Source organism: Salmo salar, chromosome 16 (genome assembly GCF_965601325.2).
Source record: "Salmo salar chromosome 16, fSalSal1, whole genome shotgun sequence".
NCBI classification, from domain to species: Eukaryota; Metazoa; Chordata; class Actinopteri; order Salmoniformes; family Salmonidae; genus Salmo; species Salmo salar.
In genome coordinates, this window is record NC_138306.1 from 66,545,791 (window position 1) to 66,654,098 (window position 108,308).

General features: G+C 41.9%; 2 protein-coding genes across 2 annotated transcripts; both read left to right on the top strand.

The window, feature by feature from the left end:
• Nucleotides 1–12,553: 12,553 nt before the first annotated feature.
• Nucleotides 12,554–57,652, top strand: LOC106574290 (contactin-associated protein-like 5). The gene is made up of 18 exons (XM_082962411.1): nucleotides 12,554–12,578; nucleotides 16,954–17,147; nucleotides 18,209–18,356; nucleotides 23,364–23,567; nucleotides 23,762–23,946; nucleotides 24,142–24,285; nucleotides 45,697–45,913; nucleotides 49,836–50,036; nucleotides 50,598–50,754; nucleotides 50,928–51,055; nucleotides 51,290–51,460; nucleotides 51,746–51,964; nucleotides 52,119–52,358; nucleotides 53,043–53,303; nucleotides 53,413–53,546; nucleotides 53,672–53,975; nucleotides 55,825–55,887; nucleotides 56,112–57,652. The coding sequence occupies exons 1-18, from the start codon at nucleotides 12,554–12,556 to the stop codon at nucleotides 56,366–56,368; spliced, it is 3,252 nt and encodes a 1,083-aa protein (XP_082818537.1). The 3' UTR covers nucleotides 56,369–57,652.
• A 3,947-nt stretch (nucleotides 57,653–61,599) lies between these two features.
• LOC145861125 (uncharacterized) lies at nucleotides 61,600–88,648 on the top strand. The gene is made up of 5 exons (XM_082962831.1): nucleotides 61,600–61,769; nucleotides 62,160–62,312; nucleotides 74,965–75,021; nucleotides 85,063–85,113; nucleotides 85,778–88,648. The coding sequence occupies exons 2-5, from the start codon at nucleotides 62,177–62,179 to the stop codon at nucleotides 85,954–85,956; spliced, it is 423 nt and encodes a 140-aa protein (XP_082818957.1). The 5' UTR covers nucleotides 61,600–61,769; nucleotides 62,160–62,176; the 3' UTR covers nucleotides 85,957–88,648.
• The last annotated feature ends 19,660 nt before the right edge of the window (nucleotides 88,649–108,308 follow it).

The following is a 108,308-nucleotide window of genomic DNA, read 5'->3' on the forward strand; positions in this document are numbered from 1 at the left end:
CGGTAGCAGCAACATTATGTACAAAATAAGTACAAAAATAAGTTGCAAAGAAACAAGCAAAAAAACACAATTGGATAGGAACACGTAAAACTTCAGCCTTCTTCTCCGGCGCCATCTTGTGAAATTCAAATTCATGTCAATCCCTTTACATTGTGGGTTCAGCTTTTGTCACTAGAGAACATTAGAAATAAATGCTCTGGACTAAAGCGATTCTTAGTCAGAGAAATCACGTGGTCTGGCTCTACTGAGACTATGACGTCTAATATATTAGCAAGTGTCGACTCTAATTCACTCAGCAAAGTCATGTTATATCAGTAACAAAATAGATGTAGATTGGAAATGGAGATGTGGAGCTATGTGTTGATAAACTATTTCTGACAGACTCCCATTAAATAATTTTTATGGACAGACAAATAAATAGGCCAATAGGCAATGGTTTCATGTATCGACATGTTGAACCATACAATCACCTCTATAGACGGTCATTGCTATAAGAATAACAATCATCTTTTTCGGGGAGTCTTTCTTTAGTCACCTGTAATGTTGGACATGGGCTTGCAGTAAATGCTTCATATAGGTCTATTCTGCTCTCCTTGAGATCTGTGGAAGGAGAGAGGGAATGAGATGTAGCGGAAGGATTTATTTCTCTGGTCATCATTTATAGCTTATGAAGCATGGGCAGGATCCAGGGCCCTGAGGCAAGGGCAGAACACAGCTGATATGAGGAAGAAGGTGGGGAATTCAAGCTGACAGTAGAGGCCGTGGGAGAATGAAGGAGTGGAGGATGGAGGCTCTCCTCTTGTTCAGCGGCTGTGATTACTGACTTCCACAGGGCCACTGATATTTTGAAAGAGAAAGCAAAGTACTTTAAGCATATGTTTTCATTTCAGTCTCCTCCATCTCCTCTAACTGAAGCTAATTGTATAGATTTTTTTCTATTAATAACGTAAAATTAACAGCCACACAGAAAGACTAATGTGAAGGTGAAATTACAGAGGAGGAACTTCTTGATGTAGTTAAAGCCTTTAAGTCCAGGAAAACTCCTGGGCTGGATGGCATACCAGTTGAGGTATACCAAACCTGTTTTGATATACTCAGGGGACCGTTGTTAGCATGTTTTAACCACTCCTGTGTAAATGGTAGATTATCAGACACACAACAAGGTCTGATTTCATTATTAATGAAACAGGATACAAGTGGGAAATATAAAGATCCAGTCAATTTAAAAAATTGGAAGCCCCTTACACTTCAGTGTTGTGATGCAAAAATTCTAGCAAAATCTATAGAATTAAAATTTAGAGAATTAAAAAGGTATTGTCGGACATTATTCATTCTAATCTGACAAGTTTTTTACATGGATGATACATTGGAGATAATATAAGGCAAGTACTGGAAACAATAGAACTATGAAAAATCTAGGAAACCAGGCCTGCTATTCACAGCGGACTTTGAAAAGGCTTTTGATAAAGTATGACTGGAGTTTATTTATAAATGCCTGGAACATTTCTATTTTTGAGAATCTCTTATAAAATGGGTTAAAATAATGTATAGTAACCCTAGATGTAAAATAGTCAATAATGGCTACTTCTCAGAAAGTTTTAAACTGTCAAGAGGAGTGAAACAAGGTTGTCCAAAATCGGCATGTTTATTTATTATGGCCATCAAAATGTTAGCTATTAAAATCAGATCAAACAATAATATCAAGGGATCAGAAATACAGGGCTTAAAAACAAAGGTGTCATTGTACGCTGATGATGAATGTTTTCTTTTAAATCCACAATTTGGATCCCTCAACAGCCCGAAAGAGGAGCTAGATAATTGTCTAACCTCTCTGGATTACAACCTAATTATGATAAGTGTACTATATTACATACTGGATCACTAAAAAATACTACTTTTACTTACCATGTAGTAAAATGGTCTGACGGGGATGTGGATGTACTCGGTATACATATCCCGAAAGAAAGAAATGATCTCACTCCAAAAAATGTTAATAAAAATGGCACAAAAATAGATAATATCATGGAAAGGAAATTCCTGTCTATTTGTGGAAAAATCACAAATAGACAGGAATGGCGAGCCAGACAAAATTAAACGGGCCTATTTATATAATGACTATGAATTTGGAGAGCAGAAATGATTAAATATTAAAGCATTAGACTTTTTACTAAACGCTTCAGTCATACAAAAGTTATACTTAAATCCGAATTGGTTTTCTAGCAAATTAGTAAAAATGTCTCACCCTATGTTCAAGAAAGGCCTGTTTCCCTATTTTCAGATTACAACCTCTCCCTTTCAGTTATTTGAAAAGGAAATCATCTCCCAAATATTGCTATTTTTAAAACATGCCATAGAAAGTTGGTTGCAATTTCAATTTAATCCACCAGAAAAGACAGAACAAATAATACAGCAAAAATTGTCAAATATACTAATTTAGGAAAAAAAAAAAAAATATATATATATATATATATATATATATATAATATAAATATAAATATAAATATAATATATATATATTTTATGTTTAAAAAAGGTATAATCTTCGTAAATGATATCATAAATACGATAGGTGGAGTTTTGACATACATTCAGCTAACTAAAACATATGGAAATGTCTGCTCTACCCAAAATTACAACCAACTAATTGCAGCATTACCGCAAAATGGAAGTGGAAAGTGGAAGGGGAAAAAAGTCCCTGCATTAAATACCATAATTGTTTAAAGATAATTGTGATAAATAAAAAAGTATATCAGTTTCATTTAAGGACCAAAAAATTGACAGCCGTGCCATATAGATTGCAAAATAGTTGGGAAGCATGGTTTATGAACTGATACGCAAAACTTATAATTGTTCTATTCAAATTTTTATACAGAACACAATACTAATGTTTTAACTTAGGAAGAGTTCCGAAATCAATATCTGGTGGAATAACCCTGATTTTCAATCACAGCTTTCATGCATCTTGGAATGCTGTCCACCAGTCTTTCACATTGATGTTGGGTGAATTTATGCCACTCCTGGCACAAAAATTCATGCAGCTTGGCTTTGTTTGATGGCTTGTGACCATCCATCTTCCTCTTTATCACATTCCAGAGGTTTTCAATGGGGTTCAGGTCTGGAGATGGGGCTGGCCATGATAGGGTCTTGATCTGGTGGTCCTCCATCTACACCTTGATTGGCCTGGCGGTGTGGCATGGAGCATTGTCCTGCTGGAAAAACCAATCCTCAGAGTTGGGGAGTATTGTCAGAGCAGAAGGAAGCATGTTTTCTTCCAAGACAACCTTGTACGTGGCTTGATCCATGCGTCGTTCACAAAGACAAATCTGCCCGATTCCAGCCTTGCTGAAGCACCTCCAGATCATCACCGATCCTCCACCAAATTTCACAGTGGGTGCGAGACACTGTGGCTTGTAGGCCTCTCCAGGTCTCGCACCCACTGTGAAATTTGACCAGTTGTCATGTTCTGCAAATGAATGCTCTAAATTACAATATTTTTATTTGGAATTTGGGAGAAATGTTGTCAGAAGTTTATTGAATGAAACAAAAATGTTCATTTTACCCAAACACATTCCTATATATAGTAAAACCAGAGAAACTGATACTTTTGCAGTGGTCTCTTAATTTTTTCCAGAGCTCTATATGGGGGATAAAACATTCCCAGCTCTGCAGATTTTGCTGCAAAGAGGCAGAATCATTAGATCATTGTTTTGGTACTGTCCATATGTAGCTTGTTTTTGGTCACAGGTCCAAGAATGGCTGAAGAATTGCAATACTTACTTGGAGCTAACCCTGCAGATAGCACTACTGGGCAATCTGAAAAGTCATAGTCAATCAATCAATAATATAATAATACTTTTATCAAAAATGTTTATTTTGAATTTACAATCTGTAGAAACAATGAGAATAGAAAGGTTCAGAACTTTTGTGAAACATCACAGCACAGTCAAAAAAATATACGGCAACTAGAATCCAATATGGATGGTGTTAAGAGATAGATGGCAGGGGTTGAATGGAGCTGAAGGTTGGGACTAATAACAAAGTAACTAATGTAAAAAAAAGACTGTGCCCGTAAAACATATATAGGTTAAAAACCTTTTTGAAAGAGCACAGTTTGAAAGATATGGCAAATAGAAATCAAACCGGATGGACATCATACATATATGGGAGCGGTTAAGGAAGGACACGAGTTAAAAACAAACAAAATACAACTATTGTAAAATAGACTGTGTCCATAAAATGTATATAGTATGTATAAACTGGAAATACAGGCCTAAGCGTTGTTGTTCACTAGTTTGCTCCATTTGGGGGAGGGGTGGTAGGGTTGGAAAGTAATAAATGAAATATATATATATATATATGTATATGTGTATATATGTATATATGTATATGTGTGTGTATATATGTATATGTGTGTGTATATGTATATGTGTATATATGTATATATATGTATGTATTTATATGTGTATCCATGTATTTATATATATTTGCCCAAACATATATGGGGGATTGGAAGTGATGCAGACAATTACATTGATGGAAGCTACAATCTATCTGCAATATTAAAGCTGATCTACCCCTACATTAAAAAAATTAAGATACAAAAAAATGTATAATGTAAAAACGAGAGAAAAAAAATGCCTATTGTCAGGCTCCCAGTAGTCTTGGAACCCTGAATCAACCAGTAAGTCACAAGTGACTTGGCTCCCACAAATATTCATCTGTAACCTAACTGTACTAGCCTACAGTTGACACTACACTGATAAACCTTTCAAATATCCTGTATATTTCAAAGTTAAAGACTACAGAACTGCTGGTTTAGTTCGGAGATGTCTACTTCAGAGTGGCTAGATGCACATTACTGCTGGAGTAATTATACGTTCTAGTAAGGGGGGTCACCACCCAAGATAGTTTCTGAACCTTGACTGAAAGGGAATGACACGATAGGTGAATTCATTAATCTTTCCTTCCCCCTGCACCCTCCTTCCACTCTTCTGTCTTGCCTTCAGCTTTCCTGATACCGAAATGTCAACAGTGTTGGAGGGTCGAAGGGAGGGGACACTGAGGGTGAGATCACAAACATGGCAATTCATCACTCCTCCAAACTGATAGATACCTATCACGTTTCAGGTAAGACCCATATGCAGACAGTGTCGATGTAACAAAAGTGTATTACTATTATAGGGACAGGCAAAATGACATGTCAAGGGCAAGCAGGGGTCAGTAATCCAGATAGGGTGCAAAAGGTCCAGAACGGCAGGCAGTCTCAGGGTCAAAGCATGCAGGGGTCAATAATCCAGTGCAGTTTGGCAAGGTACAGAACAGCAGGCAGGCTCAGGGTCAGGGCAGGCAGAATGGTCAAAATGGGGATAAACTAAAAAACAGGAACTATAACAGGGGGAAGGGGAAAACCGCTGGTAGGTTTCACGAAACAAAATGAACAGACAGACAGACAGAGAACACAGGTATAAATACACCGGGGATAATGGGGAAGATTGGCGACACCTGGAGGGGGGTGGAGACAAGCACAAAGACAGGTGAAACCGATCAGGGTGTGACAGATACCTCCCCCCCCCCGGACACTGTCTGTCTGAGTGGAGGGAGACGGAGGCAGATATCTGTGCAGGGTCTAAGTACTCTCTGCCTTTCTTAATTAAGGAATTCCAGACCTTTGCCCTGGTTGAAAAAGCTGGTTGTATAGACCCCTTTCTGTGTTTGCAAACAGAGCCACACGAGGGCGATGCGCGCAAGTTGGTGACAGAACACGGGGGAGTTCTTATAGGACGGCAGCAAAAAAAGCCTCTATTTACATGTTGCTTATGAGTGCATTTCACACAACTTTTGGATTATAATTGGATATTAAGGCTCATATGAATGTCCTGCTTAATATAATGTTTGTGTTGTCATCAAAAATCAACTGCATTACACTTAATGGCTATTTGGCTAACTTTTGCTATAATAAATGTTGTTCCAGTAAATGTTGTCAGCCTATGTCAATGAATGTTAGCGTTCTAGCTAACAACTGCTGATCCAAAATTGTTATTTTGGAAAGACCACAACAAAATATAATCTTAGCGACTGTTCAAGTAATAATCCAAACATTATGGTAAGCATATGAGAACCCCCAAAAGTTATTTTGTAATCAAAACATACGGGAGCAAATGGCGATGGCTTTCGTACTGCAACCAAAAGTCGCTCTCATCTGAGCATGAATTCAGTGTGTTGTGTACTGAAAAGGGACCTGTAGGTCATTGTACCCCTTCTATGGGTTTTATTTTTCAAAATAGCCTGGAGATTGTGGAGACCCCCAGAGAGTGTAGGACAATGTGACAATCAGGAAGCGAGGTGCTTAGTTTGTCTTTTATCCCAAACCATTGTTTAAATGACAGTCAGAGACACATTGACATGTTGATAAATGAGCACATCTAAAAAGCAAATGAGGTGCAGGACACATATCTAAATGAAGGTCAATTGTTAAGGCAGCATAAGGCGTAAGCAATAATTGCTTCTGTGCACCAATGTTTAACATGAATATTAAGGTGGGACCTTATCTTAACTAACTTCAAGCATAGTCGTCCCTGGTTATATATAAGATGAAACTCTATGCAAATAGGGAATGTAACGTTTTGATGAAAATAAACAAACTGATTGATAGGCATTAACCTTAACAATGTTTCCTTCCAATACTTTTTGCAAACGATTGCAACTCTCAGTTCAGTCTTTTCTTTGAGTGAAAGGGTCAGCCAAAAATGTTTGCAAGAATAATGTATTTGGCTTTAATATTTTGCACAAGATGGCAGTTTCCAAAAACATTGAATTGCTGTTGGTGCTATTTAGTAGAGGCACGTATAAACATTCTTACTGTATATACTGTGCACATTTTTCATTTAAGAAGCCTGATCTGCTGGAGCATACTGAGACACAATGTCTGTCCTCAGAAAGGGATTTAGGGGCCAGGGTCACAATCCTACTGTCGCCATGTCCTCTCCACTGGTCTCCCACAACATCTGAAACTTTTTTGTATCATCCTCAGAGATTTGGTTCTAAATGCACTATGTACCCTCTGGGACAAAATGCATTCTTCAAACAGAACTAATGAAGATGCATTACGGAACAGACCATCTTACTGGAAAATGTATTCATTCTTGGAGAGTCAAGTGGCAATGCTATCCTCCCATTTCTTGCAAGTGATTATTGACCATTGTTTCAGTAAATTCTTAAATAGGGCGTCGTGATACATGATCGAAAATTATTAAATGGTTAATCCAGCTCTCAATTTTCATGTGCATAACAGTACAACAATAGTAAATAATGAATTTTGGGGCCGTAGAGGTTTCCTTTTCAGACATCCGACATCTTTTCAGATTCTAGCTATACAAGTCCCTCTGTCTCTTAGGCAGGTATGTTTTGATTTGTTAGATGACACAGGTGAAGGGTTTGAAATGAGGAATGTGTTGGTCCTCAGACACGGGTGAATAAAGCAGAGAGAATTTGTTGGGTCAGTGGAGCAGGGAAATGATGTCTGATGGCTCACCTCTCTTAACCCTTGTGATGGATTGGATCTCTTACAGCACTAAACTGGTTTTGAACAAGTGAGTTAAGTTATATTTTTATACAAGCTCAGTAACAGTGTTAGTAATCACTCAGTAATCACCTCATTAGTGTGACTGTGTTGATTTGACTATGTTGCGAGGCATTCAAAGACAGTCCAGAGACAGAAACATCAGTTTATTCGCCTAATTCGAATATTTTTCAGCATCATGTCCTTTTAGCCTGAATTTTTGTCCAACATTTATCCAGCGCCGCCACAATGTACAGTCTGACTGTGGCCTCTTTGTAAGGTTGTCTACTTATTCAGCTCTGATGGCGTCTCGGCTTCATTTATCATACTGATTGATTGAATGTGACTGTGAAACCACAGACAGTATTTGCTCCCCATAGTTAACCTGACCACCTCAGATTCTAATTGTGCCATGGCCTTACCAGAGTAATATCAAGAGAACATTGAGATCTAAAATTAGGCATTCACAGGATGCCTGAGCTCAGCACAAATTTTGTCCCGGCATTCTTGTGTTTCATATTCCATTACTGGCGTACTGAATTTGAACAACATTTAAACCTAAAATGGAGTTTAAAAACTTCATGTATGTCATTTTGAGAGTTATTTGTATTTTTTACAGAGGGTTTAAAGATATGTTTTTTGTGTATGAACAAAAACGTGATCATGGCATGTCTTACAATGCATAATAACTTCATCGCAATGCATTACAGTACATGCAGGCTATAAGTAGTGTTACTACATGTTCATAATACACGATTTATGATAACCTACCCCTTAATCCTTTAGCTGAATTGTTCAGATGCATCAAAGATCCCAGCCATGAAACCAGCTATAAGCTGACGAAACATGACCATATAGATAAGATGTAGAATGGCTTTCCGCTTCAGCCCAGCTCACATTTCTCCAAGGTATTACTGAGCAATCTTCTCTCTCAATTGCCTCAATCTTGAGCAATCAGGCACCAGAAGGGTACAAGTCTATCTGATGATGGCCAGCTACATTTCTAATGGCAAAGAAAATGAACAGAGAGAGAAAGAGGATATGTTCCAAATGGTACCCTATTCCCTATATAGTGCACTACTTTTGATCATAGCCCTATTGGCCCTGGTCCAATGTTTTTTTCTGAACCATATACATAGTATGGATCACGGAGGGTATCACACTAATCTCTACAGTGAAGCAAAAGTATCATGGATGGACATGTCACTTTATGACAGGTCTTCTGTCATGTTTACAACTGTAATGGAGGTGGTTTGTCGATCTACTCTAGCATTATGGGTAGCCTTGACTGAGTAGACTGAGACCTTGTAGACTTCTGTTAGCTCCCTGAGGGTTTAGCTCCCTGACGGTTCCCCTTCGATCATACAACAACCACATTATTGTAAAATAAGATGTTACTGCATTGACTTGCACTACATTCTTAGAAAAAAAGGGTTCCAAAAGGGTTCTTCCGCTGTCCCCATACTAGAATCCTATTGTGTTCCATGTAGAACCCTCTGTGGAAAAGGTTTTACCTGGAACCAAAACTATGTATGAGAACTATGTCCCCATAGGGTTCTCCTATGTCTTATGGCTTGGGGGTAGAAGCTGTTAAAAAGCCTCTTGGACGTAGACTTGGTACGATACCGTACGCACTACCCTCTGTAGTGCCTTGTGGTCAGAGGCCAAGCAGTTGCCATACCAGGCAGTGAATCAAACAGTCAGGATGCTCTCGATGGTGCAGCTGTAGAACCTTTTAAGGATCTGATGACCGATGCCAAATCTTTTCAGTCTCCTGAGCGGGAATAGGTTTTGTCATGACCTCTTCACGACTGTCTTGGTGTGCTTGGACCATGTTAGTTTGTTGGTGATGTGGACACCAAGGAGCTTGAAGCTCTCAACCTACTCCACTACAGCCCCGTCGATGAGAATGGGGGTAAGGAGAATTAGGTTAAGGTTAGGAAGGGTTAGAAAGAGTTAGCTAAAATTCTACAGTTGTCCCAGACACAACTCGAACACGCAACCTTTGGATTGCTAGACGGTTGCAGCATACGCATTCCCATCCTCCCCGACCAACCTTCCTACTTTGGTTTCTGTCTAAAGTAACCAGACCATTAGTACATATCATACATGTTGGAGGTGCACACAAATACATATAATATCCTTCATAAGGATCTGAGGCCAGCCTGAAGCAGGAACAAGCAGTAATAGACTGTATGTAAGGACAGCAAAAGTCACGGATAGGCAGGAGAGGACATTTTCAATTTTTCCTCCTTTGTGTGCTTCTTGTGACCTGGCCAATATTTGGAGAGAACCACACTGCTGTGAGATTGTCCTTTCCCAATTACAAGCCATCCTGTGAAAGTGAACCTCACAAAAACACAATCTCTACAAGACTTTAAAAAATAATAATAATTGGTTGCTGAGGACAGACTGCCTCAAAGCAACTAAACGCAATGCCACTGTGACCTTTATATAAAATACTACTTATTTTCCCGGTATATTCACACCTGATCTGATTCACAGCCAATTTTCCACAACCAGTGAGATATGTCAAGACAGAGCAGGGTAAAGTATGAATTTAACATATTGAATGCATTTAAAGTGGCTTGCGAAAGTATTCACCCCCTTGGTATTTTTGTTGCCTTACAACCTGGAATAAAAATAGATTTTTGGGGGGTTTGTATTATTTGATTTACACAACAGTATGCTTATGGTCATTGTCCTGCTGGAAGGTGAACCTCCATCCCAGTCTCAAATCTCTGGAAGACTGAAACCGGTTTCCCTCAAGAATTTCCCTGTATTTAGCGCCATCCATTATTCCTTAAATTCTGACCAGTTTCCAAGTCCCTGCCGATGAAAAACATCCCCACAGCATGATGCTGCCACCACCATGCTTCACTGTGTGGATGGTATTCTCGGGGTGATGGGAGGTGTTGGGTTTGCGCCAGACCTAGCATTTTTCTTGATGGACAAAAAGCTCAATTGTAGTCTCATCTGACCAGAGTTCCTTCTTCCACATGTGTGGGGAGTCTCCCACATGCCTTTTGACAAACACCAAACATGTTTGCATATTTTTTTTCTGGCCACTCTTCCGTAAAGCCCAGCTGTGTGTATTATACGGCTTAAAGTGGTCCTATGGACAGATACTCCAACCCCGCTGTGGAGCTTTGCAGCTCCTTCAGGGTTATCTTTGGTCTCTTTGTTGCCTCTCTGATTAATGCCCTCTTTGCCTGGTCCGTGAGTTTTGGTGGGCGGCCCTGTCTTGGCAGGTTTGTTGTGGTGCCATATTCTTTCCATTCTTTTATGATGGATTTAATGGTGTTCCGTGGGATGTTCAAAGTTTCTGATATTTTTTTTTAAACCAACCCTGATCTGTACTTCTCAACAACTTTGTCCCTGACCTGTTTGGAGAGCTCCTTGGTCTTCATAGAGCCGCTTGCTTGGTGGTGCCCCTTGCTTAGTGATGTTGCAGACTCTGGGGCCTTCCAGAACAGGTGTATATATACTGAGACCATGTGACACTTAGATTGCACATAGGTGGACTTTATTTAACTAACTAACTTCAGAAGGTAATTGGTTGCACCAGATCTTATTTAGGGGCTTCATAGCAAAGGGAGTGAATTTATATGCACGCACCAACTTTTCTATTTTATTTATTTTTTCAATTTTTTTTAAACAAGTTATTTATTTCATTTCACTTCACCAGTTTGGACTATTTTGTGTATGTCTATTACATGGTTGTCTATTACAGGTTGTAATGCAACAAAATAGGAAAAACGCCAAGGGGGTGAATACTTTTGCAAGGCACTGTATTGAATGCTCATTCACCAGCCTCAGATGAAGGATCTTAATTTGATCACCCTGTTGCAGGAGAACCTTCCTGCAATGCAGGACTTCAAACTTGTAGTGTATTTGACATTTAAAAAGGCTTCTGATGTTTGTAATTTCCATTTTGAAATTTCAGACTTGATTTTCCCTTAAGAAAAATGTACCATCCCCTACAAAAATATCCATGAACTATAATCCACATAATAATTCACATTTCTTTGTAACAGGTTGCTTTTTAGAATAGTTTGTTTTAATATTTATGTTTTTGCATGCACATTGATTGATTCATTTATATTATACTACACAATCTGTAATTGGTTGGACTGATCTCACTCGTTATCGATATGATTTTGTCAGTTTAGACGGTTTAGGTAGTCCCATTTCTTAATCTTCTCTACCTTGGCAGTCATTCTAACTGTGATTAAAAGTTCAAATTGTTTGTATTTCCTAACTCTAGTGATGGGAACCCAAGGCTTTCTGAAGGCTTCGGCGCTTTCACCAAATTGTGGCGAAAAACGGTTCATTACTCTGAGCTTTATTATCTCTTCACAATGCACATTAGTGTCATCTGCTGATCAGCAATAAATATCAGCGTGTGATTTTCCGATTTTTTTTTTTCTCCACTGTTTCCATTAGAACTTTGTGGTGCAACAGTAAGTCGTCGGCAGTAGTAGCCTATAATCAGTTGGTATACCAGGTTTACATCACACTTCCCTTTCTTGCTTTTAAGTTTACTATTTTACAAAAACGGAATCTATGGCATTATTTAGGAAGCTTATATTATACTAAATGAAACAAATTATTTGAACAACAGTGCAGAAAGTGTGGTTTCAAATAAAAATATTTTCTAAATAGTGTGCCTTCAACAGGATTTGACCTCATACCCTCACGCCCCTGAATGGTTTCCTACTCCACCTTCTAAGCTACCAGTCAGGTGAACCTTTTTGTCCAAATTCCTAACTATATTTATAAGTACAGTGTCCAGTAGTGGTCGTTGTTTGAAAGCAGAATTGAAAAAAGCACCGGAACCTCAGCGAAATCAGTGGGATCTTGCATTTTTTGACACACAGTCTGAAAAGCACGTGATCAAATGAAGCTTCGGACGATGGTGATTATGTACTTCTAATAAAAAGATACACGCATCGGCACACTGCTTCTAAGTTAGCTGCTTAGCGATTTCGACACATGCCTCAGAGCTTCGGTATCAAACGTAACATCACTACCTAACTCTGGCTGGATTCCAATAGGAATTATATAACACTTTGCAAACCAGCAAAATATGACTTGCCAATGTGGCCAGCAAACCTGTCACAGGGGTTGTGAAATGGAGACCAAGACGCAGCGTGGATAGTGCTCATTTTCAATACTTTAATGAAGACACTTGACAAAATAACAAAACGACCAACACAGTCCCGTCAGGTACACGTAGACTAAACGGAAAACAACTACCCACAACCCCAAAGGAAAAACAGGCTGCCTAAGTATGGCTTCCAATCAGAGACAACGAAAGACACCTGCCTCTGATTGGAAACCATACCCGGCCGAACATGAAAACCAACACATAGAAATAGATAACTAGAACAAACCCACAGAGAAACAGAAAACCCAAAATACATACAAAACAAACCACCCTGCCACGTCCTGACCATCTACTAGGGCAAATGACCTCTTTCACTGGTCAGCACTTGACAAAACCAGAAGCTTCAGACCACTGTGTTATGGTACAACTAGGCTGAAGAAGTATGGTAATAAATAATTACATTTTTATAATAAAATATAATAAAATATTATAATATTATAATAAAATATTAACTTAGGTGCTTACTTGGGAAAGGCTATAGAACTCAAAGCTATCGAATCCAACAACCATGTCTCTGTCACTAGCAAACACAGTCATGGGTTGTACTGGTACCAAAATAAAAATCACTGCAAAAGCACCCTGGGAAATAAATATGCAAATAAGGCTCTACATCGTACAGTGTTAAACCAACACCCCAAAACAAGTTACTTTAACTCCATAGATATTAACGCTGAGAAAGTGTAACAGCATCAGCTCTAATAAAGTATTAATTTATGTCTGAATTTGCAAAACCCATGATGTTAGTGGCCCAACAATCTTGGGGTGTTCGTTTATCAACACTTTAAAAAGTGTGAGTTTAACCCTATTTTGGTGGGTTCATATATAATTACTAAGAAAGTGTTAAATGTGCTGTGTAGGAGTGCTTAGTCATACTGACTATATGACAGTATAAGTCCATGTATATTACTAATTCTACACTGCATGCAGAATACAATTAATCCTGGACTTCTCTGACACCCTGACCTCAGGGGATTAAATCTGCCATTGGTATTTGAAAATCTTAAAACCTGTCTCATAGGGAAGAAGACCATCTTCTGTTTATGTGTCCGCATTGTATATTTTCTGTACATTTAATCATCTACTCTACAGTCATTAGAGACAGTGAATTTCTAGATGTTTATAGAGGTTTTATAGATGTTACATTATTGTTGCTGTCCCAAAAAGTATTTAATTTTTCAGTTCTGTGTACATTTAATTGGAATTTGGGAGACAATAAGACCAAGTATCTACTGTTGTGTAACAGACCAGGTAAAGTCATTAAAAAGTTATTAACACTCTAGTAAGTCTAATAAGAACGGCACAGGATATGTACAGATCTCAAATACAGCACAACCACATGCCATTATCAGAAGTATGTTCAGTAATCAAATTCCTAACAACATCGTTGGCATGGCAATAACTGTCATATTTCACATATAATCTATCTTCACCATGATTTAATTGGATTCAGTTATCTTTGTATTAAACCTGAAACTAGTCCTTCAAAAGTGCCTCTAAATTACATGAAAACACAACAAATGAACAACAAAACTTTGATTATTAGGATGGATGGCGTATTTGTCCTGTCCAACCTGAGTTGGTGAAAATAGAATAGTTGTTCTAAATCTTCCATCTGGCCTTCCAGGGTTATGGCTGCATGCATACCCACAGAAAACAGATGTTGACTAGCCTTGCCAGTGCCTTGCCAGGCAACCCAACTGAGCACTGCATTATGTTATCTATGGAACAATGCTCTTATATGATCCAGGATGTACTTACGTGTGTTTGTGCGTTTAAAAATAAGACAACAACACAGCATGGCAGCAACACATGATAACACAGCATGGTAGCAACACAACCTGACAATAACACAGTAGCAACACAACATCGCAGCATCACAACAAGGTAGCAGCACAAAACATAGTACAAACATTATTAATCACAGAAATGTTTTTAATTAGATATTTAATGAGGGAAGAAACCAAAAGTATAAATGTACAGAGAGAGCAGCAAGATCTGAAATAGTATCGCAAATAAGTGATTAATAAACAAAATGACATGATTTATGAATGGTTTTTAGACCATCCCATTTCAAATGGATACTGTTATAGGATGGATAACATAACTTTCAGTCCAATTGACCTTGCTGGATTAATGGTGCAGAGATGGTATGAGATAGATTAGGATTAGGTGGAGTATATGATGACTAACACGTTACAATGCAATAATCTGTGACAGGCAATCACAATCAAATGCTAAGCAGCGACTAATTAAATATAGGCCTGATGGGTTTATTATGGCATCTGAACTGAACAATCTATATGCGTCAAAATTGTTGGTCTCATTTTTGATGCTATAGCGTGAAAGCACAGCGGGATATGCAAGCCCTGGCATCGCTTGGACGCGCGCGGAGCTGTCTGTGGTGCTGAATCTCTTTCTCTCTCTCGCTCTCTTTCTATCTATTTGACGCTTACTCTCTCTCTCTCTCTCACACACACACACACGCGCTTGCAAATGAAGCAGGTGAGATGCTCACTGCGTGCTGAAAATTCTGATTGATTTCCCATTGGAGTCGCGACGATGCTAGTGCGTCGGAACGCACCAGAAGTAACCAGCAATCCTTGATGAAGAACGTAAAGCTATTGTCCTTATAAATAGCGACTTTTGTTGCTTTTGAAACAACGTCGTTAAGATGATATTTGTGAGAAGGTCTCTACGATTTAATCACATGGCTTTTACAAAAATATATCGAGGATAGAGCTGGAAAGCCACAGGAACATTCTGAGCGGCGGCGCGCACACGTTTGGACCTATTTTCTGGAGACCACCGGCAGATGCTGTAACGCAAATTGGATAAAATGCATGCTCTGTTGGCGAAAATGAGCTCGAGAAGCGCCTCGTGGTTCTATGCATTCAGTGTCGTTGTTTTGAGTATGTGTGGATCCACACATGCAGCAAGTAAGTCAATTGCAAGTATGTTTACAGTAGACTAGCCTATTCGATATCGGTGTTTAAGGTTGCCAAATATATCTGTCACACTCTGACACTCATCCAACTCAACTTTTGGTATGATATTTGAGAGGTATATATCATTTTCCCATAATGACTCTGGTGAGCTACTGTTTTAACACATTAGGACACTTGTTATGTTAGGCTAAGAAAATGTATTTGGTGTGCTATGAATTAATATTCAATTGTCTTGTATTCAATTGCATGGTGTCTATGTTGACTTCAAATTGACAGGTGTTAAATACTTATTAGGCTACTCAATGTAGGTAGCTGTTTTGGAGAAGTCATAGGGCGGCGCACAATTGGCCCAGCATCGTCCTGGTTAGGGTTTGGACTGTGTAGGCCGTCATTGTAAATAAGAATGTGTTCTTAAAACTTCTTCGGGATCGGTGTCCCGTCATTGTAAATAAGAATTTGTTCTTAACTGACTTGCCTAGTTAAATAAAGGTTCAATAAAAGTCAGATGAAGTAGGCTACCGTATCAGGTGGTTTGCTGGGACACTCCCTCTTCCCATCACCTGGTGGCAGTGTTTCACACTATTGTTCACGCACGGCATAAAATAACCATGATCCTCTTTCAGAAAGTTGTAATGGACCATTGCTATCAGTTTTGCCTGAGTCATCCTTCAAAAGCTCTTCCACATCCTCCAACAGTCATCTGCCTCACTCTGCAAAGCTGAACAGAAGAGAGGGTAAGTATTGCCACGTTCACTGTAAGCAAAATATTGTCATATCTAGTGAGGGATTTGGCTGTATTGGCCTGCATTATTAGAATCAGAAGATTAGATTCAGATTCAGAGATTCAGAGTGTTTAATAGTCACATGTACAGGGTTGCAGGTGTGATTGCAGGGTAAAGTGAAAATCTTAGGCTCCAAGCTCCAATATACAGGACTAAGTGAAATAAAAGAATGAAAATGGTCATAAAAAACAACAACAATAGCACTATATACATCATAACTCTAGCAGTGATGAATAAATAAATGTTCATTGGGGTGGAGGCAGAGTAAAGACTGTTGAGAGGGTGAGGGGGGATGACCATAGGGGGAGCAGCATGACCACTGAGTGGGTGTCAGGACCAAGGGAAATAAAAACAATAACAATTATGCTAAAATGAAATACATCAATAATATACATATTAACAACAACAACAGTGATGAATGTTGTTGTTAATTGTCACAGAGACACACACACACAAACACGGAGAGACACACACCCATTGTACCCTTTCCTGCTCCAGGAGAGGGTGGCTGGGCCCCGGAGCGGTCAGACAGACAGCCGTGGCTCCAGCTGGACCTCAGGGAGAAGATGGAGATCACGGCCATCGCTACACAGGGCCGTTCAGGGAGCTCTGACTGGGTGAGCAGCTTTATGCTGCTGTTCAGTGACTCTGGCCTGGCTTGGAAGCAGTACGGACAGAGCGAAGACACTGGGGTGAGGCTCTGCCTGTCTGGCAGGTTGATGTTTATTGTCATGAGTCTTGCCCTGGAGGCAGAACTAAGCATCTTTTCCCTCTCGAGGGGCCAGCTGCAAAGTCAAAATTGTCTATATCGTATAAATTCATGAAAACTACAATGTCACCATGTCACTGGATTTAGGTTAAAAGTTGGGGTGAAAAAAATACGAAATTCTCTTATGTTAATTACTAATTGTCATGTCCCTTCAAAAAGCATAATAAGAAAAATAATATGTGTGTAAGTCATAAGTAGGGATTAATTTCAGATCTTAAGGGGAATCCTTCCGTGGCAGATATTATAAGACATTTTAAAGCTGTAAATGAGAGATTTTGGTTAAGTACAGCAGAGAAAAGTAGAATGCGAAAATGAAATGTTTTGCTGTAATTAATGGAAGAAAATAGAAAGAAAATAAGAAAGAAAGAAAATGTCACACTTCTCAAAATACCAAATGTAAACTTTTGTTTACCTCATCAACCCCCAGCTATTTTCTGCTCTCTGTACTTGAACGCTCTCACCCCAGAAGCTTCGGGTGGCCGCTTGAGAGTTACTCAGAGCATAAAACACAGTCTTTTGGCCTCTAGGGTACAAGCTTCCTTTTTGCTTGACCTGAATTACCTTATTTTTTGGGGTTTGAACTTTTGAATTGATTTCTGTGGCCACTGGGCCCACCAGAGACAGAGGTCGCATTGCTTCTTCTCATGCTGAAAGGCAAAACAAATGGGCTCAGACGGGCTTAGGCCTCCACAGAAGAATCAATACAAGTCATGAAAGAGCTTTATCTTCCCCTTAAATCTCATGTGCTTCCTCTTTTTTCTGAAAAGTTGTGAGGAAGAAATAGAAAAACTGCATCTTGACACAAAAGCAAAGCTCTCATTTGCCTTCGTTAGTATCATTGACTGTCTACTATTCCTGGCTTCTTTCACATTATCTTTGAATGAATGATTACTTTTCATGATCTGTTACCAATTGAAAAAAACTTTGATTTGAATGTGTTTGACCAATCTAGTAAATACTGTATCTATTCTCCCTTCCCAGCAGACATACACAGGGAACACTAACTCAGAGGGTGTGGTCCAACACAAGCTGGTCCATTCCATCACAGCAAGGTTCCTACGCTTCGTCCCAGTGGACTGGAGCACTACAGGATGGATCGGCCTCAGAGTGGAGGTCTATGGCTGTGTATACAGTGAGTGGATCATCACATCAGGTGTCTCTAGTCAGGATATTGTTTGTGTTAGTGATGCGCGGATCAGCTGTTTGTTCACCCACAACCGTCCGTGATAAAGTGAAAATCGGAGGCTGGCAAATTTTTTGACAGACCTTTTTAGATAGGTCTATGTTTTTGCTTATGATTTCCGAAATGTTTGTATGTTATTTGTTACTCAACTTGTCTATAATTAGGTACAGCTGAAGTTGGAGGTTTACATAAACTCAGGTTGGAGTCATTAAAACTTGTTTTTCGACCACTCCACACATTTCTTGTTAACAAACTATAGTTTTGGCAAGTCGGTTAGGACATCTACTTTGTGCATGACACAAGTCATTTTTCCAACAATTGTTTACAGACAGATTATTTCACTTATAATTCACTGTATCACAATTCCAGTGGGTCAGAAGTTTACATACACTAAGTTGATTGTACCTTTAAGCAGCTTGGAAAATTCCAGAAAATGATGTCATGGCTTTAGAAGCTTCTAATAGGCTAATTGACATCCTTTGAGTCAATTGGACGTGTACCTGTGGATGTATTTCAAGGCCTACCTTCAAACTCAGTGCCTCTTTGCTTGACATCATGGGGAAATCCAAAGAAATCAGCCAAGACCTCAGAAAATAAAATTGTAGACCTCCACAAGTCTGGTTCATCCTTGGGAACAATTTCCAAATGCCTGAAGGTACCACGTTCATCTGTACAAACAGTATAAACACCATGGGACCATGCAGCCATCATACCCCTCAGGAAGGAGACGCTTTCTGTCTCCTGGAGATGAACGTACTTTGGTGCGAAAAGTGCAAATCAATCCCAGAGCAACAGCAAAGGACCTTGTGAAGATGCTGGAGGAAACAGGTACAAAAGTATCTATATCCACAGTAAAATGAGTCCTATATCGAAGTAACCTGAAAGGCCGCTCAGTAAGGAAGAAGCCAGTGCTCCAAAACCGCCATAAAAAAGCCAGACTACGGTTTGCAACTGCACATGGGGACAAAGATCGTATTTTTTGGAGAAATGTCCTCTGGTCTGATGAAACAAAAATAGAACTGTTTGGCCATAATGACAATCGTTATGTTTGGAGGAAAAAGGGGGAGGCTTGCAAGCTGAAGAACACCATCCCAACCGTGAAGTATGGGAGTGGCAGCATCATGTTTATGGGGGTGCTTTGCTGCAGGAGGGACTGGTGCACTTCACAAAATAGATGGCATCATGAGGTAGGAACATTATGTGGACATATTGAAGCAACATCTCAAGACATCAGTCAGGAAGTTAAAGCTTGGTCACAAATGGGTCTTCCAAATGGACAATGACCCCAAGCATACTTTCAAAGTTGTGGCAAAATGGCTTAAGGACAACAAAGTCAAGGTATTGGAGTGGCCATCACAAAGCCCTGACCTCAACCCTATAGAACATTTGTGGGCAGAACTGAAAAAGCATGTGCGAGCAAGGAGGCCTACAAACCTGACTCAGTTACACCAGCTCTGTCAGGAGGAATGGACCAAAATTCACCCAACTTATTGTGGGAAGCTTGTGTAAGGCTACCCGAAAAGTTTGACCCAAGTTAAACAATTTAAAGGCAATGCTACCAAATACTAATTAAGGGTATATAAACTTCTGACCCACTGGGAATGTGATGAAAGAAATAAAAGATGACATGAATCATTTTCTCTACAATCATTCAGACATTTCACATTCTTAAAATAAAGTGGTTATCCTAACTGACCTAAAACAGCGAATTCTTTGTGGGATTAAATGTCAGGAATTGTGAAAAACTGAGTTTGAATGTATTTGGCTAAGGTGTATGTAAACTTCTGACTTCAACTGTACATGCAGCTTCTCTTCTGTCATTATTTGTTGCCCTGGAAGAGTAAATAAACCCTTGCTCACCAGAATAATGTCATAAATTGATAGAATTAATGCTTCAATCTAGTTTACATCACTAAAACTTGTTTTCGCTTTCCTCTTTAATCTCTGCTTCTCTCGTGCAGCATAGACATTTAGGGACCGGGGAGAAAATGCAATAATAAAAAATTAAAACTGGAAAGATTCAGTTTTAATGAAAATGGTGTGGATTTGGCTCGTTACAGTTAAGCCCTAAAGCTTAGGTTTAGTCTATGCACTAACTCCAGATAAAATAATGAAAGAAAAACCTTAATGTAGCCCATAGATAAGAATTGCACAATAATTATACATTTATGGATTTTTAATGCATTATTTCTCTTTATTTAACCTGCCCGCCACACAATGTTAAATTTTTGTGCTTCGTAACGACCAAACTAGTGGCAACTGAGCTGCCACCAACTTGAAGGAGACGAAACCTTAACTTTGCTGGAGTATTGAAATTCATCATCCTGAGATGTTTTGAAACATGAATTTATTTAAGTGTTGTCCAACATCTTCCCAGGGTCTGGGAGCACTAACAGAAAAGGTTGAACACTATGTTGGTGTTTTGAATCCTGTTTAGTGCAGAATTAGATACCTTCTCTTTTGGTGCTGTTTCCTACCTCTAAAGCTTCTAAACACCATTATAATGTTTTGAATCCTTTCGAGTGCAGAATGTGATCCCTATTTCTGAAGTCTCTTAATGTTTCACGTTTTTTTAAATATTTGCCATTTTATACCATTTTGGCAGACATTGTCAGGCATAGTGTTCAAATCACCAGCAGTAGCTATAAGTTGACCTGAAAAAATTGAGGATTCTGCTCTTGCCTCTTTTGTTGACAACCAGGTTCTTATTCTTTGGGATTATGGCGGTCCGCAATGAAATGTTATAGGTGCCTACCGCCACCCACTGTATCGGCTGTGTATCAGCCAACTAGTTGGTATTATAAATTCATTACACTTTGTGAAAAAACTGCCTTACCAACTAACCCTACACCCAGGTTAAAACCTCACCACTTCTTGGCCCAATCGGATTATTTTGGTAAAATGAAATGCTAAATCGGATTATTTTGGTAAAATGAAATGAACAAATCATTGAATTGACTTGGGGTATTTTGACAATTTATTGAGACTGCTACGAAATGACAGAGGGGATACAGCTATGTAGGAGAAACATATTGAAGGGAGCATGGAATTTAACCCCGGTCTTCAGTGGGGAGAGGGTTGACGTGTCTAAGCCAGCTGCGTTAGGCCTACAGCTATACCACGGGCACTGCACAACTTGCATTCATTTTTATTAAGTATGGTATATAGTGCATTCAGAAAGTATTCAGACCCCTTTCCACATTTTGTTACGTTACAGCCTTATTCTAAAATGGAATAAATCGATTTTTTCCTCATCAATCTACAGACAATACCCCATAATGACGAAGCAAAAACACATTTTTAGATTTTTTTTCAAATGTTTAACAATGAAAAAATGAAATATCACATTTACAGAAGTATTCAGACCCTTTACTCAGTACTTTGTTGAAGTACCTTTGGAAGCAATTACAGCCTCGCGTCTTCTTGGGTATGACGCTACAAGATTGGCAGACCTGTATTTGGGGAGTTTCTCCGATTCTTCTCTGCAGATCCTCTCAAGGTCTGTCAGGTTGGATGGTTGTCCTTCTGGAAGGTTCTCCCATCTCCACAGAAAAACTCTGGAGCTCTTTCAGAGTGACCATTCGGGTTCTTGGTCACCTCCCTGACCAAAGTCCTTCTCCCCGATTGCTCAGTTTGGCCAGGCGGCCAGCTCTAGGAAGAGTCTCGGTGGTTCCAAACTTCTTCCATTTAAGAATTATGGAGGCCAATGTGTTCTTGGGGACCTTCATTGCTGGATACATTTTTGGTACCTTTCCCCAGATCTCTGCCTCGACCCAATCCTGTCTCGGAGTGCTACAGACAATTCCTTCAACCTCATGGCTTGGTTTTTTCTCTGACATGCACTGTCAACTGTGGGACCTTATATAGACAGGTGTGTGCCTTTGCAAATCATGTCCAATCAATTCAATTTACAACAGGTAGACTCCAATCAAGTTGTAGAAAAGTCTCAAGGATGATCAATGGAAACAGGATGCACCTGAGCTAAATTTTGAGTCCCATAGCAAAGGGTCTGAATACTTACTGAATGTAAATAAGGTATTTCTGTTTTTTATTTGTAATACATTTGCAAACATTTCTAAAAATCTGTTTTCGCTTTGTCATTATGGGGTATCGTGTGTAGATTAATGAGGATTATTTATTTTTTTGTCCAGTTTAGAATAAGGCTGTCACGTAACAGATGGGATCTGTTGGGAGGGATCTGAATACTTTCCGAATACATTTTATCTTGGTTGTATTTTTGAGTCAATTTCAATTCACCCCAGAATAGTTTCTTGCTGTGTGGTTGGGCAGGTAAAATTCAAATGAAATGTACTATGTTATTGCCCCTCCCCCTGTTTCTAATCTGTTCAAATAAAGCGTTGGAAAAATAAAGGTGGAATTCCACACAAAAGAATTACCCATAGGCATCATCAATCAATAAACCATTGATTGTAGGAAAAACACAGTTTTTGTGTTTTGTTGCTGCCTTTTACATGCACTGAAACCCCCAAAATTATTTTCACAACACTGTCTTAAAAACATCAATATTCAAGTTGAAGAACCACTTTGGGTGTTTCAGACTATTTTGTTTCTGTTTTAGAACACATTCTGTGTATTAAAACGCTCACATTGGGTTTACATTCAAACACCCCCCAAACACCAGATCTCAGATTAGGTGCATTACTTTTCATGGTTATTTCTACAGTGCACCTGCCCTTCATCCATACAATATTTGTGTGTGTGTGTGTGTGTGTGTGTGTGTGTGTGTGTGTGTGTGTGTGTGTGTGTGTGTGTGTGTGTGTGTGTGTGTGTGTGTGTGTGTGTGTGTGTGTGTGTGTGTGTGTGTGTGTGTGTCTGATTATACACTAATGTATTATAAAGCGTTAGCACAAATCTTAACATTATGCTAATATTCAGTATGTGGGTAATCTGACTGTGCTTTCTTCATGTTTATCTTCATCCACTATTGGTTCACAGAGTCAGATGTGGCAGACTTCAACGGCAGGAGTGCTCTGTTGTACCGGTTTAACCAGAAGTCCCAGAGAACGGTGAAGGATGTGATCTCCCTCAGGTTTAAGAGCTACGGTGCAGATGGGGTGCTGGTGCACGGGGAGGGACACAGAGGAGACTACCTGACATTGGAGCTGCACCACGGGACCCTGGCTCTGCACCTCAACCTGGGTAAGCATCAGGCCAATGGTCTCACAGAACTACCATAAGGGTATGGTGCTATCATTATGACCAAATCAAATATACAGTATGAGATGCTGATTCTGAAAACTCCTCATTCAACCTACTGTATCTGTGTTGTACTCCTCTTCTTCCCTCCTCCTTCTCCCCCTCCCCCTCTTCCTCCTCCTCCTCCCTCTCTCCAGATGACGCTAAGCTCTACCCCAGCAGTGGGAATGTGTCAGTGGGCCTGGGCAGTCTCCTGGATGACCAGCTCTGGCACTATGTCCTAGTTAAACGCTCCAACAAGCAGGTCAACCTCACCGTGGACGGGCACACACGTCACCTCAGCACCACAGGTGTGGAAGACTCACTGGAAGTGGACTATGAGGTGCGTCATCACTCATTAATGTACTGTATTTCATTAGAGCCACTGCAAATTATGCGGTATAATTAATTATGCGCCATAAATCATTAATTAATTCATCCATACATTACTGAATGATATATATTTAAATGTTTTTTTTTTGTGGTGTAATCAATCAGTAATATTTTGTTATGAATCCATTCTCTTTGTGTCTCAAAGCTCAGCTTTGGAGGAATTCCTATACCCGGTAAACCAGGAAGCTTCCTTAGGAAGAACTTCCATGGCTGCATAGAGAACCTCTACTATAATGGAGTCAGCATTATCAACCTGGCCAAGCGACGCAAGCTCCAGATCCACAGTGTGGTAGGGATCTATACTATACATAAAGCATACTGAATGTACACTGGTCTAGCATACTGTATGTACCCCATGAAAAAAAACCTACAGGGCCCCTAACATAGAAATCAGAATGTTTCAGATTAAAATAACGTACTGAACAATATGTGTTATTAAATGTACTAACTGTGAGCTTCTGCTGCTCTATACTACAATTGTGCATATTCTAGTTTCTACCTTCATCCTTTGCCTATATTTTAACAGTATTGCAAACATTTTTGGTTCCTAATGTTAACAAAAACTGTCTGCGTCATGAGATTTTTATGATGCTTTATTATAAATAACTACACAATTGGTGACTTATTTTTTAATATATGGTATTGTAGTCAGTTGTAATGAAGAAATTACCAATGATCCATGTTTAAGATTAAATAATGTATTACCAATTCTTATAAACAAGGCTAACCCTCTTCTGCCCTATGCATAATTCCTAAATATATGCCTAAATAACATATCCAAAATAAAAAATGTTCCTGAACTATGTGGACTGCAGGCATAAATGTGGTACCTACAGAGAGCAAGCATCTGTGAAACTGTAACTTTAGTGTCAAGACATTATGTGGGCATTCCTGAGTAAGTTCCACAGGAGATAAACCATAGTGGAAAATACTCTGAAATAGTATTTTGCCCATCCCTTGGCAGGCTTGGGTAGAACAGGTTAAGGCATTTGTCTTTGTGTTTGTTCCCTGTAAACAAAACTCAAGAGGTTACACTGCACCAAGAGCCCAGCGTCAAGCCTTCTTGTTTATAATGTCTTTAAAATTACATTTTCTAGCTAACTGGTTTTCATTTGAAAGGTTGGCAAGGCTGTTCAACCTGCCTTGGCACATTGCAGATCTTAGATTGTTCTTTATAAGTTTCAGCTTACTGAAGGCAGGTTCACCTCCAGCAACTGTTACAGGCATCGTACAGAAGATTCGCAGCGCAATGCGTATCTCTCAAAAAAATGCTCTGTAGCTGCATCTTGTGGATGGCATGTAGGAGCTCTAAAGGAGAAAGACCATCTGAGAAAATGGCACCATATATCATCTTTAGACGTCGCACTTCATTTTCAAATCCATCTGTGAGATCTTTGGAGAACTTGTTTCTCAATTTGTGGCAAGATACACAAATTTGGTTTTGGTGAAAACTCCTCACGTATAGCTGCAATCGCGTGGAACTGCAAGCACTGTGTTGTGAAATCCAGTGTCTGACTTCTGTTCAGTTTGCTATGTCATCTTCAGTCTCATCAGGGAAACACTTTCTTTTTTCTGGTGGCTCCTCTGTTCACTGTGAAACTGAGTAGTTCCACCCATTTCATTCGCCACTGTGGAGGCTTCTGCCAGTAGAGCGTCACCATTGATTACGCAGAGCCTGTATTTCTTCCTGTAGTGCCTTAATGTGAGTTGCTTCAGTGTCCAGAGAAATATTTCCTGACTGAAAAATTAGGCTTCTATTCTCAATACACTGCAAAACCTTTACCCAGAAAGTGAGCAGGAAGATTGCCTTGAAAGACATTAAGTAGCTTTTCAGACCTTTTGCCTCAGATTTGGCTTTGTTTGTCAGGCTGCAGCTAGCATGTCTAGGGCCTTGATGATACATGGTAAATGAGTTGCCACTGGTCGGACCACAGCAATACGCACACTCCATCGCGTCTCTGAGAATGGCCCATCACTCTGGGCTGGCACTGAACAGATTGTAAAGAGGATTCACACAGACAAAAAAGGTTAATACCTCTGGGCACGACTGAGCTGCATGTACACCCACAAGAATAAGAGTATGGGAGGCACAAGGTGAGTTTTTGGCCAGTGGATTATTTTGCAGTATGTGTGCCTGAACTCCCTTCACTTTCCCTGACATATTTGCACCATTATCATAGCCTTGACCACAGCAATCTGCTATGTCAATACCATGCCCTTCCAATGCACTCACAATCATTTCAGAAATGTCACTGCCTGTTGTTTTAGCAAAGTCTTTAAATTCAAGAAAACTTTCAATTATTTCCCATTCACCTGTTCCCTGAACTTTATCTTTGTGTACATATCTCACCAATAATACATTTTGCTCAGTGTGGGAAATGTCTGGAGTTGCATCACATAAAACCGAATAATAGATTGCATCTTCTCTTTCATAAAGTATTGTTTTCAAAACCCTTTGACCACATATTCCTATGAAGTTGTTGTGGCTCTCAGATCTGAGGTAATGAGACTGTCGTGCTCCTTTCTTTTTGTCCCTGACTTCCTGTAAGTGCTCACGTAATAGCGGGTCATAATTTGACAACAGTTCAAGGAAGCCTAGGTAATGTCCATTATGCACATCATCAAGATTGAGTGAATTCCCTGAAAATGGTAGATTCCTAGATGCTATGTACAGTGTCACATCCAAAATCCTTTCTACAAGTGCTCTGTTTTTATAAATTGCAGACTGGATTTGTTTCTGCAGCTGACTGTCTAACTGTTGTTACCGTAACTGTTGTTACGGTATGCGGCATATTTTTCCATTTCCAGTAACAGTTTTTGTGAGACACACCATCCTCATGCTCTGGTAGTTTGTCATACATTCTCCGCCATTTCACTGATGATATCTTATAGCCATCCTTACTATTTGTCACGTCCTGACAATAGAAAGCTTTTATTTTTCTATTGTAGAGTAGGTCAGGGCGTGACAGAGGGTTTTGTCTAGTTTATTTATGTCTATGTTGGTTCTAGTTTCTTTTTTCTATGTTGGGGGTTTTGTCTAGTTTATGTATTTCTATGTGGGGGTTCTAGTTTTTGTATTTCTATGTTGTTTTTTGGGATGATCTCCAATTAGAGGGAGCTGGTCATCATTGTCTCTAATTGGGGATCATATTTAAGTTGTTGTTTTTCCCACTAGGTTTTGTGGGAGATTATTTTGAGTATGTGTATGTTGCACCTCTTTGTCACGGTTTGTTGTTTTGTTTATTAGTTTATTTGTATGTCTTGCATAGTTTCACAGTTTTAATAAAATGTGGAATGATACACACACTCTGCCTTGGTCTCCTTCGTACGACAAACGTGACAGAATCTCCCACCACCAAAGGACCAAGCAGCGTGGTCAGGAGAACTGGACATGGGAGGACATCCTGGATGGCAAGGGATCCTGGACGTGGGAGGAGTTCCAGGCCGGATGGGATCGCCTCCCATGGGAACAGGTGGAGGCAGCGAGAGAGGAACAGCGACGATATGAGGGACTCACGGGTAGATTGACAGAGTCAGGGTGGAGACCTGAGCCAACTCCCCGTCCTTACCGTGGGGATCAGGTGAACAGCCAGGCACCATGTTATGCTGTGATGCGCACTATATCTCCAGTGTGCATTCATAGTCCGGTGCGCGCTGTGCCTGCGCCCGGCATTTGCCGTGCTAGAGTGGGCATTCAGCCAGGACGGATTGTGCCGGCTCAGCGCTCCTGGTCTCCAGTGCGCCTCCTCGGTCCAGGATATCCTGCGCCAGCTCTACGCACAGTGTCGCCAGTACGCCTTCACAGCCCAGTTCGTCCTGTGCCATCGCCCCGCACTTGCCGGGTTAAACTGAACATCCAGCCAGGATGGGTTGTGTCAGCCATACGCTCCAGATCTCCAGTGCGCCTCCACGGCCCAGGATATCCTTTGCCAGCTCCACGCACTGTGTCGCCAGTGTGCCTTCACAGCCCAGTTCGTCCTGTGCCAGCGCCCAGCACTTGTCGCGCTTAAGTAAGCATCCAGCCAGGACGGGTTGTGCTAGCCTTACGCTCCAGACCTCCAGTGTGACTCCATGGCCCAGTATATCCTGTGCCTGCTCTGATCACCCGGCCTCCAGTGCGTCTCCCCAGTCCGGTGAGACCTGTGAGACCATGCAAGAAGCCTCCAGTGATGATCCATGGCATGAAGCATCCAGTGATGATCCATGGCCCGAAGCCTCCAGTGATGATCCATGGCCCAGAGCCTGTAGGGATGATCCATGGCACGACGCCTCCAGTGATAATCCATGGCCCGGAGCCTCTATCAAATCAAATCAATCAAATTTATTTTTATATAGCCCTTCGTACATCAGCTGATATTCTCAAAGTGCTGTACAGAAACCCAGCCTAAAACCCCAAACAGCAAGCAAAGCATGTGAAAGAAGCACGGTGGCTAGGAAAAACTCCCTAGGAAAAACTCCCTAGAAAGGCCAAAAACCTAGGAAGAAACCTAGAGAGGAACCAGGCTATGAGGGGTGGCCAGTCCTCTTCTGGCTGTGCAGGGTGGATATTATAACAGAACATGGTCAAAATGTTAAAATGTTAAAATGTTCATAAATGACCAGCATGGTCAAATAATAATAATCATAGTAGTTGTCGAGGGTGCAACAAGCACGTCCGGTGAACAGGTCAGGGTTCCATAGCCGCAGGCAGAACAGTTGAAACTGGAGCAGCAGCACGGCCAGGTGGACTGGGGACAGCAAGGAGTCATCATACCAGGTAGTCCTGAGGCATGGTCCTAGGGCTCAGGTCCTCCGAGAGAAAGACAGAAAGAGAGAAAGAGAGAATTAGAGAGAGCATATTTAAATACACACAGGTCACCGGATAAGACAAGAGAAATACTCCAGATGTAACAGACTGACCCTAGCCCCCCGACACATAAACTACTGCAGCATAAATACTGGAGGCTGAGACAGGAGGGATCAGAAGACACTGTGGCCCCATCCGATGATACCCCCGGACAGGGCCAAACAGGCAGGATATAACCCCACCCACTTTGCCAAAGCACAGCCCCCACACCACTAGAGGGATGTCTCCAACCACCAACTTACCGTCCTAAGACAAGGCCGAGTATAGCCCACAACGATCTCCGCCATGGCACAACCCAAGGGGGGGGGGGGGGGCGCCAACCCAGACAGGAAGACCACGTCAGTGACTCAACCCACTCAAGTGACGCACCCCTCCCATGGACGGCATGGAAGAACACCAGTAGGCCAGTGACTCAGCCTCTGTAAAAGGGTTAGAGGCAGAGAATCCCAGTGGAAAGAGGGGAACCGGCAAGGCAGAGACAGCAAGGGCGGTTCGTTGCTCCAGCCTTTCCGTTCACCTTCACACTCCTGGGCCAGACTATACTTAATCATAGGACCTACTGAAGAGATAAGTCTTCAGTAAAGACTTAAAGGTTGAGACTGAGTCTGCGTCTCTCACATTGGTAGGCAGACCATTCCATAAAAATGGAGCTCTATAGGAGAAAGCCCTACCTCCAGCCGTTTGCTTAGAAATTCTAGGGACAATTAGGAGGCCTGCGTCTTGTGACCGTAGCGTACGTGTAGGTATGTACGGCAGGACCAAATCGGAAAGATAGGTAGGAGCAAGCCCATGTAATGCTTTGTAGGTTAGCAGTAAAACCTTGAAATCAGCCCTTGCCTTAACAGGAAGCCAGTGTAGGGAGGCTAACACTGGAGTAATATGATCAAATTTTTTGGTTCTAGTCAGGATTCTAGCAGCCGTATTTAGCACTAACTGAAGTTTATTTAGTGCTTTATCCGGGTAGCCGGAAAGTAGAGCATTGCAGTAGTCCAGCCTAGAAGTAACAAAAGCATGGATTAATTTTTCTGCGTCATTTTTGGACAGAAAATTTCTGATTTTTGCAATGTTACGTAGATGGAAAAAAGCTGTCCTTGAAACAGTCTTGATATGTTCTTCAAAAGAGAGATCAGGGTCCAGAGTAACGCCGAGGTCCTTCACAGTTTTATTTGAGACGACTGTACAACCATCCAGATTAATTGTCAGATTCAACAGAAGATCTCTTTGTTTCTTGGGACCTAGAACAAGCATCTCTGTTTTGTCCGAGTTTAAAAGTAGAAAGTTTGCAGCCATCCACTTCTTTATGTCTGAAACACAGGCTTCTAGCGAGGGCAATTTTGGGGCTTCACCATGTTTCATTGAAATGTACAGCTGTGTGTCGTCTGCATAGCAGTGAAATTTAACATTATGTTTTCGAATGACATCCCCAAGAGGTAAAATATATAGTGAAAACAATAGTGGTCCTAAAACGGAACCTTGAGGAACACCGAAATTTACAATTGATTTGTCAGAGGACAAACCATTCACAGAGACAAACTGATATCTTTCCGACAGATAAGATCTAAACCAGGCCAGAACTTGTCCATGTAGACCAATTTGGGTTTCCAATCTCTCCAAAAGAATGTGGTGATCGATGGTATCAAAAGCGGCACTAAGATCTAGGAGCACGAGGACAGATGCAGAGCCTCGGTCTGACGTCATTAAAAGGTCATTTACCACCTTCACAAGTGCAGTCTCAGTGCTATGATGGGGTCTAAAACCAGACTGAAGCGTTTCGTATACATTGTTTGTCTTCAGGAAGGCAGTCAGTTGCTGTGCAACAGCTTTTTCTAAAATTTTGGAGAGGAATGGAAGATTCGATATAGGCCGATAGTTTTTTATAATTTCTGGATCAAGATTCGGCTTTTTCAAGAGAGGCTTTATTACTGCCACTTTTAGTGAGCTTGGTACACATCCGGTGGATAGAGAGCCGTTTATTATGTTCAACATAGGAGGGCCAAGCACAGGAAGCAGCTCTTTCAGTAGTTTAGTTGGAATAGGGTCCAGTATGCAGCTTGAGGGTTTGGAGGCCATGATTATTTTCATCATTGCGTCAAGAGATATAGTACTAAAACACTTTAGTGTCTCCCTTGATCCTAGGTCCTGGCAGAGTTGTGCAGACTCAGGACAATGGAGCTTTGGAGGAATACCCAGATTTAAAGAGGAGTCTGTAATTTGCTTTCTAATGATCATGATCTTTTCCTCAAAGAAGTTCATAAATTTATTACTGCTGAAGTGAAAGCCATCCTCCATTTGCGAAGGCTGCTTTTTAGTTAGCTTTGCGACAGTATCAAAAAGAAATTTCGGATTGTTCTTATTTTCCTCAATTAAGTTGGAAAAATAGGATGATCGAGCAGCAGTAAGGGCTCTTCGATACTGCACGGTACTGTCTTTCCAAGCTAGTCGGAAGACTTCCAGTTTGGTGTGGCGCCATTTCCGTTCCAATTTTCTGGAAGCTTGCTTCAGAGCTCGTGTATTTTCTGTATACCAGGGAGCTAGTTTCTTATGACAGATGTTTTTAGTTTTTAGGGGTGCAACTGCATCTAGGGTATTGCGCAAGGTTAAATTGAGTTCCTCGGTTAGGTGGTTAACTGATTTTTGTCCTCTGACGTCCTTGGGTAGGCAGAGGCAGTCTGGAAGGGCATCAAGGAATCTTTGGGTTGTCTGAGAATTTATAGCACGACTTTTAATGCTCCTTGGTTGGGGTCTGAGCAGATTATTTGTTGCAATTGCAAACGTAATAAAATGGTGGTCCGATAGTCCAGGATTATGAGGAAAAACATTTAGATCCACAACATTTATTCCATGGGACAAAACTAGGTCCAGAGTATGACTGTGGCAGTGAGTAGGTCCAGAGACATGTTGGACAAAACCCACTGAGTCGATGATGGCTCCGAAAGCCTTTTGGAGTGGGTCTGTGGACTTTTCCATGTGAATGTTAAAGTCACCAAAAATTAGAATATTATCTGCTATGACTACAAGATCCGATAGGAATTCAGGGAACTCAGTGAGGAACACTGCATATGGCCCAGGAGGCCTATAAACAGTAGCTATAAAAAGTGAGTGAGTAGGCTGCATAGATTTCATGACTAGAAGCTCAAAAGACGAAAACGTCATTGTTGTTTTTTTTTTTGTAAATTGAAATTTGCTATCGTAAATGTTAGCAACACCTCCGCCTTTGCCGGATGCACGGGGGGTATGGTCACTAATGTAACCTGGGGGTGAGGCCTCATTTAACACAGTAAATTCATCAGGCTTAAGCCATGTTTCAGTCAGGCCAATCACATCAAGATTATTATCAGTGATTAGTTCATTGACTATAACTGCCTTGGAAGTGAGGGATCTAACATTAAGTAACCCAATTTTGAGATGTGAGGTATCACAATCTCTTTCAATAATGGCAGGAATGGAGGAGGTCTTTATACTAGTGAGATTGCTAAAGCGAACACCGCCATTTTTAATTTTGCCCAACCTAGATCGAGGCACAGACACGGTCTCAATGGGGAAAGCTGAGCTGACTACACTGACTGTGCTAGTGGCAGACTCCACTAAGCTGGCAGGCTGGCTAACAGCCTGCTGCCTGGCCTGCACCCTATTTCATTGTGGAGCTAGAGGAGTTAGAGCCCTGTCTATGTTCGTAGATAAGATGAGAGCACCCCTCCAGCTAGGATGGAGTCCGTCACTCCTCAACAGGCCAGGCTTGGTCCTGTTTGTGGGTGAGTCCCAGAAAGAGGGCCAATTATCTACAAATTCTATCTTTTGGGAGGGGCAGAAAACAGTTTTCAACCAGCGATTGAGTTGTGAGACTCTGCTGTAGAGCTCATCACTCCCCCTAACTGGGAGGGGGCCAGAGACAATTAATCGATGCCGACACATCTTTCTAGCTGATTTACACGCTGAAGCTATGTTGCGCTTGGTGACCTCTGACTGTTTCATCCTAACATCGTTGGTGCCGACGTGGATAACAATATCTCTATACTCTCTACACTCGCCAGTTTTAGCTTTAGCCAGCACCGTCTTTAGATTAGCCTTAACGTCGGTAGCCCTGCCCCCTGGTAAACAGTGTATGATCGCTGGATGATTAGTTTTAAGTCTAATACTGCGGGATGATTCATGGCCCGGACCCTGTGGGGATGATCCATGGCACGAATCCTCCAGTGATATTCCATGGCCTGGAGCCTCCAGTTATGATCAATTGCAAAAAGCTTGCAGTGAGGATCCATGGAGCAGGGCCCGCAGTGATGATCCATGGCACGGAGCCTGCAGTGACAGCCCCCAGTCCGGAGCCTCCAGCGACGGCCCCCAGTCCGGAGCCTCCGGCGATGATCCACGGTCCAGTGACATGAAAGCGGAGGGATCAGCTGGTGGAGCGGGGGCTACGCCCCTAACCGGAGCCGCCTCCTATGCTGGCGGATAAGCAGGATGTGAGGGTTCTTCGTCCCGCACCAGAACCGCCTCCGACATTAGACACCCACCCTAACCCTCCCTGTTTTTTTTTTGTTTGGGGTTGTGCGTTCAGAGTCCGCACCTTTGGGGGGGGGGGGTACTGTCACGTCCTGACCATAGAAAGCTTTTATTTTTCTATTGTAGAGTAGGTCAGGGCGTGACAGAGGGTTTTGTCTAGTTTATTTATGTCTTTGTTGGTTCTAGTTTCTTTTTTCTATTTTGGGGGTTTTGTCTAGTCTAGTTTATGTATTTCTATGTGGGGTTCTAGTTTTTGTATTTCTATGTTTTTTGGGGGGGATGTCTCCAATTAGAGGCAGCTGGTCATTGTTGTCTCTAATTGGGTATCATATTTAAGTTGTTTTTCCCATTAGGTTTTGTGGGAGATTATTGAGTAAGTGTATGTTGCACCTCTTCATCACGGTTTGTTTTGTTTATGAGTTTATTTGTATGTCTTGCATAGTTTCACTGTTATAATAAAATGTGGAACGATACACACGCTGCACTTTTGTCTCCTTCGTACGACAAACGTGACACTATTCAGAGAACTGTGTGAAGGTTTACTTTGCTCATGAGAAAAAAGAACACATGGTATGCAATATAATGTTTGTACACTCTTACTATAAATAAGCCAGTCTCTCTGCACCTTTTCTCTTCTGTTTGCTGACTTACTGTAAATAGTTGGGGAATGGCTTGCCTTCTGAGTCTGGGTGCATGATTTTATACAGTTCTGTCTCTTCACCACACCAGTTGGCTTGTCTGTGAACAATAGCTTCTCTTTCAAAACCTCATCTTCCTCACTTCGAATCTGTCCATTCTCTTCCTTTCCCTTATTACTTGCTTGTTCAATCTCTTCTGTCACTCCTTCACTGGCACTGCTGCTACTCTTTAACTCCTCTTCATCCTCCCTGCTCCCCTCTGCATCAGCGTCTGTCTGACAGCTTTCTGCTGACCTGGGGCTCTCTAGGCACTAGGAAGTGAGTAAACAAAGGGAATTTTAGGTTTAATGTTCACTCCTACAAAGGTTACCATACTAAATGAAAACATTTTAATAGTATACAGTTGAAGTTGGAAGTTTACATACACTTAGGTTGGAGTCATTAAAACTCGTTTTTCAACCACTCCGCAAATTTCTTGTTAACAAACTATAGGTTTGGTAAGTCGGTTAGGATATCTACTGTGTGCATGACACAAGTAATTTTTCCAACAATTGTTTACAGACAGATTATTTCACTTATAATTCACTGTATCACAATTCCAGTGGGTCAGAAGTTTACATACACTAAGTAGACTGTGCCTTTAAGCAGCTTGGAAAATTCCAGAAAATTATGTCATGGCTTTAGAAGCTTCTGATAGGCTAATTGACATGAAAGTATCTATATCCACAGTAAATCCTATATCGAAGTCACCTGAAAGACCACTCAGCAAGGAAGAAGCCACTGCTCCAAAACCGCGATAAAAAGTCAGACTACGGTTTGCAACTGAACATGGGGACAAAGATCGTACTTTTTGGAGAAATGTCCTCTGGTCTGATGAAACAAAAATAGAACTGTTTGGCCATTATGACCATCGTTATGTTTGGAGGAAAAAGGGGGAGGCTTGCAAGCCGAAGGACACCATCCCAACTGTGAAGAACGGGGGTGGCAGCATCATGTTGTGGGGGTGCTTTGCTGCAGGATGGTCTGGTGCACTTCACAAAATAGATGGCATCATGAGGTAGGAACATTATGTGGACATATTGAAGCAACATCTCAAGACATCAGTCAGGAATTTAAAGCTTGGTCGCAAATGAGTCTTCCAAATGGACAATGACCCCAAGCATACTTCCAAAGTTCTTGCAAAATGGCTTAAGGACAACAAAGTCAAGGTATTGGAGTGGCCATCACAAAGCCCTGACCTCAATCCTATAGAACATTTGTGGGCAGAACTGAAAACGTGTATGCGAGCAAGGAGGCCTACAAACCTACCCGAAACGTATGACCCAAGTTAAACAATTTAAAGGCAACGCTACCAAATACTAATTGAGGGTATGTAAACTTGTGACCCACTGGGAATGTGATGAAAGAAATAAAAGTTGAAATAAATAATTCTGCTATTATTCTGACATTTCACATTCTTAAAATAAAGTGGTGATCCTAACTGACGTAAGACAGGGAATTCTTTACGGGATTAAATGTCAGGAATTGTAAAAAACTGAGTTTAAATGTATTTGGCTAAGGTGTATGTAAACTTCTGACTTCAACTGTACATATCAAATAGAATACGTATTTAAGTATATCTAAGTCATCATGTGCCTAACTTTACAATACAAAATGTGTCTAGTTATGCTGCTGCTGCTATAAAACAACTGCCTCACCTCCAAGGTCTACTGTTTCAACTTCATGTGGTAGACACATGTTGGGATCTTTGCCTACGGCAGTAGTAGTACTAGAATCTACAGTATGGATAGGTAGACTACATGTTAGGTTTTAATTTTTGTCTTGCTAGCTAACAAATATCATACAAATGTTGTGGAATACAGTTATAATAATATCTAAATAATAGCTAATTAGCTAGCCATAGCTGGTAGTGGTAGCTCATCATCATCATGTTAATAATTACTGCTCTGACCGAGCCGAATGAGTCAACGGTGGGCAGTTAGTTACGTGTAGCTAGCAAGCTATCAAGATAGCTATATTGACTAGCTAGGCTACTCACTTCGGCAGGCCGTCTACACTGACTTACCACTCAAATCCTTCTCCTCTTTTTCTTCTGTGAAAAAACGTAGTGAGTATTTTTTTCCCTGAATTTTGCTTTATCCGTCTCTGTTTCCTTTCTTTCCTTTTCTGATTTCGTTTTTGAGGGGGACATAGTGGTTATCTCTCATGACTGCTTAGGCTACATGCTTGATCAACTGTCAGATCAGAGGTATTGTTTTTTTCTCCTCATGGAGAATGGCCAAACCATGTGCATTATGGGGGGGTACAAACGAGATGGTTGGGTAGAGATGCCTGATCTGATTATGGCTGTACGTTTTAATTTTCATCACAGATTTTTTTGTCTAACATTTTTTAAATGATTAACAAATTATTTTCTAAACATTTAGGGGCCCCTACCAGGCTAGGGCCCCATGAATCATTCATGTTTTCCCCCCCTTAACGACGCCCTTTTATGTACATACTACACTCCAACTGAATAAACTTCAATAAGAATGACCATTAATTAAAGTCATTCTATACATTATGCCTAAATGACCCAGTATGGATGAATGTGGGGTGTTTTGCATTAAAAACCAGGTGGTTCGAGCCCTGAATGCTGATAGTTTGAAAGCTGTGATATATCAGACGGTATACCATTGGTATGACCAAAATATATTTTTTTACTGGTCAAATTACGTTGGTAACCAATTCATAATGGCGATAAGGCACCGCGGGGGTTTGTGATATATAGGCAATATACCACGCTTAAGGGCTGTAATCAAATAAAATACATTTTTATTTGTCACATACATATGGTTAGGAGATGTTAATGCGAGTGTAGCGAAATGCTTGTGCTTCTAGTTCCGACCATGCAGTAATATCTAACAAGAAATCTAACAATTTCACAAAAAACAAAGGAATGAATAAGAATATGTACATATAAATATATGGATGAGCGATAGCCAAATGGCATAGGCAAGATGCAGTAGATTGTATAGAGTATTGTATATACATATGAGGTGAGTAATGTAGGGTATTTAAACATTATATAAAGTGGCATTGTTTAAAGTGACTAGTGATACATTTATTACATCCAATTTTTAATTATTAAAGTGGCTAGAGATGAGTCAGTATGTTGGCAGGAGCCACTCAATGTTAGTGATGGCTGATTAACAGTCTGATGGCCTTGTGATAGAAGCTGTTTTTCAGTCTCTCGGTCCCAGCTTTGATGCACCTGTACTGACCTGGTCTTCTGGATGATAGCAGGGTGAACAGGCAGTGGCTCGGGTGGTAGTTGTCCTTGATGATCTTTTTGGCCTTCCTGTGACATCGGGTGGTGTAGGTGTCTTGGAGGGCAGGTAGTTTGCCCCTGGTGATGCGTTGTGCAGACCTCACTACCCTCTGGAGAGCCTTACGGTTGTGGGCGGAGCAGTTGCCGTACCAGGCGGTGATACAGCCCGACAGGATGCTCTCGATTGTGCTTCTGTAAAAGTTTGTGAGTGTTTTTGATGACAAGTCAAATTTCTTCAGCCTCCTGAGGAGGAAGAGGTGCTGTTGCGTCTTCTTCACCACGCTGTCTGTGTGGGTGGACCATTTCAGTTTGTCCGTGATGTGTACGCCGAGGAACTTAAAACTTTCCACCTTCTCCACTACTGTCCCGTCAATGTGGATGGGGGTGCTCCCTCTGCTGTTTCCTGAAGTCCACGATCATCTCCTTTGTTTTGTTGACGTTGAGTGTGAGGTTATTTTCCTGACACCAGACTCCGAGGGCCCTCACTTCCTCCTTGTAGTCCGTCTCGTCGTTGTTGGTAATCAAGCCTACCACTGTTGTGTCGTCTGCAAACTTGATGATTGAGTTGGAGCCGTGCATGGCCACGCAGTCATGGGTGAACAGGGAGTACAGAAGAGGGCTGAGAACACACCCTTGTGGGGCCCCAGTGTTGAGGATCAGTGGGGTGGAGATGTTGTTTCCTACCCTCACCACCTGGGGGGCTCCCGTGAGAAAGTCCAGGACCCAGTTGCAAAGGGCGGGGTCGAGGCCCAGGGTCTCGAGCTTAATGACGAGTTTGGAGGGTACCATGGTGTTAAATGCTGAGCTGTAGTCGATGAACAGCATTCTTACATAGGTATTCCTCTTGTCCAGATGGGTTAGGGCAGTGTGCAGTGTATCAAGGCACCCCGCTTTGTGTCGTGCATAAAAACAGCCCTTAGCTGCGGTATGTTGGCCATATACCACACCTCCTTGGGCCTTTTTGCTTTAAGTATAAATTTGTTTTGTGTCATGAAGGTTCACACCTCTCAAAATACATTTTAAAAACTACAATGCTGGAAGATGATGCATATATAAAATTAAATGGTGGTTAGGAAGAGGCAAAGTAGGTGCAGTTTTCTCAGTCTATTACAGAACGCCTCTGCTCTCTCTATTTTAATATAATATTGTACAGCTGTCTCTAGAACCCTTTGGTGACCAATTACAGGCAGGCGCTGAGCCATGGACACCCACTCCCTCCCAGCTTACGGTGAGCTCTGTCTGTGGAGGTAATGTGTATGTCCCAAATGGCACCCTATTCCCTATATAGTGGTATACACAAGTAGTGCACTATATAGGGAATAGGGTGTCATTTGAGACACATCCAATGTGAATATATGGTAGATAGACATGGTGAGGAGGAGGCATTAATGAGAAATGAAAGGAAGCCACTGTTGTCATTATTTTCAGCCCAACTGGGCATCTGTGCAGAAGGCGTACCTGGCACATTGCATAGTTCCCATGGCAAATGTTCAGGTATTAGATCAAACAGAAAGTGCTAAAATGTTCTGTTTGATCTAATACAATACTTGCCCATTGTTGGCCCTCTTTGTCATTACCATCCATGTGAACTGTGGAAGCCAATGAAAGAGACAGTAAAGGTATTTGAGATGCTGCTTGGCAGAGAGTCTGTAATATGTTCTGGGACAGTTTCAGATTTGTATTTGTATTTATTATGGTTCCCCATTAGCTGCTGCCAAGGCAAGTAGTGATGAAGTCAATCTCTCCTCTACTTTGAGCTAGGAGAGATTGGCATGCATATTATTAATGTTTGCTCTCTATGCACATCCAAGGGCCAGCCATGCTGCCCTGTTCTGAGCCAATTGCAATTTTCCTAAGTTCCTCTTTGTGGCACCTGACCCCATGACTGAACAGTAGTCCAGGTGCAACAAAACTAGAGCCTGTTGGACCTGCCATGTTGATAGTGCTGTTAAGAAGGTAGAACAGTACTTTATTATGGGCAGACATCTCCCCATCTTAGCTAATTGTTGTATCAATATGTTTTGACCATGACAGTTTACAATCCAGGGTTACTCCAAGTAGTTTAGTCACCTCAACTTGCTCAATTTCCACATTATTTATTACAAGATTTAGTTGAGGTTTAGGGTTTAGTAAAAGATTTGTCCCTAATACAATGCTTATAGTTTTTGAAATATTTAGGACACACTTATTCCTTGCCACCCATTCTGAAACTAACTGCAGCTCTTTTTTAAGTGTTGCAGTCATTTCAGTTGCTGTAGTAGCTGACGTATATACTGTTGAGTCATCCGTATAGACACACTGGCTTTACTCAAAGCTGTTAGTAAAGATTGGAAAGAGTAAGGGGCCTAGACAGCTGCTCTGGGGAATTCCTGATTCTACCTGGATTGTGTTGAAGAGGCTTCCATTAAAGCCAAGTCAACAAACAGATTACCGACCATTTCGAATCCCACCGCACCTTCTCCGCTATGCAATCTGGTTTGAGAGCTGGTCATGGGTGCACCTCAGCCACGGTCAAGGTCCTAAACGATATCGTAACCAACATCGATAAGAAACAATACTGCTGCCGTATTCATTGACCTGGCCAAGCCTTTCGACTCTGTCAATCACCACATCCTCATCGGCAGACTCAATAGCCTTGGCTTCTCAAATGATTGTCTCGCCTGGTTCACCAACTACTTCTCTGATAGAGTTCAATGTGTCAAATCGGAGGGCCTGTTGTCCGGGCCTCTGGTAGTCTCTATGGGGGTGCAACAGGGTTCAATTCTTGGGCCGACTCTTTTCTCTGTATACATCAATGATGTCGCTCTTCCTGCTGGTGATTCTCTGATCCACCTCTACGCAGACGACACCATTCTGTATACTTCTGGCCCTTCTTTGGACACTGTGTTAACAACCCTCCAGACGAGCTTCAATGCCATACAACTCTCCTTCCGTGGCCTCCAACTGCTCTTAAAAACTAGTAAAACTAAATGCATGCTCTTCAACCGATTGCTGCCTGCACCTGCCCACCCGTCCAGCATCACTACTCTGGACGGTTCTTACTTAGAATATGTGGACAACTACAAATACCTAGGTGTCTGGTTAGACTGTATGCTCTCCTTCCAGACTCACATCAAACATCTCCAATCCAAAGTTAAATCTAGAATTGGCTTCCTATTTCACAACAAAGCATCCTTCACTCATGCTGCCAAACATACCCTCGTAAAACTGACCATCCTACCGATCCTCGACTTCGGCGATGTCATTTACAAAATAGCCTCCGATACCCTACTCTATAAACTGGATATAGTCTATCACAGTGTCATCCATTTTGTCACCAAAGCCCCATATGCTACCCACCACTGCGACCTGTACGCACTCGTTGGCTGGCCCTCGCTTCATACTCGTCGCCAAACCCACTGGCTCCAGGTCATCTACAAGACCCTGCTAGGTAAAGTCCCCCCTTATCTCAGCTCACTGGTCACCATAGCAGCACCCACTTGTAGCACGCGCTCGAGCAGGTATATCTCTCTGGTCACCCCCAAAGCCAATTCCTCCTTTGGCCGTCTCTCCTTCCAGTTCTCTGCTGCCAATGACTGGAACGAACTACAAAAATCTCTGAAACTGGAAACACTTATCTCCCTCACTAGCTTTAAGCACCAGCTGTCAGAGCAGCTCACAGATCACTGCACCTGTACATAACCCATCTATAATTTAGCCCAAACAACTACCTCTTCCCCTACCGTATTTATTTATTTTATTTATTTTGCTCCTTTGCACCCCATTATTTCTATTTCTACTTTGCACTTTATTCCACTACAAATCTACAATTCCAGTGTTTTACTTGCTATATTGTATTTACTTTGCCACCATGGCCTTTTTTGCCTTTACCTCCCTTATCTCACCTCATTTGCTCACATTGTATATAGACATATTTTTCTACTTTATTATTGACTGTATGTTTGTTTTACTCCATGTGTAACTCTGTGTTGTTGTATGTGTCGAACTGCTTTGCTTTATCTTGGCCAGGTCGCAATTGTAAATGAGAACTTTTTCTCAACTTGCCTACCTGGTTAAATAAAGGTAAAATAAAATAAATAAAGAACACCATCTGTGTTCTGTTAGACAGGTAACTCTTTATCCACAATATAGCGTGGGATGTAAAGCCATAACACATATGTTTTTTCAGCAGCAGACTATGATTGATAATGTCAAAAGCTGCACTGAAGTCTTACATAACAGCCCCCACAATCTTTTTATCATCAATTTCTCTCAGCAAATCATCAAGTCATTTGTGTAAGTGCTGTGCTAGTTGAATGTCCTTCCCTATAAGCATGCTGAAAGTCTATTGTCAATTTGTTCACTGTAAAATAGCATTGTATCTGGTCAAAAACATTTCTCCTAAAACTTTATTAAGGGTTGGTAACAGGCTATTTGAGCCAGTAAAGGGGGCTTTACTATTCTTGGGTAGTGGAATTACTTTGGCTTCCCTCCAGGCCTGAGGGCACAAACTTTTTAGTTGGCTTAAATTGAAGATATGGCAAATAGGAGTGGCAATATTGTCCACTATTATCCTCAGTAATTTTCCATCCATGTTGTCAGACGCCGGTGGCTTGTCATTGTTGATAGACAACAATACTTTTTTCACCTCTTCCACACTCACTTTACGGAATTCCAAATTACAAATCTTGTCTTTCATAATTTGGTCAGATATCCTTGAATGTGTAGTGTCCGTGTTTGTTGCTGGCATGTCATGCCTAAGAAGAAGAGCCTTATGATTAACGAGATGTTTTGTGATCATAACAACATACAGGAACTCAAGTCCTTTTGTTTACCTGACCTAGAATTCCTTACAATCAAATGCCGACCGCATTATCTACCAAGAGAATTCTCTTCGATCATAATCACAGTCGTGTATATCCCCCCCAAGCAGACACATCGACAGCCCTGAAAGAACTTCCTTTGACTCTATGTAAACTGGAAACCACATATCCTGAGGCTGCATTTATTGTAGCTGGGGATTTAACAAGGCTATTCTGAAAACAAGGCTCCCTAAATTTTATCAGCATATCGAATGTGTGACCCGGGCTGGCAAAACCCTGGATCGTTGTTATTCTAACTTCCGCAACGCATACAAAGCCCTCCCCCGCCCTCCTTTTGGAAAATCTGACCACGACTCCATTTTGTTGCTCCCAGCCTATAGACAGAAACTAAAACAGGAAGCGCCCGTGCTCAGGTCTGTTCGACGCTGGTCCGACCAATCGGATTCTACGCTGCAAGATTGCTTCGATCATGTGGACTGGGATATGTTCCGCATAGCGTCAGACAATAACATTGATGAATACGCTGATTCGGTGAGCGAGTTTATTAGCAAGTGCATCGGTGATGTTGTACCTACAGTGTCTATTAAAATCTTCCCCAACCAGAATCCGTGGATTGATGGCAGCATTCACGCAAAACTGAAAGCGCGAACCACTGCTTTTACTCAGGGCAAGGTGACCGGAAACATGACCGGATACAAACAGTGTAGCTATTCCCTCCGCAAGGCAATCAAACAAGCTAAGCATCAGTATAGAGACAAAGTAGAGTCACAATTCAACGGCTCAGAAACGAGAGGTATGTCGCAGGGTCTACAGTCAATCACAGACTACAAAAGGAAAACCAGCCCCGTCTCGGACCACGATGTCTTGCTCCCAGACAAACTAAACAACTTCTTTGCTCGCTTTGAGGACAATACAGTGCCATCGACACGGCCCGCTACCAAAACCTGCGGGCTCTCCTTCACTGCAGCTAACGTGAGTAAAACATTTATACGTTAACCCTCGCAAGGCTGCCGGCCCAGACGGCATCCCCAGCCACGTCCTCAGAGCATGGGCAGACCAGCTGGCTGGTTTGTTTACGGACATATTCAATCAACCCTTATCCCAGTCTGCTGTTCCCACATGCTTCAAGAGGGCCACCATTGTTCCTGTTCCCAAGAAAGCTAAGGTAACTGAGCTAAATGACTGTCACCCCGTAGCACTCACTTCCGTCATCATGAAGTGCTTTGAGAGACTAGTCATGGACCATGTCACCCCCACCCTACCTGACACCCTAGACCCACTCCAATTTGCTTACCGCCCCAATAGGTCCACAGACGACGCAATCGCAATCACACTGCACACTGCCCTAACCCATCTGGACAAGAGGAATACCTATGTAAGAATGCTGTTCATTGACTACAGGTCAGCATTTAACACCATTGTACCCTCCAAACTTATTAAGCTCGAGACCCTGGGTCTCGACCCCGCCCTGTGCAACTGGGTCCTGGACTTCCTGACGGGCCGCCCCCACAGGTGGTGAGGGTAGGAAACAACATCTCCACCCCACTGATCTTCAACACTGCGGCCCCACAAGGGTGCGTTCTCAACCCTCTCCTGTACTCCCTGTTCACCCATGACTGCGTGGCCATGCACGCCTCTAACTCAATCATCAAGTTTTCAGACGACACTACAGTGGTAGGCTTGATTACCAAAGACGACGAGACGGCCTACAGGGAGGAGGTGAGGGCCCTCGGAATGTGGTGTCAGGAAAATAACCTCACACTCAATGTCAATAAAACAAAGGAGATGATCATGGACTTCAGGAAACAGCAGAGGGAGCAGCCCCCTATCCACATCGACGGGACAGTAGTGGAGAAGGTGGAAAGTTTTAAGTTCCTCGGCGTACACATCACGGACAAACTGAAATGGTCCACCCACACAGACAGCGTGGTGAAGAAGGCGCAGCAGCACCTCTTCAACCTCAGGAGGCTGAAGAAATTTGGCTTGTCACCAAAAACACTCACAAACTTTTACAGATGCACAATTGAGAGCATCCTGTCAGGCTGTATCACCGCCTGGTACTTTAACTGCTCCGCCCACAACCGTAAGGCTCGTCGGGGGCAAACTACCTGCCCTCCAGGACACCTACACCACCCGATGTCACAGGAAGGCCAAAAAGATCATCAAGGACAACAACTACCCGAGCCACTGCCTGTTCACCCTGCTATCATCCAGAAGGCGAGGTCAGTACAGGTGCATCAAAGCGGGGACAGAGAGACTGAAATACAGCTTCTATCTCAAGGCCATCAGACTGTTAAACAGCCATCACTAACATTGAGTGGCTCCTGCCAACATACTGACTCATCTCTAGCCACTTTAATAATTAAAAATTGATGTAATAAATGTATCACTAGCCACTTTAAACAAAGCCACTTTATGTAATGTTTAAATACCCTACATTACTCATCTCATATGTATATACAATACTCTATACAATCTACTGCATCTTGCCTATGCCGTTCGGCCATCGCTCATTCATATATTTTTATGTATGTATTCGTATTCATTCCTTTACACTTGTGTGTATAAGGTAGTTGTTGTGAAATTGTTAGATTACTTCTTAGATATTACTGCATGGTCAGAACTAGAAGCACAAGCATTTCGCTACACTCGCATTAACATCTGCTAACCATGTGTATGTGACAAATAACTTTTGATCTGATTTTATTTTATTTTATTTACTAATCTTGCCCATGAAAAAAACATTAAAGTAGTTGGCAATACCAGTCGGTTTTGTAATGAATGAGCCATCTGATTCAATGAATAATGGAGTTCAGTTTGCATTTTTTCCCAAAATTTCATTGAAGGTGCTCTAAAGCTTTTTACTGTATTTTTTTTATATAATTTATCTTTGTTTCATAGTGTGGTTTCTTCTTCTTTTTATTCAGTTTAGTCACATGATTTCTCAATTTGTAGTACGTTTGCCAATCGATTGTGCAGCCAGACTTATTTGCCATTCCTTTTGCCTCATTCCTCTCAACCATACAATTTTTCAATGTATTAATTCACTGGGATTTAACAGTTGTTACAGTCATTTTGTTAATGGGTGTATGCTTATTAGTAACTGGGATAAGTTATAAATGTGTCAAGTGCAGATAGACAGCCAGCACCTGAGTTCTGTTCTCCTCTGTGGCAGGCAGCGGGATCGATGATGTATTCACAGCTAAACTGAGCATGTGTATCGGACAAATACTGAAATCTGTATTCACTCTCACTGCTCCTTCATTCTCACTGGGACACGAAAGCTGAATTAGTGATAACATTTGACATTTCCATGGCCTTTCCACTCAGATGACCATGAATAACATTGTATCTGCTAGTGTGTGTGTGAGACGTACAGTATGTCAGCGACGCATGCACATTCATTCTGTATATGTCACAGGAAAGGACCCATGACTTAAAGGACTCCAGAACAGACACACAAAAGGAATGACTACCCATACTGTATACAATTTCCATCTCTTTGAACAGTTGCTAATCAGCACATCTCAATAAAAGACAGTAGTAGGCTACCACTGAATGGGTATAGTATTGACCCCTACTTATCCTTTCCTCTGTTCCCCAGGGCAACGTGACCTTCTCATGCTCTGAGCCCCAGCCCCAGATGGTGTCCACCACCTTCCTGTCCTCCAGCAGTAGCTACCTATCTCTACCCCTGCAGCCTCTTGGGGTGTGGGGGCTGGACGTACACTTCCACTTCAGGACCTGGAACCAGGAAGGACTTCTGTTCTCCACCGGCCTGGCACATGGATCACAGCACCTGGTGTTGCAAATCAGAAGAGGTCAACTGCACCTTATGGTCCATGGAGCTGCTGAGCAGAAAACAAACATTTCCATAGGTTAGCAGCTAGCTAGCTAGAAAAAGCCACCTAATGGCATGTCACATTGACTTTGCGCTCGCTAATGTTTGCTAAGTTTGCAGGTAACAATGAATTAGCAGCATACTGCAGTATATGTAGCCTAACCAATGCTGTGTTTTTCTGTGTTCTGTTTTACTAGAAGTCAGTGTAACTGATGGACTGTGGCATTCTGTTAGTCTGAGCTACAGAGATCTCATGGTTTCCCTGGTCTTGGACAATGAGCCAACATCTACCATGGACGTACAAAGTAATCCAGACTCAGGCAATAGTGTATTTTTTGGAGGTAAGATGGCAGTCTTTTAACTATTGCTTATTATTGGTGGAAAATTGGTCATGACTGTGTCTTAAATTATGCTTAAATTTTTTAAGTGTGTGTTTTAATTAGATCAGTGCTTCATCAAAATGTGTTTGATGACTATTTCTGGAATGATTTAGCAATGCAAATATTGTCATGATTTCTAACAGGTTGTCCCCAATACAGTGGTGACTGTAAGAACCCTACTGTGGCCTTCCAGGGGTGCATGCGTCAGATCTTCCTAAACAACCAACTTATGGATCTACCCCGTGTGCAGCAAGGGCTTTTGGGTAATTACAGCAAGCTTCAGTTCGACATCTGTGGGATCCGCAACAGGTATGCTCACAAAATCTCAACAATTCATGTTTTTATATCTTGTATTTAGGCTACAGTATGTCATTTGTGACACTGTTCTATGCAATATACGGGAAAGTATATCTGTTTCTGTCTCTTCAATCTATCAGTATGACATGTGTATGACCTGAGATCAAATGGAAGGACTCCCATTACAACAGAGCATTTTCCTGGTGTGGGTCCTAAATGGCACCATAGTGCACTGACCAAAAGTAGTGTACTATATAGGGAATAGGGAGCCATTTTAGATGCATCCCCTTGGACTGAATGCCTGTACTGTCACACTGCCAAAGCCAGAAACATCCTCTGAATAATTTGTTCCCATCCCTCTGTGGCAGGTGTGTGTGTGTGTGTGTGTGTGTGTGTGTGTGTGTGTGTGTGTGTGTGTGTGTGTGTGTGTGTGTGTGTGTGTGTGTGTGTGTGTGTGTGTGTGTGTGTGTGTGTGTGTGGGTGGGTGTGTGGGTGCGTGCGTGTATCTCTCCCATCCCTCCCTGCCAGTATTGATTTGCCTGTGTGCCAGCTCTGACTATTAGGCTGAGTGAGAAATATGTTGTGGCTGTGCCAGAGCAGGCAGCAGTGATTAGGTTGACGCGCTCCAGGAGTCACACTGTTTCCTCCCTAAGCCTGCTCTATGGAGGAATGGAGAGATGGAGGGGTGGAGTGATGGAGGGAACAGGCAGAGGAGACAGCACAGACAGTGGCTATATCGAGGGTTATAGACAGTGGATATGCAAGGACACAACACTATGATAGAGGAACTGCCTTGTATATCTCTTTTATCTTCTATTAATTGCTTTTCATGCTACTGTATGCAGCTCTGCAGTCATGAGTTATGTTCGGAGTTTGAACATGTCTCTCTCTTTCCATAGATGTCTGCCTAATTTTTGTGAGCATGACGGACGATGCACCCAATCATGGGATCATTTCTACTGTGACTGCTCAGGGACAGGCTACACTGGAGAAACCTGTCACAACTGTAAGTCAAACTGTTACAACTGCGGCCCAAATGTAATGCCCATGATAAATCTGGGCTGACTTTGGATATCCCTATGGGGCTACTTAGAGACCATCGGTAAAATACACAAGATACATGAGACAATGTGTTAAAATTTCCAATAGCTCCAAATTTCAATGCTTAAAAACCTCAAACTAACAATACATTTTAGAAATTCCAATACAAATATTGAAAGAATTTACTAAGAACTAAAAGGTGTGTAATATGAAAATATTGTCTCATTTACATTGTGTAATTCATTGATGGTCTCTAACTACCCACAGGGATAGGCTATCCAAAGTCAAACCAATTTTGCCATGGTCGCACACCAGCTGGCTAAAGCTAATTGGCTAAATTATTTGGTTAACTCTTCCACTGGCGAAGACACACAAGAGACACCCACATCAAACTACACCCCAAAACCAACTCACGTTTGAATTCAGTCATGCCGCTAGCATTTCTTCATGAACCAATTCTAAAACGAGGCCAAATCAGGAAGTGCAGTCACCCTTTAAACTGTCTCCTTCATGATAGTGAAAATCTTCACCTGTGAAAATATACAGTACAACTGCACTCAGTGGACAGTTTATTAGGTACATCACCCTGTTCGAGAAAATGGTTCGCTCCTACAGACAGTGAGTTACGTTGCCGTGGCTTGCTATATAAAGCAGGCAGACAGGCATCGAGGCATTCAGTTACTGTTGGATTGAACTTTAGAATGGGCAAAAGCGATTTTGAGCATGGTATGAGCGTCGGTGACAGGTGTGCCGGTTCCAGTATCTCAGAAATGGCTGGCCTCCTGGGCTTGTCACACAAAACAATGTCTAGGGTTTACCGAGAATGGTGGGATAAATAAAAAACATCCAGTCAGCGGCAGTCCTGTGGGCATAAACAGCTCATTGATGAGAGGTCGAAGGAAAATGGCAAGAGTCATGGAAGCTAACAGGCGGGCCACAAACAGGCAAATAACGCCACAGTACAACAGTGGTGTGCAGAATGGCATCTCGGAACGTACAACTCGTCGGTCCTTGTCACAGATGGGCTATATGCAGCAGAAGACCACTCGAAGTTCCACTCTTATCAGCTAAAAACAAAAAGAAGAGGCTCCAGTGTTCACGCGATCACCAACACTGGACAATTGAGGGGTGGAAAAACATTGCCTGGTACGACGAATCCCAGTTCCTGTTGCGTCATGCTGATGGCAGAGTCTGAATTTGGTACAAGCAGCATGAGTCCATGGCCCATCCTGCCTGGTGTCCACCCGGTACAGGCTGGTGGTGTATTGGTGTGGAAAATGTTATCCTGGCACACGTTAGGTCCCTTGATACTAATTGAGCAACGTTTCTATGAACAAAGAATTCAGGCTATTCTGGAGGCAAAAGGGGTCCGACCCAGGTGTACCGGTAGTGAGTGTATGTTATGTTTAATATACTGTATAGAGTGACTAAAGTTACATTAGTGTTTCCACTATTTCCCGTCACTGAACTCTCATTGATATTCCCATAAGGGTGTCATAAATTGTGAAGTGGAGGGAACTTTACTGACTGCTGAATTATAAAAGCTGCCGTGGCTTTCTGCTTCACGCCAATACCGTTCACACATTTTGCATGTGACAAGAAAATGTAATTGAGCTAGTGCTCTTGGCATACTGCAACACTCGTATGGGCTATTGATATAAGTACTGATCTTGCTTCCTACAGCTATTTATGAAGCGTCGTGTGAGACACACAGACAAATGGGGAGTACGTCTGGCTACTTTTACATTGATCCAGATGGGAGTGGTCCTCTAAAGGCAGCACTGGTCTACTGCAACATGACTGGTGAGCTCATGGCTTGGCATAGTCTGGTTAAACCAGACTGAATTGTAGTGAAACAATGGTGAGCACAGCGTTTGGTAACCAGGCTAGGCCAGGAAAGCTACTGGTGCAGTTTTGGATATTCTCAATTAGATAATATGAGGCTAATGCGATTAAGTGTGTCCACCACTTTACACATCTTTGTTTATCTCTAGTGTACTTTCCATACAGTTGACTAACCTGAATTAAATTAATAATTAGAAATGTGAAGGACACCTATCTTGGGAAAAAAATTACATTCTAGTCGTCTTTCTTATGCTAATATGATCATCTGGATTATCCACTGTGCTGTTAACCAGATTATCCTGTATATAAAGTAAAATGCCTACTCTGTCTTCCCTATAGAGAACAAGGTATGGACAGTGGTGGGCCACAACAACAGTGGGTCTGTGAATGTGACTGGAGCCACAACAAAGAAGCCGTATGTGATGCGGTTCAACTACACTGTCTCCCTGGAGCACCTCCGCACTCTGATTGGACGGTCTAAGCACTGTCAACAGGAAGTAGTCTACAGCTGCAGGAAGTCCCGTCTCTTCAATACTTGGGGTGAGTCTTATTGGAAGCCTGATAAGTGCAAACAGTATACAGAGAGCTCAAGTTTAATTCAAATTACATAATGGATTTCTGCCAAAATATTCAGAGTGAATTCTAAGTATTGCTGAAACCCTCTGCTCCCTTTGATTCCAACTCCCACTGTGAAAAAAGACTCACTGACTTCTTCAGCTGTCTCGCCTGGGGATTTTTTGTTTCTCATATGAAATATTGATGCAGACGGTCTTGTTTTAGATACAGGCAAGACAATATGTCAAGACAAGGTTTTTGGGGTTTTTTTTCACCAACTTCAGTGGAATTGCCTACAAAATCAATTAGTCTCCCTTGACAGATGTTTGCCTCCCACAATGTGCGTAGGGTCGGGTTTACAAGACAAAAAATCAATCATGTGTTTTCTATGATGGCAGAAGATAAACCTCTGTGTGTAGTAGGTGAACATGTCCTATGTGCCAAGCAGACCACATTGGCCAGACAAAGAGTACAGTTGATGATGTAATAAATATTTGTTATTTTCGTAGAGATTGCATGATGGAAATAAATGTGCGTTGGTTGTAGATGGGAGGCCCCTGTCATGGTGGCTGGACAGGAGTGGAGAGAAACAGACCTACTGGGGAGGCTCTGTACCTGGGGTCCAACAGTGCTCCTGCAGCCTGGAGGAAAACTGCATCGACATGAACTACTTCTGCAACTGTGATGCAGACACTCACTTGTGGTACAGTGAATGCCAATGCATTTATATGTTTTATGACCTGCATTAACAACATTTACGTGTTTTACCAATCAGTCTTTCCTTCTATAAATGTATAATTTCTTAGAGCTTTGAGTACATCTTTAAATTGAGTAAACTGAGGTCATGTCTACAATGATCTAGACTTTTTCCAACAGGGTAAACGACACAGGATTGCTGTCCTACAAAGATCACCTGCCACTGACTGAGATTGTAATAGGAGACACCAACAGGACAGGCTCAGCAGCTGTATACAGAGTTGGTTCCCTTCACTGCAACGGTGACAGTAAGTTTAGTTCAGTTCATATAATTATCCCAAAAGCGAGAATGCCAATATTAATTCTAGTTTTTGTTCATACAGACTATGCCAACAAAAATTGTGTAACTGTTATTTTAAACACCAGGGAAGAGTGGAGCAAGTTCTGTATTCTTGTAACAGTAGGGTGGAGTGGGGTAAATTGTCCCAGTTTTTACATTTTCAGTTACTTTATTTTCTAACTGTACTTTCCTGTATTTGCAGGGTTCCTGTGGAATGCAGCCTCTTTCTATCCTGGGTCACCATCCCTCCACTTCCCTAAGTTCCAGGCTGAGCTCAGTGCGGACATCTCTCTGTACTTCAAGACCACAGCTTCCTCTGGTGTTCTCCTGGAGAACATGGGGACCACTGACTTCATCACCCTGAAGTTGACCAGTGAGCTTCTCTCTCCCTGAATCCCAAATCAACCAAACCCTAATCCCTCCCTAGGCACTTGTGTAAATGATAGATGATCACCTCAAGTTGAAACCTTTTCTGTTTCTAGATGAAAGATGACTTGGTATTTGATTAGATAGTTCTGATAACATTATGGGAAACTGTGGTTGAGTGGGGAGAATACGTTGGCCCAGGAGCCAAAGACTACAAGCCTAAGACAAATCCATCTTAAACAAAAGTGGGCCACGTTTTGAACTTGAATTTCTGTCTGTCTCTCCCCCTCAGCTCCCTCAGCTGTAACATTCATCTTTGACGTTGGGAACGGCCCGGTGGACTTGGCGGTGACGTCCCCTGTCCCCCTGAATGATAAGCAGTGGCACTACGTTAGGGCTGAACGCAACTTGAAGGTGGCCTCCCTGCAAGTGGACCAGCTGCCCCTACACACTCTGGAGGCCCCCTCTGAAGGGCACTACCGCCTGCAGCTCAAAAGCCTACTGTTCATAGGTAGGCACTAGACCCAGGTCAAACCATAACAACACTTTCTTTGCATATTAGCTACTGTTAAGTTTCACATTGGAAGTAGTATTCTTCTATTTCTAGAGCAGTTTAGACATACAGTTTATACTTCCTGTGTTTCCTACTTCCTACTTCCTGCCAGGAGGATCCACCTTCAAAGAGAGCAGTTTCCTGGGCTGCATCCGTGCGTTGACCCTGAACGGCGTGACCCTTGACCTGGAGGAGCAGGCCAAGTTGACACCGGGAGTGACCCCAGGCTGCCCGGGCCACTGCAACGGCTCTGCTAGTGTCTGTCATAACAGAGGGCGGTGTATGGAGAAAAACAGTGGATATGTCTGTGACTGTACACACTCTGCCTACAATGGACCACACTGCAAGAAAGGTGAGTAACCCCAACAAACAGCAATAAGCTAAAAGGATTGAGAGAAGCTGAGTTAATGGCTGTCTTTGGGGTTAGGAAAATGTAGCTACAATATTTTAAAGTATGAAATTAGATTTAGAATAGTATTATAAAAAAAAAAAAGAGAAATGTATTTGATCAAAGGAGTGATCAAAGCATGTATTAAAAATATCAGATATACTTTCTTTTCAATCCCCATTGGCTCATTCATTTCCATAAATCTGAACTAATATCATGGGCTAGGACATATTTTCTGTTGGATTGAATTACATTCAAAAGCTGTGTTCATGCTGGCCTGGCGGACACACAACAGGACTCCTGCTGAGACTACACCACCCATTATGGATGAATCCTGTATTAATCCACTGGCATCAAAGCAGGTTTTATCACTTCAGATATAACCTATTCACAGCATTTTGAATGAGGTTTCTGGACAGGGTCGTGCTTTAGGGGTAGGGGCACTTGGTACCTCAGAGAATTTGTGACTTCTGTTTGATCCATTGATGATCTAGCCATGTTTCTTTGAGTTTTACTCTTTCAAGCATCCCTTTTGTTCTTACTCGGTTCTTGCAAATGCTGTCTGAATCAGTGTCTGAGATCAACAGCACTACTGAATAGGAGCCTTCTACACTAATAACGACATCCATGTTTGTATCCCTGTAACAGAAGTGTCAATGTCCTTTGGGAGTGGCTCCTCGGTGACCCTTACCTTCCAGATGCCTTTTCCAGTCATGCACAACAGAGACAGAGGTAGCCAGTCATCTAGCAGTCAGCCAATCCATAGCCAGTCCTCAGCCATCTATGCCCACAACGGCGAGTCCAGAGAAAACGTTGCCTTCAGCTATCTGACAACTCACACCCCTGCCATGTTACTCTGTGTCAGCACCTATCATCAACAGTACTTGGCTATCATCCTCGCTAACAATGGTAGCTATCTTTTGCTATCTCCATCCATTATTCTCTCTGTCTTCATCTCTTAACAACATTGTAAGATTAGAAGCCTTTTCTGACTTTCAGACTTCCTTAACTTTTGTAGGGAGTCTGCAGATCTGGTACCGTCTGAACAGAGAGAAGAGAGCAGAGATCTTTACTCCCAAAGTCTCCAGCCTAGCTGATGGGCAGCTCCACCGTGTCCAAGTACACCGGGAAGGCAAAGACCTTTATGTCCAGGTCAGTGATCTCTATCTGAATCTATTTCAACCTAGCAAAGCATTATGCTTACAGCATAGACAGTCATCCCACCTTGATGGCATGTTCAAGTGTATTTGGAAATGTTTGCTTTTTTCTTAAACCAGATTGACAAAGACATCGACCAAAAATACAACCTTTCTTCTGACATGAAGATGAACACACTACGATCTCTGACTTTAGGTAAAGTCACAGGTACATCAGCAGGACATGCTGGTTTGGATGAAGAAGTGCTTAGGGCAGGATCCAAGGGTTTCATTGGCTGCCTGTCGTCTGTCCAGTTCAATCATTTGACACCACTGAAGACAGCCATTCTGAGTCGTGGAAGCTCATTGGTCCATGTTCTTGGCAATCTAGTTGAATCGAACTGTGGAGCCTTGGCTGATAGTACAACTTCACAATCAGCATCTGGTGAGTTTAATAGCATTGATGTGAATCATGTTCGGCTTCACAATATGGATTTTATTTATGTCATTTTATTAGCATTCAGTGCATTCGGAAAGTATTGAGTTTTTCCACATTTTGTTACATTACAGCTTTATTCGAAGACGGATGAAATCGTTTTTTCCCCCCTCATCAATCTACACACAATACCCCATAATGGCAAAGCAAAAACAGGTTTTTAGAAATGTATACAATATTCAGACCCTTTACTCAGTACTTTGTTGAATCACCTTTGGCAGCAATCACAGCCTTGGGTCTTCTTGGGAATGATGCTACAAGCTTGGCACACCTGTATTTGGGAGTTTCTCCCATTCTTCTCTGCAGATCCTCTCAAGCTCTGTTAGGTTGGATGGGGAGTGTCACTGCACAGCTATTTTCAGGTCTCTCCAGAGATGTTCGATCGGGTTCAACTCTGACTGGGCCACTCAAGGACATTCAGAGACTTGTACCAAAGCCACTCCTGTGTTGTCTTGGCTGTGTGCTTAGGGTCGTTGTCCTGTTGGAAGGTGAACCTTCACCCCAGTCTGAGGTCCTGAGCACTCTGGACAGGTTCTCATCAAGGATCTCTCTGTACTTTCCTCCGTTAATTAAAACCCTCGATCCTAGTCTACCTAACCCTGCCGCTTAAAAATATCCCCACAGCATGATATTGCCACCACCATGCTTCACTGTAGGGATGGTGCCAGGTTTCCTCCAGACGTGACGCTTGGCATTCAGGCCAAAGAGTTCAATCTTGGTTTCATCAGACCAGAGAATCTTGTTTCTCAGTGTCCGAGAGTCCTTTAGGTGCCTTTTTTCCAAGCAGGCTGTCATGTGCCTTTTACTGAGGAGTGGCTTCCATCTGGCCACACTACCATAAAGGCCTGATTGGTGGAGTTCTGCGGAGATGGTTGTCCTTCTGGAAGGTTATCCCATTTCCACAGAGGAACTCTGGAAATTTGTCAGAGTGACCATCGGGTTCTTGGTCACCTCCCTGGCCTAGGCCCTTCTCCCCGGATTGCTCAGTTTGGCTGGGTGGCCAGCTCTAGGAAGAGTCTTGGTGGTTCCAAACATATTCCATTTAAGAATGATGGAGGCCACTGTTTTCTTGGGGGCAGAAGTTTGCTGGCACCCATCTTCAGATCTGTGCCTCGACACAATCCTGTCTCTGAGCTCTACGGACAATTCCTGTTTTTTTTTCTGGCATGCACTGTCAAATGTGGGACCTTATATAGACAGATGTGTACCTATCCAAATCATGTCCAGTCAACTGAATTTACCACAGGTGGACTCCAATCAAGTTTTAGAAACATCTCAAGGTTGATCAATGGAGACAGGATTTACCTGAGCTCAATTTCGAGTCTGATAGCAAATGGTCTGAATACTTATGTAAATAAGGTATCTCTGTTTTTTATTTGTAATAAATGTGCAAAAAATTCTAAACCTGTTTTTGCTTTGTCATTATGGGGTATTGTGTGTAGATTGATGAGGGAAAACATGTATTTAATATATTTTAGAATAAGGCTGTAACGTAAAACAAAATGTGGAAAAAGGGAAGATGTCTGAGTACTTTCCGAATGCACTGTAAATCCAAATTATACAAAGGGTTGTAACAGCTGCAAATATCACAGAGTGGGTCTTTAATGACTCATTAACTTGACCTATCTCTTTTAGGTTTTGACATGAGCAGGCATAATAACCAAATTAAATGACTCATTGATTGAAATGCCTTTATAAATTCCACGTAGCCTTTCATCGTCCACCGAATATAATTGAAGGTCATGTCTGACATCTCCTTTGTTTGCTTGCTTCCTTTCTTCTGGAATAAATCCTTCAGAGGGTGTCAATAGGGGCGTAGATCGACTGAGGAAGACAAGAAGTGATTCAGCAGTAATTGGAGGTTAGCCAGAAGAACATCCCCAGTTATCTGTGTTTCTTCACATTATACATTATGTTGCAAATTATTTAATTTCTGTCAGTGTACAGTCATTCTCCCTGAAACAGATACTTTTTACATTTGGCGTAGTAGACAGGATTGGCATATTCATGTTTACCAAGTAACCCCCAGAATGATTAACTTTAAAGTAAAAACAATGTTCTCTGTCTCTGGCTCTCTCTTCCCAGCTCTCATCACAGCTGTGTTCCTCATCACCCTCTGTGCCGTGGCCGTGACGTCATGTTTCCTGTATCGCCACTGCAGCCACACCCACACCCACCCCCAGGAGAAGGCCTCCATCTCACAGAAGAAGGATCCCAGACACAGCCCGGAACACAGCTACCCTGCAGGCCTGGAGAACAGCTATCCTGTAGACTTGGTCTTGGATCTAGACTTGGACCTGCACAGCTCCGTGAGTCACAGCAGAAAGGAGTACTACATCTGATGACACCATAGCCTTCTTTGCCCAATTCCCTGCCTCCTGTTCCGCACACTGTTCTGCCTGGCCTCAAATACAGACAGTCCCCTCTGGGTAGAGAAGCCATTCATCACAAAACCCAGTATTAGTCACTGACTGTTCCTGGGCTTTCTAGGAGCAGTGATCATTGGTGATCCATTCCCTGTGTGGCTACAAGAATGACCCAATGGAGAATGGTCATGCCGCAGTTTTATATCTCAAAGGCTGTTTATTGGAGCATGGGAGCTGTACCACTTTTGATGAGCAATGACAATTGGAGAACATTTATTATTTATCTACTTCATATTACATTGCTCTAAAGTCAGGAGACAAAAAGCCTCAACGAATCGGATCCACCCCAGTGACTTTATAAGCCCGCTTTATATAGCCTTCCATTCTGAATGTACAATTAAAGGGATTTATTCATTTGGGGTTGGTTGGGCACCGGTACTCTAACTCACTTACTTGTATTCACTTGTGGATTCTGAATGTGATAATGACTAATTAATGATGTTCGACCATCTGCCAAGGCAAGGTCTGAGCAAGCAATGCACCTGTTCTTGCTCCCTGGCTAAACCACTGATCAAATCTCACTGAAAAGCATTGTGACTATGTGCCAAGGTCTTTGTGGCTGGCCCTTTTGTTCTCTGAACACATCAGTTTTTCTGTTCCCAGTATGTTTGTTGCGCCCTCACTGCCAATAACCGTTTTATTCTTTCTGCATCCACCATCACCAACATCCTGCGACATGTTATGCTTTTACGAATCACCAAAGAGTGGTACAGTAAACGGATACTAGATGTCTGAAAGTCAAAAATGTAGTACAGTACAACGTGGTGTGATTGTGCTAGTAACTTTTGAAATTAATTATCTCTAGACCTGAAAAAGATAATCAGAGGGAATCTAGGGTATAAAGGTAGGTTCATTCTCAGGAGAGCTCTTGTCCTGGTTGTTGTTGTGAGTTTTGTTGAACGGAGAAGTACAGTATTGTACAAATTTGCTACGGTCTCCTCCACAATCCATGTTACTTGCTCTTACATTGGTGAAACGGCAAGGCTTTATATTTTGCACAATTAGCAAACCAACAGAACAAGTAAATTGTACAACAAATCTGTTTAGCAAGCTTGCTATACAAAGGAAACATGTATTCAGGGGATGATCTTCTGTCATGAAAGACGCACGATAAAGGATTGTTATTGCCTGGTTATATTATTTCAAGTGCATTAGGTAATTTATCTACAGTATTTTATTGTAAAAGATGTACAAACACCACTGACACAATTATTGAATATGATTCATTTAAATATTGTATTTATTTTGAATTTGTTTTATAGAATTCTTCAGGTATATTGTAACCAAATGTATATTTAATAAAGACATTTTTACAGCTTCATGCGAATAAGAGAATATGTTGTGATTTGATATGAAATGTGTTATTCTTATCTCACTTTCCAAAATCTGTTTTGCCTCTTCCATCTGAGCTTGGGTCAGTACATAGTACACACTTTTATCTGTCATATTGCCTTAAAAACATTTATTATCAACGTCTGACATTGTGATTTATCCACAATATAATTGACCCCACACTATCACAAACCAGAAAAAGCAAACTCCTAAAAAGTGCGGGAAGAGCATATTTATGAGTAATGCTCTTATGCGGCCATTCGTTTCTTTTTTTTGTTGTTGCCTTCAAGGCAAGCTTTAGTTTTAGGAGACTAGGGAAAAGCGGGGTGGTTGGATGATTTAAATGACTGGTGTTATCATATATCACTGGGGAAGAAGCGGTTCTAGAAGCCCAGAGTGATGAAGTAGACCATTACCCTCTCCTCTGCCCTCAGCTAGTTAATAATACAATTACAAGCTGTGGGCTGATCTTAAAATCAAAACTGTGCTGTTATACTCTGGTCCACATTCACTGCTGTTGTTCTCCTCTCTTTCCTCCTATCAAAATAAAATGGCATGCAGTGGGAGAAGAAGGCTAGTTCAATACTCAAAAGGTGATACTAAGCATTTGCACATAAGCAAAGTTTGCACCTCCTACTAGTTCAACTTATTATCAAGCAAAAGGAAAGCATTCAAATAAATCTTGTCTGGATGTTGAGAAACAACAAAGCCAGCAACATTAGCCTCAGGTTGGTTACAGAAGGAGAAAATAATAGAATAGTTGACTGAGTACTGCTGGGACATGCCGGTAATGAGACTATATGTCTTCCTCTAGCTGTTGTGACAGCTACAGAGATAGACATGGTGAAGATGACGATGCCATATTACCTGAGAGCTTTGTCTTCCCTAGTTCTCCACCTGTCTGATTAGGTACTATCTAAAGAAATGATCATGACTGCAAAAATGGATTCATTTGTTTATTACATACATTTATTACAGTCAGGAACTTATTGTGTTTTTCACAGTAAAGGTTATGAATTCGTAGTTTGTTAGTAGGCCATTTTCAGTCCGTTGCTAGACTGAGTGAAAGAGGAGAACAGCATGGCGTTTAGTCTTTGACTGTAATGATGCAGCAACCAGCATCCATTATGCATCGCGCCATCTCTGTCCTGCTCTCCTCCGCTCCCTCATTACACCAGGTTAACCTTTCCCATAAGCTTCCAATCTATCCATCTACCTATCCACAGACTGATGAGGGTAAGGGCAAATGTGACTACTTCAATTCTACTTCCATTTGCAAACTAACGGAATACATTGGCCTCTTTGAGTGGTATTACGGAATGAGGAAATGTCTAACGTGGAATGTAATGGGTATAAAAAACTGACAAAAAAAAGGAGAGAAAAAAAATGGGCATTGATGAATGTGCCGACCTTGTAGACAGGATATGAAACCTAAAAATAACCGGGAAACAAATAAGACATGTCTAAAGCGTTTAAGTCAAGGTGCGGGCAGCAGACAGTCGGGTCAGAGGAATAAACAACTTGGCCAACAAAATTACCAGCTGTCACTCACAGCCTGTAGCGAAACATGGACCCTCAGATCTTTCTCCAGGGACACTCGTGAAAAATATCCCTAAGATTCAGCTACTGTAGCTGTGCCACTTAACACTCCTTTCACACCAGAGCCACATGACATCAATTTCCTAGCGAGCGGCTAATTTCTTTGAGACTTGTCAAATAAAAACGACAATAACAGTGATCAGTGGGACCTTTCAGGCTCCTGGGTGAGGGTTTGAGATTTCTTCCTAGGACCGAAGGGCTAACTCTAAACCTTGTGATGGAATGTCAGAATTATCTGTGTCATCTCTGGTCCTGAAATAGCTCATGGAGAACAGAGATTGATAAGGAAGTACTTTGAGCTTCAATGGGTGTAGCTGTTTGAACCAAAGACTATTTGCTAAAGGGAAACACAAGAAAACCTTTATTTGTAAGGTAGGCTAGGAAGTTGAGCCTCTGTGTGGGAGGATAATAATATTCTGCTCTGTCTCTCACCGCTTCCATGCAGTAAATTGCTTGTCATGGCATATTTGCACTTCCAGCCAGCCACAACATTAGGAGAGGCAAGTGTATCTCAACCTAGTGCGTGGCTGTGCATGGGTGTGAAGAGATTATGAATAATTATAATTATACACTATACAGCTATCTTAATTATAGCTGTATGGTGTTTTTGACAACATCTAACTAAATCGAGCAAAAATAATGACTTCATAATAAGACTCTTTTGAAGGTAGTAATCAAGAGAAATTGACTGTGAAGAGGCACATCGCGTACAGTATGTTGATTACCAGTCTCGAAATTGCTCAGGTACAAAGAGGACTAGATATTTTTCTAACGCTTAACTACCCCATCACAGCCTCTTCTCTGTGCCATCATCAGTAATCAGAACATCTTGTCATTTTTTCAGCTTGATAACGGACACTCTTCAAAGTAGGTCATACTTACTGCATAATCAATTCTGGTGAAGACCGTAGCAAGCCACTCTCCCCTGGAGGGAGCGAGCCTCCTCAGTATTTTCTCAGCTGTGACGTTTACCCTCAAGACCTCGATGCTCTGGCAGCCTAGCGGTGGTCAGGCTCTCATCAAGCACGGGTCAAACGAAATGACGGGCTGAGTGTTGCAGTCGAATGTCCACAAAGGCAAGAAACAACAAGGGGAACTCCGCAACACACCCATCAACACACATGTATGTACACACACACACACACACACAACGCAACGCAACACAACGCAACACAACCCACAACACTGTCCCATCCCAGCCTGAACTGCATAGTTAGCCAATCAATACGTTGATGTGATTATGCCGCCTTTTTTTCTGCCTGTCAAATACGGAACTGGATTTCAATTCTAGTACGTAGGCTACTTATTATGTAGGTGATTGACTTAGTTTAAAATGACAATTGAAATGATTAAAACACACTTGTGATTGAACCTGCCAAGTGGGCATTTTCATCTTTGTTAAGTATGTAGGCCTATTCCACGGGTAAATGTTTGTCTTTGTAATTCATGTAATTGCCAATACAACTGAGCACCATCTGGCCCTCCTTAGAAACGGTTTGTTTAGCATCGGCAGACATGACAACCAACATTAGTTTCAGTTTCACTGAAGAAGGGGGGTGATTAAAAAGTCATTATGTTTACAGATCACCTACCCTGACTGCTAGAACAATACTCAACTAGCAGTCACAGAAGGTAACCATGTGTAATAACACTTAGTTGTTCTATCTAGTTTAGAGGGAGAGATTCCGCTTAGTTCTACAAGTCTGTCAGGAACTCTTTTATGTCTTAACACTGCCTAGCTGTCCAGACTAGGACTGGTTTCATTTTTTACATTTAAGTCAGTGAGTAGATGCTCTTATCCAGATCAACTAGTGCCTTGCTCAAGGACAATGTTGACAATTTTTTCACCTAGTTGGCTCTGGGATTCAAACCAGACAACTTTTGGTTACTGCCCCAACTCTATTAACTGCTAGGCTACAGTCCACCCAATAGGTCTCAGTCTTCCTGTGTGTGTCTCTCTCCCTCCCCTCCATAACCCTAGCCCTCACTCTATCCCAGGACTCTATCCGTGTGACACTATCACTCTACACTATAGTAGGTCCCAGGCTTCCTGTGTGTGCCTCCACTCCTCCCTATCGCCTAGCCCTATCCCAGCCAGCTCTATTGTGTGATACAATCACTCAGCAGCTGTGGCCCATTTGTAAAAGGGAGGGGCCTGCATGCTTAACTCTTGGCTACGTAAGAGACCATGTCTACCAGGGGAATTAGCAGATCAGCTCACAGAGCAACAGATGTGGCCCACACCCATTCAAGGGAGAGAGAAAAAAAAAACACATTGCGCATGGGTCTCCAACTTAACACTACTGTCAACTTAACAGCAAAACAGTTGCACAAAATCCTCAAGGAAAGGGAGTTAAAGGAAAACTTATTGCTTGACTTGGAATTGGTGAGTTCTGCATTTCTTGACTGTTATCATTTCTATTAAGGAGTTTGTATTGTCGTTCTATGATAGACTTTGTAGACAAGTTGCACTGTGAGAAGGACAGAGAGACAAAGTGAAGAGAGCTTCAAGCCGATGTCCTTAACATCTGGATTAATTCTGTCATATCAGTGATTTTCAGATTGAGGAATAATCCTGATAATGCATGTAGTCATTGGTGTCACTTGTGTCACTTGTGTGGTTTTGAATAGTGAAATGCCCACTTTGTATGAGAAAATCTCCACTCTGTTAACTGTTATAAAATACTTAATCACCTGAAACAATGTACATGTAAAAGGGGAGACAGCTATGTTTCATTTAAGAAATAATATATTTCTCTGCATTCTGTAAATCCAGTATTGACTGACATCATCATGAAGGCATCAACCACAGCGGGTCCGGCGTTACCAATGACATCGCCAGAAACATTCGAACAAGGAATCATTGAGGTTGTCACCCGTCTGGTCACACAGAATTTCACAGAACACTTCACACAACCCTTCAGAGCTGGTAAGTGTACCACATTCTTCTACACATGATACAACCATAGACCTACTAGGTAGTACTCTCCAGTGGTATTTAGGGAAGTGCTGGACGAAACAAGAGAGGACAAACTTGGCTTGGACCAGCTGTGAGGACAAAGCTAATCCAAAGGCTTGTATCCTTTTGGACAAAACCTAAAACAAATCTTTATGTAGATAAAAGGATCCCGCGCAATCCTACTACTATCCTCCTAAGTATTGTTTTATGCACGTTCTATACAAACCCTTTAGGAAATACAAGTATATTAATTAAATGCCACACTGTTCTGTGTGCATCCCAAATGGCACGCTATTCCCTATATAGTGCACTACTGTTGACCAGAGCCCTATGGGCCCTGGTCAAAAGTAGTGCATTGCAAAGGGAATCAGGTACCATTTGGGATGCACACAGAATCTACGCCAATATTGTTAGAGGTTCAGAGCCCAGAGCAGGTGACTGAGGAGGTTGGAGGTTGCCCAAGAGATGGTCCTCTGGTGATATGGGGAAAGGAACACCCCCAAAAGAGAAGACAGACCATGCATATGAATGATATGGCTACTGTGATCAATCTCACTGGGAATATTTCATCACATGATAAAGAATGCTACCAAATACCCCGTGGAAGTATTTTGTATTAATCAACTGCATACAGGTTATTGAATTATAGTTTGAGTGTATGAGAGGTAGAGAAGTAAGATAATGGAAACAGGAAAAGGAGAAGAGAGCTCTAGACAACAGGAAATGCCTTCCTCGGGAAGAAAATATGGCTTTGAAACAGTGAAGAAGGTACGAGAGAGAGAGAGAGAGAGAGAGAGAGTCTCCAGAGAGGGTTAGAAGGGGGTATCACCCTATGGACCTGCAGATTATAGGGAGTGTCTGTTTATCAGCCAGCCGCAAACCCAGAGAGGAGTCTGGGTAAGAACACCTCTAGCACCACAGGTACTGCTCTAGTGATAAGGACATCCTGACTGGTAGCAGCTCAATTTCACACTCTATCTCTCTCTCTCTCACACACACACACACACACACACACACACACACACACACACACACACACACACACACACACACACACACACACACACACACACACACACACACACACACACACACACACACACACACACACACACACACACAAAAGAGCACCCTCACATACTCTGAAAATAAAATGAGCATCTGAAAACTGTGTGGATAAATACAGATGTAGGATCTTAATTTGACCACTTCCTTGCAGTGCAGGAAATGTAAAACATTTAGTGTTTATTATACTTAACTTATAGTATTAAGTATATAGGCCAATTCTCTTCGGAATTGGCCAATATGGATAGGGCTACATTTCTGTGTTTTTTACAGAAGGTTTAAAAGACTTCTGAAGCTTGTAATTTCGACTGAAATGTCATACATGATTTTCCATTACGAAAAATGTATCAACCCTGACAAAAATGTCCATTAATTATGATATTTAAATGACAGGAGGCCGTCTGCGCTCTTTAAAGGTTACTACTAAATCGTGTTGGTTCCAGGTTCGTAGGAATCCAAATAAGAATACTGGAGGAGATGGAGATCCAGAACTGAGGCTTGAATGCAAAATAAAGATGCTAATTTGAACATCATTGTGCCCAAAATATCTAAACAGAAGTTTCGGCCTCAGGCTATACTCAGTATAAATGGTCGGCACACACACCTGTTTTTATTTCAAGGATAATTACATGTCACATGATCAAGCAAGAAAATACATCAGAAAATCTATAATCAGTACCTTGTACAATAGAATGCATGATCTACATTATATACAAAAGCGAACAGAGAAATATCATAAATTATTGCTACTATGATTTTTTTAAGCACCATGATGTTCAAATAAACAGCTTTCTGTGTGGCATGTAGACTAGCGGGTTGGGCCAGTATTTGAAAGGTTTCTGGTTTGAATCCCAAAGCTGACTAGGTGAACAATCTAATAATGTGCCCTTGAGCAAAGCACTTAGCCATAATTGTTCCTCTAAGTCGCTCTGGTTAAGAGCATCCACTAAATTACATGAAATCTTTATTTTGCATTCAAGGCTTAGTTTTGGAATTATTCCTTTTTTCAGACAGTGTGCGGGTCTCTATCTCCTCCATTATAATTTCATGCAGGATCCTATTCCTGTTGTAGCAAACTGCCTCAAATTAAGATCCTACATGTGTATTGGCGCAGAACTTGCATGATATATATAAACAGTGGCAAGAAAAAGTATGTGAACCCTTTAGAGTTACCTGGATTTCTGCATAAATTGGTCATCAAATTTGATCTGATCTTCGTCTAAGTCACAACAATAGACAAACATAGTGTGTGTGAGGGAGTGCGTAACTGGCGGCAGGGAAGTCAGGTGCAGGAGAGCAAAACTGGGTAATCAACGGAGCAGTTTTAATCATAAAACCCACCGGGAACCAGAACAACAAACAAATGGGTACAAAACCTGTCGCACACCAGAGAAAATGTGCACATGCACTTACAATAAACAATTCCGCACAAAGACATGGGGGGAACAGAGGGTTAAATACACAACATGTAATGAGGGAAATTGAGACCAGGTGTGTGAGAAGACAAGACAAAACAAATGGAAAATGAAAAGTGATGATGGCTAGAAGACCGGCGATGCCGACCGCCGCCCAAACAAGGAAAGGAACCGACTTCGGTGGAAGTCGTGACAGTGTGCTTAAAATAATAACACACAAATTAATGTATTTTTCTTGTCTATATTGAATACCCAATTTAAACATTCACAGTGTAGGTTGGAAAAAGTATGTGAACCCCTAGGCTAATGACTTTTCCAAAAGCTAATTGGAGTCAGGAGTCTGCTAACCTGGAGTCCAATCAATGAGACGCGATTGGAGATGTTGGTTAGAGCTGCCTTGCCCTATAAAAAACACTCACAAAATGTGAGTTTCCTATTTACAAGAAGTATTGCCTGATGTGAACCATGCCTCGAACAAAAGAGATCTCAGATGACCTAAGATTAAGAATTGTTGACTTGCATAAAGCCAGAAAGGGTTACAAAAGTATCCCTAAAAGCTTTGATGTTCATCAGTCCACAGTAAGACAAATTGTCTATAAATGAAGAAAGTTCAGCACTGTTGCTGTGGCCGTCCTGCAAAGATGACTGCAAGAGCAGACACAATTCTCAATGAGGTCAAGAAGAATCCTAGAGTGTCAGCTAAAGACTTACAGAAATCTCTGGGACATGCTAACATCTCTGACGAGTCTACAATACGTAAAACACTAAACAAGAATGGTGTTCATGGGAGGACACCACAGAAGAAGACACTGCTGTCCAAAAAAAACATTGCTGCATGTCTGAAGTTTGCTAAAGTGCACTTGGATATTCCACTGCGCTACTGGCAAAATATTCTGTGGACAGATGAAACTAAAATTGAGTTGTTTGGAAGGAACACACAACACCATGTGTGGAGAAAAAAAGGCACAGCACACCAACATCAAAACCTCATCCCAACTGTAAATTATGGTGGAGGGAGCATCATGGTTTGGGGCTGCTTTGCTGCCTCAGGGCTTGGACAGCTTGCTATCATCGAGGGAAAAATGAATTCCCAAGTTTATCAAGACATTTTGCAGGAGAATGTCTGCCAATTAAAGCTCAACAGAATTTGAGGGATGCAACAGGACAACGACCCGAAACACAGAAGTAAATCAACAACAGAATGGCTTCAGAAGAAGAAAATACGCCTTCTGAAGTGGCCCAGTCAGAGTCCTGACCTCAACCCGATTGAGATGCTGTGGCATGACCTCAAGAGAGCGATTCACACCAGACATCCCAAGAATATTGCTGAACTGAAACAGTTTTGTAAAGAGGAAAGAGGAATGGTCCAAAATTCCTCCAGACCGTTATGCAAGTCTGATCCGCAACTACAGAAAACATTTGGTTGAGATTATTGCTGCCAAAGGAGGGTCAACCAGTTATTAAATCCAAGGGTTCACATACTTTTCCCACCCTGCGCTGTGAATGTTTAAACGGTGTGTTCAATAAAGACATAAACACGTATAATTGTTTGTGTGTTCTTAGTTTAAGCAGACTGTGTTTGTCTATTGTTGTGGCCTAGATGAAGATCAGATCAAATTTGATGACCAATTTATGCAGAAATCCAGGTAATTCCAAAGGGTTCACATACTTTTTATTGCCACTGTATATGATAAATATATTTGTTCATCTGTTCAAGTTACTGGCCCAATCCTCTTAACCACTAGGCTATCTTCCACCCTACCAATTGAAATGTGGTCTAAAATTGTTCCAATGATTTCCCAAGAGAGTAACAGTCTCCCAATTAAACCAGTGTTTCCCAACTCTGGTCCTTGAGTCCCCCGAACAGCACAGATGTTTGGTGTAGCCCCTGACTCAACTTGTCAAGGGCTTGATGATTAGATGACAAGTAGAATCAGGTGTGCTTGTCCAGGGGCCATAACAAAAATATGTATTGGTGGGGGTACTGAAGGACCAGAGTTAATTGTGCTCTCATTGTTTTATAAAGGGTAGGAAAAATATTGTGAGACAGTTTTGAAAAGAAACAAATGTGTCTTTCCGTTTCTCTCTGGTGAAATCTTTGGAACAATTTTAGACCACATTTGAACTGAATTTGAACAAATAACAGACAAAGCTTCGTCATTGATAAACACAGTGTTATGAAGAGATTATCTTACAACAAGGAGAGAGTCACTTTCTCTCACTGACATACATCATGTAGGCTATCTACATGAAAACATTCCTCTGAGAATCTTCTCCACTCATATTCCCCTCGGTTTGTTTGATAAAGAACAGCTATCACAGTGCCATCCAAAACAGCATGTCACACCAGCCAAAGTGACCGAATTAAACCCTTAGCTCTCTCCCCTCTTCAGTGACGGGATCCGTGTATGTCTGCATCGAAGTGACTCTGTACTGTAGTTGTTGTTGACGAGCCAATACGACAGGCTCAACATGATGCTGTCTGAGAGGAAGGCAATGCTACCTGAATACCAAAGGGACGCAGCATGCCTTGGACTGTCATAACAGCCTTGGGAGACAGTGAAGAAGCAAAGAGATCATTCTAGAATGTACTCACTGGTTAGAGTAGAATTGTAATGCAGTAATTTTGTCTTTTTTGTGAGGGAGAGTTCATTGAGGTGAGACAATCAGATGTTGATTAGCAGGTGTGTGACTATCCGCTATATCCTTTATGCATCTGTTTCCTGTTGACTTAGATGCTACAAATGTGTCTAAAACTAAGTTATGTTGTTCCCAAGAGAGCAGTACTGAACGTCAGCTATTAAAACATAGCTTGATCAATGTAAACTAATGGACTGAAGACAAATACAACTTTTTGCTACCAATTGTGTTCTAACTAACTGAAGTAAAAAGAAACAAGCACAACAGGTTTAAAATAATATATAAAATACATGGTAAATTCCACATCCACTACCACCATGGTATGTGGATCCTAACTTGCCTTCCTGTCAAACATCTCACTATTTTATGTTACCATTCTGTGTTAATTAACCCTTTACACTCATGGGAGTTGGCCTATATGGATAGGTCTAATTTTCAATGTTTCTTACAGAAGAAAGCATATGCATAAGCATGGTAGCAATTTAAAGGGAACAGTTTGGAGATTATCAAATCAAATTGTATTTGTCACATGTGCCGAATACAGTGAAATGCTTACTTACAAGCAGGTTAACCAACAATGCAGTTTTAAGAAAATACCCCCCAAAAAAGTAAGAGATAAGAATAACAAATAATTAAAGAGCAGAAGTAAATAACAATAGCGGTTATATCCAGGGGGTACCGGTACAGAGTCCATGTGTGGGGACACCGGTGTCGAGGTAATTGAGGTAATATGTGCATGTAGATAGAGTTATTAAAAGTGACTATGCGTTGATAATAACAGAGAGTGTGTGTGTGTGTGGGGGGGGGGGGGGGGGGGTAGCCATTTGATTAGCTGTTCAGGAGTCTTATGGCTTGGGGGTAGAAGCTATTTAGGAGCCTCTTGGACCCAGACTTGGTGCTCCGGTACGCCTTGCCACGGGGTAGCAGAGAGAAGAGTCTATGACTAGGGTGGCTGGAGTCTATGACAATTTTTAGGGCCTTCCTCTGACACCGCCTTGTATAGAGGTCCTGGATGGCAGGAAGCTTGGCCCCGGTGATGTACTAGGCCGTTATTAGAAATTATTAGACCAAAAATGAGGACACAACAGTTCACCTGACAAGAGTGAATCCAAACATGACACTGTTGATTTTATGTGCATTTTACATTTACTGTACTTTTCACTGCATTTGTTGATAATGAAATCTGAAAATACTCTGGATACATTCAGTAACATGATAAGAATATTCCTGGAAAATGTGGAGTAGGTGCAACATAAGACAAAAAAAATGACATGGGTTTGAGTGAGAGGACTAAATGGTGTCTCCAAGTGGCCTAGAGCAAGCACATGTTTGTTTTGTTTGGAACTCAGCCCTGTATCCTCCACCATCACACAATTACTTTTGTTGTTTACACAATCCAAGAAAGGCCCATTATAAATCGCAAACTGGGTCAGGTGGGAATCATTTGAAAGCTTGTTCTATTGCCAAGTTATAAAATACGATCGTGCAGTGTTACGCTTTCACAGGGCAAGTCACAGAAATCGCCATTTTGGTGGGCATAGAAAGGAGTCATGAGTGCATTCAGGTGCGCGTTCCACTGCAAATTTTCGTCACAATAGAAAAATATAGGCTCATCAGTCAAAACCCATACAGCACTGTGAAGCTCTGAGCTCCAACGTCATGTATAGAATGTTATTGTACAGACACTGTGTTCCAATTTCGGTGCTTATCAGTGCCCAAATCTGCCGTTTTCAATTGTATACATGTACAAATGTAAAGGGCTACTCAAACATCTCAGTATGATCATTCAGTCTCGTTAGTGTCTTTCCTGCCTGAAGTCTTGCTCCAGCTCAATGACTCACTGAGGTTTAAACCTGAGGAGTCAAGTCTGGGTCCACTGCCTCAAATTAGACCTGTTTCCTATCTCGCCCTATTCCCCCCTCTCTCTCTCTCCACCTTCTCTCTAGCCTCGTTTATACCTGGTATACATGCATCCTTTGTCCTGATTTTATCCACATTCTGACTATGCCCACATTGTAGCCATTGAGTCTACAGATGGCAGTAAGATGTGTATCTTATCCATGTACACTGTGTCTGCATTGTGACCAGATATCCTGGCCCTTGACAGTTATTCTTTCCATATTTATTCATTTTAAGACACATATTGATGCAATAAGTCAATGGCGTCACCTGTCAATGATTCTAGATGGCGGGATGATGATGAATGAAATGGTTTCACTATCCAGATCAGTCTACACTGGTAAGATATCCAGACATAATGCGTGTCTGACTACCTCCGGAGGTGGTCACGAAGATCTGATCGCCATCAGATCCCAATGCATCGTTTAATCATCTACACCTGTCTAAAAATGTAGGCATAATCAGAACGTGGACAATATCAGGACAACGGACGCAAGATAGAACCAGGTATAAACGGGGTTTCTCTCTCCACTTCTCTTTCTCTCTTCACACCTCTCACAAGTTAATGAGAGGAAATAAAGCATCTGTCAGGCATGTCAAACGGCCTGGGCCCAGTAGACCAGGCAGGGAACTCAAGGTCACCTCATTGGCTCAGAGCAGCACCATAGTCAGGTCTTGGAAGAGTTCCTGCGACACGGCCTTCGCCTCAAACTGCTGCTTTGACAGCTGGGAAATCAGAGTAGAAATACATTTATAAACCTAGAGGAGAAGGAGGAGATAGAACGAGCTGCTGCCATCTTAATCAGGACATGGATTGCTGTAAGTGTCGTAGCCTTGATAAAGGAACAGCCACACACCTATAGGTAGCTCCTTCACAAAAGTTATAGGTGTTATGTTGATCCAAATTCAATAGCCAGATCCAAATGTTATGGTACATCATCCATTCACTGGAAAAAACCATTGTGATGCTTTAAATGCTTTAACGTTTGAACAACCTTCTCTCATGACAAGGGCAGATACTACTGATGCTGCTGCCTTTGCGACAGTCAACCTTGGGGGAGTCACTATAGGGACAGTCACCGTAGCAGAAGGGCAGATACTACTGATGTTGCTGCCCTTGGGCCAGTCATTATAGGGACAGTCAATCTTGGGGGAGTCACTATAGGGACAGTCACCGTAGCAGAAGGGCAGATACTACTGATGTTGCTGCCCTTGGGGCAGTCATTATAGGGACAGTCAACCTTGGGGGAGTCACTATAGGGACAGTCATCATGGCAGAAGGGCAGATACTACTGATGTTGCTGCCCTTGGGGCAGTCATTATAGGGACAGTCACCATAGCAGAAGGGAAGATACTACTGACGTTGCTGCCCTTGGAGAAGTCACTATAGGGACAGTCACCATAGCAGAAGGGCAGATAGTATTGAGTAACTATAGCATAAGTGATACATATATAGTACAAATACATAGGCCACACAGTATACTACAGCCTAGCCCACTAACTGCGCTGGGCTCTGACTGTACCATTGCATCATGGATGATGTCATTGAGGAGGAAAGGATGGGGCTGTGTGTTGAGACCAGTTCTACACTAATCCTCCTCCAGAACATCTGGCCGTTCATATAGGGGACTGGAGAACATTTGCATAAGTAGAACATTTGATTTAGAATTGTTAAATATGCTGTAGGAAATTGTTTAGGGAAAGGGTCTAAGATAGTGTCGTTGACCTTAATAGAGACGTACTCCCAAATGGCAACCATTATTGTTTCAGCAAATCTCTCTCGCTCTTTCCCTTTCTCTGACACCCACATGAATGCATAGATGTCCTTATTTTACTCAGCTGAACATTTTCTTAGCTGAACAACCCCCTCAGATGCCTTCTAGCCCATATCCCCCCGAGCAATAATATATTTCTCCAACCTCTTAAAGCCATAACAATAAGTGAATGGCCCCTGCAGCACCAGGAAGCCCATACTTACAGTACATTACACCGCTCTCCTTCATATGAGGCTCTCTGTCTGTACCTCATTAACTACAGAGCGCTGGGCCAGCGCCCCAAATGATCTCACTACAAAGCCATCTCATCTCACCCTCCTCTCCAAGGACTGCTGCTTCAAAACAAAATAAATGTAAATTACCGTCATTTTGGCCTCTGCCTGGCCTATCAACCACTCTATACCCCTGGGCAGCCGAGGGGAGGTCAGAGAGAGGGGAAACATCAGAGGGATATATGGGGGAATGTTACAGTCAGCCATCATCCCTTTATCAAAAGACCAACCGACTGCCTGGAGTTAACTTGGGAATCTGGGACGCCCTCATGAAAAGAACCCAGCTAATATCAAAGCAAAGCTCGTACTCTACCTTTCCATTGCAGTGATACTAGAGAATATACTCCCTTATATGTCATATTTGCATCAGCATTGTCTTGAAAATATTCAATATAACAATCTGATGCGAACTGGGCCAAGGTTTGAATCGAGAACAACAAGCGCTACAACTGTTTGTACTGTACTAAAATTGAACTACAATTGCCACGTACAACTCCCCACTGTATTTAGTCTTCCCACTGTTTTGATCTTACTTTGAATAAGGTCATGGAAAGTGAAGTAGGAGACAATCTTGTTACTATCAATGAACAGGAAACTATTACCCCAAACATAAATAACGCAACATGAGGGCTGAAACCAAAATATCGTGTTAGGTTCCAGGTTGTATGTTGTATGTTAATTCTAAATAATCCCAGAGCAGCAACAATGCTTGTTTCTAAAGCACTATCATCATGTAGCCTTCCATTAAGCTGTGGGGCAGAGGAGATAGGAGATATGATGCCCCTCCCTGGTCTCGTGGATATACCAGCAGAGTTCAAAGCTGTGCATGCAGCATTCAGGCAATCCTTTTGGGAAGTTATTCTGTTCTCATGCACATTTAGTCCGCATACAAATATTTGTATCAGTCAGTCAGTGGGGCTGTGGAGTCTATTTTGTGCCATGCCACCAACTACCGTGGCATGGCACCAACTAACAAATGTTTTGGATACAGAAACAGTAGAAGAAGCATGCATACAGCATACTGTGGTTATGTCCCAAATGGCCCCCTATTACCTATTTAGTGCCCTACTTGAGACCAGAGCTCTATGGGCCCTGGTCAAAAGTAGGGCACTATATAGGGAATAGCGAGCCATTGGGATGCTGTAACTCAGCAGCAAGGGGAACCAGCAGAGTCCCACACTTAGAGGAAGCGAGAGACACTTCCCTATTTGTTCTCCTGATTAATCTTCTTAGCCCTAAGCCGTAGTGTACTGTAACTTGAAGTGGCACTTGTTCAGTCTCTGAGCAAGAATTGTACTGTGTTGCGTTTTTAACTAATGTACCTATCTTCTGCAGATATGAGTCAAATAACCCTTCTTTAAATAAGTACCACCTTCTAACCAACATTGGAGAAGGCGTGTTTGATGAGGGGCGTGGTTTATATAGCTAGAAAGCTACTCAACTGGTGCCAAAATTTGACTGTAGGGTGTCAACAAATATAATTAAAAGTTTACACTATTCATCTATTGCAAATATACTTATGTCTCCCCTTTCATCGGGGTCTGGTGTTAGCTACTTACTGGCTAGCTTGGTCTCCAGCCAGCATTGAACAAAAGGAGGGGAAGGGTCGTTCAAAACTCTGACGCAGTTGTCATGTCAACACATCCATCAGTGCTGCTGTGAACTGCATCACAATAGACAAACTGCAGATGTATAAAAAACTAATTGACATCGTTGATGCAATTTCAATGTTTGAGTCGCAGCGCAAGAGATCTGATGTTAGACAGGGAGATTGCCGACCCTGGCGTTAGGGCCGGAAAATGCCAGTGCGCCAGTTTTTACATGACGAAATTGCAAACTAACGTGGGCTTGACACATGCGCCTCCTTACCGCCAGCCAAAAATAGAACCCGTAGAGTTATGGTATTTTAGCGGGGGTGTTGTTTTTACGTTGTAGGTTGTAAGCCTTATTTGAGTTTTTCCCAGGATGCCTTTCAATTGAATGTGAGAGATACCCCCCATGACTGTGTTTGTTAGTGACAGAGATTGGTTGTTGCATTCAATAACTTTAAGTTCTGAAACCGTCACCAAGTGACTGTCTACAGTAAGTGGATGTGTTTAAATTCGAAGTAAACCCTTTATGACTTTATATTATACATGTCGTAAGGCCTTTAGTTATGACCTAGTTGTCCTCAACATTGTGGTCTGAAAATATCGGATCATGGGCCACATCCGACCTGCAAATCACAATAAGCTGGTTTGTGAAGTGATTAATAGTGATGTTACGTTTGATACCGGGGCTCCGAGGCATGCGTTGAAATCTCTAAACAGCTAACTTCGAAGAAGAGTGCCGATACGTGTAGCACTTTATCAGAAGTACGTCATCAATTACGTCCGAAGCTTCATTTCATTTACATTTTAGTCATTTAGCAGACGCTCTTATCCAGAGCGACTTACAGTAGTCAATACATACATTTCATTTCATGCATTTTGTTTTTGTACTGGCCCCCCGTGGGAATCAAACCCACAACCCTGGCGTTGCACACACCATGCTGGCGTTGCAAACACCATGCTCTACCAACTGAGCCACAGGGAAGACCATGCGGAAGACACATTTCAGTTGAAGGTATTCAGTTGTACAACTGACTAGGTATCCCCTTTCCAGCATTGGGGAACATCCGGCGCCTCGTTGTGCATGTTGCATCTATTTCTATGGGCACAAGCACTGTTCATGACACAAACTGTTCACACCCCTCTTGTTGGTGGAGAGAATTTTTCAGGGTTAAAGCTTATTTCCTGCAACTCTGCACATTTTGTCATGGGGTGAAAAGAACATTTTGCAGTTTTAAAGCTCATTTTCTTGCAATTGATTGACAGGGGATTGACCTCTAACTTTCATCGCGTGCTTTTTCAAACCGTGTGTTGCAAAAATGCGAGATCCCACTTATTTCGTTGTGGTTTTGGTGCTTTATCCGATTCCAAGCTGCTTTCAAACACTGACCTCTACTGGACACCATACTTACAAATATAGTTAGGATTTTGTACATGTAGTTTCACTTGACTGGTATCTTAGCAGGTAGAGTAGGGAACTATGGGATGTTCAGGAACTTGAGGGTATGGGGTCAAATCCCGTTGAAGGAACACTATTTAGAATATAGTTTTATGTGAAACCACACTTTCTGTACAGTTGTTCAAATAATTCATTTCATTCAGTGTAACATAAGCTTCTGTCTTAAGCATCCTATATAATGCCATAGATTCAGTTTTTCAAAAATAGTATACTTAAAGGCAAAAAAGGGAAGCATGATGTAACCTGGTATTCCAACTGATTATAGGCTACTACTGCCAACGACTTGTCTTGCACATATTCAAGGCCCCCAGTACCAAAGCAACCCCAAAGCATTATCAAACCTCCCCCATGTTTTTTTTTTCATTGGTCCACAGAACATTTTCACCGGATTTAGGCTTGTTCAGGTGGGTTATGCAAAGTGCAATGGGGCTTTCTTTTGTCTCTTCAACAGTACAGTATTTTGTGTTTGTAGCTAATGTATCTTTTTACTATGTGCTTGCTTTCGCAGGAGTTCTGACAACAACTTCTGCAGATATGACTGAAACAACCTCAGCCGCTTTTTTAGGTAAGTACATTACTGTCTTCAGAAATCACACATTGATACAGACAGAAGGGGGAGAGAGAGAAATGCCAACACGTTGTCTACACCAAAGTGTGAAGATACCTAAAGCGGCGGACAAATATATTGCCAACATTGCACTTTTCATTTATATTTCCCTATTTCTTTAGAACTCTGTCCCTGATGGGGCTTGTTGATTCACCTCTGTGTCCAGTCTGCCAAAAAATACTTTCCTGACACTCACCTCCATGCATACTGGTTTTGTCCCATCATTCAGAATTACTGGGGGAAAAAAGTTCTGAGCATTCCCTCAGTCATCCTCCATATTACCATTCCTGCATCCCCATCGCTCTGCATACTAAATTACTTTGATGATGACATCCCCTGTGTGTCCTCTATGTCCAAGGACAAACAACACTTCCTATTGACTTCATTAACAATCGCCCAGAAAGTGCTATTGCTAAACTGGAAAAGCAGATCCAATGTTTCAACCATACACTGGCTTAATTTATTGTCTGACCTGGCCTCCCTAGATAGATCCACCTTCAAACAAAATAACAAACTGAAGGACTGTAACACAATCTGGGAACCGTTCCTATCCTACATGTTTTATTTATTTATTTTATTTCACCTTTATTTAACCAGGTAGGCAAGTTGAGAACAAGTTCTCATTTACATTTGCAACCTGGCCAAGATAAAGCAAAGCAGTTTGACACATACAACAACACAGAGTTACACATGGAGTAAAACAAACCTACAGTCAATAATATAGTAGAAAAATAAGTCTATATACAAAGTGAGCAAATGAGGTGAGATAATGGAGGTAAAGGCAAAAAAGGCCATGGTGGCAAAGTAAATACAATATAGCAAGTAAAACACTGGAATGGTAGATTTGTAGTGGAATAAAGTGCAAAGTAGAAATAGAAATAATGGGGTGCAAAGGAGCAAAAATAAATAAATACAGTAGGGGAAGAGGTAGTTGTTTGGGCAAAATTATAGATGGGCTATGTACAGGTGCAGTAATCTGTGAGCTGCTCTGACAGCTGGTGCTTAACGCTAGTGAGGGAGATAAGTGTTTCCAGTTTCAGAGATTTTTGTAGTTCGTTCCAGTCATTGGCAGCAGAGAACTGGAAGGAGAGGCGGCCGAAGGAGGAATTGGCTTTGGGGGTGACCAGAGAGATATACCTGCCGAAGCGCGTGCTACAGGTGGGTGCTGCTATGGTGACCAGTGAGCTGAGATAAGGGGGAACTTTACCTGGCAGGGTCTTGTAGATGACCTGGAGTCAGTGGGTTTGGCGACGAGTATGAAGCGAGGGCCAGCCAGCGAGAGCGTACAGGTCGCAGTGGTGGGTAGTATATGGGGCTTTGGTGACAAAACGGATGGCACTGTGATAGACTGCATCCAATTTATTGAGTAGGGTATTGGAGGCTATTTTGTAAATGACGTCACCGAAGTCGAGGATCGGTAGGATGGTCAGTTTTACGAGGGTATGTTTGGCAGCATGAGTGAAAGATGCTTTGTTGCGAAATAGGAAGCCAATTCTAGATTTAACTTTGGATTGGAGATGTTTGATGTGAGTCTGGAAGGAGAGCTTACAGTCTAACCAGACACCTAGGTATTTGTAGTTATCCACATATTCTAAGTCAGAACCGTCTAGAGTGGTGATACTGGACGGGCGGGCAGGTGCAGGCAGTGATCGGTTGAAGAGCATGCATTTAGTTTTCTAGTATTTAAGAGCAGTTGGAGGCCACGGAAGGAGAGTTGTATGGCATTGAAGCTGGTCTGGAGGGTAGTTAACACAGTGTCCAAAGAAGGGCCAGAACTATACAGAATGGTGTCGTCTGCATTGAGGTGGATCAGAGACTCACCAGCAGCAAGAGCAACATGAGAAGTATGTATACAGAGAAAATAGTCGGCCCAAGAATTGAACCCTGTGGCACCCCCATAAAGACTGCCAGAGACCCGGACAACAGGCCATCCGATTTGACACATTGAACTCTATCAGAGAAGTAGTTGGGGAACCAGGCGAGGCAATCATTTGAGAAACCAAGGCTATTGAGTCTGCCGATGAGGATGTGGTGATTGACAGAGTCGAAAGCCTTGGCCAGGTCAATGAATACGGCTGCACAGTATTGTTTCTTATCGATGGCGGTTAAGATATCGTTTAGGACCTTGAGCGTGGCTGAGGGGCACCCATGACCAGCTCTGAAACCAGATTGCATAGCAATGCAGGTGCGGTGGGATTCGAAATGGTCGGTAATCTGTTTGTTGGACCATTTCGTATTGCCCCCAGGCCACTCCAGACAACATCAAAATGGCACCTCCTACCAGGGACCAAAACTCTATGGGTGTTAGTTTGTGAACACTATTTCGGTGGATCACATCATTTCTAAGAAAGTGTTAAAACCCTATGCTAACCAGCAGCTTATCCACTAGTCTTGCTTGGTCTTGTCCGGTCCTGTCCTGTCCAGTGTGTCCGTCTCTTGTTTTGTCCTGTTTTGACATGTCCCTATTTTCTACTTGCCTCTTTTTATTCTTACCCCACTTTTCAGTTTTTTCTTACATTTTGGTTGTAGTTTACCTTCTTCACTATAATAAACAGTTGTATGTGTAACCGATGTGAAATGGCTAGTTAGTTAGCGGTGGTGCGCGCTAATAGCGTTTCAATCAGTGACGTCACTCGCTCTGAGACTTGAAGTAGGGTTTCCCCTTGCATTGCAAGGGCCGCGGCTTTTGTGGCGCGATGGGTAACGATGCTTCGTGGGGTGTCAGTTGTTGATGTGTGCAAGGGTCCCTGGTTCGAGCCCGGGTTGGGGCGAAGAGAGGGACGGAACCTACACTGTTACATTGATGCTGTTGACCCGGATCATTGGTTGCTGCGGAAAAAGGAGGAGGTCAAAGGGGGGGTGAGTGTAACCGATGTGAAATGGCTAGTTAGTTAGCGGTGGTGCGCGCTAATAGCGTTTCAATCAGTGACGTCACTCGCTCTGAGACTTGAAGTTGGGTTTCCCCTTGCGTTGCAAGGGCTGCGGCTTTTGTGGTGCGATGGGTAACGATGCTTCGTGGGGTGTCAGTTGTTGATGTGTGCAAGGGTCCCTGGTTCGAGCCCAGGTTGGGGCGAAGAGAGGGACGGAACCTACACTGTTACATATGTACATAGTAGAGATCGACCGATTATGATTTTTCAACGCCGATACCGATTATTGGAGGACCAAGGCAAAGCCGATACCGATTAATCGGACAATGTTTTTTTATTTATTTGTAATAATGACAATTTCAACAATACTGAACAAACACTTATTTTAACTTAATATAATACATCAATAAAATCAATTTAGCCTCAAATAAATAATGACACGTTCAATTTGGTTTAAATAATGCAAAAACAAAGTGTTGGAGAAGAAAGTAAAAGTGCAATATGTGCCATGTAAGAAAGCTAACGTTTAAGTTCCTTGCTCAGAACATGAGAACATATGAAAGCTAGTGGTTCCTTTTAACATGAGTCTTCAATATTCCAAGGTAAGAAGTTTTAGGTTGTAGTTATTATAGGAATTATAGGACTATTTCTCTCTATACCATTTGTATTTCATATACCTTTGACTATTGGATGTTCTTATAGGCACTTTAGTATTGCCAGTGTAACAGTATAGCTTCCGTCCCTCTCCTCGCCCCTACCTCGAACCAGGAACACATTGACAACAGCCACCTTCGAAGCATCGTTACCCATCGCTCCACAAACGCCGCGGCCCTTGCAGTGCAAGGGGAACAACTACTCCAAGTCTCAGAGCGAGTGATGTTTGAAACGCTATTAGCGCGCACCCCGCTAACTAGCTAGCCATTTCACATCGGTTACACCAGCCTAATCTCGGGAGTTGATAGGCTTGAAGTCATAAACAGCTCAATGCTTGAAGCACAGCGAAGAGCTGCTGGCAAATGCACAAAAGTGATGTTTGAATGAATGCTTACGAGCCTGCTGCTGCCCACCATCGCTCAGTCAGACTGCTCTATCAAATATCAAATCATAGACTTAATTATAACATAATAACACACAGAAATACGAGCCTTTGGTCATTAATATGGTCGAATCCGGAAACTATCATTTCGAAAACAAAACGTTTATTCTTTCAGTGAAATACGGAACTGTTCCGTATTTTAGCTAACGGATGGCATCCCTAAGTCTAAATATTGCTGTTACATTGTACAACCTTCAATGTTATGTCATAATTATGTAAAATTCTGGCAAATTAATTACGGTCTTTGTTAGGAATAAATGGACTTCACACAGTTTGCAACGAGCCAGGCGGCCCAAACTACCCTGACTGCTTGCACGGAACGCAAGAGAAGTGACACAATTTCCCTAGTTATAAGAAATTCATGTTAGCAGGCAGTATTAAGTAAATATGCAGGTTTAAAAATATATATTTGTGTATTGATTTTATAGAAAGGCATTGATGTTGGTGCAACGACAGTGCTTTTTTCGCGAATGCGCTTGTTAAATCATCACCCGTTTGGCGAAGTAGGCTGTGTTTCGATGAGAAATTAACAGGCACCGCATCGATTATATGCAACACAGGACACGCTAGATAAACTAGTAATATCATCAACCATGTGTAGTTAACTAGGGATTATGTTAAGATTGATTGTTTTTTATAAGATAAGTTTAATGCTAGCTAGCAACTTACCTTGGCTTCTTGCTGCCCTCGCGTAAAAGGTAGTCAGCCTGCCACGCAGGCTCCCCGTGGAGTGCAATGTAAGGCAGGTGGTTAGACCGTTGGACTAGTAACTGGAAGATGGCAAAAATGAATCCCCGAGCTGACAAGGTAAAAATCTGTCCTAGGCCGTCATTGAAAATAAGAATGTGTTCTTAACTGAATTGCTTAGGTAAATAAAGGTGTAATTTTTTTTTGCCACAATCGGTGTCCAAAAATTCCGATTACCGATTGTTATGAAAACTTGAAATCGGCCCGAATTAATCAGCCATTCCGATTAATCGGTCGACCTCTAGTACATAGCAAATTTGAGATCAGAATTTTAACACCCACAGTGTTCAATCTAACACTTTCTCAGAAATTATATGTGACACACCGAAATAGTGTTCACAAACTAAAACCCCTAGAGTGTTGGTCCCTAACACCATGGGTGTTGCAAATTCAGACTTAAATTAACACTTTATTACAGTTGATGCTATTGCACTTTTTTGTGTTAGGTAATAACACATGTAAGGAGGAGTAGAAATATATTTGCTATTTTCACAACCACAATTATGGGCGCAATTACTGGCGGTGGCGGGAAAGGCCTGGGTTTATATGAATAAACAAGTTGTGGGTGTGTCAAGACCTGGTCCCTGAATAGCCAATCAGAATGTGCTCCATGGCAAAATATGTGGTTGCTTCAAGTTTACGGTCTTGTCATCAACTCCAATTCGAATGCTAATCCGTTATAGCCTAGTTCGTTAAATATGTCGAACGTGTTTGCAGTCCACATTGTTCAAGTTGCATTGCTTCAGTATGGAAATACATGGTTAAACATAGGCTATAACATTTGCACTGTTATATGGGCTAGGCCTACTGTAAATTGCAGTCTGCCAAATATAGTCAATAAGCAAGATTAAATTCACTAGGCTATTGACAAGGCCTAAAAAGACAGTTTCTAATTCTAATAGAATTCTAATATAAATTAAACAACAACTTGTTTTAAATAGGAACGGGTCTGAAGCATGATGTCTTAAATCGCTTCTCTCGTTCTATGGCACTGTGTACACACGTAGGCCTTAATGTCTTTACGCATAACATTCACACCTCTATTCACACCTCTCCTGACACCTCTCACCTCTCCTGTCAGTTGCCTATGTGCAAGGCAGATTCTCATTATACACTGTTAGAAAAAAGGGTCCCAAAGGGTTCTTCGGCTGTCCCCATAGGAGAACCCTTTTTGCCTTTCCAGGTAGAACCCAAAAGAGCCCTACCTGGAACCAAAAAGGGATCTTCAAAGGGTTCTCCCATGGGGGCAACCTTTTTTTGTAAGAATGTTGGAGGATGGAATAGTTTGGAGGAGAGTGCGTGTCTTTGGTAATGGACAAGGGCCGCTCTTGGAAAATGGGGATGGATAGCCTACTGAACAAGCGAAATTAAGTATGCAGGTATGTGAATTGTGAATAATGAAAAAGCATGATGGCAAAAACATCCAAAATATTTCAAAGCACTCTCAGTAGACCACTGAAAACCTCTTTATTCATAGGCTAGTTGACTAATGGCCAGGATAAAAATAGGCACCTATGCGATGTTGCTAAACCAGTCTTGATTAAGGGGAGGGTAGGCTATGTTTGGTTTTTCATCAAATGAAACGATTAATCATATTATGTTTCTAAATATGAGATTAACCGGCACAAAATGCACATCTCTCTTCCATGAGCACTGTGTGTCATGGCTAGATTAAGATTGTCTTAAAACTTCCCATTAGCGCTGAATGAAATTGTCACTTCTGCTTGTGTTTTTAAAGGTCATGAATGGTCAAAATCATGTTTTGCATGAAATGTTATGATATTTAGATGAGACATTGATAAAGTTTGATCGTAAAGTTACTGGTCCCCTCCGCATGTCAAACACTTGGATTCAGGAAGCGGCATTATTAAAGGGATTGGGTGGCATCATCCTAATTCTCATTTTAATACCCACAAAAAAAAGAAAGAAAGGAAATTAAAACAAATGGTATGAAAAAAATATTGGCACCCAGGAGCTAATACTTCGGTAATACAGCCTTTGGCAAAGATACACTACCTGACCAAAAGTATGTGGACACCTGCTGTCGAATATCCAAAATCATGGGCATTAATATGGAGTTGGTCCCCCCTTTGCTGCTATAACAGCCTCCACTCTTCTGGGAAGGCTTTCCACTAGATGTTGGAACATTGCTGCAGGGACTTGCTTCCATTCAGCTACAAGAGCATTAGTGAGGTCGGGCACTGATATGGGGTGATTAGGCCTGGCTTTCAGTCGGCGTCCAATTCATCCCAAAGGTGTTCGATGGAGATGAGGTCAGGGCTCTTTGCAGGCCAGTCAAGTTCTTCCACACCGAGCTCGACAAACCATTTCTTTATGGACCTCGCTTTTGCACTGGAGCATTGTCATACTGAAACAGGAAAGGGCCTTCCCCAAACTATTGCCACAAAGTTGGAAGCACAGAATCATCTCTAGAAGGTCATTGTATGCTGTAGCGTTAAGATTTCCCTTCACTGGAACAAAGGGGCCTAGCCCGAACCATGAAAAACAATTATTCCTCCCCCACCAAACTTTACAGTTCGTACTAGGAAATTGGGGCAGGTAGCGTTCTCCTGGCATCTGCCAACCCCAGATTCGTCCGTCAGATGGTGAAGTGTGATTCATAACTCCAGAGAACATGTTTCCAATGCTCCAGAGTTCAATGGCGGCGAGCTTTACACCACTACAGCCAACGCTTGGCATTGCGCATGGTGATCTTAGGTTTGTGTGTGGCTGCTCGGCCATGGAAACCCATTTCATGAAGCTCCAGATGAACAGTTCTTGTACTTATGTTGCTTCCAGAGGCAGTTTGAACTCAGTAGTGAGTGTTGCAACCGAGGACAGACTCGGAGGTCCTGTTCTGTGAGCTTGTGTGGCCTACCACTTCTCAGCTGAGCTGTTGTAGCTCCAAGACGTTTCCACTTCACAATAACAGCACTTACAGTTGGCAGCTCAAGCAGGGCAGAAATTTGACGAACTGACTTGTTGGAAAGGTGGCATCCTATGACGGTGCCACAAGTCTCTGAGCTCTTCAGTTAGGCCATTCTACTGCCAATGTTTGTCTAAAGAGATTGCATGGCTGTGTGCTCTCTTTTATACACCTGTCAGCAACGGGTGTGGCTGAAACAGCCAAATCCACTATTTGAAGTGTGTCCACATACTTTTTTGTATGTTTAGTGTATTTGTACTGTACACTTTGAAGTAGACAACATGTTGGCATTTCTCTCTCCCCCTTCTGTCTGTATCTATGCGTGATTTCTGAAGACAGTAATATTTACCTATTTTTTATAGGCTAAGATCTTTTCACTCATATGGACCAACTCCATATTAATGCCCATGATTTTGGAATGAGATGTTTGACAAGCAGGCGTCCACATACTTTTGGTCATGTAGTGTATGTATAAATATAAAAAGGGAGAGATATACAATTAGGCTACAGATGTTGTAAGAACACGCAGGGGGATATGGACATGACAAGGCTGGGTGTGAGCAGACAGAGAGCGAGCACGAGCAATCTCTCCCTGAAGTCTCTCACTGCGTGTGTGTGTGTGCGTGTGTGTGTGGGGGGGGGGGGGGGGGGGGGGGGGGAGCAGACAGAGATCAGCCTTTCCCTGAAGTATACATGCCTCAGTCTCAATTACCATCCTGTCTCTGACCTCAGACAGTGAGAGTTAATAAGGCCTGTGAACTATCCTCTCCCTGCTCAAACATGTATTCTCTCAGTACTGACACACACACTACTAACACCTCTTACCCTCTTACACCCCGGGTAGCTAGTCTTCTGAAGGCAGCAACCTCCCACTCTCAGCTCAAACTCGGTCATGTCATCCACTACACTTGTGCCCCTGTACAGGGAGGGTGGTTATCGGCGCATGTATCTTGATAATGACTTGGTGTGCGCAACATTCACTATATAGTGTGCTACTTTTTGACCAGAGCACCAGGGGCCATGGTCAAAAGTAGTACACTATGAAGGGAATAGGGTGCCATTTGGGACGCAGCCTCGGAAGGGGTTGCACATTTTACGAAATTGATTAATGAATCGTTAATGATAGACTTACTCCTCTGATGAAGCAGGTAATTAAGCGTTAATGAGATACTGAAGAACCACACACTGAAGCGTCCCAGCACACTTCTTTTTTTTTTTTTACTTGGCACTTTTGAAATGTGTGACATTTTTCCCTACACACCTGCAAGTTGTTCTGGGACGTGTGTGTGTGTGTGTGTGTGTGTGTGTGTGTGTGTGTGTGTGTGTGTGTGTGTGTGTGTGTGTGTGTGTGTGTGTGTGTGTGTGTGTGTGTGTGTGTGTGTGTGATGCACTGTAAGATAGGTTGAGCTGACACACATTGAGCTGATTGGAGTGTGTGTCCCCACCGGCTAGATTAAAGTCAAGGTGGATTGGACAGCTGTTCCATTGCAATAACTTATACTTAGCATCTCCTTCATCACTCTTTATTTAGTCTCCCTTCCTCTTTTGACAGGTAGAAAGGCACCTTCTACCTGTCACTGTTTTAGTGAGAGAATAACATTCAGTCAACAGGCCCTGCGCTAGACTAGCGTCTCTGTCCAGGGGGTGTACTTGTACATCAAACTGCCTCCACGCTTCAGACACAGGAGAATCAGGAGATAGGCTACTTAAAGTCAACAGTATAGCTGCATTGGGGGGTTCTTGGGGGTGGGGAATGGAATTAATTGTATATATATTTTTTTAATCTTCCGGTGGGGGGGGGGGGCGCGACTGTGGGAGGGGTCTCGAATGGTTGAGGGACAGCTATTGGGGAACTGTGGGGGGATCTTGGAGGGTTCGGGCTTCACAAGATTGTGATCATGAAAAAGGAAACTATGACATATATGTTATATCACTATCATGCACACGCACCCTCACACATAAGGATGGCTCTGTTGCGGAAAGACGATACATGTTTGATAGTGTCTTGATGCTGTATTGTTTGTCCTTCATGTTCTAATACTTTAATGTTACCCCTTCCTTGTGTTTTTTGTAATAAATAACTATAAAAAAAAATAAAAAAACACAATATAGCTGCACTCAAACCCATATCATATACTGTAAACACAACTCTGTCAGTACTGTATAGTCTAAACCAGAGTCAAACTACAGAGATAAGCAATGCAAGCAAGCATCAAACAAGCTAGTGTAATGAAGCTATGGTGAAATCTGAAGGGAAATGTAATGATAAATCAGTAAGTACTGTACATGTCTGTGTGTTGACTACGAGGCCCTGTCACTCTAATGTCATTATCGTGTTGTCTGTTCTGGTGTCATTGCAGTGGGAGCCGCCAACGTAGATGATGGATCCTTTGAAGCCATTATTTTCGGAGGTGAGAAATATATCAATCACAATGTATTTATAAAGCCGTTTTTATATGAGCAGTTGTCACGAGGCGCTTTACATTAACCCGGCCTAACCCCTAAGCTTTAGAGATGGTTATCCAGATGTGGAAGCATTATTGTTCTCTCTATAGTCTGAGAATGGAACCAATGCCATGAGTATTACGTAAATGGAAAGTCCTCCGCTCATTGTTTCTGGTTTCACCTACCTAATTGTTATAGTTTCCCTCGCCATGCTGAGGAAACAACGTTCTGCCATCTATTGTTACTCTATCAAAGAAATGTCATGAACTTTACTTACAATTGAAGTCAATTAGCAGGTGCTCTTATCCAGAGAAACTTACAGGAAGTGCCTCGCTCAAGGGCACATCGACAGATTTTTCACCTAGTCAGCTCAGGGATTCGAACCAGTGACCTTTCGATTACTGGCCCAACCATCTTAAACGCTAGGCTACCTGCCGACCAACCTACCTAAAATCAATTAACTAAAATATAAAAATAGAATGTTGCTTTGATGTTCTAGTTCACGATTACGACTATGATAACGTGTCTTATAAAAAAACATATTACACTTTAAAAGAGTATTCTATATTTTCAGAGACCATTCTCCTCTCTCAGTCAGTCTAATTTCTACTCGTCTCTCTCCCTTCCCAGGAGGAATTTTTGCGCTGCTCCTGGCGCTGCTCCTGGCGTTGCTGGTACTGCGCTACATTGTCAAGCATAAGGGCACTTACCACACCAATGAGGCCGAGTGTGGTGATTCTGTCGACAAGTATGGCAGGGACTCTCAAAGCGAGCAGGTTCAACTAGAGATTTTGGACAAGGACGAATAGAAAGAAGAATACTTCATTTGAAACAGGACTTTTTCCGTTTCTAAACCAGGGCCAATATTTTCTATGGAATTGGAAATGCCTATGATGGTCATCTAATTTCAAGACAACATTTATATGGGGCCTACAACCATCTCAGCTCTGCAGATATTGTTACGAAGAGACAAAATAATTACATCACTTATTTTTGTATTGCCCATATAGTATATACACTATATACGCAAAAGTATGTGGACACCCCTTCAAATTAGTGGATTGGCTATTTCAGCCACATTACAGCCTTATTCTACAGCTTTATTTCCCTCATCAGTCTACATAAAATCTCATAATGACAAAGTAAAAACAGGTTTTTATCAATTTTTGCAAATGTATAAAAAAAAAATTCTGAAATATCACATTTACATAAGTATTCAGATCCTTTACTCAGTACTTTGTTGAAGCACCTTTGGCAGTGATTACAACCTTGAGTCTTGGGTATGACGCTACAAGCTAGGCACACCTGTATTTGGGGAGTTTATCCCATTCTTCTCTACAAATCCTCTCAAGCTCTGTCAGGTTGGATGGGGAGAGTTGCTGCACAGCTATTTTCAGGTCTCGGGTTCAAGTCCGGGCTTTGGCTGGGCCACTCAAGGACGTTTAGAGGCTTGTCCCAAAGCCACTCCTGCATTGTTTTGGCTGTGTGCTTAGGGTCGTTGTCCTGTTGGAAGGTGAACCTTCACCCCAGTCTAAGGTCCTGAGTGCTTCATCAATGATCTCTCTGTACTTTGCTCAGTTCAACTTTCCCACGATCCTGACTAGTCTCCCAGACCCTGCCACTGAAAGATATCCCCACAACATGATGCTGCCACCATCATGCTTCACCGTAGGGATGGTGTCAGGTTTAATCCAGACGTGACGCTTGGCATTCAGGCCAAAGAGTTCAATCTTGGTTTCATCAGACGAGAGAATCTTGTTTCTCATGGTCTGAGAGTCCTTTAGGGGCTTTTATTGGGCAAACTCCAAGCGAGCTGTCATGTGCCTTTTACTGAGGAGGGGCTTCCGTCTGGCCACTCTACCATAAAAGCCTGATTGGTGGAGTGCTGCAGAGATGATTGTCCTTCTGGAAGGTTCTCCCATCTCCACAGAGCAACTCTGGGGCACTGTCAGTGTGACCATCGGGTACTTGTTTACCTCCCTGACCAAAGCCCTTCTCCCCCTTTTGCTCAGTTTGACCGGGCGACTAGCTCTAGGAAGAGTCTTGGTGGTTCCAAACTTGTTCCATTTAAGAATGATGGAGGCCACTGTGTTCTTGGGGACCTTCAATGCTGCAGAAATGTTTTGGTACCCTTTCCCAGATCTGTGCCTCGACACAATCCTGTCTCAGAACTCTATGGACAATTCCTTCGACCTCATGGCTTGGTTTTTGCTCTGAAAAGCACTGTCATCTATAGACAGGTGTGTGCCTTTCCAAATCATGTCCAATCAATTGAATTTATCACAGATGGACTCCAATCAAGTTGTAGAAACATATCAAGGATGATCAGTGGAAACAGGATGGACCAGAGCTCAATTTCGAGTCTCATAACAAAGGGTCTGAATACTTATGTAACATTAGAGTGTCTAGTTTGAGAAACAGACGTCTCACAAGTCCTCAACTGGTAGCTTCATTAAATAGTACCAGCAAAACACCAGCCTCAACCTCAACAGTGAAGAGGCGACTCCGGGATGCTGGCTTTCTAGGCCAAGTTGCAAAGAAAAAGCCATATCTCAGACTGGCCAATAAAAGTAAAAGATTAAGATGGGCAAAAGAACACAGACACTGGACAGAGGAACTCTGTCTAGAAGGCCAGCATCCCAGAGTCGCCTCATCACTGTTTATGTTGCTCAGTTGTGCACCAGGGCCTCCCACTCCTCTTTCTATTCTGGTTAGAGACAGTTTGCACTGTTCTGTGAAGGGAGTAGTACACAGTGCTGTACGAGATCTTTAGTTTCTTGGCAATTTCTCGCATGGAATAGCCATCATTTCTCAGAACAAGAATAGACTGACGAGTTTCAGAAGAAAGTAATTTTTTCCGGCCATTTTGAGCCTGTAGTCAAAGCCACAAATGCTGATGCTCCAGATATTCAACTAGTCTAAAGAAGGCCAGTTGTATTGCTTCTTTATCAGAACGACAGTTTTCAGCTGTGCGAACATAATTACAAAAAAGTTTTCTAATGATCAATTAGCCTTTTGAAATGAGAAACTTGGATTAGCTAACACAACGTGCCATTGGAACACAGGAGTGATGGTTGCTGATAATGGGCCTCTGTACGCCTATGTAGATATTCCATAAAAAATATGCCGTTTCCAGCTACAATAGTCATTTACAACATTAACAATATCTGCACTGTATTTCTGATCAGTTTGATGTTATTTTAATGGACAAAAAAAAATGCTTTTCTTTCAAAAACAAGGAAATTCTAAGTGACCCCAAACTTTTGAACGGTAGTGTATGCTCAAAGTATTAACATCCCAAAATACTGTATCGGTGACTAAATGTGGTCAAGTTTATGTTGAAGATAATTCATGTCTGTTGTTTTATCACATGAAAATGCCATTCGATTAGGTGTGGGTATGTATCAAGCTACACATTTGATACATTTGCACAGTCATTAATTAAATCAGCCAAACTCTTTTTTCCCAATTAAGAGTTTACTTGTATACCCAGTCGAAAAATCTGATTATTCAACACAACATCTGAGTTCAGGAAACCAAGATATAGGGGCAAATGTTGTCACTTCAATAGTGTGTGTTAACGAGATTTAGAAGCTTATGGAGGATTTTGTGTTTTCTATTTTCATCAAGCTAGAATAGAGCAATGCAGTGCCCGAGGCTGCTGAAGGGCAGTTCTGAATCCTTGAGTAGCGCCAGGCAGCACTATGTGGGTTTAATGCAATTCGAACAACCCCAGAAACGTTCCTGCAGAACTGAGCCAGCACACTTTGCAAAAAAAACATTGTGCCTCTGGGAAATCGTTTTACTCTAATTGCGCATTATTCTTGGTTGGGATACAAGACAATACAAGCCAATCTCAAGATCATACATCACCTGATCTACGAGCTGGCAAAGAGCACTTACTTTTGGCCATTTGATTGCAAGTTGAAAGTATTTCTTTCCATTTGTCTTCCTAATCAAAGTATGGGACAATTGCTAACCTTTCTCCAAACAGATTTTTCCTTCAATTCTCTAATCAAGTCCAACTTCAAAGCCAGTGACTCAGCGTGTGTTTGAGTGCAGTAGCTTGAGTGCTCTGTCTGATTGAGGTAAAGACAATGAAGCCATTGAGACATCTATCCAACTGCCGTCCTCACCGACAACATATCAAATCCTATTGATCAGAGAGGAAAACACTTACAAAATATGTGCCCCAAATGGCACCCAATTTCTTCTTTAGTGCACTAGGCTACTTTTGACCAGGGCCCTATGGGGGAATAGGGTGCTAAATAGGGAATAGGGTGCCACTTGGGACCCGGCCGTGACTTCACCAGGGCCACTGACACCTCTCGAGGAGATTAACAACTTTTCTAAAAGAGTTATTCCAGGGTCACTGAAGCCATAGCTTGGCCTAGACAGCTATATAGAAGCACCAAGTGCTTGAAAGGCAATAATCAGGAAGTCAGCCTTGCAACCAGCCGCACTTCCCGTTCAATGTATTTTTATGATTAGAAATCAAATAACAGTTCAAAAGACACCCATCGTGTTCTCTTACAATTGTATCCCAGCTTTCCTCCTGGCCTTGGTGTGCAGAGAACATTCTTTTTTATTGTGACAATAAGCCATACTTTGATATGGCCCTGAAGGCATCAACATAAATTCCTCTCATCCCGACTGCTCTGTGAAGCTTGAACAATGGCAAAGCCGAAAGCTGGTGACTTTTCCATCTCTTCTCCTACTGTCGACAAAATGGCATAAAATACAAATACATGCTAGCATTCTCCATGGATGAATGTGGCATGCGACTGTACTCACCTAAAGACATCAACGATGAAAACACTTTGAATTTCTTTTGAACAATGTAGCTACCTCACTCTCTTTGAGTTGTAGCTAATTCCAGTAAAAGAGGATACAGTACATTAATTAATGAATGACTTGACTTGGAAGCCCATGGTACCGTAGTCTGAGTTGTGTAGATTATCTCCCTTGTTAGACAATAGGCTAAGTCTTGGGTGCGTCCCAAACAGCACCCATAGAGCTCTAGTCAAAAGTTGTGCACTACAGAATGTACAGGAAATAGGCTGCCATTTGGGACGGAGACCTGGATGTGTTCAGACAAATGGAAGAAGAATGGGAACAGGAAATTCATTGAATCATCTTGTCATTGAATCATCTTCTTAGAATATCCCCATGGCTTACAATATGCACGCTCCCAAATGCAACCCTATTCCCTGGTCCCTGGTCAAAAGTAGTGCATTGCGTAGGGATTAGGGTGCCATTTGGGATGCACTTTTAAGGTTCTGGGGCTCTTGAGAAAGGAGAGTTTTGCATAATACAGCAGCAATAAAACAGAAAATGCTAAATTCCAGCTCATCCAAGTGTTGCTCTATTGTATTCTTCAGCGAATATCCTATAAGCTATAATGAAGATATGTGACTTAGCCCCTGACATGGCAAGCTTCCTAGGAGAAAGGACTTCCATTCCAGACTCAATTACTATTGCAATACGTTTCCGCTATGGATATTGAATATTGCAAGATAAGCAGGTCTCGCAAAATTGCTAGCACAAAGTCTGCGCCGGGGTTTATGCTAAGGCTTTTTACGCTTCTGTTCAAAGGTGCATTGGGAAGGTTATGAAGTACATTTTTGGGGGGGGGCAGGGTTACAGGAATAAATAATACAGTACCTGCCTGTGAAGATGGATGCTTCATTGTTACAGCCAGGAATAGTTCCTGCACTCAGCACTTCTCCAAAGAAGTGAATGTCAAACTTGTGAATGTCAAACTTGCAGGGGATCCCCAACAGAGCAGCGTTAGAGAACTGTTCAACCAACTCAGTGTTAAAGATGAAATCCGCATAAGGTGAAACAGCGCCATTGTTAGCCCTCAGTGCATTTGTCATGATTTTTGTTCTGTTGATGAAACAGAGTAGAGGAGCATCCAGTATCGTGGTAAAACAATATTCCAGTACATACTCTGTGTTCTATCGCACGTGCAATGATGTGCAACGATGTCAGCGGGGGAAAAAAACTGTGTTCGTAGTTTGAAGTAACTTCTTTGTTGTTGTAATATCGCAAACGGACATGGCCGTTTCACCAAGTACGAATTCCAGCTTTAAAACAGTGTTCAACCAATGAAGTGTTAAAACAGTTTTTAGAAGAATTCACAAGCTTGTAATTGCAAAACTAGGCAGAAATGAAGAAGAAAAGTGATTCAGAAAAGAGGGAACAAATGGTGTTATTCTTTGAACCGCTTTTAATTAAGTCTGTTCCTTTCTGTTTACTTTGATGAATCATTGTTTCCCTATTAGGCTCACTGTACCAAAGAGAGCTGCATCTCCATAAAACTAAAGGAGACATCATCCCCATTAACAACTGTTACTAATTGATATACCTATAGTTTGGTTTTGAAAGATTCATACAACACAAGAACAGTACACTGCCCTCTGATCCCAGAGGGCAGTGTCTCCAAGAATACTGTCTCCAAGGAGGCTGCCTGCCTGCCTGTATACCTGCCTTCTTGCCTTGATGCCTGTGTGGCTGGCTTCCTGTACAGATAGCCTAGCAGGAGGGAGCCTGCCTCTGCCTGCCTGCCTCTCTGCCTGCCTCTCTGCCTGCCTCTCTGCTTGGTGCACTCAGCAGTAAGAGGTGATATAGGCCTAATCATTATTACTCTATAATAACTGATAAATAATCCTCATATGAACGGTCACTAGGGGAAATTGGCTTTTGTTATTTCATGTCTAACCGCATTGCACCTACAGAAACCCAATTAGCAAAACAAGTCAGCCAGCACTGAATCATCGGCAGGTAGTCTGCTAGGCTATATTGTCATGAACAAACTACTGGAATTCTGTTTGTGTATATATGAATGGGTTACTTTGGGTCCTAGAGTATGTTAACTTTTTTAATGTACTGTAGTTCCATCCATTAAAAAAATTATAATAATAATTACTGATTTTTGAGTACAGGCATACCATTGAAATGTCTCTGTACTTTCTTCTCTCTCTCAGTGTGAGAAGCCAGTTCCGAGTTTCAGTTCTCTTTCCAGACTTAGTTGTTGTGACAAACATTTGACCAGATAATTCAGTTCCCTGGGTGTAATTACTCAGTTGACTGCAGGCACATTTAGATTTAATTAAAAGTGAGAGTCCAATATCACTTGTCATTGCACCTGACACCCTGGCGTTAACTTTGCAGCTTTGCATTCATTAGAGCAGGCAGTCATTTTGTCACATCTCCTTTGGAATTGCCTAAAGTTGTATCTTATTTACAGCATAATCCTACCAGATATAATATAGTGCACATCCTTAGGCATGAAAGTAACAAAACTGAGGTGGGTATGTGTGTGTGTGTGTGTGTGTGTGTGTGTGTGTGTGTGTGTGTGTGTGTGTGTGTGTGTGTGTGTGTGTTGGCAGAGGCCTTCCAGGTTCCCCTTCAGTCATATCACGGTAGGAGCATGGCTGTGTCTTTGCACTGCCAATTATCACTCCGGAAATTCACTAAACAGACTAAGTACATCACACACACACACACAAATCCGCTTTAAAGCTTTGTCTCTAATTAGATGAAACAGGAAAAATAGATCTCACAAAACATCTTGCTCACCTTACATGGTGAGGCATCTTCAGCATCTATTCGACACTCTCTTAGAAGGCCAGATACATTTCCACTGTCATTTCTGATGTGGACTGACTCAATGTTACCGGATTGTCAAAATTAAATTGAATTCTTTAGAACAGATAGCTACAACTCTTCAGGGAAATATCCAGAGACAATATAGTCTATACAACAGCAACGAATACAAATGAATAAAGATAGTGCTAAAGTAACTATTCCTAATATTGAGTACATCCCGGTGCTTAATGGTAAACACAGCACCTTGATGTGTGATCTGCTTTTTTATTAACACTATTTTCCTGTGGACAAAGAGAGTTATGCCACTAACTGGACCAATAGCCTTGTTTGGTATGCACGTCCACCGGAGGCCCCAAACATAACAATTCATCGGTTCTAGTTCTCCTTTGTGTCAGATCCCACATTTCAACTCAATTAAACCCCATTTTATTACAGAGCTGCATCTGCGGCATGAGTGTGACTAATTGAAAAGTGAACGGAAAGGAAAAGCAATTTTCTCACCTAGAAATGACTCATCACACAATGCATTTTCTTTTTCTCAAATCGAACAAATGGTTCAAGCCTCTGCTCGAATTTAGGAACAGTGAGCCTCATTATCCAGTTGGAAAGGTGGTTGAATGATGCCAATTTATCCATCATTACATATAACAGAGCTTTCTCTCTTTGTGCTCATTCGCCATTAGATGAGAAAAGAAGAATTGCATCATTTCACACAGACAGGGAAAATACAGTTAATTGTTCAAGTGTTCTTGTTAAAGCCTCTTAATCCTAGGATTTAAGAGTGATTAACATTTGTTCCATAATATTTAACAATGGACTAAAAGCTGTCATGTTAATCACAAGACATCATTATAAGCTAGGAGAATTTATTTTATAATGGTTAGCACCAATCAGTGCTAAAAGACTTGCACTCTCCTGGATAAGCTCTTGAAACGTAAGTCCATTCATAAAAGTAAATCTGTTTTTACTTTGCCTTTGACTCATTCCATTGGACCACCTCCACTACAGTATTAGCAAGGAGTTTTATAACTAACCCAAGACAGACAAGAGCCTGTCGTTTCCAACCTGAGCAAATTAATCATAGCGTGCAGATAGGCAAGAAGGTGGGCAGAGCCAAGCACGAGCTACTGAGATCTTATTGGCTCATTATTTGTATATTTCAGGTGCGCGTGTGCACTCTAAACAACGCGCTTTTTAGAAACTTTGGCAAAACGCAGTCCACTCTGTTTGTTACAGATTTTAGTTTGGAAACAGAAACCTGTATGGAGATCAAATGTTTCATCGATGAGAACATTTGCAGAATGTCGGCCAAAGTCCATCTCGCTTGATATTCTCCCATTGCCGGCCACTGGGCTTCCATACTAGTGAGTGGAAATGCCAACCGGATGCTTCACGTTTATGCATCCAGTTTAAATATGGCTCATCGTTCTGTCTGTGGTATTAGATTTTCTGTGATAGTGAGACACTTCCCTCTTGTGGTGAAAATGATACTGTAATTGTATGGAAGTAAAACGTTCTGACTGCGCCACCCAGTGGTAAATTCTAAGTATTGCAATGAGAATACTGGAACACTTGTGATCAACATTCATTCAAAACAACCACTCCTTATGAAATGATCATGTGTTCAACAGAGACGTGACAGTTGGTGATATAGTGGGGGAATTACTAGTGCGAAGCATCCTTTTCAGTCAACCTTAAAGTTCAATTTTCATTTTGATATGCTGTGCAGAGGTTAGGTTTAGAGTTGAGGTTAGGGAATGTGTTAAGGTTAGGGTTCGAGGGGTTAACATAGACTCTGGCCATGGGAACTTATTTGTACATTTGAACTGTATGTTGTCCTGTTATGACCCGTATGACTGTGTTTAATATCACTCCCTGACCACATTTTATAAAGTGCCTGGGGAAGTGAGGGCCTCCACCGTGGGAGATTTATGATATGGATTTATTTTATTATCAAGTAATAAAAGTGGTCCGAACATCTGTTTTATTACTTTTATAAAACAGGGGTGCCAATACTGATGGAGAATTACGAGGCGATAGACTGATTTACTGGACATCAGGACTTACAGCTGACTTGTAAGTCCCGACGTACTTCAAAATTCCAAGTATGGCAGTACCAAGTACCTCAAGTAAGGAATGCATGATGGATACCATGCCAAACAAGCAAAAGCAATAGGCTGTTGTAGGCTCAGAAAAAAAGTGTTGGCAGCAACATACAAAGGACGCTTTATGTTGCTCTTTACCATCGAGCAAAACCCAGCAGGCCAGTCTAGCCCAATTGGAATCTTACCCTGAATTCAAAGGTATACTCTGCCAATAACAGAGTGGGCTAGACTGGCAGAGATGGAGTGTTTGTTTCTAGAAATAAGTGTGTTTTGGATGGGCACATTCTGCTAGTATTGATAAACAGGTCTGTTGGCAGGCGGCTGATGTGGGCAGGGGTTTGAGTTAGCTCAGGCCCAGACGCTCAGACCGTTCTGCTGGAGGGACGCCAGTGAAATTCTCTGGCCTGCTAGAGGCAAACGATTATGTGAAGAAGAAGAGGGGTCCGGGCCGCCAAGAGCATAATTTCCCGTTAGAATGGGAATTAGAGGACCACACACTTAGTTCAATCCCATCAGTCACTAGGAAAACGGATCGATGAAGGAAGGATGGACGAAGTGGGGTGCACATGCAGATGTGCTGAGTCACAGGCCATTGTGACATCCCTTCCTCTATCTCAAAACAACAAAGATCCATCTATGTGTTCCAAGCCAGGCCAAAGGATGATTTCAGAGAAGAGGACAGAGGGGGTAACATCCGTGGAATGGAAGAGTGGGGACAGGGTGGAGGATTGGATGTGTTGGGATGAGGTAAAAAAATTCCCTCACTCTGTCTGGACCTACTGTAATAAGATGGTTATTGTTAACACATTACACACACACACCAATGGAGGCTCCTCAGACGAGGAAGGGGAGGACCATCCTTCTCTGTGAATTTCATAAAAATACAAATAGTGAAACAATAATAAAATGCAATCCTTTTTAGATAAAACTATAGCAAATATATTCAAACGTCACCAAATACCTAATTAAAACACACTGTTTTGCAATGGTCTACAGTAATCTCAACAGCACCCTCTAGGGTAGCACCATGGTATAGCCGGAGGACATCTATTTTCCATCCTCCTCTGGCTACATTGACTTCAATACAAAACCTAGGAGGCTCATGCTCCTCACCCCCTTTCATAGAACTTCTGAAGGACGTCCTCCAACCAATCAAAGCTTTTGCAGTATGAACTAACATGTTGTCCCCTCAATCAAAGGATCAGAGAACTAACCTAGTAGTACACATGTGTGATTTAGAAGCTTGGCGACATTGTTGGATAGAATAGTGATACAGTAGATGAGCCTTTTTAGGTTACTATTCAATTCAAATTAATTTCTTCAAAACTACATCAGATGTAGGAGGTAGATTAATCCTTGCTTGGACTAACAAATTCTTAGCTCTTCTGTCTAACTGTGTTGTGTTATTGTTTTTTGTCTTCCCTGTTAAATCCTGTCCCACCCTCAGTGGAAGAGTTGAGCTCTCCAACCTCATCCATCTGTGATGAGCATGTCCTGCACTGAAACCTAGCCACTGAACACCTCTACCCCTGTCCTGCACTGAAGCCTCTGAACACCTCAAACCCTGACATGCACTGAAGTCAAGCCTCTCGAACACCTCAACTCATGTCTTATAACCTCATTCAGTCACTGCTGTGATCCCTTCACAACACTGTGTAAGTATCAGCATTCAACATCAACTTTCATTCCCATTCCCCATACTATTTTACAAAATAATAGATTTAGTAAATCTTAGGGTTAAAATAATTTGTCTTTGATGATTTTTTAAACACGCTTTGTGGACTCCGTGCAGTCTGTGACTATACTGTGGGTCTCCCATCCTCCTACATTTTCAAGGTGTCAGCCTCCGCTGACACCCAGAATCATATTAAACTTCTATACAACCAGAGCCTCCCAGCCTCTGAGGCAGAATAATTCAGATGTGTTAAATAGTAAATAAAAAGGAGGATTAAAAACTAGCTAATTAAAACATAAACAATGAGTTTACTCACCTCTCTCTGTCTGCCCCAATCCCTGCAATCCCCTCTCCACAGGAGCAAAGAACAGCTTTATGAATACCTCCACACACACACACACACACACACACACACACACACACACACACACACACACACACACACACACACACACACACACACACACACACACACACACACACACACACACACACACACACACACACACACACACACACACACACACACACACACACACACACACACACACACCGCCTAGTCTTGAGTAAACTGAAACACTGTATGCCAGCTTTACGAATGCCACCAGAAAAAAAAGTAGCTAAGTAGCTTACTATGCAGAAAGCCATTTAGTGCTCATTGTTATTTCTGGATACTGTGAGAAAAAATGCCAGAGGCAATTTAGGCCATTGCCTTTGAGTGGCTGTGTGGTCACTTGTTTTTACGATGAGTCTGAAGCAGTGAAATAGTACATAATGATGTCTGGTTTGAGTAACACACACAAACACACACACACACACACACACACACACACACACACACACACACACACACACACACACACACACCAGTAAGAGCCAAGTCCTGAGTGAAGTGAAGTGGAACACTACTACTGGACTCCTGATCAGAGGACCGGACCTCACCTGGGTTTGAAAACTCACCAAGTCTGCCAATGCCTGTTCCTGTTCAAACAACTTCTCTCTCATTTTCCACCCAGATCATCTTGTCCCAATTTTACGCATTACTTGTGATTTCACTTTGAGGTTGGTCCCATACTGGCAGTTGTTATTTCTGGGCAAAATCAAACAATAGCCTGATCTTCACTTTGTAACGCAATAGGGACAGGGTTTTTTTTTACTTTTTGTGTGGTGCTAGTGAAGTTCTCCACCTAATTTATTGCCTTCAGCAAGCTTATAAAACTTAAAGCATTTTGACTAATTTAACACTAAGAGGATACAGGTCTAAAATGAAACATAGAGACCTTTGACTTCTTAAGATGACCCGGAAGATGACTTACTTGACTACTAGGAATCTTTGGCTCCTATAAGGAGCATAGCAGACCATTGATAAATGTCCTTCATCTCACTCCGTTTTGAGTGAGATGTTCTTCCAGGTCACACCAGTTGAGGCCACTCTGTCATTTCTACCTGGATGTCTCTCTGTGGGAGAATCTCAATAGCATACTTCTCGAGTCCTCTCTCATCTCTCCTCACCTCCTTCTCAAAACCCATTGGAGGAGAAGGTCATAGGGGAGGGACCTCTGGCTTTCTCATCCATTGGTTTGTGAGAAAGAGGTGAGGAGAGAGGAGAGAGGATGCGAGGGGTATGCAATTGAGATTCTCTCCAAGCCTTTCTGGGTCGAGGTACATGAGGTACAGAAGACAGTTAAAAAATGTCACTCAAACATTTCATAGCTCTACATGCTTTCAGAAAGAATAAAAATCACTGTCTCTAAGCAAGTTTATGAAATGTGTTTCATATTAGGGTTATATGAGTGTTTACAGCAGGCTTAGTGCCAAATTAGATTTACAGAACTATCCATAATCGAAAGCTGTTAAAAAGTGAGCTAAGTGCATAATTGAGCAAACACTGTAAAGCTGAGAATGCATCAAAGGAACATTCATCCACACCTGGATTACCACCAGAGAAACTGGCTGAGAAGTGTTTCTCTCTCTCTCTCTGATTGGTTAACTGACAGAGGTTATAAGGGCACCTCTGGCCACCTAGAGAGACAGAGGCACGATTCAATAAACGTCTTCCTCAATTTGTCAAATAGTCGGCAGTAGGCTACATGCCAAGTTCAACTGGGCTAAACCAAATAGCTAGCTACACTCTTAGAAAAAAAGTGTTCCAAAAGGGTTATTCGGCTGTCCCAATAGGAGAACCCTTTTTGGTTCCAGGTAGAACCTTTTTGGTTTCAAATAGAACTCGTTTCGTTTAGTACCCTGTCAGGTAAGGGTTCTACCTGGAACCAAAAGGGTTCTACCTGGAACCAAAAATGGTTCTTCAAATGGTTCTCCTATGGAGACATCCGAAGAGCACCTTTTTTCTAAGTGTATAGTAGCTTGTTAAATAAAAGGCCAAACATTTCATGAAACGTTGTTACATACAGCATTTCATATATCTTCTACATTTTACCAATATTTTGGGATAGGGGTTTTTCTTGCTTTTACCTGTTTGAGGTTGGCTCGCTGCCGATTTCAAATTTGAATTCAGTGTCATCACACGACATCCGGTAATGACCGTCTGTGGCTTTACCTTGAAGACCGTCTCCTAGAAGTTGGACTGATGTGCCCAGTGGGTAGTTAACTCAACTTGCTAGCTGTGTTGATGGACGTATACAGAAAGTCAACAAAAAACTGTAAAGTAAGTTAAGGACAGATAAACATTAAACACACAAAGAAATTATTGAAAACACTGTACATAAAAGTTTATGCTTTTGGCTCAGTATATGGAGGGCCAAAACGTATTTCCTCTCTAACATGATCGATTTTATGAAATGACCATCAGCCCTTTTACAGTTTTTTTTCAATTGTTTAAGCACAATTTTGAAAACAGGGCCCGGTTTGTCAAAACACTACACACAATTAGCAGAACCCTACACCAAAGTAGCACAACACTTCAGATCATTTGCAAAATGGAACACTTGTCAAAACTACACACATATTTTGTTACCATACGAAACACACACATTTCATGACTTCAATCTTTTTGAACCAGTTACACACTGCTGTTGCTAACCTAAAACACTTTTAGCAAGTCTAATTGTCAGTGATTAGAGTACTGTAAATGAAGTACACAGAGAAAGTGCAACTATACAAACACTACACAAGACCAATGCTGCAGACTGAGGAAAATATCATTTATTTCTCTCCATATACCCAAATCAGTCAACATGTCAACATGGAGAATCACAACAAAACATGTCCCAGTTTTCATGCTACTACAGTAGTGTACATAACACTGTTAGCTCAGCAAACAGACAAAGGTAAAATACTGTATCCAGTACAGGTTACAATTACAGTAAACAACAAACATAAAAAAATAATCTGAAAAAAAACTGACAATATTGTACAGAAAATACTACAGTAAACATAGTATACATTATCTCTTCACCTAGCTGGATCTGGCCAGAGAATTTCATCAACATCACAAGCAATATCCTCATTAGCAAGACAACGCGGGAAGAACCGTCTTGAATGTCGAATCCATCCTTGCAGAGCTGCGGCGTCGACTTGGTCACAGGCATCCTCCATGGCCTGAATGAGGGGTACCTGAGCCTGGGGCTGGAGATCGTAAACCTTCCACCGCCATGCAGAGAAAAACTCTTCAAAAGGGTTTAGAAACGGAGAGTATGGTGGAAGGTATAGTACTGTCAACTGTGGATGGTGTTGAAACCAGTTCTGGACCAAAGCAGAGCGGTGGAATGACACATTGTCCCAGATGACAGTGTATTGCATCTGGTGCATTTCATTACCTGCTGTGACGATGTGGTGCAATCGGTCCAAAAATGCGAGAATGTGAGGTGTGTTGTAAGGGCCCATTTTGGCATGACGGAGGAGAACCCCATGCTGTGAAATGGCAGCGCAAAGGGTGATGTTACCCCCACGTTGCCCTGGGACATTGATTATAGCCCTGTGGCCAGCCTCTCCTTCTTGCTTTTGTGAGGTTGAACCCTGCCTCATCAATATATATGAATTCATGCAGGATTTCCTCAGCATTCATCTGCAAAACTCCCTGACATACAGTGAAAGACAAGATTGTGTAGTTCAGGATAGGTCTAGTATACAGTCAATGTAAAAAAGTAATGTGTGCAGTATGCAACATCACAGTGCTAAAGTGAACAATACAAACCTCCACATACTCATGCCGCAGCCGTTTGACCCTCTCTGAATTCCACTCAAAAGGCACTCGATAATGTTGTTTCATTTGAACCTGATGTCTTTTCAGGATGCGTGCCAGTGTTGACTGAGAGACCTGATGGACATTATGGAAAATGGCATGGTCACCGATAATATTGGCTTGTAGTTCTCTGAGCCTGATAGCATTATTGGCCAAAACCATGTTTATTATCTCTCTCTCTTGTTCTTGCGTCAATATGGGCCCCCTTCCTCCTTGTCGTTCCCGACCCTCAATCCTATGTAGAGAATAATACATGTAACTTACTGTACAATGTCACAGGAAGGTGTATCACAAGTGCTGATATGGTGCATACAATAAGCGGCTGATTACTGTAACTGTAGACAGATCTTCTTTTACCTGTTTTCCTGTCGAAAAGTCCTTATGACAGATGCCACTGTATATCTGCAGTCCAGCCTCCCTCAGCGTCAATCCGTGGTTCACAACATGGTCCACTAGTGTTGCACAAATGTAATTTGATAAGTTTGGCTCTCTTCTTCTTTGTGCACGTTCTCCTCCTGCTTCAGGTCTTCCTCGACCTCTGGCTCGGCCTCTGCCTCTTCCTCTACCTCCTTCTACTCCTCCTCTCACCCTCACTCTTCTTCTGACTCCTTCCATTTTGGTTGAAGGCAGGTGAACCAACCTGCTGCATTTGTATAGTGCTTAAACCTGATTGGTGTGTCTACAATTTAGCAATCATGTGTTTGTGCACCTGATGGCTGTGTTTAACAGATTGGCTCATAGGTGTGGTAATTTGACAGTCAGTGCTTTGAATTGCAAGGAAGTGACATCATGATAGACTTCTGTGTCTGATGTATACAAGTGTGTTTAGTGTTTTGCAAATCACTGTGTGTAATGTTTTGTAAATAGTGTGAAGCTGACAATGTGCTTACAGTTATGCAAATCTAGCCTTGTGTTTTCCTCCTTGAGTGTAAGGTTTTGCTAATTGTGGGAAAAGTAAAATTTTAGTGTGTAAGCAATCATAAAAAACTGTAAGAGAGAGGGTTTTTGTTTAACTGCTGTGCGTCTAATCTAGTAGTTCCCTCTTCCTCCTCTTTCAGCCCAAATAGTTTCAATATGCTCATTATTGGCTAAGTCTATTGCAACCATTATTCAGTCTATATGCCTCATTAATCTAATGTATCCAACCCTTTGAACATTTGAATAAATTGTTGAATATCCAGTTAAATCACGAGACATATTTCCCATATATTAAGAGTAGTGATAGAATGTGGGATATCCAAAATCCAATTGAAAATTGACCTCAGAATTTGTTTTGTAATTTAGGCCCACACCGTGCCTCTCTACACATACCCAGCTGGCTTTCATCCCTCTAAGATAAAATAGGGAAAAGACTCCCAAGAAAAGGACGGCCTAACCATAATTCACCCTCTGCATGTGCCTTGAACAATGTGATGGTTGATTAACATTTGACTTTTACAAGTCTGTGTGTTGAACAGCGGTCCTATGCGTGTGAGTTTTGAAAAAAAATTGACATGAGCAAGTGTTCAGTGATGCAGAGGGAAGGGCCAATGGAAAAGGAAACTGTCGTGTTTCCAGGAAAAATATTTCCCAGTCAGCGACCATAATCCCATCCATTGAAATGCATGGATGAAGCCAATAGGCATGGAGAGAGAGCGAGAGAGTGCAGGCCTTTAGCGGGGAATTTGCACTTTAACTAACAAGTTTTATCAGATCAATTTAAGCAACTAAAGTAATAATGACATCCACTGATTAATTATGAGATTGTAACTTTACATAATGTTGCTGTCTGAGAACATCGTAACAAAAATGTTGCCAATTGTAATTTTGTACATTTATTAAAAGCATCAATTCCCCTAAATGTACTCGGAACATTTCATAACTAAGACCAAGATGTAAAATGTACTCAAAATAGCTTCTGAAGTTTATTGGAAAAATATGCTCATTTTTAATTTCCTGAAAAGTTTTTGTATTGGAGATAAGACATTTTCATCAGACAGTGACGTAATGAAAACCAAGGTTAAACACCCAAAGGAAACAAAATGTGACATTCTAAAAAAAACGAGGCTATATTTCCACAAACTGTAGGTATAATGTATTTACTGTAAAATGTTTTCAACAAGGATGCTGTTATTGTATGCAATAGGAAGTGTCAGCTCCTTGCTTGTCCCGTTGTGTTTTTTGACAGGTACTCAAATGGTATAGTGTAGCAGCTGGCTATGGCATAGTAGACTGGCTATGGCATAGTACCACATGCTTGCTACTGTAACACAACCTCAGTTATCAAATCCATCCCCTATCAAACCAATAATGACAAAATACATCAACAAATATGACAGACAGCCTCGTATACAACAACATTAGCATTAACAGGGATCTTTTATCACTCTCTGGCCTGCTTGAAGTGAGTGTTAACTGCTAGTTCTAAAGTGTTTGATTTCTCATTCACTACAAGGGGATGCATGAGTTCATGGGAAGCCGTCATGTTTATCGTTGGGAGTGTAGCCTGGGCCTCGCTAGGCCCATACCTCATGTCAGCGCTGGGGAACCAGGGAGAAACCAACCGACCGACCGGGGCCCTAATCAACTACAGATGAGTGGAGGGACAGAGCCCGGCCAAGAGCAGAGGAGGCCCCACTCTTCAATAACACTAGAAATAACAGACTGGGGCTGGGACGCTGTGGATGGCGGGTCCCAATGGGCCAGAGAGGCCTGGCCCACTCTCAGTTTTTCAGCTCCAGCGTCACAGTCTTCTCCTGAAGTCACCACCTGAGAATGCTGGGACGTGGGGCCCCACAGCCCCTTGCGTGCGAACACAGTTTTTCCAAAGGAAGGGGCTCACTCTACCCACATAGAGTCAGGTAGCCCGAGCCGAGACAGCCTCAACACCAGACTCTACTGTTGACTCAATGCAGTGGCCTCTCCTCTCGTGTCCAGGCTACAGTAGGCCACAATGCAGTGAGGCACTGCAGCACACTCATATATGAAAAGGCAAAGCCGCAGAGGTTAGGAACTTTGACTTTGTGCTGGTCACAAATAATACAACCACATGTTTGTGTTCTCAGTATAGAGTAGAATACTACTACCCAAACTCCAAAAGAGACATAATTATTCTGAGAATTTTCTCAAAACAGGTCATATTGACATTGGTCCCACAAAATCAAAACATATCAAAATCAAAACATCCCACAAAATCAAAACATTAATGACTTACTGTACAAAAAGGGTCTTGATCTGAGTTCTTGTAGATATGTTACTAAACACACTTAAACACCACACATGTCCGTTAAAACGCATAAGGCAAACCCACATAATAGATCCTAAAGTATTCGGAGGGAAAGTGTGGAGTGTAGAAAGCACCCAAACACAAGTGTTCCCCTTTGGAGTGTTCCCATCTGTTGGTTGGGCTGAGGGGGAGAGAATTCCTTCACACATATTTATTTGTGCTGGCTTTTCCAACTTCTGATTAGCCATACTGATTACTGGGCTTATGTGAATGAATGGAAAACAAGGCGTTGTTTCTACTGTAGCTACCAGCGTTATAAACAGTAGGCCTACTCTTCAATGGCACTGTTGCTGCATGCTAATAGAACAAACATCGTAAGTGACATTTGCAGATATTGTTAGACATTTTTTCTTTCTGTAAATATATTTGATGTAGTTGCTGTTGATCCTTAGGGGCCTCCTTAATTGCATTCTTCGTTAGAAACATTTACAGGATTCTATAAGGTGGTGTCCATGCCTTTTGTTGCACCACAGCATACAGTATCTGTGCCTATGCTACTTGTCCAGAGTGAGTGGTGGTTATCAGTTTGGAAAATCCAAAGGTTGGGGGATCTAGGCCAGACCCAGGTGTCATAAACCCGATGCCCTAGGACCCAAGGTGAGCTGTTTGTCTCCCTCCAAGATCACTGTAGTGCCCCACCTGCTGGATGCCACAGTTATCAGACAGTCAAGTAGAGGAAAGTAGATGTCTGAAGACTGCTGTCATGGATTATATATTACTCTGTTATTTATGTCCGGGAGATAACTGTTTTCAATTTTCTTTCCCGAAACTCCGATCTTGAAAACACTTCCAGTCAGATAAACATGAGAGAAGAACATTCCTCATAAATCCCATTATCCTATCTCTCCAAGTTGTGCCAGCCAGGTAGACGTGATATTCAATGTAATGAATCATTACACAGCGGAGCTTGGCAGTAGGATCAAGTGGAGTTTATTATGGGAGTTCATTATTTTGGGAACTGGGAAAAGAAGATAGGCCTATCCCACTGGGCACACACTGGCTGAATCAACGTGGAATAGACGTTGAATTGACGTCTGTGCCCAGTGGGATGTTGTTGCCCTTAAATTCTGATAGTGAAGAAAACTATCCATCTTTTCTTCATAATTCATGTGAGTCCATCAGAACTTTTATGGAGTTTAGTGAAGGAAGAAAGGGGACTTTCAAATCAAATGTTTTTGGTCACGTACACATATTTTGCAGATGTTATCACGGGTGTAGTGAAATGCTTACGTTCCTAGCTCCAACAGTGCAGTAATACCTAACAAACAAAACAATACACACAAATCCCAAAATTAAAAAGAAAGGAATTAACAAATATAGAAATATTAGAACGAGCAATGACAGAGTCCGGAATATAAATATATAGTATAGAATGTGGTGTATAGACAGTATGGACAGTATATGAATAGAAAAGGTGTGTACAGTCGTGGCCAAAAGTTTTGAGAATGACACAAATATACATTTTCACAAAGTCTGCTGCCTCAGTGTCTTTAGATATTTTTGTCAGATGTTACTATGGAATACTGAAGTATAATTACAAGCATTTCATAAGTGTCAATGGCTTTTATTGACAATTACATGAAGTTGATGCAAAGAGTCAATATTTGCAGTGTTGACCCTTCTTTTTCAAGATCTCTGATATCCGCCCTGGCATGCTGTCAATTAACTTCTGGGCCACATCCTGACTGATGGCAGCCCATTCTTGCATAATCAATGCTTGGAGTTTGTCAGAATTTGTGGGGTTTTGTTTGTCCACCTGCCTCTTGAGGATTGACCACAAGTTCTCAATGGGATTAAGGTCTGGGGAGTTTCCTGGCCATGGACCCAAAATATCGATGTTTTGCTCCCCGAGCCACTTAGTTATCCTGTTGGGGTTAGGGGGCAGTATTTGCACGGCCGGATAAAAAACGTACCCGATTTAATCTGGTTACTACTCCTGCCCAGTAACTAGAATATGCATATAATTGTTTGATTTGGATAGAAAACACCCTAAAGTTTCTAAAACTGTTTGAATGGTGTCTGTGAGTATAACAGAACTCATATGGCAGGCAAAAACCTGAGAAGATTCTGTACAGGAAGTGCCCTCTCTGACCATTCCTTGTACTTCTTGACTCTCTTTATTGAAAACTTAGGATCTTTGCTGTAACGTGACACTTCCTACGGCTCCCATAGGCTCTCAGAACCCGGGAAAAAGCTGAATGATGTCTTTGCAGCCCCTGGCTGAAAAACATTAGCGCCTTTGGTAAGTGGTCTATCAGAGTACAATGAGACTGAGGCGCGTGCACGAGGCGACCCCGTGTTTTTATTTTCTCTGTCTTTGAACTAAACCACGGTTATTCGGAATATTATCGCTTTTTTACGAGAAAAATGGCATAAAAATTGATTTAAACAGCGGTTGACATGCTTCGAAGTACGGTAATGGAATATTTAGATTTTTTTTGTCACGAAACGCGTCAGGCGCGTCTTTACACTTCGGATAGTGTCTTGAACGCACGAACAAAACAGAGGATATTTGAACATAACTATGGATTATTTTGAACCAAAACAACATTTGTTATTGAAGTAGAAGCCCTGGGAGTGCATTCTGACGAAGAACAGCAAAGGTAATAACATTTTTCTTATAGTAAATCTGACTTTGGTGAGGGCTAAACTTGGTGGGTGTCTAAATAGCTAGCCCTGTGATGCCGGGCTATCTACTCAGAATATTGCAAAATGTGCTTTCACCGAAAAGCTATTTTAAAATCGTACATAGCGAGTGCATAGAGGAGTTCTGTATCTATAATTCTTAAAATAATTGTTATGTTTTTTGTGAACGTTTATCGTGAGTAATTTAGTAAATTCACCGGAAGTTTGCGGTGGGTATGCTAGTTCTGAACGTCACATGCTAATGTAAAAAGCTGGTTTTTGATATAAATATGAACTTGATTGAACAAAACATGCATGTATTGTATAACATAATGTCCTAGGATTGTCATCTGATGAAGATCATCAAAGGTTAGTGCTGCATTTAGCTGTGGTTTGGGTTTATGTGACATTATATGCTAGCTTGAAAAATGGGTGTCTGATTATTTCTGGCTGGGTACTCTGCTGACATAATCTAATGTTTTGCTTTCATTGTAAAGTCTTTTTGAAATCGGACAGTGTGGTTAGATTAACGAGAGTCTTGTCTTTAAAATGGTGTAAAATAGTCATATGTTTGAGAAATTGAAGTAATAGCATTTCTAAGGTATTTGAATAACGCGCCACAGGATTCCACTGGCTGTTACGTAGGTGGGACGATTTCGTCCCACCGACCCTAGAGAGGTTATCACCTTTGCCTTATGGCAAGGTGCTCCATCATGCTGGAAAAGGCATTGTTCATCACCAAACTGTTCCTGGATGGTTGGGAGAAGTTGCTCTCGGAGGATGTGTTGGTACCATTCTTTATTCATGGCTGTGTTCTTAGGCAAAATTGTGAGTGAGCCCACTACCTTGGCTGAGAAGCAACCCCACACATGAATGGTCTCAGGATGCTTTACTGTTGGCATGACACAGGACTGATGGTAGCACTCACCTTGTGTTCTCCGGAAAATGACTTTACCCCAGTTCTCAGCAGTCCAATCCCTGTACCTTTTGCAGAATATCTGTCACGACTTCCGCCGAAGTTGGTTCCTCTCCTTGTTCGGGCGGCTTCGGCGGTCGGCGTCGCCGGTCTTCTAGCCATCATCGATCCACTTTTCATTTTCCATTTGTTTTGTCTTATCTTCCCACACACCTGGTTTCAATACCATCATTACATGTTGTGTATTTAACCCTCTGTTTCCCCCATGTCCTTGTCCGGAATTGTTTATTGTAAGTGCTTGTGCACGTTATGTCTGGTGTGCAACGGGTTTTGTACCCATTGATATATTGTTCTGTTTTCCGGTGGTTTTTATTATTAAACTGCGCCATTGTAAACACAGTGTTTGCTCTCCTGCGCCTGACTTCTCTGCCGCCAGTACGCACCCCTTACAATATCAGTCTGTCCCTGATGTTTTTCCTGGAGAGAAGTGGCTTCTTTGCTGCCCTTCTTGACACCAGGCCATCCTCCAAAAGTCTTCGCCTCACTGTGCGTGCAGATGGACTCACACCTGCCTGCTGCCATTCCTGAGCAAGCTCTCTACTGGTGGTGCCCCGATCCCACAGCTGAATCAACTTTGGGAGACAGTCCTGGCGCTTGCTGGACTTTCTTGGGTGCCCTGAAGCCTTCTTCACAACAATTGAACCGCTCTCCTTGAAGTTCTTGATGGTTTATTTAGGTGCAATCTTACTGGAAGCAATAT

Coding starts and splice junctions, on each gene's coding strand:
- LOC145861125 (XM_082962831.1), top strand. CDS start 62,177: ATGAAGGCATCAACCACAGCGGGTCCGGCGTTACCAATGACATCGCCA. Junction 62,313..74,964: donor CACACAACCCTTCAGAGCTG/GTAAGTGTACCA, acceptor TTGCTTTCGCAG/GAGTTCTGACAACAACTTCT. Junction 85,114..85,777: donor TGAAGCCATTATTTTCGGAG/GTGAGAAATATA, acceptor CTCCCTTCCCAG/GAGGAATTTTTGCGCTGCTC.
- LOC106574290 (XM_082962411.1), top strand. CDS start 12,554: ATGCCTCAGAGCTTCGGTATCAAAC. Junction 51,461..51,745: donor CATCACCCTGAAGTTGACCA/GTGAGCTTCTCT, acceptor TCTCCCCCTCAG/CTCCCTCAGCTGTAACATTC. Junction 53,304..53,412: donor TATCATCCTCGCTAACAATG/GTAGCTATCTTT, acceptor TAACTTTTGTAG/GGAGTCTGCAGATCTGGTAC.